Source organism: Euleptes europaea, chromosome 9, assembly GCF_029931775.1.
Source record: "Euleptes europaea isolate rEulEur1 chromosome 9, rEulEur1.hap1, whole genome shotgun sequence".
Classification (NCBI taxonomy): domain Eukaryota; kingdom Metazoa; phylum Chordata; class Lepidosauria; order Squamata; family Sphaerodactylidae; genus Euleptes; species Euleptes europaea.
In genome coordinates, this window is record NC_079320.1 from 4,560,186 (window position 1) to 4,703,431 (window position 143,246).

The 143,246-nt window shown below is 47.9% G+C and overlaps 1 protein-coding gene across 1 annotated transcript; it reads left to right on the forward strand.

Moving 5' to 3' along the window:
• The first annotated feature begins 22,465 nt into the window (after window positions 1–22,465).
• On the forward strand, window positions 22,466–109,669 carry DNAAF9 (dynein axonemal assembly factor 9). The gene is made up of 37 exons (XM_056855770.1): window positions 22,466–22,545; window positions 32,187–32,266; window positions 42,383–42,502; window positions 43,942–44,066; window positions 46,059–46,155; window positions 54,012–54,118; window positions 55,617–55,694; window positions 59,599–59,697; window positions 62,118–62,173; window positions 63,020–63,155; window positions 63,743–63,824; window positions 64,176–64,212; window positions 66,000–66,087; window positions 67,049–67,125; window positions 67,785–67,829; window positions 69,189–69,234; window positions 71,120–71,231; window positions 72,970–73,040; window positions 73,484–73,534; window positions 75,876–75,963; window positions 79,621–79,724; window positions 82,359–82,505; window positions 86,956–87,044; window positions 87,652–87,750; window positions 89,561–89,678; window positions 91,145–91,233; window positions 92,896–93,054; window positions 95,556–95,681; window positions 97,299–97,336; window positions 98,171–98,306; window positions 99,394–99,480; window positions 101,266–101,372; window positions 102,207–102,281; window positions 103,114–103,319; window positions 106,439–106,504; window positions 108,709–108,802; window positions 109,557–109,669. The coding sequence occupies exons 1-37, from the start codon at window positions 22,466–22,468 to the stop codon at window positions 109,667–109,669; spliced, it is 3,528 nt and encodes a 1,175-aa protein (XP_056711748.1).
• Window positions 109,670–143,246: the final 33,577 nt, after the last annotated feature.

Below are 143,246 nucleotides of genomic sequence, written 5' to 3' on the forward strand. Positions count from 1 at the left end.
GAACTGATCTCTATCGGCTGGAGATCAGTTGTAATAGCAGGAGATCTCCAGCTAGTACCTGGAGGTTGGCAACCCTAGTCCTGTTCCTAACCCAGCATTGGTTCCATTCCCTAAACACAGACTTCTCCCAATCTCTAATCTCCTGCCCGAACTCTTTCCGGCATCTGCACCAAAGTCAACAGCCAAGTCAACAGCCAGAGAACCTTCTGTGACATTGGAGCACTCCAGCCAATCAGAGGCAGTGGCTTTCTGCACTGCCACCCCTGCTTCATGTAGCTAAGCAAAGGCAAACCACGGCCCTGTGAGCGATTGTGGGTGACCTTGGGTCCTCCTTCTGCAACGATTCTGGGAAAGGATGGAGGGCGGAGTGGGTGAAGCTCAGCTGATCCTTCCACCTCACATGAGCACATGAAGCTGCCTTCTACTGAATCAGACCCTCGGTCCATCAAAGTCAGTATTGTCTACTCAGACCGGCAGCGGCTCTCCAGGGTCTCAGGCAGGGGTCTTTCACATCACCTACTTGCCTGGTGCCTTTAACTGGAGATGCCAGGGATTGAACTGGGGACCTTCTGCATGCCAAGCAGATGCTCTATCACTGAGCCACGGCCCCTATTGAATCAGACCCTCGGTCCATCAAAGTCAGTATTGTCTACTCAGACTGGCAGCGGCTCTCCAGGGTCTCAGGCAGGGGTCTTTCACATCACCTGCTTGCCTAGTCCCTTTAACTGGAGATGCCAGGGATTGAACCTGGAACCTTCTGCAAGCCAAGCAGATGCTCTACCATTGAGCTACGGCTCCTCCCCTATTGAATCAGACCCTTGGTCCATCAAAGTCAGTATTGTCTACTCAGACCGGCAGCGGCTCTCCAGGGTCTCAGGCAGAGATTTTTCACATCACTTACTGCCTGGTCCATTTTACCTGGAGATGCCGGAGATTGAACCTGGCGCCTTTTGCACTCCAAGCTGATGCTCTACCACTGAGCCACGCCCCCTTCCCAGCACCTGTGTCCCATGACTCAGCTTTTCTTCATCCATGCCATCCCTGCCTGAGTTGAACCCAAACCCGGAGCCAAATCAACCATCGCTCTGCAGGGCATATGTCTTTTCTGGCCTCTACAAACTAGCCCATCCTGATTCCAAAATCCTTCTGGGGGGGGGGCATGGAAGGGGAGGGAAGAAGAGTAAGCATCGCATCATCCCCCTGAATGAGGCTGAGCAAGCCAAGGTACACGCCTGTCCTCATCCTCCTCAACCCTCACCTCCAGTTGCCATAGTAATGGAGAGCCTCAGGCTGGAATTCTCAATCAATCCGGGAAGCACTATTTGTGGTTGACCCACCGAAGTCAATGAAATGACGCGGAGTCGGCGGCTTTGCGGCATTCTTCCCTTTGACCTCACACTCTGTGATGCTACCTATCCCGGGGCGAGGGAGACCGCAGGAAAACAAGAGTCTGGTTGACTAAAAGGACTTTGCATTTTTCTCTCTCTCACCCCTCCAACCCACCCCCTGCTGTCTCCCCTTCTGTCCAAATTTAGACCATGGCCTTTTATGCAGGGTAGGGTTGCCAACCTCCAGCTGCTAGCTGGAGATCGCCTGCTATTACAACCGATCTCCAGCCGATAAAGATCAGTTCCCCTGGAGAAAATGGCCGCTTTGGCTATTGGACTCTATGGCATTGAAGCCCCTCCCCAAACCTCGCCCTCCTTAGGCTCCATCCCAAAAACCTACTGTTGGTGGCGAAGAGAGATCTGGCAACCCTAATGCAGGGACGTTTACCCGCGGTCACCCCACCGACTGCTTTGGGGCTTCCCTTTGTTTATGCATGCCTTTTCCACCCATCAGAGGTCGGCTCTCCCCGCATGTTTTGTCTGCATTTTCCAGATGCTGCTTTGGCCAGAATCTTGAAAATGCAGGCAAAATGAGGGGGGAGAGCGAGGCGACCTCTGACGGCCACAAAACGCGTGCATACTCAAAAGGAAGCCCTGAAGCAGTCGGTGGGGTGACCACAGGAAACATCCCTACATAAAAGGCTCAAAAGGTCCTATACTGGGTTGCCAACTCCAGATAGGGAAATTCTAGAAATTTGGGGTTGGAGCCTAGGGAGTGTGAGGTTTGAAGAAGGGAGGGACCTCAATGGGGTATAATCATATACAGCCCACCCTCCACAGCAGCCGTTTTCTCCTGGAAACTGATCAGTATAATCTGGAGATCAGTTGTAGTTCCAGGAGATCCCCAGGCCCCACCTGGAGATTGGCAACCCTGGCCTCAGAACACAAAACTGGTGTATTTATATGTGTGTGTGTGTGTGTGATGACTGGTTTATGTGCTTGGCTTGGTATGTTGTCAATCCCCATCTGCTTTCAGGGTGCTGAGTAAGTCATTACTATTGTGTTTGGTTTTAAGGATCTGTTTGCACCAGTTTGCGCCTGAGTGTTGAGCAGCGACGGAAAATGCCTTTCCGTGCTCTCTGCGAGCCAGAGCTGAAACATGAGGCTGCCTTATCCCAAGGTAAACCCTAAGGTCTATCAAGATCCATCTCCCCTAACTGGCAGCAGGTTTCCAGAGTCTCACGTGGCAATCTTTCCTATCACCGGCTACCTGATCCTTTTGACTGGAGATGCTGAGGATTAACTGGGGCTTTCTGCACGCCAAGCAGATGCTCTGCCACTGAGCCACACAGCTCCTCTAGGTAATGAATGCATGAAACTGCCTTATTGCAAGGTAGATCCTTGGTCTATCAAGATCAGTCTCCTCTGACTGGCAGCAGCTTTCCAGGGTCTGACAAGATCCTATCACCTGCTACCTGATCCTTTTGACTGGAGACGCCAAGGATTGAACCTGCCACCTTCTGCACACCAAGCAGATGTTCTACCACTAAGACGCAGTCCCTTGGCTGAGCAGCATTTTTCAGGGGCCCAATACAAACTGAGGGATACCTATAAAGCTTCCTTGCACAAAAGCAGACCGCTGGCCTACGGTTGCCAAGCTCCAGGTGGTCAAAAAAATAGCACTGATGACTAAATGGAAGCTACACAAGCAATATATATATGACAATAAATGAATAATATCTCAAACCACAATTGTGTATCGTATTTTTATCTAAACCCAAAAGAAGTACACTATATATTTAAATATCCATATGCTCTTCAAGAATCCAAGCAGTTTCATAAATCAAATTGCAACAGCTAATGCATCTTTACAATGTAAGTCTGACGATACATACTGTATATACTCAGGTATAAGCCGACACGAGTATAAGCCAAAGTGCTTAATTTCACCCCCAAAATGGGGAAAAATTAGGCACCTGCGTATAAGCTGAGGGTGGGAAATGCACTCCCTCACCCCCCCCCCCCGCAGGCTTACCTGACCAGGCTCCAGGAGCGCAGGCAGGCGGTGGCCCCCTCCCTGCGTGCAGGAAGCCCCGCGGGCCGCTCCCAGGCCGCAGGGAAGGCGCACGGGCAGGCGGCGGTGGTAAGTCCCCCCCTTTCTAAGTACCTTATTGACCCGCGTATAAGCCGAGTTGGGCTTTCTCAGCCCTTTTTTTGGGCTGAAAAACTCGGCTTATACATGAGTATATACGGTAAATGAAATCCGATGGCAAGGTGCATAAACACGCAGACTAGTAGCCCAATGGGTTCTTCTATATCAGTTCAATAATTCACAATTGGATATTGGAGCGTGCAACAGAAGTTGAAGCAAATGACGAGAAAGATTTCCGGTACAAATCCCTTTTCACTGAGGTTTCTTCGGTCATGATCTTCAACTCAAGCCAAAACCATCACATAGCCGTCCATTCAAAGAGACTGATACTAGTGTGGTTTCACTAGCGTGATTTGTGAGGATCAGGCAGTAGGTGATGTAGGTGATCAGTTCTTTGGCAATTGGACTCTATGGCATTGAAGTCCCTCCCCTCCCCAAACCCCGCCCCCAAAACCTCCCGCCGGTAGTGAAGAGGGACCTGGCAACCCTATCTGGGCATGGAGTAAGGGTCACTCGGGGTGGGGGGGGGGAGGTTGTTATGAATTTCCTGCATAGTGCAGAGGGTTGGACTAGATGACCTTGGAGGTCCCTTCCAGCTCCGTGATTCTGTGGACCACAAGGAAAGGCAGGATATAAAAAATAAAAACCTGCCCCGCTCACAAAGCCACACAGTTCTGGGCCTGCCGCGTCAGAGAGCGGGTTGCGCGACAGCCACACAGGTGGCGTGCCAACAGCGTTAATTACCAAGCGCTCCAATGAACCCAAGACAGATTGCCTCATTAAAAAGACCAGCTAGACTGTCAGAGCCAGGCCTGCGCTTTGTCAGCCAACGCCTGGGGGGCTGCTAAGGAGATCGAGCTTCCTGGACCGCGGCACCGGGACCGTCCCGATGATTCTGACAAGGGGCTGTGAATATGTGGGACGAAAGAACCCCAGCAGATAACCAGCTTGCATCTGAGGAAAGAAGCATCGGATACTCTGCATTAATATACATCTTAAAATGGCTTCCAAACTAGCAAAATCTAGGGTTGCCAACTCTGGGTTGGGAAATTCCTGGAGATTTGGGAGTGGAGCCTGGGGAGGGCAGGGTTTGGGGAGGGGAAGGACCTTAATGGGATATAATTAAGGTTGCCAACCTCCAGGGACTAGCTGGAGATAACTCACTATTACAACTGATCTCCAGCCGATAGAGATCAGTTCACCTGGAGAAAACTGCAGCTTTGACCATTGAACTCTATGGCATTGAAGTCCTCCCCTCCCCAAACCCTGCCCTCCTCAGGCTCTGCCCCTAAAACCTCCCGCCGGAGGTGAAGAGGGACCTGGCAACGCTAGATATAATGCTATAGGGTCCACCCTCCAAAGCAGCCGTTTTCTCCAGGGGAACTGATCATTTGGAGATCATTTGGAATTCTAGGAGAACCTCAAGCCCCACCTGGAGGTTGGGCAACCTTATTTGTCATGGATATAGACAGGGAAATTCCTGGAGATTTGGGAGTGGAGCCTGGGGAGAGCAGGGTTTGGGGAAGGGAAAGACCTTAATGGGATATAATTAGGGTTGCCAACCTCCAGGTACTAGCTGGAGATCTCTCACTATTACAACTGATCTCCAGCTGATAGAGATCAGTTCACCTGGAGAAAATGGCCACTTTGGCAATTGGACTCTAAGCCATTTAAGTCCCTCCCCAAACCCCACCCTCCTCAGGCTCTGCTCCCAAAACCTCCCACTGGTGGCAAAGACCTGGCAACCCTAGTGTCAGTGAGGGCATGCAGTCGAGCCCCGGATAGCAAGCTCCGTGTTTCCCCCACACACACCTTTTGGTCCCGTGGGAAAGTCTCTTCAGTTTGGGAGAGAGATGCTATGGCCAGAGGCTCCGATGTCTCCATTTCAAAGTAGCCTTCCTATTGTAAATCTACTCTGATCTCAAGGTGTGATTTTGCCAGAACCCTCTCTCTCTTGAAGTTGGAGAGAACTCTGATCTTTTGCATTTCAAAGCCATTATGTGTGTGCATCCTATAAAGCTGATCTGTAAAATCTCCGTCGCCATTCTAACCTTAAGTTGTATAGACCACTGAACTCGTTTGCTTTCTTAATAAAACTTTTAAAAACTCTCTGCAATGTCTGGAGCGAAGTTTATTATTCCTGAGATGCAACGAGGTCCTGGAGTCTGACACCTAGCCATGGCTTCCTTTATCAAGTTAATCCATCTCATGTTGGGTCTTCGTCTTTTCCTGATGCCTTCCACTTTTTCCTAGCATTATTGTCTTTTCCAATGATTCTTGGCTTCTCATAACGTGACCAAAGTACAATAGCCTCCGTTTGGTCATTTTAGCTTCCAGGGAGCATTCGGGCCTGATCTGATCTCTGCGTGTGGATTACGGGCAATGAAGTCATTTATGGCAAGCCCCAACACTAGATGGTGCTGCTCCGTCAAGCTATTTTCTCAGATGCTGAGAGGACGTGTGTGTTATGTGTCGCTTCTGACTCATGGCAATCCTATGAATCAATATCCTCCAAAACGTTCTCTTATTAACAGCCTTGCTCAGATCTTGCAAACTGAGGGCTGTGGCTTCCTTTAGCGTCAATCCATCTCTTGTTGGGTTTTCCTCTTTTCCTGCTGCCTTCCACTCTCGTCTTCTATGGAACCAAAGTATGACAGCCTCAGTTCGGTCATTTTAGCTTCTAGGGAGAGTTCAGGCTTGATTTGATCTACAACCCACTGATTTGGCTTTTTGGTCCACGGTATCTGTAAAACTCTCCTCCAGCACCTCCACAGCGCAGAGGCAAGGGACCACGCTTTCCCCTTGATGTTTCCCCAATAAATTCCACAAACTGAAGAAGTGAACTGGGGCTCCTGAAAGCTCATCTCCTGCTAGAAATTTTGTTAGTCTTTAAGGTGCTACTGGGCTCTTGTTCTTTTCTACTGCTACAGACAGACTAACACGGCTTCCCATCGTGATCTATCTCCACAAACGGTGTGAAACAGAATTGTCCAGGAGGGTATTTTTTATAAAGGCAATAAGGCTGCCCTATCATGGAGTGGTTCAGGAGGACATATGTTGCAATGGTTAGGTCGGGATCTGGGAGACCCGGTTTCAAATCCCCACTGTGCTAGGGAAGCTTGCTGGCTGACCTGGGGCCAGTCATTCTCTCTCAGCCCAATCTACCTCACAGGGTGGTTGTGATAATAAAATGGAGAAGAGAATGTTGTTAAGTCACTGTGGGTTATGGTTGCCAACCTTCAGGTGGTGGCTGGAGATCTCCTGCTATTACAAATGATCTCCAGGCGACAGGGATCAGTCCCCCTGGAGAAAATGGCCACTTTGGCAATTGGACTCTATGGCATTGAAGTCCCTCCCCTCCCCAAGCCCCACCCTCCTCAGGCACCGCCCCCAAAACCTCCCGCCAGTGGCGAAGAGGGACCTGGCAACCCTACTGTGGGGTCCCGACTGTACTGAGATCATCCACAGACCCTTGGACCAAGATTTGCCATACCCGGCCCCCCTGCCGCCCCTTGACCCGGCCTAAACATTTATTTATTTACTTCATTTATACCCCATCTTTCTCCCCATTAAGAAGCCAAACTGGCTTCTCCCCACCTCCATTTTATCACCACAACAACCCTGTGAGGTAGGGTAGGTTGAGAGTGTGTGATTGGGCCAAGGTCACCCAGCAAAGGTATAGGGTATATACTTATGGCTGTATAGGAATTTGAACCCAGGTCACCTAGTTCCTTTCTCAACACTCTAACCACTGCACCACACTGGATCTAAACATGATATGAAAGCAACTTTTGTCACTTGCTCAGCCCCATGGGCTCCCCAGAACATTTCTTCATTTAGTTGCTTCATTTATAACTCACCTTTCTCTCCAGTGGGCACCCAAAGCCGTTTACACAGTTCTCCATTTTACCCTCACAACAACCCTGTGAGGTAGGTTAGGCTGAAAGGGTGCGACTGGCCCATGGTCACCAGCTGCGCATAACAGAGTGGGGATGCGAACCTGGTTCTCCCAGCTCCTAGTCTGACACTCTAACCACTGCATAACACTGCCCCCGTAGCTTGTTCCCCCTCCTAGGTAGCCTTGCCTTCACCTCTCAGCTGGGCTCCCCAGTGTCCCATTTCAGTTGGCTTGGATTTGGGTACCTTTTTGGCGGAAAATAGAAAGTAGTGTTTCCCCCCCCCCCCAGTTGGCAGTCCAAACTCTGTCCTCTTCCTTTGCTTCTGCTGCCTCTTTGTGCTTACAGAACAACCAACATCCTTCAGAAGAGAAATGTCCCGGAGCAGAGGGGCTCTGGCAAATAGGGTTGCCAGCTCCAGGTTGGGAAATGCCTGGAGATTTTGGGGCGGGGTTCGGAGAGGGGAGTCCAATGGCCAAAGTGGCCATTTTCCCCAGGGGAACTAATTTCTATTGCCTGGAGATCAGTTGTAATAGTGGGAGATCTCCAGCCACCGCCTGGAGGCTGTCAGATAAACAGTTGTGGCATTGCTCAACTTATACACTTTACAAAGGATTGCAAAGTATTGTTCAGTATAAAAGAAAAAAAACAGATATTTATGCTCTATGTAACCCAATTTTACTGTGTTAATGTCACAATTTTAACTCGGTTTTGCAGTGTCAATTTCACAATTTCAATAAACGGTTTTTAACAATTTTACAGATAGCGTGGTTGTTTCCTTGATATGATATACGTATATTCAATTCCATATACTACCAAGCGGTTAAAAAAGCCTTATTGAAAGGGCTGAGATAACATATATGGAATTGAATATACGTATATCATATCAATCCTTTGTAAAGTGTGTAAGTTAAGCAATGCCACAACTGTTTATTTGACTACCACTTTGGGGGTGGAGCCTGAGGACGGCGGGGTTCGGAGAGGGGAGTCCAATTGCCAAAGCAGCCATTTTCTCCAGGGGAACTAATCTCTGCCGCCTGGACATCAGTTGTAATAGTGGGGGATCTCCAGCCACCACCTGGAGGTTGGCAACCCTAAGGGGGCAGCATTCTGCCTGCCACCAACTACTCAGCTGCCATTCTGCCCACTTGCCATTCCTCTAGGTTTGCCAATGCTGAGTTGGGAAATTCCTGGAGATTTGGGGGTAGAGGGACCTCAGCGGGGTATAATGCCAGGGTCTACCCTGCAAAGCAGCCCTTTTCTTTGTAATTTGGAGATACGTTGTAATTAGCAGGAGATCTCCAACCACCACCTGGAGGCTGGCAAACCTAGTAACAATTAATGGGGGAGGTCCTATTTTCCTCTCTCCCCATCCCTGGCCTTGCTTTTGTGCTTGTGTAGGGCACTGGTATCAATCCCAACAATAGCCACTGGGATCTCCTTTCTTAAAGGCACAAGCACTACTTCTATTATTGGAGGGGTTAGCCCCTCCCAATGTTTCTAGATGTCAAATTTTTCTGCAAACCTGGGACTTCTCCCAAGCTTGTAGAAAGATCTGTCTTGTCTGTTCGTGGCTCCCATCCCTGGATTTAAGTATCCACAGATCTAGCCACACTGAGAACTGAATATTGATGATGTATTCTATGCCTTTTAGCAGAGAGCAATCCAAAAATCTAAACAGCAGCAGTCTCAGTCCTGATCTCTGTTTTTTCCTGAAAGCTGCCGCTTGTGATGTTTTAATGCAACAGAGATGGGAAATCTTTTGTGTTCCTTGTAAAGCACTCATTATCATGAAAAACAGAATCTTTGCTTGCAGTCCTTATTTTCTTTTCCTTTTTTTATACATTCCCCAGATCCAGACAAAATTTCCACTTATCATCTTGTCTGATTCCTCTAAAATGGTTGTCTCTGCTTAGCAGTTTTGGCATTAACTCAAATGGGAACAATCAATATATAATTTCTCCTAGCGTGCTTTCTCTCTCTCTCCATGAACAATACGGTTATATTTCATGCCTTATCTTATCCGTTTTCCTGACTAACCCTCTGCTTCGGGAAAAGATAATCCCCTTGACTGCCGTTCTATTTTGAACGTTATGCTTTGTACAGGGAAACAGAGATTTCTGTGCCCCTTAAATCATAGAAATAAAACCTTTGTCTCTTGCAGAACAATGAATTTTGAATGCATCATTGAAATAGTGAAGTTCCTTGTGTGGAGAATGCAAAATCCATTTGCGTTACTCCAAGGAAGATTTGGCTCCAAATATCTGATTACCATCTGAATGGGGGCGGGGGTTCCTTTGGAATTGGCTGAATGGCACAGCTGCAGAAATTATCTTGTCATTGATCACAAAGGCAAAATTAGCAGCCTAAAATGGAGGGGGAAAGAGAGGTGATAAAGAGGGCAATACTTAAATATAACAACTGTCAGAATGAATGCTTGCTTTTAAAAGCGGGAGAGTTCTTTAAGAAGGCAATTCAGGGCGTTTTTTGTTCTCTGGGGCCTGGGTTGTTGATTTCCCATAAAGGTTAAAGCCCACAAGGCTTCCGATAGAGCCATTTGACTGATAAGCTATTCTGTTCCACGATTGTCGAACAGAATTAATTTTATTTAGAACCACAAAAGAGATCCTTTAATCTTCAATGCCATAGAGTCCAATGGCCAAAGCGGCCATTTTCTCCAGGTGAACTGATCTCTGTCAGCTGGAGATCAGTTGTAATAGCAGGAGATCTCCATCTAGTACCTGGAGGTTGGCAACCCTACTGATGTGGCTCCATCGATGCCTAGATTTTAGTCGTCCAACTCTTCGTGACCAGCCTTCTAAAGAGAGATCACTTGATGCTTAGAATGGCCATCAATAAAACATAATGTTAATAATAAAAACAGAGCCCACACATCAAGTTTTAAACTACCAATACATCAAATTCAGGAAGTTAAAAAGGATTAATAATGAAAAGGTTTTGTTTGTGCATTTATTAAAATACCCTGCCTTTCTCTGGGGAGTTAATGTAGTTAATAAAGTCTTTTTGACTTCCAGAATTTAGTGAGCACAGTAAAAAGTCAATTGGAATCAATAGGGTTTAAATTGCTTTCTATAATATTCCAGGGGTGGTTTATGGCAGGACTGACTTGGAACAAAAAGCACGCAGATGGTCATTCAATAGGTCCCACCTTATTTATTTATTTAAGGTATTTATAGGCCTCCCTTTCTCCAGAGCAGCTCAGAACCCACCTTGGCCCTCCCCCAACCCTGTATTTGACTTACAGTGCAATCCTAAGGAGAGTTGATATGGGAAAATTGGGTAGGGATGCCAGCCTCCAGGTGGGACCTGGGGATCCCCCCAGAATTATGTATTTATTTTATTAAATGTATATCCCACCCTCCCCAGCAAAGACAGGCCCATCTCCTGACTAGAAAGATCAGTTCCCCTGGAGAAAATGGATGCTTTGGAGGGTGGACTCTGTGGCATTGCAACCCACTGAGGTCCCTGCCCTCCCCAGGCTCTATCCCCAAATCTCCAGGAGTTTTCCAACCTGTTTCTGGCTGCCCTACCCCCCAGTCCCCTACTGGTAGCCAGAAGGGACCTGGAAACCCTAATACTGGGGTGTGAGAGGAACGTGCCTTATCTCTCTGACCTAGGGTTGCCAACCACCAGGTACTCAAAATCGTAATATCAACTGTACAGTATAATTGTATTCAAAAACACAGTTGTAGGCTATAGACGTATAAGTAAATAATTTTATGTGTTATAATATTAAATTCATATATATAACACATATGAAAACAACAAATATAATAAACACAGGTAAGTGTACAACATTCAATACATAATGTAACATTTATTACACATAGAAACATGTGTATAGAAAAGGCGTATACATAGTAATCTTTTCTCAGATAAGTATCAGAGGCTATAATCCATTTGGTAGTGGTACAGGATGCCGGTAAATGCCTGTTTCACAATCTTCATCAGCCACCCCAATAATTCACGGAAGCCTTATTCAGCAGAGTATAGCGTCTGGGTCTTATATTGATTCCTCAGAATGCTAGGCTGTTCATTATAAACGCCATCACCATAAAAATGTATACATATATACAGTTTTATAATCATAATTATTTAGTTAACATTAAATTATAATAAAGTTTATGGGTTATTTGCAGTAGAGTTAAACTTTCATACTCACTTGCTCATATACAATAATCAGTTTTATCACAGTGACTTGTGAGGTAGGACCCAACAAAGATTCTATTTTGTTCACAGTCAAAAGAAATTGGAATAGTAAAGGCATTTAAAGCTATCTCAGTATAGTTTAAGGTGTGTTAAGATTCCAGGTGCAGCTTGTATAATTACAGAAAAGAGGTAAGGTCATTCATCACATTTAATCCTTTAGGGGTTACACAATCAAACAGTTGTACAAAACGGGTTTCCTGCTGACATAAAATCTTGTCAGTATTCGTCCTTTGGAATTTTTTAGGCAAAACTTGCCAAACCGCAAAAAAATTAAGATCATCCTCAGAGTGTTTAAACTGAATCCCATGTTCTACGATGGGCGCATCAGTCAAGTGATTTCTGATTCATGAGCGGTGTTCCCCAATTCTCAATTTTAGGGGGCGTGATGTCTTACCGACATAAATTAATTTGCATGGGCAAATTAAAACGTAAATTACGTTCACAGAATTACAGTTAGTGAAATGACGCAAATCAAATTTAAAACCGGTATCCTCCTGAGTAACGCTTTTAACTGGTAAGGAGAAGTGACATACTGCACATGATCCGCAGCAGTGGTGGCCGACTGCCCCTGTTGAGGCTCACATGTAACTGATAAGCAATGCTAGAAGTTCAATTTTTTTTTTTTTACTGAGAGGCATTAACTTCATGCCGTGGCAAACCAAACCTGCTGCAATACACAATTTAACAAGCAATGTTACTACAAACAATACTGTAACAGTCAGGCATAGACAAAGGAAAAAACAAAGGCAGCAGTACAATTTCAAAGCGTGCCCCAAAGTCATGTAGAATACCCGTAGGTAAAAGTCCAGGGCAGGGTTACTGTCTTGGCAATGTTGAATTGTAAGAACAAAGAAATACACAAGTCATAAGGTCCAAATATAAACAATTAGGAGATAACAAGGAGGACGGGTGACCAGTCTTGCATGTTTCGAAAAGCTTCATCAGCTCATTCCATAATTAATAGGGACCAGCAATCATTGAACCCAGACTGAGTCGTGTATAGCTGGTAAGTGATCATCATGCTGTAAAAAACATATATCAAGCAGAATGCTGTCAGTATTAAAAATCAACATTTATCATTCCTAGAATTAATATCATAGAATTCTGTCTCACCCAGGGAATTGCCTTTTGTGCACCAATTGTTTAGTTACGCATTCCTTCCTTCTAGAACGGTGTGTGTGGTAGTTCCATTGAGGCTGAAAGAGTTGAATTGTCCAATGGTTGGCTCATATGTGGAGTGAGCTAGTCAAATAATTTTGTTTATGAATTTCAATGGCTTCTCTGTGCAATCTGACAAAATAGTTGGTAGAATTGTCCAGTCTTTCAGTGTCTTGGTTACAGGTCTGTATCTGTGTGGCGATGAGTGATGTAGTGTTGCACCAGGGGAGCTTCTTGTGTGTGTGCCCAAATGCGGGCACGGTGTTCACCAATTCTTAATCTCACTTGGCGGGATATGCAACCTATGTACATCAACCGACAAGAAAAAACCACAGCGTAGACCACCATGGCTGACCCACAGTTGCTAAATTGTTTAAGAGTGTAGGTGAAATTTGATGAGGATGAGCTCACTTTTTTGATGGGCAAGCTGAAAGGACACATGGAACAGGATCCACATTTGTGGTGTCCTGTGATGTTGATTTGTTCACGTTCCTTATGCATGTCCGTTTTAATTAGAAGATCCCTAATGGATTTTGTTTTTCTCATGCCTAAGATAGGCGGGAGATGGCATCCTGGCATATTTTGAACCAGGTGCCAATGACAAAGCAAAATTCTTCTGATGTCATAGGACAGGTGTGAGAACTGTAGAGAAGAAAAAGATCTTGTAATCAACTTATCCTCTAGATAGTTTTCTCCTTCTGAAATTTAAGTACTTAATTTAGACATTGGCTTTGTGCTTACTCCCAATTATTCCAGATTCCAGACTCGTATTGATCTCTTTAAGTTTTCAGAATCCTTAAACTTAAAGAACAGTTTCAACATTCAGAAATTTCCTCTTCTACCATCCATAAATTTAGACCTAAATCCACATACATCCCCAAGAATTGCAGCCACTTTATACTTACCTTCCAACCCCTTGTGTTGAAGGACATTGAAAAATTAGAAAACCACAAATCTGGCCACATCAAGAACTCCAGTAATCTAACCATTGATCAATTTCAAATTCTGGAAAATTGGGCAGCAGATGAAAGCTTAACTTTTCAGCCAGCTGACAAGAGAGGCAGCTTGGTGGTCTTGAATTCAGAAAACTATGATAGGGAGAACCTCAGACAACTAGACAACAGTCTTTATTATAACCTTTTGCTGTCTGCACAGGCCCTCTAAAAATTTCCCTGGTTCTTGCCGGTATCATTTGGAGGAGGGTGGTAAATAAGTACCTTACAGTTAAGCGGTGGAATCTGATCTGAAGAACCAGGTTTGATTCCCCACTCCTCCACATGAGCAGCGGAGGCTAATCTGGTGAACTGGGTTGGTTTTCCCTCTCCTACACACAAAGCTAACTGGGTGACCTTGGGCTAGTCACAGCTCTCTTAGAGCTCTCAGTCCCACCTACCTTACAGAGTGTCTGTTGTGGGGAGGGGAAGGGAAGGTGATTGTAAGTCAGTTTGAGTCTCCCTTAAGTGGTAGAGAAAGTCGGCATATAAAAACCAACTCTTCTGCTTCTGCTTCTTCTGCTTCTTCCCCAAAGAGTCCATTCTGCAGTCCTTGCACACAATAACCCTCTGTTGTTTATCAGCACTTACGCAGAATTACTGCCATTCCCTACAGCCCAGCAAATAGATTTCCAGGGCCGATTGTTTCCGCTAATTGCGTGGTTATTCAGTGTTGAGAACAACCCGTAGTCTGACAAATTGGCCCGTGACTGATGGGAGAGAAGGTAGTTCCTCCACGCATCTCCCAGCAGGTCCCCACGGCTCTGACACCTGAAAACAGCCTTCATAAACAGCCTTTGTGGCAAAGACGCACGGCTCAGTTTTAAAGCCCTAAATGTTTTATTGGAATGCAGCCACACGTGATTATGGAGCATGTTTCCGTGCCAGGGGGAGTGGGGAGGGAAATGCAGCAACAGAAATCTAACCCAATGCTAATCCGTCAAGGAATTTGTTTAATCCGAGCAACCAGATATCAGTGGTGTGTCTATGAAAGGTTTGATAGTCTTTCACCTGTCACGGAAGTTTAAAAAAACACTTTTCCTTTGCCTCTGGCTGAATTTATAATTGGCGGATAAAACATTGAATAGTGAGTAAAAGACATTCACACTAAAGAAAAACAGGAATGTAATCAGGGCTCTCTATTCAGGCAGAAATAAGCAATCTAAAGTGAAAGTCAAGCAGGCCAGACAAGTAGGGTTGCCAACCTCCAGGTGGGGCCCGGAGATCTCCCAGAATTACAACTGATTACCAGATTACAAAGATCAATTCCACTGAAGAAAAGGGCTACTTTGGAGGGTGGAATCTATGTCATTATACCCCCTGAATAGCCTCCCATCTCCAACTCCTCCCATCCCTAGGCTACACCGCCAAATCTCCAGGAATTTCCCAACTGGTAGTTGGCAACTCTAGGTTGGGGAGTCAAGTTTTTGACCTCTCAGGGTGTTTTCTCCATCAATCCCTCTTGTTAAAAGAGTCATTTCTATTTTTGTTTAGGGGACTAAGAAATCCCACCATGTGGAGTGGTTCTTTTTACTGGACCTCCTTCACTTCATCAGCATAGCACTTTCAAGTGTTCATATTTCCTGTTGCAATTCTCCTTACAACAATTCACAGTGCTGGTGTTGACTGTTAAAGAGCTACTACAGGCCCTGACACTGGCTGGGATTTGGATGGGAGACCGCCAAGGAATACCAGGGTCGTGATGCAGAGGCAGGCAATGGCAAACTACCTCCGAATATGTTGAAAAGGGATCTGGTAACCCTAGGCGGCCCATCTGCTACTAAACAGAACCAGGGCCTTTTCCATCATGGCTCCAGTTCTGCGGAACAGGCTCCCTGAAGAGGGGAGGGGGCCCTTTTCTTGGAGAGCTTCAGGAGATGTCACAACTCGCAAGGCCTGCCAGGACGTTTGAGGGAGTTTGAATGGGGGGAGCGAGTTGGGGTTTGCTAATTTTTTTCCCAACTGAAAATGTTTTTTAACTATTATTGTATGCCACCCTTGAACCACGAGGAAAGGTGGGATATAAATGTTTTAATTCATACTTAAACAAAATCAAACCCACCCTAGGAAATTGAAATCGGCGAACCTGCCTTTCGGATGCTATTTTTACTGGCTGAGAGGCTAAGATCGTGCAAGATCTCAGAACTGCAGGTGTGGACGTCTAACAGGTACAGTCTCCTGGACAGCGGCCAAGCCAGGCCTGTGACGTTTGCAGGCAGGAATGTCAGCTGGATGGAGCGGTCTGCCGAAGTCACGGCTCCTCCTCCCACTTATCTGAAGGTGTGACGGAGACTTTTTATGAAACAAGACAGAAAATGACAGTGAGATTCGAGTCCAGGCACACCTTAGAGACCTTAATACTTTATAACTACTCCAGACTTTGAGTCATCTTTATGACTAGGAGATTTTGACAATTTTATTTATGGCTGACATAGAACATCTCATTTAAGAGGGAAACACACACAGGGATTAGTTTCCCATTTGTATGGAAGCTTCAAACAGATGAGATAGTCTTGCAGTGATATATCTATTAATTGTTACACAACGTATCTACTGTCGTAAAGATTTTTAGAACGTTATGGACATTTGTAGTCTGGAACAGTGATTGTTTTGACCACTGAAGAAGGCCATTTGGCCGAAATGTGTTTGGTCTGGTCAAAGTCTAATTTTGTGATTTTTATACCTATTTGTGTTGCATGTTTATATGAACATGCTGGTTTGGTAGGCTAGCGTGATGTAGTGGTTAAAAGTGGTGATTTGCAGCGGTGGACTCTGACTTGGAGAACTGGGTTTGATTCCCCACTCCTCTACATGAGTGGTGGAGGCTAATCTGGTGAACTGGATTTGTTTCCCTGCTCCTACACACAAAGCCAGCTGGGTGACCTTGGGCTAGTCACAGTTCTCTCAGCCCCACCTACCTCACAGGGTGTCTGTCATGGGGAGGGGAAGTTGATTGTAGGCCGGTTTGATTCTTCCTTAAGTGGTAGAAAAAGTTGGCATATAAAAACCAACTCTTCTTCTTCTTCTGTTGCAGGGCCTTACATACTTTATTGATTTTAAAAAGGTAAAGGTCCCCTGTGCAAGCACCGAGTCATTCCTGACCCATGGGGTGACGTCACATCCCGACGTTTCCAAGGCAAACTTTGTTTGCAGGGTGGTTTGCCAGTGCCTTCCCCAGTCATCTTCCCTTTACCCCCAGCAAGCTGGGTACTCATTTCACCGACCTCGGAAGGATGGAAGGCTGAGTCAGCCTTGAGCCGGCTACCTGAAACCGACTTCTGTTGGGATCGAACTCAGGTCGTGAGCAGAGCTTTTGACTGCAGTACTGCAGCTTAACACTCTGTGCCACGGGGCTTTTGATTTTAGCCTGCAATAAATATATACATATTTTGTATTGATATAACCTTTATACTGTATAACCTGTGGCCTTGGGTGTTGATTTTTTGGGTACTTAATTCTGTCGTTTTTAGGGTTCATTTTTCCCCACACTTTGTTGTCGGGGCACCTTCGAGACCGACAAGAGTTCCAGGACATTGGGAATAATGCCGGAAAAGATAGATAAGAATCACAGAGACCTGTTCAGCTATATGATTCCAGCAGCGAGACTAGTACTGGCAACAACTTGGAAACAAGAAGAAACTCCAGAACTTGGAAAATGGCAAGATAAAATGGCAGAATAGGCAGTGATGGCGAAACTATCCAACTTGGTGAATGGCAGAAAGATGGAAGAATTTCAGAATAAATTGGTGTTTTATTTTGATTATATAAAGTAGAAACAATAACTTAGTAAAGAAGGCGGGGGAATATTAATAAATAAAAGAATACCAGTATTAAAAAAAAGGTAAAGGTCCCCTGTGCAAGCACTGGGTCATTCCTGAACCATGGGGTGACGTCAAATCCCAACGTTTACTATGCAGACTTTGTTTACGGGGTGGTTTGCCAGTGCCTTCCCCAGTCATCTTCCCTTTACCCCCAGCAAGCTGGGAACTCATTTCACCGACCTCGGAAGGATGGAAGGCTGAGTCGACCTTGAGCCGGCTACCTGAAACCAACTTCCATTGGGATCGAACTCAGGTCGTGAGCAGAGCTTGGACTGCAGTACTGCAGCTTACCACTCTGTGCCATAGAGTTCCTTTTAAGGCAGTATTAAGCCAGTCAAAAAAAAAACAAAAGAGGAAGACCCAATAAGAGATGGATTGACTCAATAGAGGAGCCACAGCCCTCAATTTGCAAGACCTGAGAAAGGCTGTCAAAGATAGGACATTTTGGAGGACGCTGATTCATAGGGTTGCCAGAGTCGGAAGCAACTTGATGGTGCTTAACACACAACACACACACACACACAAAAGAGTTCCAGGGCATAAGCTGTGGAGAGCCAAATCTCCCTTTGCCACAGCCAATTTTTCCTCCGCTCGGAGGCCAAGGCTGAGCTCCACGTGTCTGAGGCTCGGCTGTCTTCTCAGCAGCTTCTCAAGGTCAATGGCACAGCAGCGAGAATGTGTGCTTAACCCAGATTTGGCAGAGGCGGGTCAGAGGAGAACTAGGTCAGGAAGCAGCAGGAATACTGTATAATTACAGGAGAGTGGGTTTCTTTATCATCGTTCTTGCAATGTTCTTGACTTCTCTTCCAAACCAGTCTGCTCTGAAGGGGACACTGGGATGCCTGTTCCAAAAAAGAATGCTTCTAACATGCCCATCCAACTTTGACTGGCTGCTTAGGGTTGCCAACCTCCAGGTGGGGTCTGGAGTTCTCCCAGCTGGAAATTATGCAGCCAGAGCTTTTTTTGGAAGGGGGGAGAATGACGTTTTGGGAGAAGGCCTTACCTCTTTAACTTTGGAGAGGTTGACTTCAAAGGCACTGGAGCTCACCTAGGGAAAAAATGAAATGCCGTATTGATGAAAATATTTATATTCCCTTTTGTGGCTCATAATTCGTTCCATTAAAATGAACTGATAATTCAGCAAAAATCACCTTCAAAAAGCCTCACAAAACTCTGGCAGCTCAATTCCCGTTAAACACATTTCCAAAATAAAATGGCCAATGCTTTGTTTAAAAAAAAAAAAAAATTCCAAGGATGATCCATCTAGGGTTGCCAACCTCCAGGTGGCAGCTGGAGATCTTTTGTTATTACAACTAATCTCTAGGCGATCAAGATCAGTTCCCCTGGAGAAAATGGCTGCGCTGGAGGGTGGACTCTATGGCATTATACCCTGCTGAGGTCCCTCCCCAAACCCGCCATCCACAGGCTCCACTTCCAAATCTAGAAGAAGAAGAAGAGTCGGTTTTTATATGCCGACTTTCTCTACCACTTTAGGAAGAATCAAACCAGTTTACAATCTCCTTCCCTCCCCCTCCCCATAACAGACACCCTGTGGGGCTGAGAGAGCTCTAAGAGTGTGTGACTAGCCCAAGGTCACCCAGCTGACTTCATGTGCAGGAGTGGAGAAACCAACCCGGTTCACCAGATTAGCCTCCGCCACTCATTTGGAGGAGTGGAGAATCGAACCCGGTTCTCCAGATAAGAGTCCACCACTCCAAACCACTGCTCTTAACCACTACACTACTTGGAGCCAAAGGCACCAGTACATCTACAGGAGTTTCCCAACCCTAGCCATGATTGCAGGAATGCAAGGATTGCCTTCTCCCAAGTAGACCTGCCTGGGCATTGGTCATCATCAGAGGTCCCTTTCCTCATGCCTCATCCATCCCAAGTGCAGAGGCACTGTTGCCTAGGCAGCAGTGCCAAACTCCCAAGAATGATGACCCAAGGACATCTGCTTGGTCCTACCCTTATCACACTCCGGTGTTTCCTCAAGACTGATCCCTTTTGTGTCTGGAGCAGTCCCGCGTGTTACTCAAACTGTGTTTTATGGACTATTAACTGCTATGACACTGGTTACAATGTGCATTTTAATGATGTGGTAACTTTTTAAAATTATGACTGGGAAATTAGAGGGTGCTATTAGCCGGTGTTCATTTTCTGTAATGACTGTGCTTTTATGTTGTTGGGTTTTTAAAAAAATTACAACTTGCCCGAAGATCCATTTTCAGATGGAAGGGTGGGACGTAAGTGCTCCTCATAAGAATGATGCGCAGGCACCTGGCCTTACATTACTTGAGAGTATAACCTGGAAGCAGCTTGGGCTGCCTCTGCTTCTATGTATTTTACAGGTGTGGTGGAACAGACCTGCAAGCCCCATTCCCGGGGTTGTTGGGAAGTCAGAAACCCCTGCAGCTTTCTCAGGTCTCTGCCTAATGATGACACCCCTTCCCTGACTCGGGGTGGGGGGTGGGGAATCAAACTGGGCAGTATCCACTGCCATCTCTTGCTAGGTGGATTTGCACATCAAACACTCTGTACCTGCGTTGCCATTCATAGACTCTGCATAGTTGCCGAGTCTCCCATGTTGTTCATGCAAGCTAGCATGGGGACGATCTATGGTGATGGCTGCCAACTTGGAAGGCTTTAAGAGGGGAGTGGACAGGATCATGGAGGAGAGGGCTATCCACGGCTACTAGTCCAAATGGATTCTGGTCATGATGCATCCCTATTCTCTCCAGGATCAGAGGAGCCATGGCTATTATCTTAGGTGCTGTGGAACACAGGCAGGATGCTGCTGCTGCACCGTCTTGTTTGTGGCTTCCTAGAAGTCCCTGGTTGTGAAGAGCCCTGGTTGTCTTATAGAGTTCAATGAAGACAACTAGGAGGAGGTTAAAAAGAGCAACAGTTGTCGAAGGCTTTCACGGTCAGGGTTCACTGAAGGACAGTGTCTCTCCTCTGTTACTCCTCTGAAGATGCCTGCCACAGCTGCTGGCGAAACGTCAGGAAAGAAAATACCAAGACCACGGTCACACAGCCCGGATAACCTGCAAGAACCAAAGAGCAACAGTTCTTTATTTAGCTAAACAGAGACCCTGGGGGTGAAATAACCCACAAATAAGATGCAGAGTTACTCACCCGAGAAACAAAGGAAAGTCAGTATCATTTATGCATTCGCATGGGGCAGGCCCATGGCTGCTGACAAGCAGATGGATACACATAAGCACCAATGCACATTCAGCGTCTACTTCGCTCTAATTAGCACAGCCATAGATATCGGCCGAAGGCGTCACTTAGTGAGCGCCTGATCTTGTGAGCTCGGTAACCAGAAACCACACTCCTGAAGACGAACATAATTCAGAGCTCTCTACTGGCGAGAGGCCGTACCAGGCACAGAGAGCATGATTGGTTGGTTCATGGCTCCCGGGTGCCAACTTCCCAACGCTTCCATGTGTGTGCGCATGAATACATAGTGTTCTCTACCAGCCCTTATATCTGGGCATTACAGTTGGCCGCTGTGTGAACAGACGGCTGGACTTAATGGGCCTTTAGTCTGACCCAGCCACAGCCCTTTGTATGAAGCTGCCTTCTACTGAACCAGACCCTTGGGTCCATCAAAGTCAGTACTGTCTACTCAGACAGGCAGCGGCTCTCCAGGGTCTCAGGCCGAGATCTTTCCCATCACCTACTTGCCTGGTCCCTTTAACTGGAGATGCCGGGGATTGAACCTGGGACCTTCTGCATGCCAAGCAGAGGCTCTACCACGGAGCCACGGCCCTTTCCTCCCTATGAAAGTGGAGGGTTTCAGATTAAAGTATCAAAATGAAGCCCACTAATGAAAATGCATACCCAGTATGCTGTTGCTGAAGCCACAGAAACTATTATTTTGTAGCTCATAAAGGCTAACCTAGTTTTTTCTGAACCACAGCAAAGTTCAAAATAACTATTGGAACTTAAATAATGTCTTGCTGTAGAATGCCTTTATTGATGCACAAGCCCTTCTTGAACATTTGATGCTCTCACCAGGAGCAACATTCACAGCCTTGGTATATTAAACACATGAAGCTGCCTTATCCTGAATCAGACCCTTGGTCCATCCAAGTCAGTATTGTCTACTCAGACAAGCAGCGGCTCTCCAGGGTCTCAGGCGGAGGTCTTTCCCATCACCTGCTTGCCTGGTCCCTTTAACTGGAGATGCCAGGGATTGAACCTGGGACCTTCTGCATGCCAAGCAGAGGCTCTGCCACTGAGCCATGGCCCCTCCCCTGACCCCTTAAACCCCTTGCATAGAAAAACGTCCTCAGTGGACGGGGTGGGGGTGGGGATCCTAAGTGGGGGTCCCAAATTTTGCGCGGGGAGGGTGTGTGTGTGCTGCGCGTGGATCGGGCGCAATCCTGCCCCCCCCCGCGAAGGGCGGTTGCTAAGGGCGGCCTGGCCGCCCCGCGTCCGTCGGGCCCGTCGCCTAGGCGCCGGTTGCTAAGGGGCGTTCCCTGCAGCCCTTGCTCCCTCCCCTCCTCCCCCTTGATGGAACAGCTGGGACTGCCGGGCTGTACCATTATGACAGACCGCAAGAGGGGGGGAAGGGGAGAGGAGACGAAGCCGGGAAAGGCCCCCTTTGATTGGCGGGACACAGAAAAGGAGGGTGGATGACAGAGGGAGAGAGAGACGAAGAAATATGTTGCTAAAGGAGAATGGGGGGGGGGAGATGGAATCCTTGCCTTTGGCGCCTTTCGCCTTCTCCCCCCCCTCCAGCCTGCGCGTAGGTGGTACGGTCTCCCCTCCTTCCCGGCCTGCCCCGCGGCTCCCTTTCCCCTCAGTCGCGCCTGGAAGGGGCCGAGGCGAGGCGGAGGGAGCGGCTCCTTGGCCGGGCGGCGGGACTGGAGGGGCGATGGCGCTGCTCCCCCCGCGGAACCCCCTGCCGCCCACCCCGGCACGGAGGGGGCGCTCCAAGGCTCGCCCCAGCGCCAGGTGAGGGACCGGGGGGCGGGGCGGGGCAGGTGGGGGTGGAGGAGGAGGACTGCAGAGGGGTCATTGGGGGAGCTGGGCCCGTCGGGGGGGGGGAGGGGTGGAAGCCAGGATGGGGGGTGGCGGCGGCGGCTTTGAAAGCCGCGGAGGCGGTGGGTAGGGTTGCCAATCTCCAGGTGGGGCCTGGAGTTCTCCCGGGATCGCAGCTGGCCTCCAGGAGACAAGAGATCAGTTGCCCTGGAGGAGACGGCCGCCTTGGAAGGGGGGGGGGGAGACGAAAAAGCAACGAATGCGAAGGAATAAAAATTTAAATGGTGCAAAAGAATGACATTTGATAAAATGGTGCAAAAGAATGACATTTGATAAAATGGTGCAAAGGAATGACATTTGATAAAATGGTGCAAAGGAATGACATTTGATAAAATGGTGCAAAGGAATGACATTTGATAAAATGGTGCAAAGGAATGACATTTGATAAAACGGTGCAAAGGAATGACATTTGATAAAACGGTGCAAAGGAATGACATTTGATAAAATGGTGCAAAGGAATGACATTTAATCGGTAAAGCACCCCTACGCGTTTCGCACGAGCTTCTCCAGGGGGGGTCTTTCTCTGCTCAAACGTATCCCCCTGGAGAAGCTCGTGCAAAACGCGTAGGGGTGCTTTACCGATTAAATGTCATTCCTTTGCACCATTCGTTGCTTTTCGTCTCCGTTTTGCTGCGGTCCCCTCTCTTATCACCTTGGAAGGTGGACCCTATGGCATTATACCCCACTGGGGTCCCTCCCTTCCCCCAAGCCCCGCCCTCCTCAGGCTCCACTTCCAAAATTTGGTCTGGGAGCTGCTCTGAGCCCGGGGAGGGTGGGGTAGAAATCCAAATAAATCTCCAGGAACATCCCAACACAGAGCCGGCAGCCCTACCTGTCATTCTTATTCTAGACCTGGACTTCTTAAACTTTTTCCACTCACGACCGCTTTTTGCCTAAGAAATTTTTACGCAACCCTGGGTATATAGCTATATAAAATAGGTATACAAATCACACATTTACTGATAATAGATCATAAAGAAATTTGTACTGTTGCCAAATTTTTCACGACCCCCACATTCACTTATGCGACCCCCATATGGGGTCGCGACCAACAGTTTAAGAAACTTTGTTCTATTGGTTCTTGTAGGTTATCCGGGCTGTGTGACCGTGGTCTTGGTATTTTCTTTCCTGACGTTTCGCCAGCTGCTGTGGCAGGCATCTTCAAAGGAGTAACACTGAAGGACAGTGTCTCTCAGTGTCAAGTGTGTAGGAAGAGTCTAGAACTTTGTTCTAGACTGCAAGCATTAGAGGCTGTGTGTACCAGCATTGGGGTTGGCTGTAGGGTTGCCAGCCTCCTGGTGGGGCCTGGAGATCTGGAATTTCAGCCAGTCTCCAGATAACAGAGGTCAATTCCCCCAGAGGAAATGGCTGCTTTGGAGGTGGGGGCCTCTATGGCATCACATTCCTCACCAGGCTCTGCCCTCCCTGAAATATCCAGTAATTTCCCAACCCAGAGTTGGCAACTCTAGTAGTAGGGGATGGAGAAAGAGAGGATGGTCTCCATGACAAATGGGTGAAATAGAGATGGGGGTGCAGGTGTTATCACATGCAAAATGGGGAGGGGGCGTTACCTCCAGTCAAAGAACCCATAAATTATTGATAAGGGGTATTTTTTGCTTGGCTGTTCTTATGGCTTGGATGTCTTGAAATCCCCCCTTGGGTATTTTTTTTAAATATGGGGTTTTTAATTCTGATAATCCATGTCTGGTGAGAAAGACTGGCCTATCAGTGTTTGAAGCAAAATAAAGGGAAATTCCAGTGCAAAGCAGTTAAACCGGGATTCGTTGAGAGACTTCCTTCTTTTTCTTTAATGCCTTGTTATATTTTTCTTTGTAACTTTCCTCAGCAAGGGTTGACAAAAGGTAACTGCATCCCTTAGGCACAGTTCAGGATGTCACAATATAGCATGAGTTCAAGAATTTCAGCAGTCAAAATGGAGCAATAACTGCCTACCTTTACCATGTCTTATTTATATCATGCGGATTTCATCCCCCCCCCACCTTTGGATATCAACTTGGGATTTATGACTCAATACAGGTGTTTGCTATCTTAATAAAAAACTTGGGGCCTCCCCACCAGCTGTAGGTGTTTAGGCTAGCGAAACTAGTGAATGGTCTGTGTGATTTCCTTGATTTGAATTTTGTGTGATTTTATTTCTCCCTGTACTACTTGCATTTCATGTCGTGTTTTTCCTGTAGCCTCCTACATAAAACATCTGAACGGCAAAGATCCGCTTATTGCATCTGATGAAGCAGATTCTAATCCACAAAAGCTTCTGCTGGGATAAAATGCCATTGGTCTTGAAGATTTCACAAGGCTCCTCTTTCTATCTGGGCAGCTGGGCTGGATGAAGGCTGGGGGGTGCATGGTGTGGGAATATCATTGTGTGGGTCGGAGGAAGAGGAGTAGGGTGGGATGCCTGAGATATGGATGGGGGGGCAGGTTGCTGCTCTCTTGCCCTTTTTTTGGAACTCTTCCATCCTGTTTGGAGAGCCAGCGTAGTGTAGTGGTTAAGAGCAGTGGTTTGGAGCGGTGGACTCTGATATGGGGAACTAAGTTTGATTCCCCACTCCTTCACACATCTGGTGAATTGGGTTGGTTTCCCCACTCCTCCACATGAAGCCAGCTGGGTGACCTTGGACTAGTCACAGCTCTCTCAGCCCCACCTTCCTCACAGTGTGTCTGTTGTGGGGAGGGGAAGGTGTTTGTAAGCTGGTTTGCTTCTTAAGCGGTAGAGAAAGTTGGCATATAAAAACCAACTCTTCTTCTTTTTCCTCCTCCTCCTTGATGCATGCAACAGTTAGGCCTACACCCCTGCCCAGTACTTCCAGCCAAAGACAGTTCAAGCATGTCAAGAAGACAGGGTCCCTGCCCTCTGCGCCAAACTTTGTTCTGATGGCCCTGACTCTTCCTGAGACCCCGCCCTGCAAGCACAGGAACACCTGGGCTTGATAACACTGCTGGAGATAAACGTGGGGCGTGGCAGAAGGGATAGACCTGGGATGAGTGATTTACCAGGGCAGAGGAGAGAGAACGGGTGGGCAGGCTTTGGGGCGCCTGTGCTAGGTAGGAGAAATGGATCCTTGCAGCTCCAGTTCCACTTTCCAAACTAGTGTGTGTAGGGGGTGCAATTCACAACCAGGGGCAGTCACCGAGGAGTGTACAGCTTTATTTGTGGTGGGAAATAGGGGGCCGTGGAGGTGGGAATGCCCTGGTGCTCTCCAGGGATGTTTTGAATGGAAAGGGTGCCAAGGACCAAAAAAGAAAAGAAAAACAGCTCGCGTGCCTAGGAATTTACTGCCAGCCCTTAGGTACCGAAAATGGTTTTCCATCCTTGCATTGAACCATATTAGGAGATCTGCAGAGCAGATGACTTGAGGGGTGGTAGAGAAGCCCGTTGTTGTTGTTGTTTTTTAAAATGGTGGCAGGTATGAGATGGCATGGGGGGACACTGAAAGATGGGGTAGAGCGTGTTGGAGATGGCTGCTTTGGAGAACGAATTGATCGCCTGCATCCCTGCTGTTCTGCATTCATGCATTCTCCACCATGGCTGAGAGCAGCTGATTTTGGAGACAGGACTGGGAACGAGAATATCCGATGAGGAGAGCTTTGACTCTCAGAAGCTTCTACCTCGAAAATCTTCTTGGTCTCTAAGGTGCCGCTGGACTCGAATCTAGCCACATGAAACACTAAAGTGCTGTATATCCTGGCAGACAGATGGCCTGGGCCCTGTACAGTGCAGACAATGCAAACCCAACCATTTATAAAGAACAGACTAGAAACGAGTCAACCTCTGTGCTGGAAGTCGTTGTACCTTTAGGTTCCAGGGATATGCAGAAATACATTCTAGCAATGCTTGCATCAAGCCTTCCTTTTTTTCTTTCTTTTAAGGAATGCAAGTCCAGGGATGGGATGCTAATTTCTACAATGGTGTGTGTGTGTGTGGCACAGCATTTTGTGCCGCGTGCGCATGCCTTGTCGGTCCTCCGAGGCAGGCACACAAAGAACAGCGGCCTTTCTGTTTGCAGTGTATTTACATGGCTGCCTGCATGAAGGTTAAATTCCTTTTTCTTGTGCAGCTGCAAATTAAGTTAGTCACGAGCTTGTTGGGGGGGAGTGGAAAGGGAGATATTTACAGATATTCCAGGTAATTCGTGTAAAGATGCAGACAATTGGTTGTGTGCCCTGGTGAGCTGTTTTTTAAGAGATGCTTTTTGGTTTTGAAAAGGGAAAACAATGAAGCTAGCTAGCGGGAGTGAATGACCTTGGAATCGGAGACCCTGTTCCCCATCAGAGCTGTCTTGGGAATTTCATTCTTTAGAAACATCTGTAAGCACTAAATTCCATCCCACGCTTGCCTGCACTGTAACACCCCCTCTTCAGATGTCAGCTGTTCCTATTCTCCTTCCAGCAGTCTTTGGCATTCAATTCCTTTTCTCACCCTCTAACTTAACGGTTCTGTTTCCTTCTGGATAGAGCAAAGGGGAGAAAGGCGGTTGCCCATTGGCAGTAAATTTATTTCCTAGGTTACTACTTGTGTGTGTGTGATCTTCATTCTGCAATAAGATAATTCTGCAGTAAGATAATAAAATAATTTAAGAAGGATGTAGACAAGCTGGAATGTGTCCAGTGGAGGGCAACAAAGATGGTGAGGGATCTGGAGACCAAGTCCTATGAGGAAAGGTTGAAGGAGCTGGGTATGTTTAGCCTGCAGAGGAGAAGACTGAGAGGTGATATGATAACCATCTTCAAATACTAAAAGGGCTGTCATATTGGTGCCGAGTTGTTTTCTGTTGCCCAGAGGGTCAGACCAGAACCAGCAGGTTGAAATTGAATCAAAAGAGTTTCCATCTAGACATTAGGAAGAATTTTCTAACAGAGCAGTTCCTCAGTGGAACAGGCTTCCTCTGGAGGTGGTGAGCTCTCCTTCCCTGGAGGTGTTTAAGCAGAGGCTAGATGGCCATCTGTCAGCATTGCTGATTCTATGACCTTAGGCAGATCATGAGAAGGAGGGCACCTTGGCCATCTTCTGGGCATGGAGTAGGGGGTCACTGGGGGTATGTGGTGGGGAGGTAGTTGTGAATTTCCTGCATTGTGCAGGGGGTTGGACTAGATGACCCTGGTGGTCCTTCCAACTCTATGATTCTATAATAAGGGGAGAAACATCTCTAGATTATTTGGAGGGGGACTCTTCAACTGCTTCAGAACTCATGGTCTGGTCTGGGATGCTTGCTAAGTTGGTGTCTACATCCAGAAACCTTGGCTCTCTGTCGAAGGAAAGAGAAAATAACATTTTCGGTGATCCTCAGATAAACCTTACCTTCAGCCTGCTGAAAGTGCGGCTCCTGCAAAGTACACATCTACATTTTTCTGTCTCAATATGACTGACTGAGCAAGAGTACAACGATTTACCACCAGAGCAGCATCAGCTTCATAATGCATGTTTGTTGCCAGCCTTCTTGAGCTCATCCTAGTGACCATATCCTCATTTTGCTTCTCCCCTCTCATGCCTGCACCAGCAGGCCCAGATTGGAGCCTTTGGCCTCCATCGACCCCTCTGTATATCCTAAGCTTCCCTGCTGCTCAGTCTAAACACATGAAGCTGCCTTATCTTGACTCAGACCCTTGGTCCATCGGAGTCAGTATTGCCTACTCATGGAGGACAGGTCTATCAGTGACTATTTGCCATGGTGACTAAAGGGAACCGTAGTGGAAGAAAAAAGGAGGGGAATAAAACCCAACCTAAAAACAAAAGCTGGGTACCCAAGGTTGGGTGAAAGGAAAATATACATAAGTCTATGTATAAACACTGAAAGTATAATTTATTAGAAGCACTATGTAAAAGTTAAAATTATTTAAAAGCATTAAAATAGCACAATGGCATTTCCTGAGGTTGATAACTATAACCACATACCAAACGCGTTTAGGCCTATGGGGCCTTCATCAGTGGTTAATTAAAACCCTTTGTAAACCTGCACACATTTACAGAAATACATTAATGAATACAAATACAAACAGTTCAAACCCAACCAGGCATGTGTATATGTTGTAAGTTCTATTAATTACTAAAACATCTGGTATAATAGGTTCTTGTTGTAATACTGGTTAGTATAAGTCTCTCAAATACTATGTGTGCAGGTATCAACCTACCTGCTTTACTAGGTTGATACCTGCACATCTGATGTTCTTATGAAGGCCTCAGCCTCTGTGCCCTGTTGTTGGACCTCCAGAGGAACTGGCTGGCCACTGTGTGAGACAGGATGCTGGACTAGTTGAACCACTGGTCTGATCCAGCAGGGCTCTTCTTACATTCTTGCCCAGATTGGCAGCGGTTCTCCAGGGTCTCAAGTAGAGACCTTTCAGTCACCAACTGCCAAATCTTTTAACTGAAGAGGCTGGGGATTGAACCTGAAACATTGTCGAAGGCTTTCACGGTCAGAGTTCATTGGTTCTCTTAGGTTATCCGGGCTGTGTAACCGTGGTCTTGGTATTTTCTTTCCTAGGAAAGAAAATACCAAGACCACGGTTACACAGCCCGGATAACCTAAGAGAACCAATGAACCTGGAACGTTCTGCATGTCAAGCAGACATGCTACTGCTGAGCCACAGCCTTTCCCCAACACTGCTATGTGCCTTGTGTTCTTTCCTGCAGGGATCCTCTGCCATTGTGGAACAGCTGATACAGTGTTGGGGTCTGAGACCCCTGCTCAATTCCCAGCTGAACCGTAACACTCAACGACTCTCTTCTCTCCTTCTCCCCTGGCAATTTCACAGCCTCTAAAAAGAGAGAGAGCGTGTGGTGGTTAAGAGTGGTGGTTTAGAGCAGTGGACTCTGATCTGGAGAACCGGGTTTGATTCTCCACTCCTCCACACAAGCTGCTGACTCCAATCTACTGAACTGGGTTTGATTCCTCACTCCGACACACAAAGCCTGCTGGGTGACCTTGGGCTAGTCACAGTTCTCTCCAAACTCTCAGCTCCACCTACCTCACAAGATGGCTGTTGGGGGAAGGGGGAGGAAAAGTGATTGTAAGCTGGTTTGATTCTTAAGTGGTAGAGAAAGTCAGCATATGAAAACCAACTCTTCTTTTGTAAATCCATCCACGGTCTATAGAACAGGGCAGCTTAACCTCCATTCACTCCACTTTTATCTCATCACTTTTATCTCACTTCCCTAATACGGTGATGTGAGCCAGCCCTGAGGGCATCTCTGCTGCCAGGCCTTTATGCCCTTCAGCTATCGGCTCCGCAGGCTGTCTGCCCTTTGCCACACGGGCCTGGCACTCCATTGTGTGCCAAGTATCAGGTGGTTTTTTGTCCTGGATGCACAACAGTTACAAAACAGTCGGCAACTTAGGCTTGTCTAGACAGGCAGAAAGAAAAAGAAAAATCAGGCATTGACCATTTCCCCACCTTTACCTTCCTTGTGCATATCTCTGAGGTCATATAGCCAGGAGCAGCCTGGGAACTTCTGCAAGATGGCTGCTGCTGGTAAAACATTATGGAAGCAAGTCCGGTAACAATGTTTTGTCTTGTGGCTTTTGCTGCCATTTGTATTTTGACACATGGCTACATTAAGAACATAAGAAAAGCCCTGCTGGACCAGACCAAGGCCCATCGAGTCATAGAATTGGAAGAGACCACCAGGGTCATCTAGTCCAACCCCCTGCACAATGCAGGAAATTAACAACTACCTCCCCCCCACATCCCCAGTGACTCCAACCCTCCCCCCACCATGCAGGATGCCACAATCAAAGCACTCCCGACAGATGGCCATCCAGCCTCTGCTTAAAGACATCCAAAGATGGGGACTCCACCACCCTACGAGGCAGCACATTCCACCATCGAACAGCCCTCACTGTCAGAAAGTTCTGCCTAATGTTTAGGTGGAATCGCTTTTCTAGTAGTTTAAATCCATTACTCCGTGTCCTAGTCTCTGGAGCAACAGAGAACAAGCTAGTTCCCTCATCAACATGACATCCCTTCAAATATTTAAACATGGCTGTCATGTCTCCCCTCAACCTTCTCTTCTCCAAACTAAACAAACCCAACTCCCTAAGTCTCTCCTCATAGGGCAGCTTAAGAATATTTGCCAGAGGCACCCGAATAGTTCATAAACACACACACGAAGCTGCCTTATACTGAACCAGACCCTCAGTCCATCAAGGTCAGTATTGTCTACTCTGACTCGCAGCAGCTGTCCAGGGTCTCAGGCGGAGGTCTTTCACATCACCTACTTGCCTGGTTCCTTTAACTGGAGATGCCGGGGATTGAACCTGGGACCTTTTGCATGCCAAGCAGAGGCTCTCCCACTGAGCCACAGCCCCTACCCAAATCGATGCATTGCCTTTCAGTAACGTCACTATCATGGTATTCTGGAGCTACTAAGAATTATGCCTCTCCTATTTAAAAAGGTAAAGGTAGTCCCCTGCGCAAGCACTGACCCATGGGGTGACGTCACATCCTGATGTTTACTAGGCAGACTATGTTTACGGGGTGGTTTGCCAGTGCCTTCCCCAGTTATCTCCCCTTTACCCCCAGCAAGCTGGGTACTCATTTTACCTACCTCGGAAGGATGGAAGGCTGAGTCAACCTTGAGCCGGCTACCTGAAACCGACTTCCTTCGGAATCGAACTCAGGTCGTGAGCAGAGCTTTTGACTGCAGTACTGCAGCTTACCACTCTGTGCCACGGGGCTCTTCCCCTCCCCTATTTACCTCTTCAGTATTTAATGTAATCCACTATAAGTTTCAATTCGTAATGGACATGGGGAAAAGAATAGGGGAAGCTTAAACCTTTTTTTAAAGCAGTGTTAGATTTTTGTCAGCAAAATTTTGAATCTTATGGGAATTTCCTGAGGCGCTGGTGACAGTGGTCAGCTCTGATGGTTCGTGCGTGTCAAGACTGGCCTGTTCAACGACCTGGAGTGTTTTAAGATTAAAGATTTATGGTCTGTCAAGGAGCTTAAGTTGCATTGTGTCCTGCCCCAAGGGAATGGAGCACAGTTCAGTTTTCTTGGCTTTCAAATGTGGAAAGAAAGGGTTCCTTGGAATGCTGCCAGTGAAACCCAGTTCCTGGGGACCTGCCTACAAGCCCCTGTTCTTTCTTCTCCGGAGGCTGCTGGCATTGTCGCGGGGGCGCTTGCTGTGGGATCCGACCCGCCACCAGCCTGCAACCTTTCTGGATTTTAAAGCGGCAACGTGGTGTTTTGGTGACAGCTGCTTTGTCCTCTGAAACCTACCTTTATTGAGTGAACTGAGAGAGGCTTTTTATTTTCAGCATGAGCCAAATGTGGAAAGAGCTGACCCAGTTCCTCGGCCCGCTGAAGGAGTTCACGTAGAGAACTTAGCGAGAACCTTACAAACCGAAATTTTTGCACTCTGTGGGAAAACCAAACGAGTTTCTTCTGCTAAGCTCCTGCACGTACTACTGTTGGGACAGCTAGCTGAGCATTGCCAGGTCTGGAGGCATTCTGTTGGGCCAGGCTTTGGGACCGTCCCCTGGAGTCTGTCCTTTTCAAGGCACCACTTCTAACCGTCTCCCCCTTCTTTCCAGCTGCAGCCGCCTCCGACAAATCCAGAGCATCCTGATGCAAAGCAGCAAATCCCAACCCGACGGAATACTGTGCATTTTAGGTAAGAGGACAGTTGTGCCCGCTGCTAATCGGGTTTGGGGGGCTGGCCCTAGAGTACTGGGAAGCCTGGAGTACTGGGGAGGGCCCGTGGCTCCGCCGGTAGAGCCTCTGTTTGGCATGCAGAAGGTCCCAGGTTCAATCTCTGGCATCTCCAGTTAAAGGGACCAGGCAAGTAGGTGATGTGAAAGACCCTTGCCTGAGACCCTGGAGAGCTGCTGCCGGTCTGAGTAGACAATACTGACCTTGATGGACTGATGGTCTGATTCAGTAGAAGGCAGCTTGACATGAGGGGGCTGTGGCTCAGTGGCAGAGCATTTACTTGGTATGCAGAAGGTCCCAGATTCAATCCCCGGCATCTCCAGTTAAAAAGGATCAAGGCAAGTAGGTGATGTGAAAGACCTTAGCCTGAGACCCAGAAGAGCTGCTGCCGGTCTAAGTAGACAGTACTGACCTTGAAGGACCAATGGTCTCATTTAGTATGAGGAAGCATCATGTGTTCATCACTGGGGACCAGTGCTGGTGTAACATTACCGAAGGGCAAAGATACGGCTGGTGGGCTGCAGGGAAGTTCACATTCAAGAGGGCAAGGAGCCCTGAATCAGTGATAAAGCCTCTGCTTGGCATGCAGAAGGTCCTAGGTTCAATCCCGGCATCTCCAGTTAAAGGGACCAGGCAGTAGGCGATGTGAAAAACCTCTGCTTGAGACGCTGGAGATCCACTTCCAGTCTGAGTAGACAATACTGACTTTGATCGACCGAGGGTCTGGTTCAGTATAAGGCAGTTTCATGTGTTTGAGGAATGTCCATTAACAGCTCAAGTATGCCGAGGAGTTAAATGTGAAATGCACAAAATGAAGGTTGCAGGGAATCGGTTTTCCCCGTGCCTCGGAGGGAAGCCTTAGTTAATGGATATAATTCTGTGACTGAGCAAAGAGGAACTAAGATGGGCCGGTTCCCGGGGAGTTTTATTTGAACATGGAAAGCAATTGTGGGGAGGGCAGGAGAGAGAGTATTTGGATGGGAAGCCTCCAAGGAATTCCAGGGCATGACATGGGGGCAGGCAGTGGTAAACCACCTCTGAACATCTCTTGCCTTGTAAACCCTACAGGGTCACCATAACTCAGCTGTGATTTGACAACAGAAAAAAATGCGGAAAGGCTATAGATAATTTGAAGGTGTGAGAACAGAATGGGAGAGCATTCGTTGTAGAATAGCTAATCTCATGGGTCATAGGGGAGAAGTCTCTGTGGCAGAGGAACGGGTCTATATGCAGACACGTACAATATGGGGCCGCTTACACATTTGAATTTTCAATCCCTTGCGCAAGCAGCCGGACTCTTTCTGGCCTTGTGTGTGTGGTTGGGGTTTCCAGTTTCTAGGCAGTTGACCCAAGATGAGTGGTGCAGACCGCACCACTGTCAAATGTCTCGGCCTCCTCAAGTGCATTCCTCAACTCCAGAGAAGGGGCTTGGTTGTGCTCAGAGCAGAAAGAGTGGGTGGGAGAAGATAGTCTGCTGTTCAGGAACCTGTCTAGGCCTGACTTGAGGGTGGTTGTCCCTGAGTTGTAGCCCCCTTCCTTCTTGATCTTCTCTGTTTTATTTATTTATTTATCACTCTTATAACCCGCTCTCCCCCTGCAAGCCACGCTCAGAGAAAGCAGTAAATTTAAAAAGCCCTAAGCAGATTAAAATCACACTCATTAAATGGCGCATGAAATTGTGACATATGGCTACAGTATGGCCTGCAGGCAGTTCAACCATGAAGCAGCCTTAAACCTGAATCAGACCCTTCGCCCATCAAGGTCAGTCTTCTCTACTCAGACTGGCAGCAGCTCTCCAGGGTCTCAGGCAGAGATCTTTCACATCGCGTTCTTGCCTGGTCCCTTTTTAACTGGAGATGCCGGGGATTCAACCTGGGACCTTCTGCATGCCAAGCAGATGCTCTACCACTGAGCCATAGCCCTCCCAAACAGCTTCCTTGTGGCCCTGCATTTGGATTCCCTGGCATCTCCCACATTTCCAGCCTGTACTGGAATAGTGTTCTGCAGTGGTGGAGTAAGGGTAGGGAGGCCAGCATTTATAGTAAAACCGTAGCTTATCTCAACCATAGGCCTGGTGGAACAGTTCTGTATTACAGGCCCTGCAGAACTCCATAAGGTCCCGCAGGGAAAGACTATTCCACCAGGCCGGGGCCAGGGCAGAAAAAGCCCTGGCCCTGGTCAAGGCCAACTGGACACTCCTCGGGCCAGGGACCTCCAGTAAGTTGGTACTAGAAGATCTTAACCTTCTCTGGGGAGCATACCAGGAGAGGCGGTCCTGCATATACGAGGGTACCAGACCATGTATCTGCGGGATGTTTTGCCTGTTACGCATTCTTCTGCGCCCGAACCTTTTTTGGCCTCCGGGCACATTTGGAATTCTGACACTGCATGGTGGGTGCAGTAGCAAAATGGCTTTCACAAGAGGCAGAGCCAGCCACAAAAAGACTGCCCACAGCTTAACTTCAGTGACACAGTGTAGATCCTTGTTTCGTGGTGGCAGCTGCTGCCAAAGCAACATTTTTTAAAAAAACGGTTCAGCCAGTCAGAGGCCTTCTAGAGCAAAAGCCCTACCTGGCCCCACCTACTTCCTGAAAACAATTGGCGGGCACCAGAAAAGGTGTCTGCGGGTGCCATGGTGCCCACGGGCACCACGATGGGGATCCCTGGCCTCGGCCTTCTGGAAGCGCAACTTTTCTCTTGGCGTTCACCACTGCAGATATGATGTTGGAGTTTAGACTCCCAAGTCTTAGTGATTGCCCCCCCCCCAATATTTCCACCTGCCTTGCATATCTGATCATAGAAAAGTGAAGTAGCGTCATTAATTGCAGCAAACTGATTACCTACAATTGCAGTAAAGTATCATCTGAGTTTAAGTTTTCAAAAACAGCAGGTTGCTTTAAATAAAAGTGCTGCATTCTCTCTCTCCCTCCCCCCTCCTTCCTAGAAATTCAAACACAGCAGATAGCCGTGGAAGCGAGCAACACATTCGTTCTCTCCTTCCCCCCCTCCCCCCCATGAATTCTCCAGTTGTTCTTGGCACTGCTGAGTAGCTTTCAGACATTTCCATTTCGGAAGGAATTCATGCGGCCATCCAGAATGAACCTTAAAAGCTTGCAGCCTGCGTATGAAAATCCGCATGATTGTCACTCTGGCTAGGCTAATAGATGTGAAGGAGGAGATGTTCAGGGGACTTTTGGTGGCGTCCCCTAGATTTGCGGGTGTGAAAGTTAAAAGTATGTGCAAGTTGGGAGGAGCTGCTGAATATATGGCTTTAATAGAAATGTAATTAGAACACAGCAACATTGGGGAAGAATTTTTTGGTACATATGCCTGGCTGTGCCGAATTATACTGGCATTGTATTTATAGATGATGATGCTTATATTACTTGGGGATTTCTTTTTGTAACTTAAAAATTGCCTGTGGGGAGGAAAAACCAGCCCGGTGTCAACCCTGTTCTACCTGCACGTGAAGGAAAGGGTGTCACGAAGGGTAAATATTCCAGTTTGCATGACCCGCTTGACTCAGAAAGGAACCTGAGCGGCCTAGTTTCCTTGCTTCGGTTTTCTTGTACTTTTTCCTGGTTCCTGGTCATAAATCTGGCGTTGTTGGCAGCCCCTTAGCGGTATCCCAGCTTAGCCCTATGCGGAAGCTTGCACTGGTGACATCGGAAGCTGTAAATCTGAAGCCACAGCCAGCTCCAGCCGTGGAAGAGACTCTGCTTTGCATGCAGAAGGTCTCAGGTTCAATCCCCGGCATCTCCCAGTAAAAGGACTGGGCAGTGGATGATGTGAAAGACCTCCGCCTGAGATCCTGGGGAGCCACTGCTAGTCTAAATAGACAATACTGGCCTTGACGGACCAAGGGTCTGATTCAGTATAACACAGCTTTGTAATTTTCTGTTGTCTGCTGCTTTTCAGAAAATTTGCTTTCACCCCATAGCCTAAAGGCTGGAAGATATTCCGGATTCATAGCCGTCAACATTTTAGGTTCCCAGCTAACTTGGGAGTTAGCCTACCCTTAGTCAAACAACTGTGACATTTCAGCCTTTGGATTAATTTACAGTGGGTAAAAATCCACACCCCATCCCAGCAAGGAAGCCTTGAACGAAAGCTTTTATTTTCTTTGGGTCCCAAATTACTTGCGTTGGTATGTGTGGGCAAATAGGTTTGTAAAAGTTTTTTTTTAGCCTTAGCAACATTTTTGGATTTGTTTAGACACCAGGCATCCAGAGGTACTTAAGAGACTGATAATATTCCAGTTTAAAGTTTTGTGAGTCAGAGCTCCCTTTGTCTAATGAAGTGACTTCTGACTCATGAAAGCATGTGATGGAGTAGTAGAAGAAGAAGAGTTGGTTTTTTTATACCCCGCTTTTCTCTGACTTTTAAGGAGTCTCAAACCAGCGTGCAATTGCCTTCCCTTCCTCTCCCCACAACTGATACCTCGTGAGGTAGGTGGGGCTGAGAGAGTTTGAAGAGAACTGTGACTAGCCCAGGGTCATCTAGCTGGCTTCATGTATAGGAGTGGGGAATCAAACCTAGGTCACCAGATTAGAGTCCTAACCGCTACACTATGCTGATGTGCTAGTCTCTGAGATACTGCTGGACTACTGTTTTATTTCTCTGCTACAGGCTAACGCTACAGCTTCCTGTCTGCAGTTATCACTTGAGAAAGCTTCCATGTCCAGAACCAGGAAGCAATATCTTCTTTCTCCCCCCCGCCCCAAATGTTTGTGTTGGAGGAGAGAACATTAAGTTTCTGCTTTCATCAGTATATCTTCTGGGCTCAAATTGCAATGGCTATTCTGCCATTAAATATACATAAACTAGTCAAAAACCTGTAGACATGAATGGGTGGTGGTGGAAAGCGCCATCAAGTTGCATCCAACATATGGCAATCCCTTATGGGGTTTTCAAGGCAAGAATTGAGCAGAGTTGGTTTTACATTGCCTGCCTTGGCGTGGCCACCTTGGACTTCCTCACTGGCCTCCTCTCCAGGTACCAACCAGGGCCAACCCTGCTTAGGTGCCAACATCCAATGAGATCAGGCTAGCATAGACCATTCAGGACATGAATGCAGGGTGGATAAAAATAAATGATTTTTGTTAAAAGACAGATTTTTAAAAATTAGATTTGTAGGATAACATTCTTTTTCAAGATCAAACTACATGATACCTCGAAGAGACCCGTGTCTCCATGGAATAGGGATTACTGATTTGCAATTCGGTAGTCTGAGACAATACATTCATGTGATGTTTAAAAAAAGTTTTGTGGACGAGTTCATTATCCTTGGATTAAGGGCCTAACTTCATGCTGTTCCAGAAGCTTCTGTAAAATATTATTTAGGTTAATCTTTTCTATCTACCCAACAGGATTTACTGTTTAGTCTAGAAGATACTGGCACAGATGCTTGGTTCTGTCGTTCTCAGACTGTGGAGATATATCACGATGGGTAGCCGTGTTAGTCTGTCTGCAGCATTAGAAAAGAGCAAGAGTCCCGTAGCACCTTAAAGACTGACAGTTTCTGGCAGGGTATGAGCTTTTGCGAGCCACAGCTCACTTCTTCAGATACCTGTGGGTTTGTGTCTTCATCTTCCGATGTAGCCATAAAACTACGCTGAAAAACTGTAAAGTCAATCGTGATGTGAAAATGTATAGCGTGTGCCTTCTAAAAACGAAACCTGCACCCATCTCTGAACTTTGAATATGCATTAAAGGTTATAACAGCCAGCAAGGATGAACTTCTTTGTCAAAAGCCATGATTGAATCAAGTCTTCCCAACGAGTGATTTTAACTCAATTTGACTGAAATCAAATCCACTCTGCATGAACGACCTTTGAATTATTGGCAGTACTCTGATGGCTGATACCACTAGCGTAACTGCCTTTGGGAAGAATGGGTAGCCAGAAGCAACAAAAGTATAGTGTCCAGATCACGCAAAGTGCTGGTATCGCTTTACTCTGCTATGGTTAGACCTCACCTAGAGTATTGTGTTCAGTTTTGGGCATCACAATTTAAGAAGGATGTAGGCAAGCTGGAACGTGTCCAAAGGAGAGCAACAACGATGGTGAGGGGTCTGGAGACCAAGTCCTATGAAGAAAGGTTGAAGGAGCTGGGTATGTTTAGCCTGAAGAGAAGACTGAGAGGGGATATGATAACCATCTTCAAGTACTTGAAGGGCTGTCATATAGAGGATGGTGCCGAGTTGTTTTCTGTTGCCCCAGAAGGTCGGACCAGAACCGACAGGTTGAAATTAGGAAGTTAAAGCGGTTCCTCAGTGGAAGAGGCTTCCCTGGGAAGTGGTAAGCTCTCCTTCTGTGGAGGTTTTTAAGCAGAGGCTAGATGGCCATCTGTCAGCAATGCTGATTCTATGACCTTAGGCAGATCATGAGAGGGAGGGCATCTTGGCTATCTTCTGGGCATAGAGTATGGGTCACGGGATGTGGGGGGGGAGGTAGTTGTGAATTTCCTGCATTGTGCAGGGGGTTGGACTAGATGACCCTGGTGGTCCCTTCCGATTCTATGATTCTCCTCCCCCCTCCCAAAAAAGAGGAGGGATAAAGTCTTAAACATGAGCTGTAATCCTTCCCTTCTGCCTCCTCTCTTGCATGTTGTTGTGCCTTTTGTCTGCTTCTGCAAGAATCAGAGGTGGAGGGTAAAGCTTAAGCTGGAGGGGAGTGCAGAGCACAGGGCCGAATTATTCCCCCCCCCCTCCACAAGGCTCTGCTTGACATCTGCCCCCCCCCCCCCGAGTCTGTTGCTGTTGTACGAGCCTGCAGATTATTAGCTGAAAATCGGTCAGCTCTCTGCCGGGGTGACTCAGGGATGTGTGTCATAATTCTTATGAGTTAATGGTTAATCATACGCATTGCCGTGGGGGACTTGGGCTCTGAATTGGTTTGAGGAAGGGCTTGTCGGCTGTGTGTCCACCAGAGAAGAAGTGGTGCTTTGTGAGTACTGAGAAAACATCACAGGGACCTACTGCTGTGCCCCATGTTTTGGGCAATCTGTCGTATCTCCTTCTCCCCCATCCCAAATCTGGGGATTGAGGTTTGTGATAAGACGGACGGCAAACGTTTAAACCAGGAAGGTTCTGCAGATAGCGGAACAGTGGGGCCAGATCATGGCCTGTGTATCAAAGTGTTTGATCGCAGGAATGAGTAAAAATCGATTCAGTCCTAGCTCAGAGGAGTGAGAATGTTGTAAGGAAGGTGTTACCAGGGTCTCTTGGGCTTGAATAATAATAATACGAGTTGGTTTTTATATGCTGATTTTCTGTACCATTTAAGGAAAAATCAAACTGGCTTACAATCACCTTCCTTTCCCCCTCCCCACAACAGACACCCTGTCAGGTAGGTGGGGCTGAGAGAGCTCTAAGAGAACTGTGACTGGCCCAAGGTCACCCAGCAGGCTTCATGTGGAGGAGTGGGGAAACCTATCCAATTCACCAGATTAGCCTCCACCGCTCTTGGGGAGAAGTGGGGAATCGAACTCGGTTCTCCAGATTCAGAGTCCACCTCTCCAAAACACCACTCTTAACCACTACACCACACTGGCTCTGCAGTCTTGCAACTAAACTCAGTCTTAGCCAAGGCGAACTACCCAAGACTGTGTGTGTTCTCTGGCCTCAGAGCTTCTCTTGGGCATGGAGGGGAAGACGGGCATGCACCATCAGCCCCTGTGATTGACAGGCAGTATAGGGCTTCTGGATTGGCTAGCCTTAGAATGAATGACTGTGAAGCGAGGCTGTCTTGCCCTGTGCTGAGAAGCATCTTCTGCTGGCACAGCGGCAAGTTCCCAGCTCACATGAACGCATGAAGCTGCCTTATACTGAACCAGTATTATTTTGCAATCTGTCGTATTTCTTTCTCCCCCCCACTCCCCCAATCTGGGGATCGAGGTCTGTGATAAGTCGAAGGCAAATGTTTAAACTAGGAAGGTTCTGCAGATAGCGGAACAATGGGGCCAGATCACGGCCTGTGTATCAAAGCGTTGGAATGAGTAAAAATCGACTCAGTCGTAACTCAGAGTGAGAATGTTGTAAGGAAGGTGTTGCCAGGGTCTCTTGGGTTTTGAACCTGAAGACCTTGGGCTAGTCACAGCTCTCTTAGAGCTCTCTCAGCCCCCCTACTTCACAGGGTGTCTGTTGTGGGGAGGGGAAGGGAAGGGGATTGTGAGCCGGTCTGATTCTTTCTTAAGCAGCAGAGAAAGTCGGCATAGGGTTAGTTAATACCCCAGAGGACAGGGTCAGAGTTCAGAATGACCTTGATAGACTGGAGACCTGGGCCATAAGTAATAAAATAGATTTCAATAGGGAGAAATGTAAGGTACTTCACCTAGGCAGAAACAACATAAGGCACAGGTACAGGATGGGAGAGAGTTGGCTTGACAACAGTACATGTGAAAGAGATCTGGGAGTCGTAGTGGACCACAAAGTGAACATGAGTCTTCAGTGTGATATGGCGGCTAAGAAGGCCAATGCAATTCTGGGCTGCATCAACAGGAGTATTGTGTCTAGATCAAGGGAAGTAATACTATCACTGTATTCTGCATTGGTCAGACCTCACTTGGAATACTGTGTCCAGTTTTGGGCTCCACAATTTAAGAAGGATGTTGACAAGTTGGAGCGTGTCCAGAGGAGGGCAACCAGAATGGTCAGAGGTCTGGAATCCATGCCCTATGAGGAGAGACTTAGGGAGTTGGGTTTGTTTAGTTTGGAGAAGAGAAGGTTGAGGGGAAACATGATAGCCATGTTTAAATATTTGAAGGGATGTCATGTTGATGAGGAAACTAGCTTGTTCTCTATTGCTTCAGAGACTAGGACACGGAGTAATGGATTTAAACTGAGAAAAGCGATTCCACCTAAACATTAGGAAGAACTTCCTGACGGTGAGGGCGGTTCGACGGTGGAATGCCCTGCCTTGGGGGCTGGGGGGTGGAGTCCCCGTCTTTGGAGGTCTTTAAGCAGAGGTTGGAGGGCCATCTGTCGGGAGCACTTTGATTGTGGGATCCTGCATGGCAGGGGGTTGGACTGGATGGCCCTTGAGGTCTCTTCCAACCTTGTGTGATTTTGTGATTTTTTGTCTTTGTCGCTCCGCTCATGGCCTCTTGCCCCTTGCATCAGCTTCAAGCCTTGATTCCTCACTTTTCAAGCTGGCTTGGCACTTCTCTGTTTTCCTCTGTGAATTGGTCTGTCCCCTCTTCTTCAGGGACTGCTGGATGGCCGTCTGACAGCAATGCTGATTCAATGACCTTAGGCAGGTCGTGAGAGGGAGGGCAGGAAGGGGTGAACCAGTGCTTGGCTCTCGTGTCCCTTTCTTACATGCCCAGGGTAGGGCCCTTTGCCACTTTGGGGGTCAGGAAGGAATTTTCCTCCGGGCCAGATTGGCCAGGGATCCTGGAGGGTTTTTGCCTTCCTCTTGGCATAGAGCAGGGGTCATGGGGGGAGTGGGGGGGGAGGTAATTGTGAATTTCATGCATTGTGCAGGGATTGTACTAGATGACCCTTGAGGCCCCTTCCAGCTCTCTGATTCTATGAACACATGAAGCTGCCATTTACTGAATCAGACCCTTGGTCCATCAAAGTCAGTATTGTCTACTCAGACTGGCAGCGGCTCTCCAGGGTCTCAGGCAGAAAAGGGTCTTTCACATTACCTACTCGCCTATCCCTTTAACTGGAGATGCTGGGGATTGATCCAGGGACCTTCTGCATGCCAAGCAGATTCTCTGCCACTGAGCCACGGCCCCTCCCTAGTTTCCTGCTAGCTTGACTCCCAGTTAACAGTTATTAAACAGGTTTGCTAGCTAAAGTATCTTTCTCTGTTTCAGTTAAGTTACTGCTTTGGGAATACTTGACTGTTTGACAGTATTTGATTGGCCAGCTTTTTTGGTGTTGGGTAGTCAAGTGCCTAGTCCTTATTTCAGAGTCTCTTGAATGCCTCATTGTGTTACCAGAAGCTTGGGGGGTGGGGTGGGAGAATCTAATATCTGAGTCATTTCCTAACTGGCCATCTTGATATTTTGACTAGCTGCTTCAGGTATTTCCTTCCCTTCCGAATTTCACTGTGTGCATCTTCTCTAGGAATCGATAGTCGATACAATGAAGGTTGTTGGGAACTGGCAAACTATCTTCTCTTTGGCTTCTATAACCAGAACAACAATGAGTTTGAGAAGTCGGGATTTCCTGAAGAAGTCTTGGATGGTGAGTGTTTTATTGTGCACGGTCCTGAATTGATGGTTTATTTCAGAGCTTTTTAAAAAGGTCTCTCTGTGTACACAGCAGGCCACATAGTATCCCACACAGGGTGGTTCTTCGTGACGTCCATAAGGGTTCCATCAGCGAACAATTTCACTTACATTCCACAAGTATTATACTACAGCTCTAAGACATAGTGTTGGATGTATTGGGGGAAGGAAGTGAGAAATCTGGGAGGCCCCAGGTGAGGCTTCATGGCTATTAGTAAAAATGGATACTAGTCATGATGCATACCTATTCTCCCCAGGATCAGAGGAGCATGCCTATTATATTGGGCGCTGTGGAACGCAGGCAGGGTAACGCTGTTGCAGTCGCCTTGTTTATGGGCTTCCTAGAGACACCTGGTTGGCTGTTGTGTGAACAGAGGGCTGGACTTGATGGGCCTTGGTCTGATCAAGCATGGCCTTTCTTACGTTCTTCTTATGTTCTTAAGTTCCCATGTTTGTGTTCTTGCACAGTAGGGCTCAGGTTGAACTGGGTCTCACGACTGGTTCTGGCAACGCCGGAATTTTTTTTTTAAAAATATATATTTTAATTGAATTTTTAGGGTACAAATGTATGCAGAGTGCATTGCTGTAGGGTAGCTGTAGCTAGCTTATAGACAAGTGAGAATGTGGATGGAGTGGTTCCTCAGTGGAACAGGCTTCCTCGGGAGGTGGCGGGCCCTCCTTCTTTGGAGGCTTTTAAGCAGAGGCTAGACGGCCAACTGACAACTATGATGATTCTGTTAACTTGGACAGATCGTGAGAGGGAGGGCAGGAAGGGATGAGTTAGTGCTTGGTTATCATGGCCTTTTCATACATGCCTGTGGTAATGCTGATCATCACTTTGAGTCAGAAAGCAATTTCCCTCCAGGTCAGATTGGCCCAGGGATTCTGGAGGTTTTTTTGCCTTCCTCTGGGCATAGAGCAGGGGACACAGAGGGGAGTGTGGGTGGGGGGAGGTAGTTGTGAATTTCCTGCATTGTGCAGGGAGGTGGACTAGATGACTCTTGAGGTCCCTTCCATCTCTGTTTCTCTGAACGTATTCCAGGCTGGAGTCTGTGTAGAGGGCCAGTTGCATGCTGTCTCTCAACCTGACCTACTTTATAGGGTTGTAATTGTATTGGGGTGGGGTGAACATTGAATGCCACCCTGAACTCCTTGCAGGAAGGGTGAGATGCATGTGAATCACCTGGGCTGGGAGACAGAGGTTGCTGGCAAGGGGAGGTGAGTTTTTGCCTTTCCTAAAACTGCTAGGGAGCCTTAATTAACTGAGGTTGCTGGGAGAGGACTGTGATTGCTGGGATTGAGGGAGAGTGGGTGCCTATAGCCTGATTGTAGAAGTCACTGTTGCTTTGAATTGGCTGCCATTCTCTGAATTCTGATCTCTTGCTGTTTTTGCAGACGTCATCCTATTGATCAAGCCAGACAGTGTCCATCTGTACTGCAACCCTGTCAACTACAACTACCTTTTGCCCTACGTAGCCTGTTGGAGAAACTTGCATTTCCATTGCCTGACCGAAAACGAGGTGAGTGAAGGGAGCAGCTCTCAGAAATGAGCTGGGGCTGGGGAAACCCCAGAGCTTTCCCTTAGGTTGTACTGCCAGAGAGGCACCACGCTGGGGAACCCTGCTCTTGTGGCTCATCGCCATATCTGTCCAGGAGACCAGGTGCACCTCACTGATGTGAGATGGTGGGGGGCGGGGAGGAATGTCACCGAGAGGCCCTCAGAGTATCCGTAACAAAGCTGCTGGTGCAGAATGAGTCGCTGGAACACCTGATAGCGAAGGACACGGTCACCATGGAAACTGTGGCGATTATGTAGGCCGAGTGGGGAGAGGAAGGGAAGTATAGCTGGTTTGCCTTTGCAAAGGCCATTTTTGGTTTAGTACACAGATACCTGACAACATCTGAGCTAGCATGGTGGTGTGGTTAAGAGCAGTGGTTTGGAGTGGCAGACTCTAATTTGGAGAACCAGGAGGGTTTCCCCACTCCTCCACATAAGCGGCGGATTATAATCTGGTGAGCCGGGTTGGTTTCGCATGCCTCCACATGAAGCCAGCAGGGTGACCTTGGGCCAGTCACAGTTCTCTCCAAACTCTCAGCCTCACCTACCTCACAGGGTGTCTGTTGTGGGAAGGGAAGGTTATTGTAAGCTGGATTGATTCTTCCTTAAATGGTAGAGAAAGTCTGCATATAAAAACCAACTCTTCTCCTCCTCTTCTGCTGCTGCTGTTAATTTCCCCTGTTCTAGCAGGGATGTGACTGGGGCATTGGGAATGGAGCCATAGCTTATTCCTCTATCCCCCTTCAGTCCAAACTTCTCTGCAGCTTTTTATTATTATTTTTTATTAAATTCAGGCACCCATGTCCACGGTAACAAAGCCACTACTTTTAGGCAGTATCAACCTCACAAGAGCTCTTTGTTCTCTAAGGCCCTTATTCAAATCGGAGGTCACCCACTACCCAGGTGACATCTTTACCTTGAAAGCAAGTGAGAAATTATGATTAGGGCTGATCTTTCGTTATGCGTCACAAAATAGGCACTGCCATATTTTTGAACCAGGGCTAGTCTTTGCAGCACGAGTGTTTCTTGCTGCCCCTTCAACACTTGAAGGAAGAAACTGGCTCAGTGGCAGAGCATCTGTTTGGCATGCAGAAGGTCCCAGGTTCAATCTCTGGCATCTCCAGTTAAAGGGACCAGGCAAATAGGTGATGTGAAAGACCGCTGCCTGAGACCCTGGAGAGCCAATGCCGGTCTGAGTAGACAATACTGACCAGGATGGACCAAGGGTCTGATTCAGTAGAAGGCAGTTTCATGTATGAGGGAGGGGCCATGGCTCAGTGGTAGGGCATCTACTTGGTGTGCAGAAGGTCCCTGGTTCAATCCCTGGCATCTCCAGTTAATAGAACCAGGCAGTAGGTGATGTGAAAGACCTGTAACATCAAAGTCAGAGCAGGCAATACTGAGCTAAATGGTTAATGGTCTGAATCAGTATAAGTCTGCAAGTGGCTATGGGGTGAGTGAGAAGCCATAGTATATAGAGGTAACTGTGGTTTGTGTGTGCTGGCTGTATTAAATTTTTGACATGCAACTTCAGGTCCTAACGAACTTTTACATGCCTATATCATTAAACAGAGAGACTGAATCATTTAGCTTGTACTAGAAATTACTTGGTAACCGGTTTGCTTGAAGACCTCTTGAGATTTCTGCAGTATCTGAGTGAAATTGATAGTGGTAGAGTTTAATTATCATAAAGTGTTGGCTTTTCAGATGGGCAGGTGTTGGGGTAGCAACATGCGTTTCTCGATACACGCACCAGAAATTGCATGGCAGGCCTGTGTCTTTATTTTTGTTAGACCAGAAAGATTCCCTGTTTAGCAGAAGTCTTTAGTAATTGTTCTTGCACTGGCAGTTATGGCATTTGGCATGCCCCTGATGCAATCTGCTGCTGGGGAAATCCCTCAGATCTTTGTAGAACTGTTGATTTATAAAAAATATATGTCTGCTGTCTCATCAGTATGAAGACGAGGAGGCGGCAGAGGAGTTCAAAATTTCCAGCTTCGTGGACATGGTTCGCGACTGCAGTAGAGTCGGCATCCCCTTCAGCTCACAAGGTGGGTATTTTTTTAAATGCGAACCTTAAAAACCCTCAAGTAAATACAGCTACCCAACTGTGCCTGGAGGGGCTGTGGCTCAGTGATAGAGCATCTGCTTGTCGTGTAGAAGATCCTAGGTTCAATCTCCAGCATCTTCAGTTAAAGGGACTAGGCAAGTAGGTGATGTGAAAGACCCCTGCCCTGGAGAACTGCTGCCGGCCTGAGTAGACAATACTGACTTTGATGGACCAAGGGTCTGATTCAGTATAAGGCAGCTTCATGTGTTCAAGATGTAATAAATATTTGGGGAGGGGCTGTGGCTCAGTGGTAGAACATCTGCTTGGCACGCAGAAGGCCCAAGGTTCAATTCCCCAGCATCTGCAGTTAAAGGGACTAGGCAACTAGGTGATGTGAAAGACCCCTGCCTGAGACCCTGGAGAGCCGCTGCCGGTCTGAATAGACAATACTGACTTTGATGGCCCGGGGGTCTGATTCAGTATAAGGCAGCTTTGTGTGTTTATGTGCCTACAGATGTGCATCTGAACCTGGGTGTGGACCACCGGTGTTGAATTTGGACCAGGGTGGTGGGGACCCAAGTTCAAAGCCATGAAAGTTGACTGCCCAATCTTTCAGCCTGATCTCCACCTCCAAGGACTGTTAGAAAAAAGGGAGGGAGGGAAGAGCAAGATGAAAATGTATCCAGAAAATTGCTCTGCCTTGCCAAGCGCAACTTGGGAGCTGGAGTTTTGCTGTGGCAAGCAAAATGAACAGAGGACTAGAGCAACTATGAGGAGTGGTTACAGCTTTTAGGGTTGTTTAGCTTGGAAAGAAGGTGGTTAAGGGGAGATATGACAGGGTCTATAAAATTGTGCATGGCGTGGAGAGAATGGACAGGGAAAAGCTTTTCTCCCTCATAATACCAGGACGCTGGGTCATCTGCTGAAGCCGGAGAAAGAAGGCTGCTAAGGGGAGAAGGCGGCTTGGGGAGACATGATAGAAGGCGGCTAAGGGGAGACATGATAGAGGTCTATAAAATTATGCATGGTTTGGAGAGAGTGGACAGGGAGAAGTTTTTCTCCCTCTCCCTTAATACAAGAATACGGGGTCATTGCTAAAGCTGGAGGGCGAGAGATTCAAAACAGATAAAAGGAAGTATTTTTTCACACAACGCATAGTTAAATTTTGGAACTCCCTGCCCCAGGATGTGGTGATGGCTGCCATCTTGGAGGGCTTTAAGAGGGGAGTGGACATATTCATGGAGGAAAGGGATATTCATGGCTATTAGTTAGAATGGATACGTCATGCTGCATACCTATTCTCTCTAGTATCAGAGGAGCATGCCTATTTTGGGTGCGGTGGAACACAGGCAGGATGGTGCTGCTGCAGTCGTCTTGTTTGTGGCTTCCTAGAGGCACCTGGTTGGCCACTGTGTGAACAGACTGCTGGACTTGATGGGCCTTGGTCTGATCCAGCAGGGCCTTTCTTATGTTCTTATGGAGGGTGAGAGATTTAAAACAGATGAAAGGACGTATTTCTTCACACAACGCATAGTTAAATTGTGGAACTCCCTGCCCCAGGATGTAGTGATGGCTGCCAACTTGGAAGGCTTGAAGAGGGGAGTGGACATGTTCATGGAGGAGAGGGCTATCCATAGCTACTAGTCAAAATGGATACTAGTCATGATGCATACCTATTCAGTCTCAGGGGGCATGCCTATTATATTGGGTGTTGTGGAACGCAGGCAGGATAATGCTGCTACAGCCGTCTTGTTTGTGGGCTTCCTGTAGGCACCTGGTTGGCCACTGTGTGAACAGACTGGTGGACTTGATGGGCCTTGGTCTGATCCATCATGGCCTTTCTTATGTTTTTATGTATGTTCTAGGCAAGGAACTGGTTTATAACATAGACATGCCTTCTAGAAGTCATCTTGAAACGAATCCATGCTCAAAAGGGGGTAGAAGTCTAAATAGCAGTTGAGGGGGTAGGAAAAAGACCAGGAATGCCAGGAGAGATGGGTCACAAATGCATTTGTCGTTTTGATCATGGACCTGAAAGATGAGATCCTTGTGGAGGCAGGAGGATTATGGGTATTTTTCAGAAAAATACTCACCCACACACCAACGGCGGGGATTGTTGTTCATCTTGTCAAGAAGATCCCTTGGGGCCAGATGACAGGCAGAGGAATGAATCTAAACAGCTGTTTGCAAAAACACACTGCCTTATTTTTAAAGAATTGTGCAAGCAGTAGAAGCTATGATTAGTCTAGGAATTACCTTATAGTTACTGGTAAACATAATGGCACCTCTGATTGAGGCTGTGCTGGTGACTTCAGAAGTAAGGGGCAATGCAGGTGGAAGAGAAAGGAGGGGATTCTATGCTGGGTACCTGTTTAGTTGCTGATGCTCTTGGGAAATTGCGACGGTCCTGGAAGCTACTTGGGATATTCTCACGGGGCATATGCCAGAACGTGACTTCTCTGTTTATTTAGAATGTTTAAGCTGCCTTCTACCCGAGATTGGCCTAGACCATGAAAATTAAGAACAAAAAGCCGTATATAATAAAGCGTACAAATAATAATTTTGAAATAGCAAACTAGTAATCTGAAAGCAAAGCGGCCCCAAGTCAGTGAGGAACAGAAAAAAGACTTTTAATTGCAAGAAACCAACATGACCAGTAGTTGCAGAAGCCAATAGCCCTGCCCTCTCTTTATTTATTCACAAAACTTTTACTTCACCTCTCTGGGAAACCCATCCAAGGTGGCTTACAAAATAAAGCATAAAAAACATAAAGAGTTAAAAGTTATTAATGAAAACCCAGCATTAGAAACCAAGCCAGAGCATGAACAGCGTAAAACCAATGTAATAGTTTTCTGGCTAAAAGCATACTATGAAATTGGTACTAAAAGATCAACCGCCCAATTCAAAGCCTGATGAACGAAAGCATTTTGGCCAGGCATCTAAAAGAGAGTGATATTACAGTAGCATCATGGAGTGATGGGGTAAGAACTCCTCATGTGAGTTGACACCTCAGGGCATGATATGGTGTTTGAAGAGGCTCTCTGTTGGGAGAAGAACAGTTGGTTTTTATATGCCGATTTCCTCTACCTTTTAAGGAGAATCAAGCTGGCTTACAATCTTCTTCCCTTCCTCTCCCCACAACAGACACCCTGTGAGGTAGGTGAGGCTGAGAGAGTTCAGAGAGAACTGTGACTAGCCCAAGGTCACCCAGCTGGCTTCATGGGAAGGAGTGGGGAATCAAACCCAGTTCTCCACATTAGAGTCCAAGGCTCATGTGGAGGAGTGGGGAAAACAACCCAGATCTCTAAAGTACACCACTCTTAACCACTACACAACACTGGCATTATTTATCCCCCTCCAGGAGAACTGTTGAGTGTGTTTGTGGGGGGGGAGTCTCGATGTGTCCGTTGCGTGAACCCGCAACCTCACACCCTGGCTCCGAATGCTGACCCCACAGCTCCTTCAGATTCCAGGCGGGCAAAGTGCAGTTCATTTGATGAGGAGACTGAGAGCTTTTCCTTCCCAAAGGATTATCTCTCCAGCCTCTGGTTTGTTTCTGGGGGAGATGTACTCACCAGCAAGCACAGCCTCACTCGTCAGCTTTATAAAAATCAGCGTTTATTTTTAGAGAGAGTCAAACAAAAATAAAAGCAACAGGCAAAGAAAACCGTCCAACTTCTTGGCAAGGAGCCGTCAATGTGGGGGAAAAGGGTCCTTTTGCCAGGGCGAAGCTAATGCCTTATAACCTCTCCCCCCACCAATTAAGGTCAAACAATTAATTAGCATTTGCAGCTGTAAAATTAGCACAGCTTGCTTACATTCCTTTCAGAGGCCCGCGCTATGAAGCCACTTACAATCTTAAAGCCAAAACAGGCCTGAGTAAATGCATACAAATGAGTTGGAAGGGGCCAGATAGGCCATCTAGTCCAACCCCCCACTTAATGCAGGATCAGCCTAGAGCATCCCTGACAAGTGTTTGTCCAGCCTCTGTTTAAAAACTGCCAGTGAGGGGGAGCTCACCACCTCCCTAGGCAGCCCATTCCACTGTCAAACAACTCTTGCTGTAAAAAAATGTTTCCTAATATCCAGCTGGTACCTTTCCGCCCGCAATTTAAACCCATTCTTGTGAGTCCTATCCTCTGCTGCTAACAGGAACAGCTCCCTTCCCTCCTCCAAGTGGCAGCCCTTCAAATACTTAGAATCATAGCGTTGGAAGGGGCCACGCAAGCCACCTAGTCCAACCCCCTGCTTAATGCAGGATCAGCCTAGAGCATCCCTGCCAAGTGCTTGTCCAGCCTCTGCTTCAAAGCTGCCAGAGAGTGGGAGCTCACCCTAGGCAGCCGATTCCACTGCTGATCAAAATATTTTTTCCTAATATCCACTCATCTTCAGTCCTTCCTGGATATATACAGAGAAATATTCTTCTGGTTATAAGCTTTACAGGGAGTTGGGGGGACTGGAATTTCTGGGCAATCACATGCCTTTGTCCTCTTGATCTGAAAAACAACTCAGGATCAACTTGGAATCTAACACAGATCAATCTGGTTTCTGTGTGCCTCTCTGTGTAGGATTTGCCCTTTGAATTTCTGCAAATTGCACAAATAGTTCTTTACCTTCATCTTTGATTAAAACCTCCCTGCTAGTTTTCTCTGAAAAGAGAGGAATAAGGACCAGGAATTATTTCTGTTAATCACTGTCCATGTGTAACCCAACACAAAAGGTTCTCTTTGTTTTGATGAATGCTTCGTATAAATCCTCTTTTTATGCAAGGAACGAGGCAATGTTCTTCTTGTTACGCAGGTTTCCTTTTTTAGAACAGGAAAAAGCTGGACTCTCTGACTTCCTGCCAGCTCCAAACCTTGACTTGTTTTCCTGAGAGAGCGCAGAAATAAGCTGATGCAAGAAAGCTGCAACCCGCTCATTTGTAAACTTAAAAAAAAAAAAAAATGGAGAGCAGCCTGTACTTATTAACTCTGAGTTTCCAGGCAGCTGATTTTCCCTGGTGGCCAGTAGCCTTTTTAGTCCTGGGCGAATGCCAGGCATTCAGCTCCTCTCCATTTGTTTCTCAAAGCGCTCACACGTTCCCATGGTCCCAACCAAAGGCATAGAAGAAGAAGAAAAGTTGTTTATATGATGACTTTCTCTGCCACTTAAGGAAGAATCAAACCGGCTTGCAATATCCTTCCCTTCCCCTCCCCACAACAGACACCCTGTGAGGTAGGTGGAGCTGAGAGGGTGTGACTAGTCCAAGGTCACCCAGCTGGCTTCATGTGGCGGAATGGGGGAATCAAACCCAGTTCTCCAGATCAGACTCCACCGCTCCAAACCACCGCTCTTAATCACTACACTACACTGGCTCTCGAGGTACATTTGAGGAAAGACAGCCGCTTTCTGTAGTGGTGCGGGAAAGTGTCCTTTGTGGAGCCGTGCATCCAGAAGTCTGGAACGGAGCGCTAGCGGTTACTCTCTTTTTAGTGGCTTGTTATTTGTGCAGTTGTCTCCTCTTGGCAAGGACAGTGTGCTGTACCATTGGTGATACATATAGCTGGAAGGGACCTCTGCGGTCATCTAGTTTAACCCCCTGCACAACGTAGGAAATTCTCAACTACCCTTCACACACTCCCAGTAACCCCCTGCTCCATGCCCAGAAGATGGCAAAAAAAAAAAAATCCCTCCAGGATCCCTGGCCGATCTGGCCTGCAAGAAAATTCCTTCCTGACCCCAAAGTGGCGATTGGCACTTCCTTGGACATGTAAGAAAGGGCCACGAGAGCCAAGCAATGACTCATCCCTTCCTGCTCTCCCTCTGTGATCTCTCCAAGGTCACAAAATCAGGATTGCCGTCTAGTCTCTGCTTTAAAACCTCCAAGGAAATAGAGCCCACCACCTCCCGAGGAAGCCTGTTTCACCGAGGAACCTCTCTGTCAGGAAGTTCTTCCTAATGTGGCGATTCTCTTTTTTTTCTGGTCACTGAGAAGTGCCTGTGGAACCACTGGGAAATGTCTAATAAAAATTGGAGTTTAAGAAATTACTTGGCAAAACTTGAGAATTAAACATTGCAGAAGTGAGTGTGGTCCTCAACCAGTAGAACTGGATTTTTGGGTGGTCGTTGGGATCATCATGAACTTTAGTAGAAGATACAGAAATCTCCCCCCACCAAGAGTAAAGGAGATGCTGAACAAAAGCCCAGCTTTTTCTCTACTCTGACTGAAGCTGCGCTTGTCTTATCTGGCATGCTCCATCAATCCAGAATGGGCGTGCTTAGCAATGCCTGTCTGTTACTTGGCAGCTTCCTTTTTTGTGTATCAAAAGTCCATTTAATTTTGAACATTGGTGTTTTTCAAGTGCCCTTCAGTATGGCATTCGTAAAATGTGTTCATCCACAAAAAAACAGACTGACCAGATGACGCAAAAATAGCAATTGCTTATTATGCGTATTTAAAAGTGTGTTCTCCTTAATAAAAATTGAGTCTAAATTAAAAACAAGGCAAAAATCTAATTTTCTTAGTTTAGAAGCATAGAGTTGGAAGGGGTCATAGAGGCCATCTAGTCCAACCCCCTGCTTAATGCAGGATCAGCCTAGAGCACCCCTGGCAAGTGTTTGTCCAGCCTTCACTTGAAGACTGCTAGTGAGGGGGAGCTCACCACCTCCCTAGGCAGCCCATTGCACTGTCGAACAACTCTTACTGTAAAAATTTTTTTCCTGATATCCAGCTGGTACCTTCCCTCCTGCAATGTAAACCCATTATTGCTATTCCTATCCTCTGCTGCCAACAGGAACAGCTCCCTGCCCTCTTCTAAGTGACAGCCCTTCAAATATTCAAGAGAGCAATCCTGTCCCCCCTCAACCTCTTCTTCTCCAGACTGAACATTCCCAAGTCCCTCAGCCTTCTTTCGTAGGGCTCGGTTTCCAGGCCCCTGATCATTCTCCTCGCTCTTTGTTTAGGGCAAGGGCTGCCAATATGGCACCCATGGGCATCATGATGCCTGCTGACGCCTTTCCTGTTACCCACCAAATGTTTATAAAGTGGGTGGGGCCTGGTGCAGCTTTATCCTTAGCAGGACTTCTGATTGGCCATTGGAGATTGATTTGTCCAACATTTTAGGCAGAAGCTCGCTCTGAGAGTTACTATCAAAGCTATACATAACCTCACTCCCTGACATTTTGTGGCTGGCTCCGCCTCCTGTGGCAGCCATTTTTGTGGTTACCCTCTGTCAGAATCCCAAAGGTTCCCTGAGGTTGAGAACCCCTGGTTGAGGGGAACAATGGCTGGGGTTCTTAATGCGCTTTTCCCTGGTAGAAGGGTGTTCCACCCTTGGAGGGGTAGTGATTTTTGCAGATCGCCCTCTTCTCCACCTGTAATATTCCTGGGTGGGGGGTGTCAACTGATCCTTGGGGTTAGGATTTTGGGGGCAGAAACAAATGCCAGCTGCAGTAGGAGATAGAGGGCTGGCAGTCATCCTTTTGCGAGAGCTTCTGAGCTTGCATAGTGTGGGATATGATCACGGAAATGCAAGCTTCTGCCTTTTTTATGACTGGCTTTGCTCCTTAATTTAGCAGCAGTGGTTCCAGTATTCAGAAGCAAATAACTTGTATACCAGTGCGCTCTCTCTTGCATAAGGTCTTGTGAGTGTGTTGTTTCAGCAGAATTAATGATCCAGTACTCTTACTTGTACAAAGGTGTCCCTTTGAGTTCTAAAGCTAGTTCTGAGGATGAAACTTATCACACCATAAAGGCTGTCAGAACCCAAAGACAACCAGAACAACAATAATTCTCATTTGGTCAACCTAATCTATTCACTGAAAATATTGAAATTATGCTGTTGCATTAGTGAGAAACTGTGTTTTTTGCTCCAGGTCACCTGCAAATATTTGACATGTTCCTTGTTGAAAAGTGGCCCATAGTGCAGGCCTTTGCCTTGGAAGGAATTGGCGGTGGTGGATTCTTTACCATGAAATGTGAGGTAAGGAGACAATTACCAGGTAAGAAGAAGAGCTGCTTTGTATATGCCGACTTTCTCTACCGCTTGAAGAATCAAACCGGCTTACAATCACCCTCCCTTCCCCTCCCCACAGAAGACACCCTGTGAGGTAGGTGGGGCTGAGAGAGCTGTGACTAGTCCAGGGTCACCCAGCTGGCTTCATGTGGAGGAGTGGGGAAACCATTCTGGTTCACCAGATTAGCGTCCACCGCTCGGGGAGTGGGGAATCAAACCCGGTTCTCCAGATTAGAATCCACCACTCCAAACCACCAGTCTTAACCACTATACCCTGCTGGCTCTCAAAAGACAGCTGGGGCACCACCAAACCCTGCCCTTTTGCTCCAGATGTGTTTGGCCAGATGCTTCTGCAGAGCTTGTGAGAAGGGCGTGGTGGAAGACTTGGTTCTCCTCTTGCTTGCCCCGTGTGTTCTTGCATTTCAGAGCTGCCTTAGTTGGGCAGCAGCCCTCATTTGCACACCAGAATATCTTCTTGTTCCCGAAATTTCAATCCGGCACTCATTGGCAGGATGCCCACCTTTTGCTTCCTGTTCTCCTCTGTTGCCGTCTTTCAGTGCACCACTCTTTGTAAATTGTTCTGAGTAATTTTGAAGCTATTCGTAGTGTTTGCAAGACCCCCTTTGATCAGTCTCCCCTTTCTGAAATGCACATATCCTTTATGAACTTGAGAGCCTGCGTTGGTGTACTGGTTAAGAGCGGTGGACTCTAATCTGGAGAACCAGGTTCTATTTCCCGCTCCTTGCATTAGTGGCAGACTCTAGTCTGGAGAACTGGGTTTGATTCCCTGCTCCTCCACACGAAGCCTGCTGTGTGAACTTGGGCCAGTCACAGTTCTCTCCTAATTCTCTCAGCCCCACCTACCTCACAAGGTGAGTGTTGTGGGGAAGGGAAGGCGGTTGTAAGCCACTTTGAGACTCCTTAAAGGTACAGAAAAGCAAGCTATAAAAACAAACTCTTCTTGTTTCAAGTTTGAAAAAGAACAAAAACAGGTGAGTTGTGGGGCTACAAGGTTTGTCGTTAACATTTGGTAGTAATCGAGCTGCTTAGAAGGGGTCCTTGATCGGCCTGAGGCCAGAGAGATGCTGGCAATGAAATAAATAAATTTGCAGAGCCGTTGGGTGCCTAGTAACTCAGCAGTGCCGCATGTTCATGGCACTATTATCCAGCCATAATGGCATATTGTTACTGTTCACAAACGAGAAGGGACTGTGTGAATAGCTCTCGTGTCAATGAGCTCCAGTTATTTCCAAATTTGGTGGGAAGGCAATTGGCCCCTTATACACACTTACAATTAATGCTATATATTCTGAATGTGCATTTCTGTAAGCTACAGCATACTGGCATTTGCGTGACATTTGTAAGAAAGAGCTCAGCACTTGGATGTTCCTGCGAATAGGAGGGGGCAAACACCTCCCCCGGGTGCATTCACATTTCTTAGAAAAATCCCTCATTTCTCTTTCAGTTAATGGACGTCAGTGTGGATCTGTGGAAAACTTACAGCAAAATGGATCCTGTTTCCTTGGAGAGTTTGCTTTATGAGGTAATGTGGCAGGACATTCTTTGCCTGCTGAGTCAGTTTGCAGAAAATAAACCCACAATCTGGGATGAAACTATGCCAGAGGGGAGAGCTGGTTTCTTGTGGTTCGTGGCGCCATGGTTTCCTGGGTTCCCTTCCCTGACTTTTTGCATCCTCTAAATGAAAATGACTTTTTACAGAGCACATGATTCCTTATCCTGTGATTGGAGTGGGTCCCATGCGGCCACCTGGGTGTGAAAAGTGGGTCCCATGCGGCCTTGTGCTCCCCTGTTAAGAACATAAGAAAAGCCCTGCTGGATCAAACCAAGGCCCATCAAGTCCAGCAGTCTGTTCACACAGTGGCCAACCAGGGGTCTCTAGGAAGCCCACAAATGACGACCGCAGCAGCATTGCCCTGCCTGTATTCCACGGCACCTAATATAATGGGCATGCTCCTCTGATCCTGGAGAGATAGGTATGCATCATGACTAGTAGCCATGGATAGCCCTATTCTCATAAGAAAAACTATGCTGGGTCAGGCCCAGGCCCATCGAGTGCAGCAGTCTGTTCACACAGAGGCCAACCAGGTGCCTCTAGGAAGCCCACAAGCAAAACAACTGCAGCAGCATTATCCTGCCTGTGTTCCACAGCACCCAATATAATAGGCATGCTCCTCTGATCCTGGAGAGAATAGGTATGCATCATGACTAGTATCCATTTTGACTTCCAGCTATGGATAGCCCACTCCTCAATGAACATGTCCACCCGCCTCTTGAAGCCTTCCAAGCTGACAGCCATTCCCTCATCTTGGGGCAGGGAGTTCCACAGTTTAACTATGCATTGTGTGAAGAAAGCTCTGAATGTGTGCCACACATATAGCAGGAGAAAATCAGAAGTCGTGGGCTAGTTGTCTTTTCAGAGAAACTCATCAAGACTTACAGACCTTCTCTTTGTCTAAACTTCCAAATAATCCCATGGTTCCTGCTAAGCCCTTCCCCGTTGCCTGTCACGGTACTGTAAATCCTGTGGTTTCTGGCACTGTTCAGAGGCAGCAGGGGCAAAAACTGCCGGAAACGCCTCCTGTGCAGGCCTTGTTGGAAGGAACGGGACCCATGCCAGAGCCGGGAGGGAGATACTGCCGGTGACTCGTCTTTTCTGTCTCCAAATGCCGCCGTGTGTGTTTATGTTGGCATGAGAGCCATTGGCGTGGATCCAGCCGTGCAGTTGAGAGAACTTGAAGTGCCCTCAAGTTTGATGTGTTTTACTGATAGGTATTTTTGGATTGTTACTCACCTTTTCAAAGGCAATTCTGATCCAAGCGGCTGCACGATAATTTTAATTTTTCCCCTGAAGGCTAAGGTTTTATCATGATATGTGACGGGGAGGGGGAGAGAAGAGCTTAGGCATTCTGTCCTGGATCCAACCACATCAAGAAAATGTTAAGGGAGCCAGCGTGGTGTAGTGGTTAAGAGTGGTGGTTTGGAGCGGCGGACTCTGATCTGGAGAGACAGGTTTGATTCCCACCTCTTCCACATGAGTGGCGGAGGCTAATCTGTTGAACTGGATTTGTTTTCCCCACTCCTACACATGAAGCCAGCTCGGTGACCTTAGGCTAGTCACAGCTCTGATAGAGGTCTCGCAGCCTCATCTACCTCACAGGGTGTCTGTTATGGGGAGCGGAAGGGAAGGTGATTGTAAGCCGGTTTGATTCAGCCTTAAGTGGTGGAGAATGTCAACATATAAAACCAACTCTCCTCCTCCTCTTCCTCCTCTTCCTTCTCCTCTCCTTCCTTCTCCTCCCCCCCTCCATTACATTGTTCCTGAAGGTGAAAATTTCAAGGGGTTACAATAATGCTAGGGAAAGTGGAAAGCAGCAGGAAAAGAGGTAGACCCAACATGAGATGATTGAGTCTATAAAGGAAGCCACGGCCCTCCGTTTGCAAGACCTGAGCAAGGCCGCTAACAGGAGGCCGTTTGGGAGGACATTGATGCATTGGGTTTCCATGAGTCAGAAGCAACTTGACGGCACTTAACACGCACACAAGTGGGCTGTAGTGGGAAGGAGGAATGAGTGGAATTTGCCAATGTCACTAAAACGCCAGGCAGGATAGAATTTTCAGTTCTTTTCATAGCCATCCCTTGCACTGATGTGTTTCTTTTTTGCTGCTGCCACAAACTGAGTCAGCATTTTCATCGAGCTGTTTGACTGCTACCCCGAGGTCCTTTTCCTCCTCTTTCAATCTCTGCCGGTTTAGACCCCCCATCAGCATCTATTTAAAGTCAGAATGTTTAGAGGGGGGGTTGCCCAATGAGCATCACCTTAAACTTGCCTGCATTGAACTTCATTTGCCGTGTTGCTGATCACTCACCCGATGTAGAGAGACCCTCCTGGAGGTCTTCACAATCCACTTTGATTTGCAACACCCTGAGTAGTCTGGTTTTGTCGTCAAACTTGGCCGCTCCGCTGCTCACTCCCAGTTCCAGATTGTTTCAGAACAGAGACATTGTGGTTCCTCGGGAGGTGATGAGCTCTCCTTCCCTGGAGGTTTTTAAGCAGAGGCTAGATGGTCATCTGTCAGCCATGCTGATTCTATGACCTTAGGCAGATCATGAGAGGGAGGGCATCTTGGCCATCTTCTGGGCATGGAGTAGGGGGTCACTGGGTGTGTGTGGTGGGGAGGTAGTTGTGAATTTCCTGCATTGTGCTGGGGGTTGGACTAGATCCTAGAGGTCCTTTCCAACTCTATGATTCTGTGCTGGTCCCAATGCTGATCTTTGTATGACCCGGCTTCCCATTTCCCTCCACTGTGAGAACTGTCCATTTATTCTTGCTGTCTTTGCGAAGGCTAGGTATCTAATGTCCAGCAGCTTGCCCTGAGCCACACACTTGTCCATACTGGCTGTTTTAGGGCACATGTGAAACGGGCCAAGGCTGACACACAGTGGCCGTTAGAAGAGTTGCCTGCTGTACATGCCTGCATTTCGGAGAGGAGCAACATGCCTGAATCCATGAAGCTGTGCTTTGGACTCTGCTTGCGAGCTCTAGCGTGATGTAGTGGTTAAGAGCAGTGGACTCTGATCTGGTGAACTGGGTTTGATTCCCCACTCCTCCACATGAGCGGCAGAGGCTCACAGAATCAGCATTGCTGACAGATGGCCATCTAGCCTCTGCTTAAAAACCTCCGGGGAAGGAGAGCTCACTGCCTCCCAAGGAAGCCTGTTCCACTGACGAACCGCTCTAACTGTTAGAAAGTTCTTAATGTCTAGACGGAAACTCTTTTGATTTAATTTCAATCTGTTGGCTCTGGTCTGACCTTCTGGGGCTGGAGTGTCCATCTCTGACATTAAACACAGAGTGGGAAACCATTAAGCCTGTACTCATGAATGATCGTGGTCCAGGACCTTGAATTTTTAGCCCTCGATTGGGCTATTTGGAGCTCTGCCCTAAGGGAGAAGGGCACAATCCACCAGGAAGCTCTCTGCAAGTCCCCACTGAATTGTACTTCAACTGCACAGGGACACAGTTTGGGTTTTGTTTTGTTTTTTCTGTCACACCTTCAGTGGCTTGGACGTGCCGAGGTGAGCATCAGCTTAATCTTCCTCAAAGGGTTTTTGAATGGATAATGGAGATAATGGCGTCCCGTGTCCTGTCCTAAGCTCTTTAAATCAGTTAGAAAACATTAAAAGTGGTAAGAACTCCTCGGCATTTCATTCTGTGGTAGCTTAAAAGGGTCCCGTATTTCTTGTCAGCGTTCAGGCTCCCAGATGCTTAGCTATGACACTGAATCCCTTCGGTCTGGTTACAAAAGATTGTTATGTTTTCTTGCTAAGAATTTTGTGTGGCAGTGATTGGGTCACCAATGTTAACTCCCACCCTGTTTTTTTTAAGTGTAAGGATTGATGGTAGATATATTCTCCTTCCCCGCAGGATTTGATGATGTTTGAACATCAGTGGAGCAATTTCTTTGCCAATTTCGACACCGAAATCCCGTTCGTTCTGGAGCTGTCGGAGTCCCAGGCAGGAGAGGTACGTGCATGGGTAGATGAGACGGAAATGTAGCCCCTTGCCTTCCCATTCCAATTTCTCACTCTGCATCCTTCCCACCAGCGTGCAAAGGGGGAGCTGTTGAAGCTTCAATCCATTCAAACGGCCTCGTTCCAGGAGGGTCTCTTGCTTATTTATGGGCTTTGTTCGCTTGACTTCTTCTCTGTCTTTCTGGCTTAAAGCAGTAGTAGAAAAGAGCAAGAGTCCAGTAGCACCTTAAAGACTAACAAAAATATTTTCTGGTAGGGTATGAGCTTTCGTGAGCCACAGCTCACTTCTTCAGATACAGCTAGAATGTGAATCCATCTGTCTTTAAGTAGAGGAGAGTGAATTCAGACAAGCATTAGTATGTAAATGTTAACAGTATGTAAATGTGAATAGCAGGCGTGATGGGATTAGGTGTGGTATGCAGAAAAGTCTGTGATGTCCAGGGGAGAGATGGGTATGGAGAAATCAGCATTGGTAATGAGCCATGAATGCAAGGTCTTTATTCAGCCCAGGTAAATGCATTGTCTTTAGTTTGAATATCAACTGTAATTCAGCAGTTTCTCTTAAAGCAGGAGAGAGTTGGTTCCATCCTCTCTGGCATCCAGGGATGCTCTAGGATAGCATCCCACTCACTTCCAGTTCTCACTGGGTCACTGCTCACGTGCCCTTGAATCGCCTCTCATTCCCCTGACTGATGGCATTTGAAGGCCAAGTTTCTAGGCTGCATGCTCTGTCCTCACTCTGGGGGGAAGGGCATCTGGAAAGATGGGTGATTCCCTTCCTGTGGTCAGGGTAGGCCAGGATCAAATCTCACTTCCTGTTCCTGCCCAGAATCGCCCGTCCTCGTCTGTTTTCCTCCTGCCTCACACAGGGAAGGCAGCAGCCGAGGTTGCTCCAGGAGCAACCCCACCAAAAGGAAGATTGTTCCTTGTTTTTTCCACCTTTTTGGGCTTTCCCTCCCTCTCTCCTCTACCTTCGAGGAAGAGGCTCCGCGCTCCAACCGGAGCAGCAGAGAGGGTGACGAGCTGCCATTTCAGGACCAGTGGCACAAGCCACCTAATGGCGGACGGCATCGGGACGAGCAGAGTCTTTGCCCATCTGCCTCTCCCCCAGGAGGCAGATCTTCATCGAGGGAGCAGCTGGGAGACTTGCAGCCGCTACTCCCCACAACACGAGCGGCATGGCAGAGAAGGTGGACATCCTCAAGAAGAAGGGTTGGTTTTTATATGCCGTTTTGAGTCTCCTTAAAAGGTAGATGAAGTCGGCATATAAAAACCAGGTTCAGTCGCCAGTGGGGAAAAGGACCAGACAGTAGGTGATGCGAAAGGCTTCTGCCTGACACCCTGGAGAGCGGCTGCCAGTCTGAGTAGACAGTACTGTCCTTTGGTTCTTGTAGGTTATCCGGGCTGTGTAACCGTGGTCTTGGTATTTTCTTTCCTGACATTTCGCCAGCAGCTGTGGCAGGCATCTTCAGAGGAGTAACACTGAAGGACAGTGTCTCTCAAGTACTGTCCTTGATGGACCAATGGTCTAAGGTCAATATAAGGCAGATTCGTGGATCAAGAGCAGTTGACTAGAACTGCAAGTTTTAGTCCATTAACCACAATGCAACTTTTTTTATCTTAAAAGCCCGCACTTTGACTCCAGCTGTTGCAAGAAGTTCCTTTGGTGTTTCAAAATCTACCTGTTGTTGGAAGAATATGGAGGGCAGATGCTGTCTGTAAGAATGTAAAAACATAAGAAAGGGCCTGCTGGATCAGACCAAGGTCCATTAAGTCCAGCAGTCTGTTCACACAGTGGCCAACCAGGTGCCTCTAGGAAGCTCACAAACAAGGCGACTGCAGCAGCATTGTCCTGCCTATGTTCCACAGCACCCAATATAATAGGCATGCTCCTCTGATCCTGGAGAGAATAGGCCTGCATCATGAATAGTATTCGTTTTGACTAGTAGCCATGGATAGCCCTCTCCTCCATGAACATGTCCAGTTTCTTCTTCAAGCCTTCCAGGTTGGCAGCCATCACCACATCCTGGGGCAGGGAGTTCCACAATTTAACTACGTCTTGTGTGAAGAAATACTTTCTTTTATCTGTTTGGAATCTCTCACCCTCCAGCTTCAGCAGATGACCCCTCATTCTAGTATTGTGAGAGAGGGAGAAAAGTGTTTTATGAAAAAACGTCCAGCAAGTTAACAATTGTGCTTGTCTCTTGACTTAGCAACAAAACAAAACAAAAAACACCCCCAAAAACACTTAACAAACTGCCTCGAGTTCAGCCAGTTGAGAGGCCAGAATAATATTAAAGTTTACACGAAGCAGAACTACCTACCTTCCCTCAGAGCCACCAGTAGCATTGGGGTTGCTTTTTGACCTTGGTAGTATGCCTTAATAGTTGATTTCTCTTTTTTTCTCCATAGCCGTTCCGAAGTTACTTCAGTCATGGAATGATTTCGAGCCACATCACAGATAACAGGTACTTTTTGCTGTGTTACGTTAGCATATCAAATTCTAATGGCCCATGGGCACAGCATTTTCAGGGTACTCCCAGGCATGGCCAGCCCCAACTGCCATGTGGCACCACTGTTTTTTTCTTTTTCTGCTGAGGCTTCTCTGGTGATACTGTTGAAAGAGGGTCACCCTCTTGGGATATTTCCCTCAATCCCCTCACAAGTTTCTAACCTACTGTTTCGCTGAGGTTACACAGGATGCTTGATTTTAAATTGGAATTTGAAGTTAATTTGTAGATTACGTTATGTTATTGTTTTACGTTTTAGTGGCTGTTAGCCGCTCTGAACCTGGCTTTGGCTTGGATAGAGAGCAGGCTATAAATCTAAATAAATAAATACCTTCTCTATTCCTGCCTCTTTATCAGCCCCAGAGCTCTATAAATCTCTGCTATAGATATCCGAGTTCTTTTTTGTAGAGTTGGAAGGGACCTCAAGGGTCATCTCGTCCAACCCCCTGCACAGTGTAGGAAATTCAGAACTACCTCCCCCTCCACTCCCCCAGTGACCCCTGCTCTATGCCTAGAGGAAGGCAAAAAAACCTCCAGGATCCCTGGCCAATCTGGCCTGGAAGAAAATTGGTTCCTGACCCCAAAGTGGCAATTGGCACTACCCTGGGCATGCAAGAAATGGCCATGAGAGCCAAACACTGACACAACCCTTCCTGCCCTCCCTTTCATGATTTGCCTGAGTTCACAGAACCAGCCTTGCTGACAGATGGCCATCTAGCCTCTAGCTCATGCCGTTTCCCTATCAGTTCCGCCGTGTTCCCAAGTGTTTGTTGTGTTGGCAGTAACTCCCCCTCTTCCCCTTAGCCCCAGCAGGCAGCCCTTCGTGCTCTTTGGCACCCATTCCTCCAAGGAGAACCTGAATGCCGGCAACTTCAACTTCCCATCGGAGGGACACCTGGTTCGCAACACGGGCCTTGGCGGGAGCGCTGCCAAGCACATGGTAAGCATCACCTGGCGAGACTTTGTGGAACAATGTTAAAAATAGCAGTGCAGTAATGCTGCATGTCAGCAGTTCGCAGATCCCAAGGGCTTCTCCAGATCAGAGTCCACCACTTCGATGCTTTGACACTTGAAAGCCCCAAAATCATATTGGTCTCTAAGTGTCTGCTGGACTTGAATCTACCTCTATCTTAGACTCTCAGTGGTTCTCAAGGGTCTCTGAGCAGACCGTGCCAATCTTGCTGTACCGTTGGTCTGATTCAGAGTAAGACAGCTTCATTTGTGTCTTTATGGTCCCGGGGCCTGCGGCGGAAGGTGGGGGCCCTGCGTGTTTTCCAGAGCTCTGACTTGGGGGGGCCCACATCCCCACAATCTGTCACTAGACAAAGCACTGAAAGATCCCAGGCAATGTGAGAAAATGCTCAGGTTTGCTCTGCCTCTTTCAAGGTCAAAGGGCAAGCCGGCACAGCACAGTCCATGTAGCCTAATGCCTGTCAAGGGGCACTCATGAAGGTCTTGCGCACACGTGGTTTCTGACCACGCTGCCTTAACTCGCTCACTTCCCTATTGTGTTTTCACTGGTTCCAGGTGGTACAGTGTGTCTCTCCAAAGGGACCTCTGGCTTGTTCGAGGACCTATTTCTTTGGAGCCACTCACACTCCTTACCTTGGTAAGCTCTGGATCGATTGTGTGTGTGTGTTTGCGTGTCTGTTTCAGCTTCTAGACTGCCTTGTTCCTAGGACTTGAGGTGGGGCAGTGCAGAAAATCAGGCTAAATTGATACGCCATTAAAAAACAGGAGAATAGGTAAAGCCGGAAAGGATGGGGCAAGTTGGATGAATCGCCTGAAAGTGTGCAGCATGCCTCCCTCCCCCAGTGGCTTGGCTTCTGCTTTCCATTGGTTTGAAAGGTTCAAAATAATTGAAGGAGGTGGTGGTGCTCCAACCTCCTGCACAATGCAGGAAATTCACAACTGACTTACTCTCATATGGAAATAACCAAAGCATTTTATTCTCGTTTAGGCAAAGATAACGAGATGGAAAAGAAAGCCGACCAAATGTAAGTTCCCTGTGACTTGTTTTCTCCGTCTTTTCAGTCCAAAGGGTTGGGTCCACATTTAAATCTGGCTGCTCCTCTCTTAGCTGTGCAACACCACAAATTGTAGATCTGGTGTGTTGTTGTTATTTATTAAACGTATACCCCACCCTCCCTGGCAACGCCAGTCTCAGGGCAGCTTCCAGTAGAATGAAAACAGTAACCATATAAATAAATAAAAAATGCATCAACGTTAAGAACATACAAGTAAAGCCTAAAATAGACCCAATTTAAACATAGGGTGCCCTAACTAACTACCGTATATACTCACGTATAAGCCAAGTTTTTCAGCCCAAAAAAAGGGCTGAAAAAGCCGAACTCGGCTTATACGCTGGTCAATATGGTAGGGAAGGGGGGAGGGAGGAGGGAGGGAGGGGGGAACTTACCACCAGCACCTTCTCCCGGCCGGGAGCGGCCTCCAGAGGCCCCCTGTGGCCGCAGGGAGGCCACGCCACCGCCACCTTTTCCAGGCCGGGAGCGGCCTCCAGAGGCCCCCTGCGGCCGCAGGGAGGCCGCTCAGCCGCCCCCGCCGCCTTCTCCCGGCCGGGAGTGGCCTCCAGAGGCCCCCTGCGGCTGCAGGGAGGCCGCTCAGCCGCCCCCGCTGTCTTTTCCCGGCCGGAAGTGGCCTCCAGAGGCCCTCTGAGGCTGCAGGGAGGCCTCTCAGCCGCCCCCGCCACCTTTTCCAGGTCGGGAGCGGCCTCCAGAGGCCCCCTGCGGCCGCAGGGAGGCCGCCCAACCGCCCCCGCCGCCTTCTCCCGGCCGGGAGCGGCCTCCAGAATCCCCCTGCGGCTGCAGGGAGGCCGCTCAGCCGCCCCCGCCGCCTTTCCCCAGCCGGGAGCGGCCTCCAGAGGCCCCCTGCAACTGCAGGGAGGCCGCGCCGCCGCCCCCGCCGGGCCTGCGCCACTTCCCGCTGCCAGGAGCGGCCTGGGGGGGCCTCCTGCAGCTGCAGGAAGGCCGCCCCCGCCGGATCCGCCGCTTCTGCCACCAGGAGCCCGGTCAGGTAAGCCTGCGGGGGGGGGGGGGTTATAAGCCGACCCTCGGCTTATACGCGGGTGCCTAATTTTTCCCCATTTTTGGGGAGAAATTAGGCACCTCGGCTTATACGCGGGTCGGCTTATACACGGGTATATACGGTAGTTAAATTGTTGATAGTTAAATGGTGAAACACCCTGCCCCATGATGTGATGATGGCTGCCAACTTGGAAGGCTTGAAGAGGGGAGTGGACATGTTCATGGAGGAGAGGGCTATCCAAGGCTTTAGTTAAAACGGATACTGGTCATGATGCATCCCTATTCTCTCCAGGATCAGAGGAGCAGGCCTATTATATTAGGTGCTTTGGAACACAGGCAGGACAATGCTGCTGCAGTGGTCTAGCTTGTGGGCTTCCTAGAGGCACCTGGTTGGCCACTGTGTGAACAGACTGCTGGACCTGATGGGCCTTGGTCTGATCCAGCAGGGCTTTTCTTATGTTCTTAAGTTCTTAACTAGTTCCTATATAATGTCAATCGCCGAGGAGATTGACCAAAGGTGGCTATCTAAAAAGGCTAAAACCTCCAGGATCTGCCCTGTCCCTTTCATGACTGTGACTGGGTTCCAAACCATGGCTCTCCTTGGCTCTTTCTTTGGCACCTCGTGGGTGACCTACCTTGCTTGCTTGTCCGTACCTTTAAAACCCTGGATCGCTGATCTGTCCTGATTAAAAATGTGTGCCAATTGACATAATGAGCACTGTGTTTGCTTTGTTTTCCAGCAAGCTGCTGTCTCAAATTTACGCTGCTGTTGTAGAGGCGGTGCTAGCTGCTATAGATTCCTATTCGAAAGTGTCCAACGCCACCAAGGTAACTATGTATTTGACTTGCATGAAAAGGGCACTTGTTCTGTTCTCAAAAAACCAAACCTGTCTACCAAGGATCTCCACTTGTCATGTAGACTTGTGGGACAAAGTATGCAGGAAACTGACACGAAGCAGTACAGAGGAAAGGACTCGAGGTCCTTGGGGAGGGGCTGTGGCTCAGTAATAGTGCATCTGCTCGGCATGCAAAAAGTCCCAGGGTCAATCCCCGGCATCTCCAACTAAAGGGACTAGGCAAGTAGGTGATGTGAAAGACCTCTGCCTGAGACCCTGGAGAGCCAGCGTGGTGTAGTGGTTAAGACTGGTGGTTTGGAGCAGTGGAGTCTGATCTGGGGAACCTGGTTTGATTCCCCAGTCCTACACACAAAGCCAGCTGTGTGACCTTGGGCTAGTCACAGCTGTCTTAGAGCTCTCTCAGCCCCACCTACCTCACAGGGTATCTGTTGTGGGGAGGGGAAGGGAAGGCAATTGTAAGCCGGTTTGATTCTACCTTATGTGGCAGAGAAAGTCAGCATATATAAACCAACTCTTCTTCTGAGGAGACAATACTGACTTTGATGGACCAAGGGTCTGATTCAGTAGAAGGCAGCTTCATATGTTCATATGGTCCCTCCTCCTTGAAGCAGGCTTGCAATTTGATAATCTTCTAGGTGGATTTTAGTTCTCCAAGGGACAAAGTCAGCACCTTTTAACTGGGCCTATAAACTCACTGGTGGGCTGTGTAATTCACTAATCTCTTCCCCCGTAGATAGCGTTAGTAACATTTAGGTCCCTGCAGTGATGTGATCCGTCTTCCACAGGCGAAATTGCGTGGGATCGTGTTCAAAGCATCCTTTGAATTCATGGCTCCGAGAATCGTCAGTCTCCTTTCCTAGCTGTGAAATAAGAGAGATTGTGACTTAGTTCTTTCATCTCTGTCTCTCTCCCCCCACCCGGTTTCTTTGCAGGCAAAGGAAGTGGCAGAGCAAACCTTCTCCAATATACTCGACGTCTTTGAACTTGCATACTTCAAAGCTCCGCTACGGTATGTCATTTTGGGGAAGCCTTTCTTCTTGGCTGGCATTACCGGGTCAACCACCGCTCAGGTGGCTTCTTTTTTGGAAGAGCACAGAAGAGCTGCTAACGTATCTGCCAAACGCACACGTCGTGTGAATGAGTAATGCATACAAGGCACCTGCCCTCGGCAGTCTCCGGGAATTTTGCTCAAGGCCAGATTGGCGAGGGATCCTGGAGGTTTTTTATCTTCCTCTGGGTGTAAAGCAGGGGTCAGTGGGGGAAGTGAGTGTGTGTGTGGGGGGAAAGGTAGTTGTGAATTTCTACATTGCACAGGGGGTTAGACTAGATGACCCTGGATGTTCCTTCCAGCTCAGTGTTTTCTGTGTTTTTCCTTTCAGCCCACTGGCATCATTTAAAAACCTGTTTATCCCAGCATGCCCGTGCACTTAGCTGGCCAGTTTGGCTTGGCACTAAGATCCTGTACATCCCTGCTACTGTGTGTGTGTCAATGGATCTCTGCTGTGTTTGACTGTGGCGTTTATTTTTATGTTCTGCCCGTTATTTTTACAGCGGTCTTGTTACCCTGTTTGTTCATGCTGGCTGCCTTCTCCCGGCAGAGCAGCAATTGGCCTGAAATGCTTTTCTCACTCAATATTTTCTCTCTCTCTCCCCCCCCTTTCTCTTCAGGTCCAAAATTGATTTTCAGATTCAAGCTGTGAACAACCATGGAAGGTCAGTGCCCTCCTCCCTCCAGTGCCGACAGCGAGCAAATGGGGTTTCGTCTCGGTTCAGTCCTGCTTGTGCATGCAAAGATGAGTGTCTTGGGCTTTTCCTCAGACTCCCTTGGTCCCATGGGCTTCAGGAGCATGGTTCTGCAGCCAGGTTAATCAACAAAGGCCTTTGCCAGCAACATGTCTGCTAACATGTTGGCTCAGTTTGTAGAGCATCTGCTTGGCATGCAGAAGGTCCCAGGTTCAATCCCCGGCATCTCCAGTTAGGGACTAGGCAAGTAGGTGATGTGAAAGACCCTTTTCTGCCTGAGACCCTGGAGAACCGCTGCCAGTCTGAGTAGACAGTACTGACTTTGATGGACCAAGGGTCTGATTCAGTATAAGGCAGCTTCATGTGTTCATGTATTCCAGCTAGCTTGCTTGGCAGATTCCAGGTCTGGAGATGGAATGTTAATAGCTTGAGCCATTAAAGCAAATGTTGTATGTATATGGGGAGGCCCCCAGCCCCCAGTTTGGAGGACGTAGGGGTGAGGAACAGTGTTAGGGGAGGGGATAAAAATTCTGCTTTCTGCTGGAAACCATGAACTAAGATTTTTAGGGATTGGTGGTGCCATCAGTTTGCAACGGGGAGGGGCCATGGCTCAGTGGTAGACCATCTGCTTGGCATACAGAAGGTCCCAGGTTCAATTCCCGGCATTTCCATGTAAAAGGACCAGGCAGTAGGTGATGTGAAAGACCCCTGCCTGAGACCCTGCAGAGACACTGCAGGTCTGAGTAGACAATTCTCATCTTGACGGACCAAGGGTCTGATTCAGTATAGGACAGCTTCATGGGGAAGGGCCATGGCTCAGTGGTAGAGCATTTGCTTTGGCATGCAGAAGGTCCCAGGTTCAATCCCCGGCATCTCCATTTAAAGGATCTGGCAGTAAGTGATACGAAAAACCTCCGCCTGAGACCCTGGAGAACCGCTGCCAGTCTGAATGGACAAGACTGACCTTGACGAACCGATGGTCTGGTTCAGTATAAGGCAGCTTCATGTGTTCAGTGCTACCCCCATGTTTCCTGTGAAATGGGCTCTCTGCTCCTGTCTATTACAGCAGCCCTTTTAGCCACTAAAGTCCCCGGGTCTCCCCCCACTAGCACCTTTTATGTATGTGGAGAATCTAGTTAATTGAGAAATTCTCCAGCTTTCTGATAAGTGTAATTTTTAAAAAATCTTTACTTTCGCCACTATGAACTTGGCATGTGTTTCCCCACCAATGGGCCTTGTTTAAAAATGCTCATGGGGGAGAGATTGGGAGGGGCGGTTTCAAACAGCAGTGAAAGTCCTCTAAGCCCCCGCCCCCTTTCTCCCCTCTAGGATTATACCTCTGGATAACGAGGACAGCCCATCCTTAATGAAAACTGTGAGTAGAGCTTCAGGCTTTCCGCAGGGCTAGTCGAGTTTTCCACAGCCGACGCTAGCAAGCTCATTATGGCAAAAACCCCAAGTGGGCACTTGCTTGTTTATGCCACACTACATTTGTTAGCCTTCGCCGGGCCACGTGGCATGCTTATTCAGTTTGCTGTGTGGTGGGTGTGATATACTTAATAAAACACACGTCCATAGTCTTTCTCTAGAGCAGGGTGTCAAATTCACTTTTTATGAGGGCCATGCCTTGGTATAGTGGTTTAGGGCAGTGGTTTGGAGCTGTGGACTCTAATCTGGAGAACCGGGTTTGATTCCCCACTCCTCCATGTGAGTGGCGGATGCTAATCTGGTGAACCAGATTTGTTTCCCCACTCCTACACGTGAAGCCATATGGGTGACCTTGGGCTAGTCGCAGCTTTCTTAGAGCTCTCAGCCCCACCTACCTCACAGGGTGTCTGTTTCGGGGAGGGGGAGGGACAGTGATTGTAAGCCAGTTTGAGTCTCCCTTAAGTGGTAGAGAAAGTCGGCATATAACGGTGAGATAAAAAATTGCAGCCATGGTGTAGTTTATGACAGGCCCTTGGATAACTGGCAACCCCTTCCCACACAATCCTACCCCCAGCATTGTGAAAGACCTCGGCCTGAGACCCTGGAGAACTGCTGCCGGACTGAGTAGACAACACTGACCTTGATGGACCAAGGGTCTGATTCAGTATAAGGCAGCTTCTTGAGTGTTCACTTGGGACCAGTGTAGCATTATCCAAGGTCAAAGATATGTATGGCTGGTGGGCTGCAGGGGAGTTCGCATTCAAGAGGGCAAAGGACTATGGTTCAGTGGTAGAGCCTCTGCTTGGCACGCAGAAGGTCCCAGGTTCAATCCCGGGCATCTCCGGTTAAAAGGCTCAGCAGCAGGTGACGTGAAAGACTTCCACCTGAGACCCTGAAGAGCTACTGCCAATCAGAGTAGACAGTACTGACCTTGAGAGGCCAAAGGCCTGATACAGAACAAGGCAGCTCGTGTGTTCTGAAATAACCCCAGTAGAACACAGAATAGAAATGAACTTGCAGGCCAAGATGTCTGGGACCTATTTAAAGGATTCTCTCCCCACCATTTCCTTGACCCAAACACTTTTATGTTCTTTTTCACACCCTGCCTGATATTCCCAATGTCTGCTGAGGGTGTATGAAGAGTAACGTAGGAGTGGTGGAGACTTATGCTAAGCATTTCAAACTTTATGGGCTGGAGTAGGAATGATTTGTTGCAGATTGTTCATGCGGCACCTTTGTGGCGAGCATAACATGCCCACTGGTCCATAGCCCACTAGCACATGATGGCATCATTTGCAAATAGTCCGTTTTGGCTGGAAGCAGAATTCTTTCATGCTTCCTCCTGATGATAACATCAGAAGATCCCTGCTGGATCAGACCAGCGGTCCATCTAGCCCAGCATCCTGTCTCACACAGTGGCCAACCAGTTCCTCTGGAGGTCCAACCACAGGGCACAGAGGCCGAGGCCTTCCCCTGATGTGGCCTCCTGGCACTGGGATTCAGAGGCTGACTGCCTCTGGATGTGGAGGTTCCATTGAGTCACCATGACAAGTAGCTGCTGATAGACTTCTCCTCCATGAATCTGTCTAATCCCCCTTTAAAACTATCTATGCCGGTAGCCATCACTATGTCCTCTAGCAGCCAATTCCACATTTTAATCGCTTTGTAAAGAAGCCTTTCCTTTTGTCTGCCCTGAATCTCCTGCCCTGAATCTTCTGCCTTGCCCCAATCCTGTGTCCTCCTGAATTCAGAAACGTCAGGGATAAAAAATGGGAGGCTGAGCCAATCCCATTTTGTCTTTCTTTCTCTCTTTCTCTCTGTCTCCCCTCTAGGTGACCATGGTGGTCTACGACATTCCAGACTTGCTTGGTGGGAGGGGCTGCCTCGGCTCCGTCACCTTCTCAGAGTCTTTCCTGGCTTCGCAGATCCTCGTGAAAGAAAAAGGTAGTTGTCAGGCAGGGCAGCTTGGCAGGGATTATCATCGCATTTCAAACATGGCAAGGAGAACCAAATCATAGAATCATAGAGTTGGAAGGGACCACCAGGGTCATCTAGTCTAACCTCCTGCACAATGCAGGAAATTCACAACTGCCTCCCGCCCAAACCCCCATGCCCAGAAGATGGCCAAAACAAATTCACAGAAAATTGCTTCCTTACACCAAAGTGGCGATCGGCATTTCTCTAGACATGTTAAAGAGGGCCGCAAGAGCCAGACACTGACGCAGCCCTTCCTGCCCTCCCTCTCATGATATGCCTCAGTTCACAGAATCAGCATTGCTGACAGATGGCCATCTAGCCTCTGCTTCAAAACCTTCAAAGAAGGAGAGCCCACCACCTCCCGAGGAAGCCTGTTCCACGGAGGAACCACTCTTAACTGTTAGAATCATAGAGTTGGAAGGGACTACCAGGGTCATCTAGTTCATCCCCATGAACAATGCAGGAAATTCACAACTATCTCCCGCCCAAACCCCCAGTGACCCCTACTCCATGCCCAGAAGATGGCCAAGGTGCCCTCCCTTTCATCATCTGCTTAAGGTCACAGAATCAGCATTGCTGACAGATGGCCATCTAGCCTCTTCTTTAAAACCTCCAGGGAAGAAGAGCTCACCACCTCCCGAGGAAGCCTGTTCCACTGAGGAACCGCTCTAACGGTTAGAATCATAGAATCCTAGAGTTGGGAGGGACCACCAGGGTCATCTAGTCCACCCCTCTGCTCAATGCAGGAAATTCACAACTGCCTCCCCACCACATCCCCAGTGACCCCTACTCCATGCCCAGAAGATGCCCCCCCCCCAAAAAAAAATCCTTCTGGATCCTTGGCCAGTCTGGCCTGGAGGAAAATTGCTTCCTGACCCCAAAGTGGTGATCGGCACTACCCTGGGCATGCAAGAAAGGCCCACGAGAGCCAAACACTGACACAACCCTTCCTGCACTCCCTCTCATGATCTGCCCAAGTTCACAGAATCACCCTTGCTGACAAAGCTCCTCCTGAGAGCATACGAGGGTCTGTGGCTCAGTGGTAGGGCCTCTGCTTTGCACACAGAAGGTCCCAGGTTCAATCCCCAGCATCTCCAATTGAAGGGACTAGGCAAGCAGGTGATGTGAAAGACCCTTTTCTGCCTGAGACCCTGGAGAGCAGCTGCCAGTCTGAGTAGGCAGTACTGACCTTGATGGACTAAGGGTCTGATTCAGTAGAAGGCAGCTTAATGTGATGAAGTCCATGTCATGAAGTGCTGAATTCCTAGGATGCCTTCTCTGCCCCAAGCTTGAACTGGCCTGCAGAAGAAGGTGACTGAGGCTAGTTTAGGCTGCTGTGTGTGTTCCAAACACACGGGTTTGGATCTGAAGTTTGTTTTCCACTGACTGAAGACACTTGGGACCCTTGGGATGAGCACGAGGGGCAAACTGGAAGTCTGCAGCGGGGGCCAGGGAGCAGTCAAAAATGCTGTCTACATCTTTCTTAAATTGCGGTGCCCAAAACTGAACACAGTACTCTAGGTGAGGTCTAGGTGATGTTGGCTTTGTAATGTTACTGGGAGATGGGTTGCCTTGCCTGGGTTCTCTTCATGCAGACAAGCGAAGCAAAACAGCTTTGCACGGTTCGTTGTTCCAAGTGTTCCTTTGAGACAGAAATCCCGGATTCCAAAGTGCCGTCCTGTGTTTGACTTTGTTTTTACTGCAGATGGCAGCATCAGCACGGAATGCAGCTACATCGTTCCCACTGCGGCCATCCCCAGATCGGTTTCTTGGCTGGTAAGCGCAGCACCGTTCCCTGTGTGTGTGTGTGTGTAAAGTGCCTGCAAGTCGCAGCCGACTTATGGCGACCCCTTTTAAGGTTTTCATGGCAAGAGACTAACAGAGGTGGTTTGCCAGTGCCTTCCTCTGCACAGCAACCCTGGTATTCCTTGGTGGTCTCCCATCCAAATACTAACCAGGGCCGACCCTGCTTAGCTTCTAAGATCTGACGAGATCAGGCTAGCCTGGGCCATCCAGGTCAGGGCCCTTTCCCTATAGGCCTCTAAAAACCCCTTCTCCCTTTTTAAAACATCTTAAAAAAAATGCAGAAGGCCAATTGCTGAACCATTCTTGTGATCCTGCCAAAATCGGGGAGAGGGGAACTCTTGACGGACCACTGGTCTGACTCAGTATAAGGCTGACCATGGATGACCATGTTTGTGTGTGAATTTTGGCTGCAGGTGGAAGACAACGAAGTGAAGCTGTCAGAGAAGGCACAGCAAGTCGCAAAGGTATGCGGTAGCTCTCTGCCATTAATGAACCTTGACGTGGCTGTAGGTTTAGTAGGTTTAATACCGATCAAGACTAGGTGGCTGTTGCCGCAACTCCAAAGGGCGTGAAACAAGGCAGTAGCACCTGCTTCTATCTGAACATTCATTGCTAGCGGGGTGTAGTGGTTAAGAGGTTTGGAGCGGTGGACTCTGATCTGGAGGACGGTTTGATTCCCCACCCCTCCACATGAGTGGCGGAGGCTAATCTAGTGAACTGGATTTGTTTCCCCATTCCTCCACATGAAGCCAGCTGGTGACCTTGGGCTAGTCACACTCTCTCAGCCTCACCTACCTCATAGGGTGTCTGTTGTGGGGAGGGGAAGGGAAGGTGATTGTAAGCCGGTTTGATTCTTCCTAAAGTAGTGGAGAAAGTCGGCATATAAAAACCAACTCTCCTTCTTCTTCTATGGAATTTGGACGTCACTGGGTTTTTGAAAAATAGCTGCAGGGGTTAGAATCATAGTTGGAAGGGATCCCCAGGGTCATCTAGTCCAACCCCCTGCACAATGCAGGAAATTCACAACTACCACCCTTCACACCCCCAGTGACCCCTACTCCATGCCCAAAAGATGACCAAGGTGCCCTCCCTCTCATGATCTGCCTAAGGTCATAGAATCAGCATGGCTGACAGATGGCCATCTAGCCTCTGCTTAAAAACCTCCAGGGAAGGAGAGCTCACCCGAGGAAGCCTGTTGCACTGAGGAACCGCTCTGTTAGAAAATTGGTTCTTGTAGGTTATCCAGGCTGTGTGACCGTGGTCTTGGTATTTTCTTTCCTGACGTCTCACCAGCAGCTGTGGCAGGCATCTTCAGAGGAGTAACACTGAAGGACAGTGTCTCTCTGAAGATGCCTGCCACAGCTGCTGGCAAAACGTCAGGAAAGAAAATACCAAGACCACGGTTACACAGCCCGGATAACCTACAAGAACCAATGAACTCTGACCGTGAAAGCCTTCGACAATATTTTGTTAGAAAATTCTTCCCAATGTCTAGATGGAAACTCTTTTGATTTAATTTCAACCCTTTGGTTCTGGTCCGACCTTCTGGGGTTGTAAGCTTTCCCATACAAAGCCATTTGCGATGCAGTCAGAGGTTAAACTAACAAAGCCATTAATTTAAAAGCCTGAAGTCATCAATGCTGTAAGCTGCTGTGTCAGTTAAATCCCCTTTAAAAGTGCTACCAACTTCCACTTCGCCCAAATGTTCCTGCTTTCCCAGGGCCTGCCTGGATGAAAGATGGCTCGTGTTTTTCCTGCCACTTAAGAGGAAGCGCTGCTCGAGCAGTTCTCAAAATTGGTGTGGAATAATTTGCACGTGAATCATTTCTCCGGCGTTTTGAAACCTCACAGAACTTACTGTATGTTCCAGAGTCTGCATCCTAGCATCACTCATCTACCCCACAGTTGGGCAGGGATCTGGGCCTGCAGCCAAATGCACCCACCTTGCTGCTAAAGGTGATCTGTGGATTGGGGAGTTCTCTGAAGATGATCACTGGCAGGGAAAGAGATCCAGGGAGCTTCTAAAACCATGTTGAAGTAGCACCCAAACAAGGACTCTGCCTGAGACCCTGGAGAACCGCTGCCAGTCTGAGTAGACAGTACTGACTTTGATGGACCGAGGGTCTGGTTCAGTATAAGGCAGCATCATGTGTTCAAGGCCGAGATTTTATGAGCCCCTCCTTGTCAAAGCCACAGTGGGGTGATGGGGTAGTGAGGCTGTGGGTTATCCCCACATATTCAGCAGGGCTCAAGGGACATGCATTTCCCTTGAGTCCTGGCTGATGAGGGAGACGTTGCCACCTTCAAAATCTCATCCCCACAAAACAGATTGATCACACACAGTCAAGAAATGATACCTTTTCTTTCTTTCTTTCTTTCTTTCTTTCTTTCTTTCTTTCTTTCTTTCTTTCTTTCTTTCCTTCTTTCTTTCCTTCTTTCTTTCCTTCTTTCTTTCCTTCTTTCTTTCCTTCTTTCTTTCCTTCTTTCTTTCCTTCCTTTCCTTCTTTCCTTCCTTCCTTCCTTCCTTCCTTCCTTCCTTCCTTCCTTCCTTCCTTCCTTCCTTCCTTCCTTCCTTCCTTCCTTCTTTCCTTCTTTCCTTCTTTCCTTCTTTCCTTCTTTCCTTCTTTCCTTCTTTCCTTCTTTCCTTCTTTCCTTCCTTCCTTCCTTCCTTCCTTCCTTCCTTCCTTCCTCTCTCTCTTTCTCTCTCTCCCCCCCTCCTTTCTTTAATGCAAACATTCCGTAACATGTGCAGTTCAGGAACAGTGTTGTCGTCTTTCAGCCTTGTGAAATTCTGCCCCTCTCCAGGAAGAAGAGTCGTTCCTGGGTACTTTCCTGACGGGAGGTGACGGGGCTTACATTTCTTCCACCAACTTGCTGTGTAGACCGGAGGAAGGTGAGTCGCCTTAATACGCAGGGGCTGTGCAGTGTGCTTTCTTAAACCCTTATGTAAAATAGAGATTTTCTTCTGCTTTGGTTCTCTCTTCTTGTTCTTGTAACACAAAGAAGGCGTTCAGGAGTCTAAAATGCAGTTAATGTTGAGGAATTTGTTTTTGCTTTGAGAGTATGGCCATCATACTCTCCAGTCCCAGTAAAACCTCATACTAGTTAATGTGCATGGATGGCCCATGCTAGCTGGATCTCATCAGATCTCTGAAGTTAAGCAGAGTCCGCCTGGTTAGTACTTGGATGGGAGGCCGCTAAGGAAGTCCAGGGTTGCTACGCGGAGGCAGGCAAGAGCTGACCACCCCTGGATATCTCTTGCTGTGACCTGGATGGCCCAGGCTAGCCAGATCTCATCAGATCTCTGAAGTTAACCAGGGTCGCGACATGGAGGCAGGCAGTGGCAAACCACCTGTGAATGTCTCTTGCCTTGAAAACGCTATGGGGTCGCCATAAATCAGCTGTGACTTGACAGTACTTTACAATGCCACAGTCAATGTGCCCAAAGAATCCTTGGGCTTGTGCATGGTTAGTCTCTTCCAATTAGTACATATTCCAGCTACAAGAACAGAGAAGGTTTTTTTTTAAAAAAAAACATTTGAATTCTAATGCTGGTGTGTTAGTTCATGAAAACAGTCTATTCCAGAGTTGATCCAACTGAGATCACAGAATAATAGAGTTGGAAGGGGCCATGCAGGCCATCTAGTCCAACCCCCTGCTTAATGCAGGATCAGCCTAGAGCATCCCTGACAAGTGTTTGTCCAGCCTCTGCTTAAAGACTGCCAGAGAGGGGGAGCTCACCCCCTCCCTAGGTAGCTAATTCCACTGCTGAACTAGTCTTAGCATAAAAATATTGTTTCCTAATATCCAGCCGGTACCCTTCCGCCTGCAATTTAAACCCATTATTGCAAGATGCATCTTGAACTTGCTGTGTTGTAGTAAGTCTAATTAAAACCTATAAATCCATGTGTCTCTCCCCCCTTCCCCAACCGTTACCCTACCTGTGGGCATGTACTTTTCCCTCAGGGTCCAGCAAAGGCAACGCAAGCTACAGTTACTGTGTTCAGGCTAATAACCTGAAGCTTTTTTGGAAGTTCAGCAGCATAATGTAAAAAAAAAAAAAAAACAACGGAGACCATGGCCGTGCTATATTAAAACCATCTGATATTTTCTTAACCACTGTTCAGGAATTATTTCTGGGCCTTCAGGCATGTTCACCATAGGTAGCCCGCCAGGCCTAGGATTGAAGGCTGCAATAACTTTCCACCGTAGCTGGCCTCCCTTTCCCTATCTGTTTAATTTTTTGATCTGATGTGGGTGTTCCTGAGTACTTTTCCTCTAGTTTGGCTGTGGACCCTTGTGACCATGAAATGGGCATTGGATTTTAGAGCCACTTATTAGAACTATGGGTTTAAAGTGTTATAATATATTTATTATGTATTAGTAGAACGAGGAATTATATGTAACAGTGTTTTAATGATGTTAGCCGCTCTAAGGCCGACTTTGGCCAGGATAGAGCAGGATATATATCCCAAAATAACAAAAAAGCAAGCATTCCTTGGGGATACGGGAGGGGCTGTGGCTCAGTGGAAGAGCCTCTACTTGGCATGTAGAAGGTTCCCAGTTCAATCCCCGGCATCTCCACTTAAAAGGACCAGCCAATAGGTGATGTGAAAGACCTCCACCTGAGACCCTGGAGAGCCACTGCCAGCCTAACTAGACAGTACTGACCTTGATGGCCTAAATGTTTGATTCAGTATGGAGCAGCTTCGTGTGTTTGGGGAGGGGCTGCGGCTCGGTGGTAGTCTCTGCTTGGCATGCAGAAGTCCCAGGTTCAATCCCCGGCATCTCCAGTTAAAGGGACTAGGCAAGTAGGTGATGTGAAAGACCTCTGCCTGAGACCCTGGAGAGGGGCTGCCAGTCTGAGTAGACAATGCTGACCATGATATACCTTGTTGCTCCAATTCAGTATGAGTCAGCTCCATGTTGAGAGCCAGCATGGTGGTTAAGAGCAGCATGGTGAGAGCCAGCATGGTGTAGTGGTTAAGAGTGGTGGTTTGGAGCTGTGGACTCTGATCTGGAGAACTGGGTTTGATTCCCCACTCCTCCACATGAGCAGTGGATGCTAATCTGGTGAACTGGAACCAGGTTTGTTTCCCCACTCCTCCACATGAAGCCAGCTGGATGACCTTGGACTAGTCACAGTTCTCTCAAGAACTCTCTCAGCCCCACCTACCTCCCAGGGTGTCTGTTGTGGAGAAAGGAAGGGAAGGTGATTGTAAGCTGGTTTGATTCTGCCTTAAGTGGTAGAGAAAGTCAGCATATTAAAAACCAACTCTTCTTCTTCATGCGTGCTTGTGTATGTCCATTAGTAGCACTAACAGCACTGCCCCTCGGCGTCTCGTGGGTTGCCTCCGGGCCTAAAGTGTCTTGTGATAGGACCAGGGACCCATTCAACCATCTCCATTGCCACTCGTGATGACATTACCCAGGGTGGGCCAATCAGTCCCCAGTGCCTCTGGAGTCGCCATGTAGCCGAGCCGCTGTAACCAGAGTCCCCCTGTGCGTGTCTGTCTGCTGCACCATGTTGGCTCTGTGGGCTGAATATTGTCGCCTGACCTAATTCGACAAGGCTTCAGTCCTATATTCATTTCAAGCATTGCGTTTAAATCCCTTGAACGTTAGAGGAGGTTTCGGATAGCAAATGCCAAGTTACAAACCTTATCTTGGCGGATTGCGTTTTCATTCCAGCGGTCGTTCTCCCGTTCCCAACTAAACACGCAAGGATGCTTTTGCCTCAAAATTGTTTGTTCCGAAAGCCATCTTGAAGATGTTCAGTGATGATGCTCTGGACTTAGAGTAATTGTAGGAGTTTACAGGAGCTCAGTTTATCTGCTGAATCCTTCCTATAACTGTGTGTGTGAGAGAGATTTTATCTTAAAGTTAAAAGTGTTAATGCATAGATAAAAGTGTTAATGCATAATTGTGGAACTCCCTGCCCCAGGATGTGGTGATGGCTGCCAACTTGGAAGGCTTTAAGAGGGGAGTGGACATGTTCATGGAGGAGAGGGGTATCCATGGGTACTAGTCAAAAACTAGTTGGTTTCTAAGGTGCTGCTGGACTCGAATCGAGCTCTTCTACTGCAGACCGACATGGCTACCCTTCTGAAACAGATATTATGCACAATCCTTGCAGCATGGCATTGTTCAACCGAGGGTGTAGTGGTTTAGAATGGTGGACTCTGATCTGGAGAACCGGGTTTGATTCCCCACTCCTCCTCATGAGCAGTTGACTCCAATTTACTGAACTGGATTTGTTTCCCCACTCCTACACATGAAGCCAGCTGGGTGACCTTGGGCAAGTCACAGCTCTGTTAGAGCTCTCTCAGCCCCACCTACCTCACAGGGTGTCTGTCTGTTGTGGGGAGGAGATGGGAAGGTGATTGTAAGCCTCTTTGCGTCTCCTTTAAGTGGTAGAGAAAGTCAGCATATAAAAACCAGTTCTTCTTCTTCTTTGCTGTGTTGCTTCCAAGAACGTTCAGTCCATGCATGCTGTCGTATACATCATCCAACACCTAACGCCTTCTCTTCCTTTCCCTTTGTGTTCCAGGTAAACTCTACTTCTTCTCCGAGGGCCTTCTGTTCTGCCATCCTCACTACGGAAGCATAACCATTTCAAAGATGCACATGACATCCCTCAGGTTCTACGATGGCGTAAGTGCTCCGCCGGTCACCTTTGCGCTTGTCAGAATACCTCAGCTATAGCAGGGGCGATCGTCTCTTTTCTGCTCTATACACTTAACGTTCTGGGGGGATAACTGGATTTCCTCGGAGCTCTGCCTTGGCTGCCCCATGTCCCTCAAAAACCTTTGGTGAATAGGAAATGAAACACATTGTGATAAAATGCATTAAACATCGTTCTCTGGAGCAAAAGCCTTGTAGCTTATTCTCCCAAGGCCATCCCCAAGAGATTCCTTCCTGAATTTTAAATACAGAGGTGTGCTGATAGACCACCTTAGGCCATAACAAAAAAAGGCCGCATGACTCCCCACCTTGCTTGCCTTGGTTGCAGAAGACACTGCAAGCAAGTCCCTGGCCCACCTCTTGATTAACTGGAGTCTGGGATAGAAATCCTTCTTGGCTGGGAAGGATAGAATCATAGAGTTGGAAGGGGCCAGAGGCTGTCTGGTCCTGCCCCCTGCTCAATGCAGGATCAGCCTAGAGCATCCCTGACAAGTGTTTGTCCAGCCTTTGCTTGAAGACTGCCAGTGAGGAAGAGCTCACCACTTCCCTAGGTAGCTGATTCCTCTGTCGAACAACTCTTACTACAAAAAACCTTTTTCCTGATATCCAGCTGGTACTTTTCTGCTTGTAATATAAACTCATTTTTGTGAGTCCTGTCCTCTGCTTCCAACAGGAACACCTCCCTACCTTAGACTTAACCACTGTCAGCAAAACTGTGTTTAAGGAATTTACACTCCAGTTGTGGGAGGGCAGAAGCATATGTGATCCCCACACTGGTCTCATTGCTTAAGCAGTTGGATGTACTAATTTGTCCCACATGGGATGAAATCTCTTTCTTTCTTTCTTGCTTGCTTGCTTGCTTGCTTGCTTGCTTGCTTTCTTGCTTGCTCTCTCTCTCTCTCTCTCTCTCTCTCTCTCTCTCTCTCTCTCTCTCTCTCTTTTTTCCTTCTCTCTTCCTTTTTTCCTTTTTTCCTTTTTTCCTTTTTTCCTTCTTTCTTTCTTTCTTTCTTTCTTTCTTTCTTTCTTTCTTTCTTTCTTTCTTTCTTTCCTTCTTTCCTTCTTTCTTTCCTTCCTTCCTTCCTTCCTTCCTTCCTTCCTTCCTTCCTTCCTTCCTTCCTTCCTTCCTTCCTTCTTTCTTTCCTTCTTTCTTTCCTTCTTTCTTTCCTTCTTTCTTTCCTTCTTTCCTTCCTTCTTTCCTTCCTTCCTTCCTTCCTTCCTTCCTTCCTTCCTTCCTTCCTTCCTTCCTTCCTTCCTTCCTTTCTTTCTTTCTTTCTGTCGTCGTTGTTGTTGTTGTTGAATTATCCCTGCTTCACAATCTGCAAGCTCATTTGTCAGAGCTGTGACTTATTTTTATGCACGTGCACAGTGAAAAACAATGCAGAATGGAATTATTTATTTCAATTAAATTTGAGAAAGCTATAATTCAAAGAATTACCACATTCCTCCCCTTTGCTGCCCCGCCCGCCCGACAGCCCCACTCTGTAGCGTTTATTGCTCCGTGAGCCCGACCTTCCTCCTTTTGTTGGTTTGAAGACACCCAAGTTCCATAAACCTCTGGCTATTTATGGGGCCCAAGCTATGACCTCTGAACCGCTGCCACGTTTTCTGGCACAAAGCAAAAACCTTGAAAAGAGGGGTTTTATGTGTTTCGCTGCCTTGTCAAGATGCAAGGAGAGCTAAAAATAGCATGGGTATAGGAGAGGGTGGTAGAGATTGTTGTGGGGGGGGGGGACATCGCTAGCACAGCAATAATACAGGAAAAGATAAGAATTCATATCTCTTAGCGAATAAGCGTGCCAGACTGCGTACTCTGCAAACTGCTTATCTCCCCCCACCCCCCCGGAACTGTTTCCGTTGATAGCCATCCAAGAAAAATGGGGTATTGTAGTATTGGCAGGAGTCTGTGTTTGCCTTTCTTGTTATGAGCTGAGATTGGGTCTCTAGTGTCCATCCTCTGCCAAATGGTTGTCAGGTCTCCATTTGCTGCCAGAGGATGTAGTGATGGCCACAAGCACAGAGCCAGTGCTATAGTGGTTAAGAATGGTGGTCTGGAGTGGTGGACTCTGATCTGGAGAACCGGCTCTGTTTCTCCACTTCTCCACATGAAGCCAGCTGGGTGACCTTGGGCTAGTCACACTCTCTCAGCCTCACCTACCTCATAGAGTATCTGTTGTGGGGAGGGGAGGGGAAGGTGTTTGTAAGCCGGTTTGATTTTTCCTTAAGTGGTAGAGAAAGTCAGCATATAAAAACTGACTCTTCTTCCTCTTCCTCCTCCTCTTCCTCCTCCTCCTTCTCGGGATTAGACAGATTCATGGAGGAGAGGTCTGTCAGTGGCTACTCGCCGTGGTGACTGAAGGGAACCCCCATGTTCAGAGGCAGTCAACCTCTGAATCCCAGTGCCAGGAGGCAACATCAGGGGAAGGCCTCGGCCTCTTTGCCCTGTTGTTGGACCTCCAGAGGAACTGGTTGGCCGCTGTGAGAAGACAGGGTGCTCGACTGATCCAGCAACAGGATTCTTGGGCGGGAGCTCCCCGTTCCCCAGCGACCTGCTTCCCGTGGTTGCCTCGGTGGGAGTTAAAGGCTCTTTCCTTTCCTGCTCCCTAGGACTCCACCACCATCGCCGCGGCCCTGCTCATCGGCTACAAGGGCTCCCTCCTCCCTCACCTGCCGATCCAGCTCCACGCTCCGAGCAACACTCTGATGATCGCCCTTTTCCCCAAATCAAAACTTTACAAAGCTTTCTACTCGCAGGTAATGTAAACGAGCCATCTTTGTTGAAATGAAATGGGTTCATTTATAGCCGGCCATTCTCCCCAGTGGCGAGCCAACGTGGCTCTCCTCTCTTCCAAGGTAGCCTCACAACAACCCTGTGAGGTAGTTTAGGTCATGAGCGTGGGAATGGCTCAGGGTCATCTCGTGAGCTTCCGTGGCAGAGCGAGGATTTGAAACTGGGTCTCCTAGATCCTAGCCCAGGGACCCCCAACCCTTATGAGTCTGTGGGCTCCTTTGGAATTCTGACACAGGATGGTGGGCACAAGCACAAAATGGCTGCCACAGGAGGCGGAGCCAGCCACTAAATGTCAGGGAGTGAGGTCATGCTCAACTCCAGGAGTAACTCTTCAACATTTCAGGCAGAAAATCTGCTTAACAGGATGCCCTTTTAAATGAACATATTATTTTAAAAATATTTTATACAATCATAGAGTTGGAAGGGGCCATGGAGGCCATCTAGTCCAACCCCCTGCTCAATGCAGGATCAGCCTGGAGCATCCCTGACAAGTGTTTGTCTAGCCTCTGCTTAAAGACTGCCAGTGAGGGGGAGCTCACCACCTCCCTAGGGAGCTGATTCCACTTTCGAACAGCTCTTACTATAAAAAAACTTTTTCCTAATATCCAGCAGGTAGCTTTTCGCCCGCAATTTAAGCCCATTATTGCGAGTCCTACCCTCTGCTGCCAACAGGATCAGCTCCCTGCCCTCCTGTAAGCTACATCTTGATACTTCAAGAGAGCAATCCTGACCCCCTTCAACCTCCTCTTCTCCAGACTAAACATTCCCAGCTCCCTCAGCCTTTCCTTGTAGGGCTCGGTCTCCAGGCCCCAGATCATCCTCGTCGCTCTCCTCTGCACCCACTCGATTCTGTCCACATTCTTTTTGAAGTGAGGCCTCCAGAACTGCACACGGGACTCCAGGTGCGGCCTGACCAATGCAGCATACAGCGGGACTATGACATCTTGCATTTTCTTGGATTACATTCAGTCATGCAGTGAATATCTCTATGCTGTGGTGGCAGCTGCTGCTGAGAAAATATATATATATATATATACACACACACACACACACACACACACACACACATACACACACAGTCAATCAGATCTCCAGTGGCCAGTCAGAAGCCCTGCTGGGCAAAAGCCCTACCTTGCCTTGCAAGCTTTCTAAAAACACTTTAAGTTAGCAGAACATCAGCCTGAATAACGAAAGGATAGATTGTGTTTCTCCTGGGCTGTGACGAGGAAAGCTCTCGTCTTGGGCAAGGAGGGGTTGTTTTTACCTGAAGCCAGGCATTTTAAAAAGGGTTGATATTTCAGCCGCCAGAAATCTCAGAAAAGGGTAATTCTATTAATTCTCGGTAGAATCAGATGTAAAAGATTGAATGTCAGGGATGGTTGTGCTATATTGCTAAAATATCAGAAACAGTGGGCTCATATGTCTTCAGGAGTGGAAAAGAGTGAATAAATAAATCAGAAATATTGCACCCTCCTCCAAATCTCTCCCTCCAGGATTTTAGGCGCATCGGGGATTTGGCATAAACCCATTTCTCTACCTTGTTGAGTTTCTCCCAACCCACAGCTGTCTGTCTCCTACTCTCAACATTCTTCTTCCTTCTGGAGTATATTCAGACATCACGCTGCTTATGGGGGGTTGGGTTCTTTCCGTCTTTGACTTGTTTACAATGTCATGTTTTTTCCGCTTGCATGACACAGAAATTCCTACCCTCGCCTGTGGATGTCCTGATTTTGCCGCTTTCGTGATTAGCACAAGGCTCCTTTTTAATAGTAGATGTAGGGATACCTAAAATAAATGGATATTACCAAAACTGGAAGAAAAGAAGGGACTTGGCTTATAAAATTGACATGATGTAAGCAAACAACAAAGCTCTCTTGCAGACTTAGATTGGTCCTGGGGTTATTTCCCCCCCCCCCATATTGTTTAGATCTTGTTGTCTCCCTATTTGGTGTATTAAGTATGCAAAGAAGGACAAAGATCCCTTTTCTTTTACATTGTGTGCATAATTCAGATAACGAAAAAAGGGCGGACCGGATCACAGCGACTAATAACCTGAATAAGAGTGGTCAGTATGGGACATGGGTCAATCCGTTCTGTCCTCGACTGGCATCCAACCACGTCAAATTCACCTTCTCTGATAGGATGGCCCGGGGGGGGGGGACTTACTAGCAGCAGACTCCCTCAACGGCTAAGTAATGATGTCACCGGCGACACACTGACACCACTCCCCATGCATCCGGAAGTGACATCAGTGCATTGCTGGGGGTGCTCTGGTATTTGGGCAAAACTCTGGTTTAACCCTGGAGGGGCTGTGGCTCAGTGGCAGAGCATCTGCTTGGCATGCAGAAGGTCCCAAGTTCAATCCCCAGCATCTCCAGTTAAAGGGACCAGGCAAGTAGGTGATGCGAAAGACCCCTGCCTGAGACCCTGGAGAGCCGCTGCCAGTCTGAGTAGACAGTACTGACTTTGATGGACTGAGGGTCTGATTCAGTAGAAGGCAGCTTCATATGTTCAGTTTTGCTCAAATGCCAGAGCGTACCCAGCATCTTCCAACAATGTGCCAATGCCACAGAGAGTGACATTAGCATGTTGGGGTGCTGTGGACACCAGCCCGTTTTCTGTCAACTCCACCACCACTCCTCCGGCCAGCTGAGCTGGGGCAGGGAAGCACCCCCCCGGGGAATTCTCATGCCCCCGGCAGGGGACTGGTCAACCTGTTCTCTTCAGGCGCAGACAGACATAACGTTAAGCCAGTGTAGTTTCCAGATCCAGTCTCACATGGCCTCCTGCCTCCCCTCCCCTTTTCTCACTGAGTGTGACCAAGGAATCCTGGTTTTGAGCTGGCTCTGGTGACCCGTGTATCGCGAGCCAGAGCTTGTAAACAATAACGGCTGAACGCAAGATCCAAACACTGTCAAAGCGTAGTGTGACTCAAGTATTGGCTTCAGACGCATTGTCTGAACGAGACAAGCAGACCAGCAAATTTGCTATTAATTTGTTCCCAGGTTCCTTGTAAATTTCATATTTTTTTTCAAAATACAATGACTTCAGCCTTGCTCCACAAAGGCAGGACCTTTGTGCCATCAGGATTTCATAGTAACTCTTAAACTCTGTGAGCAAAACGCTGGGAAAACAGCAGCACCGACTAGTTTAAGAACCTTCATCCCCAGGAGGAAAGAGCTTAGAAACCTGACTTTCAGCTCATTCCTGAGCCTGGGGATGGCCAGGGACGGCGGTGCTGAGGCACCGTGGCGGCTCCTCCAGAGAAATTCCCCAGTCGCCGAAAGGCTTAAAAAAGCCTTTTTAGAAGAGTTGTTTTTTATATGCTGGCTTTCTCTACCACTTAAGGAAGAATCAAACCAGCTTACAATCGCCTTCCCCTCCCCTCAACAGACACCCTGGGAGGTAGGTGGAGCTAAGAGAACTGTGACTAGCCCAAGGTTACCCAGCTGACTTCATGTGGAGGAGTGGGGAAACCAACCCGGTTCACCAGATTAGCGTCCGCCGCTCATGTGGAGGAGCGGGGAATCAAACCCAGTTCTCCAGATTAGAGTCCGCTGCTCTTAACCACTACCCCGCGCTGGCTCTTTTATACTTTTTTAAAACAAAATGGGGCTTTATTTCCCCATAGCAAACAGCGTTGCTGCGCCAGGTAAAACCTGGTGCAGCAATGCTGTTGCTGGAGGGGCTTTGGAAGCTGACTTCCGTTATCTCCTCCCCTGGGAATGCCCCACCTATGCTGGCGCCGCATATCTCTTCCGGGATTTAGGTCCCAGAGAGACTGTGACATCAGAGGGATGGCGTGCATAATAGGCAAGCTCCTCTGATCCTGGAGAGAATAGGGATGCATCGTGGCTACCTATGAATAGGGATGCATTCATGTGTGTCCATGTGTGTCCGTGTGTGTGTGTGTTCAGATGATGGTGACTGGCAGCATGGGCAAATCGCCATGAAGCCATGACATAGGAAACATATTTCTACAAGTAAAAATAAAGCCAGGCTTCACTGTTCAGAAGAGTAATGATACAAGTGATGTTGATTATGGGTAAAGGAGTTATCAGAGCTCAATTGTGTTAACGCCGGATTGAAAAAAAGGTTCATTTTTTGTCGTTATTACATGAGCCAATGCATTCCAAGGCTTTGTGTGTCTCTCCCACCCACCCCTGCTATTGGGATTTATTATCAGAGCTGGCATCTGGAACCGGCTGTTCTGGAAAGAGCTCTTCAGCCTTCTTAAAGGCCTTTCTTGGAGAGGGTTTTTAATTAAAGATGTAATAAGCAGGGCCCCAGGAATCCTGTTGGTAACTGCCGTGGTAATTCACCCTCCTGAGCAAATACCACCTCAGAATTCCCATTAAAGTTATTAAATGCAAATACTAAATTGTGTAATTTGAATATGATTCTCTGTTGTAGGTTTTCTCCATCTGGCAACTACGGGGGAGCTCGGGAACATCTTTGAAGATGACGCAGGACGATTGCCTGCCTGCAGAACTGGAGCGACTGTGAGTTGAACCTACCCCCCCCCCCCGAGAAACTCATGATCCCTTGTGTATACAGGGGGTCCTTTTTTTCTTTTTGCATTATGTGCTTGTAGCATATTAATGTCGTGTTGTTTTTAGGGAGCTTTAATTTTTCTGTTTCTCCCCTTACCCCATCCTACAATCCATTTTATTCAGTTCCTTGTAGAAATAGGAAAGGCTGTTCATAATATGGGTTCTCCAACCGGATGTCCTGCAACCTCTGGCTAAAGGGCTGCTTGACCCAATGTGAATCACTATAGCAGCACCATGATCACGTTTTGAATGAAGGGGGAAAGACAGGCTGAGAGAGAGGAGGCTTGGTCTAGATCAGGGGTCCCCAAAGTGGTGCTCAGGGGCTCCAGGGCACCCTCCGACACCCTTCCGGGGGCCCAGCAAGCATTTTTAGAAAGTGGATGGGGCTTTTGCCCGGCTTCTGATTGGCCATTGGGGATCTGATTAACTAACTGTGTTGATTAAATGAAAGTTGTTTCAGTGGCAGCTGCCGCCTTGTCTAAATAGACTGCTGCTAGTGAAGGGTGGGGGGAATCTTAAAACTGAAGAGTCGTTTACACTCGTGTCATTATTTCAGACATTCGCACATGCAGAAACTCTTTAATCTTTCGTGCTGTCCAGCTGGGGAAAGATGGAGCCAGCTAAGAGTATCTACGAGCCTCCCAGATCTGGACAGGTAAGGCTTCCCAAAGGCAGCCAGGGCGGTGGGCACGTAATCCCGTGCAACCCCAGCTGACCACTGGAAAATGCACCCCTTTAGCTTCATTCCATTTAAACTGTGAGGGGCTTGTGGCTCAGTTTGTAGAGTATCTGCTTGGCATGTGGAAGGTCCCAGGTTCAATCCCTGGCATCGCTAGTTAAAGGGACTAGGCAGGTAAGTGATAGGAAAGACCCCTGCCTGAGACCCTGGAGAGCCGCTGCTGGTCTGAGCAGACAGTACTGACTTTGATGGACCAAGTGTCCGATTCAGTAAAAAAAAGCTTCTTGTGTTCAAGCTCCTGCCCAAATCTGCAAATCCGAGCCATGCCCTCTCCCTTCTGTGGGGTGTTGCGTTGGATGTTGATTGGTGTGGAGCTGAACCCAACATAATACCCTCGGGTGTGGGTGGGTGTTTCTCATGCTTGTCATTGGCCTGCTGTCCAATCGCTGCTTCTGGAGGCCATGAATCTGAGAGTTTTGCCTGCCTTCCCCTTCTAGCGTGTGGCAGGATTGTCCTGGGGCCTTGGGAGAGCAGTACTGATAGAGGGTGTGAAATCGATAACTTTGATTCAGTGATGCACAAGCAGAAACCTAGACTTTGTTTCAGAGGACGGCCATGTTGGTCTGCAGTAGAACAACTAAATTCGAGTCCTTTAGCACCTTAGAGACCAACAAGATTTTCTGGGTGTACTCTTTCAAGTCTCTTATACCCTGAAAATCTTGTTGGCCGCTCAGGTGCTACTGGACGCAAACCTATCTGTATAAGCCAATTTAGTTCTGCTTTTACAAGATCTTGTGTAACCCCTAGCACTTTCATAGGGCCCAGAAATTGCGTACTCATGTGGATAGATCATGACGGATAGCCGTATTAGTCTGTCTGTCGCAGTAGAAAAGAGCAAGAGTCCAGTAGCGCCTTAAAGACTAACAAGATTTCTGGCAGGGTATGAGCTTTTGTGAGTCACAGCTCACTTCTTCAGATACAGCTAGCCTGTTGAGTCCATCTGTCCTTAAGTAGAGAAGAGTGAATTCAAACACCTAATGGCAACACCGTGTAAATGTCAGTACCAGGTAAATGACATCTGGTGTGTGTGTTAAGTGCCATCAAGCCGCTTCCGACTCATGGCCACTCTCTGAATCAATGTCCTCCAAAACATCCTATCTTTGACAGCCTTGCTCAGGTCTTGCAAATTGAGGACTGTGGCTTCCTTTATAGAGTCAATCCATCTCTTGTAGGGTCTTTGTCTTTTCCTGCTGCCTTCAACTTTTCCTAGCACGATTGTCTTTTCCAGTGACTCTTGTCTTCTCATGATGTGACCAAAGTACGATGGCATCATTTTAGCTTCTAGGGTCATTTTAGCTTCTAGAACATTAGTGGGCATGACTGGATCAAGTGTGATATGCAGAGGGGTAGGAGGTGCGGAGAAATCAGCAATGGTATACCATTGAATTGGTGGATTCACTCTTCTCTACTTAAGGATAGATGGACTCAACATTCTAGCTGTATCTAAAGAAGTGAGCTGTGACTCACAAAAGCTCAGACCCTGCCAGAAATTTTATTAGTCTTTAAGGCGCTACTGGACTCTTGCTCTTATGGAATACGTTTAACTTGGGGCAAGAAGTTGCTGCAGTCTTTTTCCTGCGTTTCCGCCGGCACGAGAGCTCTACCACGAGAGGGAATTTTGTACTAAATCCAACCCAGTAACTTCCATGTATGAGCCCAACCCCCAAAGGAAGTGCTTGGCACAGTCACCAGCACCAGTGCTAGCTCTCATTTTTCCCCCTTGAAGGTTTCTGCACCACTTCACAGTTAGCAGCGTAAGCCACGAGCCAGTGACGAGGTCCCACCTGCCTGTGTTGCTGCAACAGTCAGAAGCCATTCCTGGTAGCCAGGCAGAGAATGATCAGGTAAGTCAACGAGGGCTTGGATGAACTTGTGGAGGTCCCCTTAGTGTACGAGGTCCATCCGTGGCTTCTAGCCATGGTGAGTAAGGGGAAACCTCCACATTCAGAGGCAGTCAACCTCTGAATCCCAGAGCCAGGAGGAAACATCAGGGAAAAGCCTTGGCCTCTACACCTTGTTTGTTGGACCTGCAGGGAAACTGACTGGCCACCGTGTGAGATAGGATGCTGGACTAGATGGACCACCGGTCTGATCCAGCAGGGCTCTATGACCTGTTGGACCTCCAGAGGAACGGGTTGGCCACGGTGTGAGATGGGATGCTGGACTCGATGGGCCCTCGCTGGTCTGATCCAGCAGGGCTCATCTTACATTCTTACCAAAGTTGTGTGTGGTCAAAGGGAGCAATCGGTTTGCAAGGTGCTTGTAGCTGCCTGTGGAGTCTCCTGGCCTTCAAATCTGATTGACATTCGTCACCACAGCGATCTTGAATGGTGTGCATATCTTGAAAACAGCTTGTCACTCTAACTTGTTTCCAAAAGGAGCATTTGAGAGGCTGGGTTTTCTCTGGATCAATGAAATCTGAATTCAGCCCCTGGGACAGATTATGCAATTAAAAAAAAAGTTTAGTACAGAATGCATATCTTTTTCTGAGGGGGAGGTGAGCTTGAGATGCTGTGGTTGTAGGGAGGGGCAAAAGGGAGCACAGTGTTGAAGGAGCTGAGACTTCAGTTTGCTTTAAATGAGAGTAGCAGTTTTGCAGGCTTATACCTTCAGGGGGACCCTTTCCCCATTAATTTTACCTGCTGAGGTAGCAAGCTCCGTTGCAGCTGATTCTGGGGCGTAGTTTGGGGCAGGCTTCTGGTTCCTGTGAGCTGCTGCCCACACCTGCTGAACCTGACTCTGGCATTGTGTGAACTGAGAGCACACCCAGGAACACTCTAGAGCACCCCATTTGCAGCTCCACATTCCAAGGAAAGAATTATAGAGTTGGGAGGGGCCATACAGGCCATCTAGTCCCAACCCCCTGCTCAATGCAGGATCAGCCTAGAACGTCCCTGCAAGTGTTTGTCCAGCGCTGCTTGAGCCAGCGTGGTATAGTGGTTAAGAGTGGTGGTCTCTGGAGAACTGGGTTCAATTCCCCACTCCTCCATATGAATGGCGGACTCTTAACTGGAGAACTTGGTTTGATTCCCCACTCCTCCACATGAGTGGCGGACTCTAACGTGCAGAACCGGGTTTCATCCCCCACTCCTCCAGGTGAGCGGCAGACTCTTATCTGGAGAACCTGGTTTGATTCCCCACTCCTCCTTGTGAAGTCTGCTGGGTGACCTTGGGCCAGTCACAGTTCTCTCAGAACTCTGGTTCAATTTCAGGCAGGTTCATGTGTTCAAGCTTCTTTTTGTCAGGATTGCTAAAATCATGCTTGTAAGCAATGCTAATAATTGACCTAGACTCTTTCTTCTCACAGAAGGTGGTGATAACCATCTTAACAGGCCTTCCTGGATGTCGCTCGAGTGACCTTTGTTCTTTCCTGGTCACTTTTAACAAAGAATATGGAAGGTCAGTAGAGTCCACTATATCCATTCCCCCCCCCCCGGCAGTGGCCAACTTGGCGCCCTGAGAAAGCCATAGTGAAACTTAACAGGGGCACAACCGGTCTCCAGTAGGTGGGGGGACTGGGCCAATCAAGATGTCTTGGGAGTCAGCTGAGCGGGGGCTTCTTGGCTCAGATCCCATTGGCGATGACGGGCACAGGCTTGCTCGATGCCCCCTCTCAGAAACATAGAGCTGGAAGGGACCTTGAGAGTCATCTAGCCCAACCCCTTGCTCAACACGACTCACTCCCCCATGTGACTCTTGCTCTATGCCCAGAGGAAGGCAAAAACCCTCCAGGATCCCTGGCCAATGTGGCTTGGAGGAAAATTCCTGACCCCAAAGTGGCCATCGATTGGCATTACCAGCATGGTGTAGTGGTTAAGAGTGGTGGTTTGGAGCAGTGGACTCTGATCTGGAGAACCGGCTTTGATTCCCCACTTCTCCGCCTGAGTGGGGGAGGCTAATCTGGATAACTGGATTTTTTCCCCCACTCCTACACATGAAGCCAGCTGGGTGACCTTGGGCTAGTCACAGCTCTCTCAGCCCCACCTACCTCACAGGGTGTCTGTTGTGGGGAGGGGAAGGGAAGGTGATTGTAAGCCAGTTTGATTCTCCCTTAAGTGGCAGAGAAAGTCGGCATTGAAAAACCGACTCTTCTCCTCCTCCTCCTCCACCACCACCGCCACCCTGGGCATGTAAGAAAAGGCCATGACTGGCTCATCCCTTCCTGCCCTCCCTCCCTTCTACTAGTGGAGTTGTAAATGAGGGGCCTTGGGCCACTCAGCTTGGCCCCAGCTGGCAGCAGACCTCAGGAAGACAGTACCCAAGCCTTTATTCATTGTCATCCACACCAAGTAGTCCTGGCAGTTCTGGCAGCATCACAGGGGGCTCAGGCTGGCTTGCTACTGGTGGCCGGCAATACTCCCAAGCAGTATTCTGGCTAGTTGAAGAGCCATAAAATCCCTATGGAAGGGGCCATAGAGGCCATCTAATCCAACCCCCTGCTTAATGCAGGATCAGCCTGGAGCATCCGTGACAAGTGCTTGTCCAACCTCTGCTTAAAGACTGCCTGTGAGGGGGAGCTCACCACCTCCCTAGGGAGCTGATTCCACTGCTGAACTACTCTTACTGTAAAAAATTGTTTCCTAATATCCAGTCGACACCTTTCCGCCCGTAATTTAAACCCATTATTGCAAATCCTATCCTCTGCTGCCAGCAAGAACAGCTCCCCGCCCTCCTCTAAGTGGCAGCCCTTCAAATATTTCATGTCCCCCGTCAACCTCCTCTTCTCCAGACTAAACATATCCCACGTCCCTCAGCCTTTCCTCATAGGGCTGGGTCTCCAGTCACCCTCTGGCTTCCAGTCACCCTCTGGCTTCTGAATAAATGTGCTGCCCTTCCAGGCTGTTGCCTTGAGGCCAGTTCTCATGACAGCCTCGCTGGAATTGTCAGACTGTCAATGCTTTTGATTTCAGCATGAAGTAAAACTGAGGGTCTATTCCTAGGGTGGCCTTCTCTTTGATTTCCATGGTTTGGAGAAACAGTAGAGGAAAAATACAACAAGCTGTACTGATACAAAGAGATGCAGAAACGGCTGGACTTACTTCTGTTCATGTCATGTTTCAGGTGGCTAGTCTATCGCCAAACCATGGACAGCCCTGAATGTTTCAGTGCCATCCACTTCCAGAAGTACCTGTCAGGCGTTCTGGAATCTCAGCACAACCGAAGTGCTCGCCTCTCAGCTTACAATAGGAAGAAACTGAGGTTGCTGGTGGTTCTACAAGGGTAAGGGGGCTTCTTCAAGTTGTGCATGGAATGTTTCTAGCTGTTAACCTTCATGCTCGTCATTACGGTAATATAGCTAATATGCAATGCAGATCAAAAAATCTAAACTGAGGCCGTGTGGAGCTAGGAGAAATGTTTCTGCAAAGCTGTGGAGGGGTAGAATTTCCAGCTCTGCAAACAAATCTTAACTTGAAAAGAAACTAGAACCATGTGGTATATTTAAGAATCTCCAAACTTGCCTAGCAAAATGAATTGGCAGGTGGAGTGGGGCTTCTGGGAGGGAAAGAGGGTGAATGTCTGGGCTGAAGGAGGCCCATGCCATAGTACAGCAAAATGGGACCATTGTCAGTATAGGTTTCCCTTAGAGCTACTTTGATTGGGATACCAAGTGTTGGGGGAGGGAAAATTTCATTAATTACAATCAATATACAACATATTGTTTACATCATCATATATAATTATATAATGCTTATTTGCCCAATAATAATCCCATTGAAATAAAATCGTCGGTGTTCTTTTTTAATTATCCATCTTCTGATTCTGTGTTGGCAGTAGATGTGGAGGGGGTTGAGAAAGGGAAGCCCCTGAACATTTACAGAAGTTTGGATCCTATGAATTTGTTGTGTTAATGACGGCTCTTTTCCTCTGGTGCAAGGAGTTTTCTCCTGATGAAAGAGGGTCCAAAAGATAAAACCCACACCCGTTGGATCTAACCCAGAATTCTGAAAGGGGTGGGGGAAATCTTCCCCATTTTGCAGTTCTTTCTAGACCTTATCACTTCTGCATAATAGTTTTGGCCTCAACTCCAGGTTTACATACAGTACATTAAAGGTGAGGGAGTGTCTTCGTATGCAATTAGCCATTATTTTGTCAGACCCCTTTGGGTGTTTTTGTACTGAAAACATGGATAGGAATTACCAAATTCAAATAACGCACCCATGACCTGTGTTATAAGGGGCACCGCCTTTAAAATGGTTAGATGCCTTTGTCTTTCCCTAACAGTGCATGTGTTCTGCAAAACAAACCCCAACAACTGAACAGATGTCTGGAGAGAGAGCCTTTTTGCCTTTTCCTTTTTTGAAGATTTCACGATGCAAGCGTTGTAATGTCCGTGCCTAGCATAATAAATCTCAGGCTTTTAATATGGGAGGTAGTAAAGTCAAGTCTGTTGCAAATGGTCCCAAGATACCAAATAAAATGCTCTCTGGCTGCTTCTTCCATGCCTTGAAAGCACATTTGTGTCCTGTATTTCACATGCATTGCCTTTTATCTATGGCAGAAGCTTGGATGAGCTTTGTACCTCGGGTGGAGCACCATGAAACCTTTCTCAGGGAAATGTTCTTCTGTCCAGCGGCATGACAGGCCAAACCTGGGCATCTTAAACAACACCTACATGCATTTCCACTTAAAATGTTGAGGCCCTGAGTCCCAGGTTCCGTTTGTTAAACACGAAACAAGCCCTTTACAAATGCATTGGAGGAGAGGGGGAAATAATCTCCAGAGGCTAAAAAAAATTCCTTTTGACATTTTGTGATTGAAATGAACACAGGAGACACGCAGCACACAACCTTTTGACAGCTAAGGTCATAGCATCTGTTTTATGGGGGGGCGTTACGGTCAAGACACAGTTGACTTACGGCATTTTCTTCTTCTTTTTCTTCAACCTGGGATCATCCACTGAAGCTGAAGGGTGGGAGAAGGAGGTACTTTTTCACACTGTGCCGAGTTAATTTGTGGAACTCGCTGCCCCAGGGTGTGATGACGGCCACCAGCCTGGACAGCTTTAAAAGGGGAACAGACAAATTCATGGAGAGCGGGGCTGTCGATGGCTGCTGGTCTCGAGGGATATCTGCTCCCTCCAGTACCAGAGGCAGTATAGCTCTTTATATCAGTTGCTGGGGAGCACAGACAAAAGCATGCTGTGGCAGACATCCTGTTTGTGGGCTTCCTAGTATGAAGACTTGTGAACAGAACACTGGACTTGGGCCTCTGGTTTGATCCAACATGTCTTGTTGGAGTGGTGGAGTCTAATCTGGAGAAACGGGTTTGATTCCCCACTCCTTCAGATGAGCAGTGGAGGCTAATTTGGTGAACCGGGTTTGTTTCCCCACTCCTACACATGAAGCCAGCTGGGTGACCTTGGGCTAGTCACACTCTCTCAGCCCCACCTACCTCAGAGGGTGTCTTGTGGGGAGGAGAAGGGAAGGTGATTGTAAGCCGGTTTGATTCTTCCTTAAGTGGTAGAGAAAGTCGGCTTATAAAAGCCAACTCCTACTCCTCTTCTTCTTTTTCTTCTTTTTCTTCTTCTGATCTGCAAAACCTTGCATCGGTTGTTGTCACGATGCCAAGTGTGCTTCGCTTGGGGAATCGGGCCATGAGCTGTTCCTGGAATTGCGCTTTATCGTGCCCACCCACCCCCGGCCCCAGGTCAGCTGGCAGCGGCACAGAGTTTCCATCTGGCCCCGTCACTTCACAGGTCCTCGCCTTTGTCCTCTCCGCAGATACACGGACGTGATTGACGTTGTGCAGGCTCTGCAGACGCACCCGGACGCCGACATCAAGGCCTCGTTTGTCATTGGCGCCGTCTCCGCTTGTGTGGAACCGCTGAGCTGCTACATGGAGCACAGGTGCGCTTCGCGAGAGGGTTCCTGGCTGTGGCGTTAGGGAGCTGCTCGTCAAGCGGACGCTTGCTAGCGTGGCCTCGGGTTGCCCAGCCCAGGGAGGCGGGTTGCCTGCAGCCGAGCTGAACTCCAGGAGCTTGCTGCAGGGTGTCCGGGCACGCCACACGTACCCCCCGGAGACTGCAAGCTCCACCAAAGGCACGCTGTGCCAGCAAACCCCACAGCCAGGGAAGGGGCTTGTCAGGTCTCAGCAGGGCCTGGCCTTGGTGGAGTCTGCTCTGGAGTCGGCCGGCTTAAAGGAGTCCGGCCAACTCTCACCAGGGGGCTCAGCATCACTAACCTTATTATAAGAGGTCCGCTGGGACAGCCAACTATTTAAAGAAGTCCAGGGAGAAGGGCCCGAGAGCTCACCACTCCAAGGCAAGCATCCATTGGCTCAGGGGCTTGTCACCCCCCGGGGCTGGAGAGGGAGGATTGGTTGAGCCCAGGGTTGGCCCTTTCTTGGGGCAGCATTTGTAGGGTGTGCCCAGGAACAGCTGGGGGGAGGGAAGGGGGAGAGCCAAACCCATTCCACGTCAGCGGAGAATTGGTAAATGGCTGAGCAGATTGGGTAACTTGGGTGAAGAGGAACCCCCTCCTCTTGCTATGTTCTGAGGCTCTCTCCTGGGGCACTGGCCCGACTAAGGTTGACCCTGGAGATGGAGGGTGAGACATCCCCGGACTCAGACCTGACGGCAGCAGAATCTGACACAGGGCAAGGCAAATAGTGCGAGTTCCACTGAGCAGAAAGCCAATCGTGGAAAGTGGTGTTGGTTTGATCGGATCAGGGAAGTGAAATATTTATCAGACTAGCAAGGAGGAGCTTGCTATGAGGAAGGAGCCAGTTCTTAGTCTTCTCCCAAGTGAGAGCTGTCCAAGTGCAAGATGATAAACTTCTTGGCACACAGGTTCCCAATATTGCAGGGCACAGCGATGAAGGATGTGGGCGGGGGAAGGAAATATTTCAGTCAAACACACAGGCTGTCACATGAAGCTGCCTTCTACTGACTCAGAACCTTGGTCCTTCAAGGTCAGTATTGTCGACTCAGACCGGCAGCAGCTCTCCAGGGTCTCAGGCTGAGGTCTTTCACATCACCTGCTGCCTGATCCTTTTAACCTAATGGGCCTACCGCCTAGGGTAGTGCTCATGGGTGGGAGCCCCCCAGGATTGCTGCCAGCGCCTCTTGCCTGCTCTGGAGGAGCAGGCTGCAGTCCCCATTCAGTTAACCAGCAAGCCTGGCTTCCCCAACCATACCAGTTAACATGGCTTTTACCATACATTCCCATTAGCATAGTGCCTGTCTTGAATACATGAAGCTGCCTGCTACTGAATCCAACCCTCGGTCCATCAAAGTCAGTATTGTCTACTCAGACCGGCAGCAGCTGTCCAGGGTCTCAGGCAGAGGACTTTCACATCACCTATTAGCCTAGTCCCTTTAACTGGAGATGCCAGGGGTGGAACCTGGGACCTTCTGCATGCCAAGCAGATGTTCTACCACTGAGCCACAGCCTCTCTTCATCTGCTAAAGTTAGCAGCATTTAAGATTTTGCTTGCCTTTTGTGTCTCTCTTTCTCTGCTTCCAGATTCCTTTTCCCCAAGTTCCTGGAGCAGTGTTCACAAGGTAAATCCTCTTTGAAAAAATTTCCTGCAAGGATAAAGTTGTGTAGGTCTTTAAGGTGACCCATGGCGGTTGGTGCCATGGGGAGTACAGCTATCTACTAATACCTTGCACTGTTCAAGGTCTGCTCAGACCGCCATATTTATTTATGTTATTTATCAAAAACATTTTTATGCTGCTTTTCCACCCAATCAGGGTCCCCGCAGCGGCGAAAACAACTGAACAAATTAAAAATGACATTTTTAATAATGTCAATAAAGTAATTCAGTGAAAACACATAAGCATACAGCGCCAGAACCAGGGAAGAGGGCCAATAAACGTTACTGGGCATATGCCCGATGAAACAAAAAAGTCTTCCCACACAAGCGGAAGACACCAATGAAGGGAGGCAGACAAATCTCCCTGGGGAAGGGAGTTCCAAAGTTTTGGTTCCACGACGGAGAAAGCTAGTGGAGAACAGAGCCTCTCTTCCCAAAGTAATTTTCTCAGAAGGATGGCTTGCATTTGTGGGGTATAACCGGCCTGTCAATCAGGCCCCTGAATGGAATTTTTTAGGAAACGACATGGCCTCGGGAACACTCTCCGTGCTGTATGGAAAAATCTCTGTAATGGCAAAATTCACTTTTTACGGTTGTACTTTCAAAATCAATTCAGATTTTTTTTAAAAAGCCACTGTACTGTTGGAAGGATTATTACCTTTTAAAAGTAAATGCTAGTGTGGGGCAGGGTAGGGGAAGACCAGAAGAAATTTGCAGCTTTCCTGGCATCACGCTAAGAAGGGCGTCTTGAAAAGGTTGGGCTTTGGGGGGCAAACTCACAGCTCATGTCCACACGCAGGTTTGGTGAGCAACGTGGTCTTCATGAGCCAGACGGCCGAGCAGAGGAACCCGCTGCTGGCCCTGCTCCAGCACCTCATCCGAGCAGCAAACCCTGCCGTCTCGTTTATCCTGGCAGAAAAAGGGGTTGTGACGAGGTAATGTTGATAGTCTCCGGAGGGTAGCCGTCTTGGTCTGCAGAAGAGGAGTTAGAATAAGAACAATAGAAAGGCCCTGCTGGATCAGACGCAGGCCCATCAAGACCAGCAGTCTGTTCACACAGTGGCCAACCAGGTGTCTCTAGGGAAGCCCCCAAACCAGACCACTGCAGCAGCATTCTCCTACCTTGGGTCTCTTGGAGAATGCTTCTCATGTCAGGAATTAGGGAAATCACAAGCCCTGCTATATTAAAATTTTAAGTGATAACGAACCCCAGGGCTGGGTTCAAAAATTTACTTTTATTTGTGTTATTTATAGTTCGCCTTTCTCTCTAGGACTCAAGGTGGATTACACAGAGTGAGTCAATACAATCAACAAGATGGGACATTCAGTAAACAATGAAATGAAATTTGAGATTGTAGAACCAACCAGAAGTCTAAAAAACAGAACTGAAGCAATGCACGTGTTAACAAGACACATTAAATGACGCAAAATTACATACCGTATTTTTCGCTCCATAAGACGCACCTGACCATAAGACGCGTCCCCCCCAGCTGGCCGTTGGATCGGGGAACGCTGGCTCGTGCCGTCCCGACGCGCCCAGCGGGCTCTGTGCTGCCCGCCCACCTCCCAGCTGACCGTCGGGGCGGTGAATGCCTGCTCGCGCCGTCCCAACACGCCCAGCTCTGTGCGCCCCGCCCACCTCCCAGCGCGCCGTCCCGACGTGCCCAGCTCTGTGCGCCCCGCCCGCCTCCCAGCTGGCTGTCAGGGCGGGGAACGCCGGCTTGCGTCGTTCCGGCGCGCCCAGCCGGCTGGCGGGAGGGGCGGGGGTCCCTCTGCCCGGCTCTGGGAGTCCCGGATGGACCGGGCTAGGGTCCATAAGATGCACATTCACTCCATAAGACGCACAGACATTCCCCCTCACTTTTGAGGAGGAAAAAGTGTGTCTTATGGAGCGAAAAATACGGTAATAGGATCCAACTTAACAGCAAGCTATACATAGCAGAAAAAATCACACACAGTCCTTAATCTTTTATCCAAGTAACTTTGTGGATCATTTTGAAACCTTCCTTTCTCTCTGGCTAGGAATGAAGATATTGAACTAATTCTCTCTGAAAGCAGTTTTTCAAGCCCACAGATGCTGACCACTCGCTATTTAACATATCCCGGCTGGTAAGTAACTCCTTTTTCTGCAAAATATTGCAGTTTTTGTTGGCAAGTATGTTACAAAGCACCCTTCAGCCTTGTCCCCACCCTTTCTTATATCTCTGCCTAAATTGCTTTCTTAATGAAATTCTGCTACCAGCATCTTCAGACTTCTTGGTGCGGTTAACTTGTCACTGTCTTGCTGCCCCATTTTCATGTTAGTTTTAGCCAAAATCGGAGAGGTCTATAGGGCAGAACTGCTGCTGCCTGGTTCACTCCTTCTCTCAGTACGAGGGTGCGTAACCCTAGCGTGAATCGCTCTGAAACTGTAGAGATTCAGTAACTTCCTGAGGAGTGGGGCGTGAAGCTCTTGTCCAGAGTTCCACGGATCTACGACAGGTTTTCCAAGAGATTGGTAACGGAGGGCTGAACGTATTCGTAGCAGTTGGTGAAGAGATAGGGAAAGGACGGACCCAGTGGGTAGCAGAAAGTTAGAAACCATCTTTTTGTTGGGGGACATTCAAGAGCCAAGGAGGCAAATGGATGATTGAAGGAGAGCAGGAGAGGAACTTTCCTTGAGAGTGGGAGGAGGTAAAGCAGTTCATGGTATCCTTGACACTTTCTTTTTTTTTTAAACGCCTTTACGTGCACACCCTTCCACTTTGATCGCATAGTATATGCAGTAACTATGAAGCCTACTAATACTGGGCGTTAATACAGGGATGACGATTGAATTCCACAAGGACGGGTCTTTCTCCGGTAACAGCTTTGGGAGCCGTTCCAATGATAGATCCAATCTTGTTCCATTAACTGTGAATTTATGAAAGTCTTTTATGCTTGGCTGTTTCCCTCGCCGTCACCCCTCCAACGACTTCGGGTCTTTATGTTGATTGTGCGTGCTGCTTCCGACCGTCAGAGGTCTCCCCGCTCTCCCCGTGCCTTTCCCCGCGTTTTGTCCGTGTTTTCAGGTACCTGTTTTATCTTGAATTTGAAAGCACAGGCAAAATGCAGGGAAACGCAGGGGGAGAGCGAGATGACCTCTGATGGTCAGAAACAGCATGCATAATCAACACAAAGACCTGAAGTTGTCAGAGGGGTGACGGCGAGGGAAACAGCCATGCATAAAAGACCGAAGCTGCCTTATACCATCACTCCATCTACCTCAGTACTGTCTACTTCAATAGGCAGTCGCTTCTCAAGGCCTCGGGGGCAAAGATATATTTTCCGTCCTATTCCCTGAGATGGCCTTCTAGATGGAAAGGCTGGGATCTTCTGTATGCAAAAGTTAGGTTTTACCGCTGAGCTCTCCTCCTCACCCCTCAAGATGCTCTTGTTGGAGAAAATAAGTTTCAAACCAGGCTCTAGTGTGGACCCTCTGCAAATCTAGTTAAGTAAAATCACAGTCTTTTGGGGTGAATGCACAGAGTTGGATCCTGGGGGTGCATGTGCAAATAATGGTTCTTTACACCGACGCAAAGAGCATTTTTCTGTTAGCCGAATAGATCCATGAGATCCAAGCCAGGTTTTTCATTGCCACCAGAAGTATCACCCAAGTCTGCATTCCTGGGCAGGCAGCATTTCTCATCGAATCTCCATCTAGGCCTGAAAGGGGTTGCCTTCAGTTTTGTTTTACATGCCCTCCATCTCGGTAGAATCCTTGAATGGAGTTTTGCTGGGGAATCCATCTGTAGATGCTTTTTAAAGATGAGACTATCTATTAAAAGGCTCAAATTGTAGTTTGCAATTGTACTTGGGCCAGATTTGGAAAAGTAATGCCATCGCATGATTTGTTTCATTTTTTTTCACATCAAGGTACGACGGCAAATTTCGATCAGGTGCAGTCTTTCCGCCCATGGTTCAGATCTGTGTGTGGTTTAGCCGTCCACTGGAGAAAACACGATTTGTGGCCAAATGTAAAGGTAAAAAGGGGTTTTGTATGTTGGAAGGTGGTTGATTTAGTATGGCAGTCTCTGTGAAATTGTTTGCAACCTGCCTTTTAACTGACAATCAGTTCTCCCTCCTCCTCTATCCCTGTACAACCAGCAATGCTTCACAAAGTTGGGGCTGTTTGTCTTTCTCAATAAGTAAACCCAATACATAGGGAAGAAGGTAAGTAGGGGAAACCATGGGGATTGGTCAATAAGGACACAGTCTGTCCAGAAGCCATGGAAGAGAAAATGTGTAACTCAGTAGGACTTGTAAGCTCCACCCCAAATTCTGGAGCTTTTCCTGAATGCTTTCTGGTTATCTCCACAGTCACAAGGCCTAGAAATGTATTAAGCAGAAGCAGAAATTATTGGGAACCTGCATTTCTAAGCAGCTCATAAGCAATAAATTCAACCATATGTCATAGTTTTGCACAAAAACCTGTCTTCCTGCTGATTGATGTCTTTTTTGTGTCTAAACTTTCTGACGGTTGCCGTTTTTTAAAAAAGTGGAAATGTTAACGAAACCACTTCTGTACTTGGTGTCTATAGGCATGCTAAACGGTTGGTGGAGAATTATTCTTTTCATAATACTGACATCTGTGTCCCTTTCTTCACGAGCACAGTGTTTCTAACTCTTGTTGTAAGCCACCATGAACCACGAGAAAAAGCAAGATACAAATGTTTTAATAAATAAATACAGAATTCCTTGTGAAAGTGAATTATGGTATTGTTGTTTTTGGCTTTCTCGCCCAGTATCTGATCAAGGAAGACAGGAATAATGTTGTTGTATATGTGTGTGTTTGTTTGTTTTTTATTTCCACACAGGCTTGAAGTCCTCCATTAAGCCAAGTCCTTTCTCTGGAAACATATACCACATCTTGGGCAAAGTAAGGTTTTCAGGTAATTGTTATGTGCTTTTCTATTCCCCCCCCCCAATGCTGCTCAGAGCCTCGCACTTAATCATATCCCAAGAACTCTCAGAATGGTCCAAAGAAATTTATTCTCTTCCCCCCCTCTTCCCCCATGGGGGCCCAAAGCAGCTGACATTGTTCTCCTATCCTCCATTTAATCCCCCCAACAACCCTGTGAAGTAGGTTTGGCTGAGTGTGTGGGACTGGCCCAAGGTTACCCAGCAAGCTTCCTTGGCAGAGTGTGGATTTGAACCTGGGTCTCCTGGATCCTAGTCAGACACTCAGAGTGTCCCACTGGGATCCAGGAGACCACCACGCTGGCTGTCATGTACGTATGTCCCTTGCGCTTAGCTTCAAGAGCAGTGTGAAGCAATCTTCCCAAGCCTGACTCACCATTTTATGATCCAGTGAAGAACCAGCACTTGCGTTTCATTAGGATGCTATGTCAGCATCCCTTGTTTTTAAAGGCAGTTTTGGTTTACCAGCATGATGTGGGGATTAGGAGTGGTGGACTCTAATCTGGAGAACTGGGTTTGATTCCCTGCTCCTGCACATGAGCGGCAGACTCTAATCTGGTGAACCAGGTTGATTTCCCCACTCCTCCACATGAGCTCTAATCTGGAGAACTGGATTTGTTTCCCTACTCCTCCACCTGAAGCCAGCTGGGTGACCTTGGGCTAGTCACAGTTCTCTTAGAGCTCTGTCAGCCTCATCTACCTCACAGGGTGTCTGTTGTGGGGAGGGGAAGGGAAGGTGATTGTAAGCCCCTTTGGGACTCCTTGAAGGTAGAGAAAAACCAACTCTTCTTCTTCCCGTGTCAGATTCAGATCGGATAATCGAAGTCTGCCACAACACTTCCTCCAACTCGTTAAGCCTGATGCCCGTTCAGGAGGGGCCATCTCCTCCTCCTGATTCGAGAAACGAGAGCCGAGACCACAGCGGACCACAGGAGTGCTTCCTGGTCTTTGTGGGATGCTCCCTTAAAGAAGACGACATCAAGGACTGGCTGAGGGGAACGGCAAAGCAGGTGTGTCCTGTGCTCAATATGGATTTGTCTGCCACGTGATAATCACTTCTGTTGAAACCACCCTTGCGGGTGGCTTCGGTAGAGGCCTTTCCAGGCTGACTTTTCAGTAGCCATTGTGCCTTTGGTGCTCTTGGCTTCTGGCAGGACGCTGGGTGGCCTCCATTGGTAAGGGATGGTGAACGTGATGGAAATCTGGCAAGCATCAACAAATGTTAGAAGGGCTAATCGTGTGTGTTAAGTGCCGTCAAGTCGCTTCTGACCTACGGCGACCCTGTGAATCAACGTCCTCCAAAATGTCCTCTCCTTAACAGTCTTGCAAACTGAGGGCCGTGGCTTCCTTTATTGTCTTAGTGGTGTTTTCAGAGTCAATCCATCTCATGCTGGGTCTTCCTCTTTTCCTACTGCCTGCAGTTTCTCCTAGCATTGTTGTCTTAGTGGTATTTTCCTCAAACGGGTCTGGCAGAATCTAAAGATGATCAGCTGGTTCCTTCAGCTGTAAGGAGTTCTGAAGCCGAAGGACTCACACAAGTGATTTATGATATTGAAGTCTACGAGAGGGCAAATTTCCATAAGTTCCAGACTGTTCAGGATCATGTTTAGATTTATTTTGTGTCGGTAACATTCTGCCTGTTTCTGTGCTGAGTACCAGGGTTGGCCTTCCAACCTCCAAATCTCAAGCGCACAGAGCTGTACTGGCTGAAACTGCAGCTAATGGAGACTGCCAAGTTACAGAGCAGATCAGGATGGGTAGCCGTGTTAGTCTGTCAGTAGCAGTAAAAGAGAGCAAGAGTCCAGTAGCACCTTAAAGACTAATGGCGTTTATGGCAGGGTATGAGCTTTCACGAGCTCACTTCTTCAGATACAGCGATACAGAGCAGTTTTTGAGGAGAACAGATCCCCAATAGTTAGGGTTGCCAACCTCCAGGTACTCAATATCTAGAAGGAATGACTCGCAGTTAACACAATAACAATTTCAACTCGCAGTTCAAGCAGCAAATACTTTTAATATCATCAGACTGTGTATTCTAAAATGTCCTCAGATTCCAAAAAACAACTATGAGTTTCTGGTAAAAACCCCATTTCACTCCAGCTTCATCAAATTTGGAAATCCTGAGATGATGAGAAAGCTTGAAATGTGCTCATTTTCAAGCATAAGGTGTATACCTTCTACATAGAAGTGGATGGCTGGCTGAGTCATCTCATCGTCTCAGGATTTCCAAATTTGATAAAGCTGGAGTGAAATGGGATTTTTACCGGAAACCCATCGTTGTTTTTTGGAATCTGAGGACATTTTAGAATACACAGTCTGATGATATTCCAAGTATTTGCTGCTTCAACTGCGTGTTGAAATTGTCATTGTGTTAACTGCGAGTCATTTCTTCTAGATATTGTGTATTGAATGAACACTGATTGTGGTATAAATATTTACCAGCAACTACTGGATTTGTGGTTGTAGTGCTATTTTGCTTTGTTAACAACCCCATTTTGGCATTTCTTGTTGAAAATTTTGATTACCAAACCTCCAGGTACTAGCTGGAGTCCTCCCGCTATTGCAACTGATCTCCAGCTGATAGAGATCAGTTCCCCTGGAGAAAATGGCTGCTTTGGCAATTGGACTCTACGACATGGATGTCCCTCCCCTCCCCAAACCCTGCCCTCCTCAGGCTCTGTCCCAAAAACCTGGCAAGGGACCTGGCAACCCTACCAATAATGTTGATATTGCTTGGCCAAAAGAACATACCTTGTTAATAAGGTATGGGTAGACCTGGGTTGGCCCTGACGTGGATAGCTGTGGCTAGTCAGATCTCTGAAGCTAAGCAGGGTCGGCCTTGGCTACTACTTGGAGGGGAGACCACCGAGGAAGTCCAGGGTCACTACACAGAGGCAGGCAATGGTTAAACTTTGAAAAACCCTGTGTGTGTGTGTGTGTGTGCTAAGTGCCATCAAGTTGCTTCCGACTCCTGGTGACCCTATGAATCGATGTCCTCCAAAACGTCCTATCCTTAACAGCCTTGCTGAGGTCTTGCAAATCGAGGGCCGTGGCTTCCTTTATGGAGCAATCCATCTCTTGTTGGGTCTTCTTCTTTTCCATGTGAAAGGCATCTAATGAAGTGAGCTCTGACTCATGAACGTTCACGCTGGGATAAATGTTGTTTGTCTCAAAGGTGCTGCTGGACTCCTGTTTCATTTGGCAGGATGCCTAATACGAGAGAGGCCTTGCAGTCTTTATCTTTGCGATCGACCCAGAAACGTGACTCAGGTGGCCGTGCTCTTCGTGTTGGCGGTGCAGATGATTAGAAATAAATTGGCTGCGCTAATGCAGTTGGCTACTATGCTTTATATATGTATGGTGAGGCAAAGCTGGGTCAAGGCAGAAGAGGCCGGAAAGCCGGTCGGGAGCAGAACTTCTACATACACTCTTCCCCCCCCCCCCTTCGGATGTGATTCCCAGTTTCTCTGAGGCTCTGCCCCATTCTGGTTCTTTACCTTGAATCACAGAATCATAGAGTTGGAAGGGACCACCAGGGTCATCTAGCCCAACCCCCTACACAATGCAGGAAATTCACAACCCCCACACACCCTCAGTGACCCCCTACTCCATGCCCAGAAGATGGCCAAGATGCCCCCCCTCTCATGAACTGCCTAAGTTCATAGAATCAGCATTGCTGACAGATGGCCAGCTAGCCTCTGCTTAAAAAACTCCAGGGAAGGAGAACTTACCCCCTCCCAAGGAAGCCTGTTCCACTGAGGAACCGCTCTAGCTGTTAGAAAATTCTTCCTAATGTCTAGATAGAAACTCTTTTGATTTAATTTTAACCCATTGGTTCTGGTCTGACCTTCTGGGGCAACAGAAAACAACTCGGCACCGTCCTCTATATGACAGCCCTTCAAGTACTTGAAGATGGTTATCATATCCCCTGTCAGTCTTCTCCTCTTCAGGTTAAACATACCCAGCTCCTTCAACCTTTCCTCATAGGACTTGGTCTCCAGACCCCCTCACTATCTTTGTTGCCCTTCCCCCGGACACATTCCAGCTTGCCCACATTGCGGTACCCAAAAGTGAATGTGCCGGGGTATCACATCTGTTGCATTTACCTGTTTTCTCAACCCCCAAACAGAAGCCGCAGAGGAAAGCTCTGAAAACCCGCAGCATGCTGACCCCGCAGGAGATCAAGAGCATTCACGTAAGTAGTAACCGTTCGAGGGCCATCAGTCAGGGAACCACATCTCTTTGCTCAATAGACAAGGTTGATAAATGATGGTCAATAAACAAGGGGGGGAAAGGGGGAGAACCCAACCTGGAAAACCGAAAGCTGGGTACCTAAGGTTGGGTGGAGAAAGGTAAAATGATGTATTGGAGAAATATACTTATTTTAAGGCACTTATATCAAGGTTAGAAATATTAAAAATGATAAAACTAAGCACAATTGTAACTGGTAAGGTTGATATAAACCATGCACCATATGCATTTTGGCCAACAGGCCTTCATCAGTGGTCAGATAAAAACCTATGTATAGAATGCACACACAAACAATGTATCACAAAATTATAACAGCCCAGGTATGTATGTAGGGTGTATAACAGATGTTAAGTTTGAAAGCCCTCCAGCTGAAATACCTGCAAGTTGTTCTATGCTGGGCTATATTAGTCTCCAATACCGAGTGTGCATCAACCTGGTAAAATGACGGGACAAGAGCAGACTGCTTTCCGTGAGCGGGCCTAAGGAAGGGGTCTTCAACACAGTGCCCTTGGGCACCGTGGCACCCCTCTGAAGCCTTTCCTGGCTCCTGCCAAGTGTTGCTAGAAAGTAGGTGGGGCTTTGCCCAGAAGAGCTGGTTGGCCGTGCAGATTTTTAAAAAACGTTCAGCGACAGCTGCTGCCACAGCTCAAGGATCCTCACTACTTTGTGTGGAGATATTTTAAAATCATATATTTGCTTTGAAAGGCTACAGCCTCTACTTACATTTTTAGGCCCTCCCTTTCAGGTCCATACGCACCGGAGAATTGGATCGATGCAGGGGCTGAAAAGAAAATTTTACAATAAAGAGAACAGAGATTCCCATATGTTCTGTCAATACAGAAGCTGAATTCCACGGCAAAGGACAGAGCGCTGCCCCCAGTTTCTTTTCTCGCCCTGCAATAAAGCCCTCCGATCCCTCCTTTTCCTCAACCTCTCTATTTTAAACAGTATTCATTATTTCTCCGCGCTTTTTATTAAAATTTGGTATTCGAGCAGTTCTCATAAAAGCCACTCCGCAAAAAAAGAATCCACAGCCTTTGATTTAAAAATAAAAAGGCCCAAACCACCTTGAAGTCCAGATCAAATGAATGAAAATTAAATTGATTGAAGCAGATAATAGCTTTAACGTTTTAATATTTATATTCATTGTTAGAGCTCCATTGGCACAAAAGGACGGTGGGAACAAAGGGAATTATTCCTTCCCATCTATGTATGCTAATCCTGGGGGAGGGGGGGAGCCAAACCAGACCACCCGAAGACAAGGCAGGGGTCTCCACAAACTCGGGGAAACTCCAGAGAAAAATGGTAAAACCGTGGCCATATGGAAACGAGGAAAATAGGAATTTGTCTTTCAGTCTGGCCTGTGATATTCTGCCTTTTGCTTGGGGCTATTAGAACAGTATAGCATAAGAAGATCCCATCTAGTCCAGCCTCCTTTATCACACACTGGCCAACCAGTGAACTCCGATGGTCCATCAACAGAGCATAAAGGCTGAGGCTTTCCCCTGAGGTTGCCTCCTGGCACTGGGATTCAGAGGTTGACTGCCTCTGAATGTGGAGGTTCAATAGGTAAAGCTTTTCCTGACATAGTAAGAACATTAGAAGAGCCCTGCTGGATCAGACCAGTGAGGGTCCATCTAGTCCAGCATCCTCTTCCAGCGACCAACCAGTTCCTCTGGAGCTCCAACAACAGGGCACGGAGGCCAAGGCCTTCCCTCGATGTTGCCTCCTGGCACTGGGATTCAGAGGTTGACTGCCTCTGAACATGGAAGTTCCCTTTAGTCACCATGACTGTTACATGAACTGTTTCTAGACAGGGATTTTTTTCTTACACCATTGGCAGTTCTATTTATTTAGTGTAATTTTTCTCCTTCCCTTTCTACAAGGAGCTCAGAGTAGCACATGTGGTCCAACCCTGTCCCCCCCCCCCCGTTTATTTTTGTGAGGGTAAGTTGAGAGAGAATGGTCAGTGCAATAAGTTTCAGGCATGGTGGGGATGTGAACCAGAGTCTCCCAGATCCTAATCCAATACTCTAACCAGTACAGTTGTTTTTGCTCTTTTCTCCTCTTCCATCAATACCTGAAACTTCAATGCACTACTGTGGGGAACCTACGGAGCTGAGCGATATCTTTTTCCTCCGCATGCAGGTGAAACGTCACTTGGATCCACTTCCGGCTGGTTATTTCTACAATGGGACTCAATTTGTTAATTTCTTTGGGGACAAGATGGATTATCACCCATGTATCCTTTCATTTTTTAAAAAAAACCTGTGCCTTTTAGAGCCTTTTGCTTTGTTTCAGTAGTCATAGGAAGCATCCATTGTTCAAGTGTGTAGTCTAAAAAGGGCAGGGGCCCCTGTAAGGGGAAGTCTAGATTGGCTAGGTGAAATGCCATTCCATCAGAGGACCTAATGGGTCGTTTAAATACGGTTCCATACTTTGAATGAGTACGTCAGTGTGGTTCTGGCCAAATAGATACTCTTCAGCATCCTTTATTTAGTTGTGCCCTGCTCAGTGAGGATAGAAACAGATGGATAAAACCTTTTATCCGGGACCCTGTGTGTGAATCGGATAATCTGAGGGTCCTTTTAGCAGGGGTGGATTTTAATACTACATTGGCAGATGCCAAGTTTCTTTCCCAGTCAATTAAAATTAAAAAATATTAATTCTTTTATTGGTGATTTAGATATCTATTTATATACAAATATAAAAATATATAGTTTTCCTCTAGTTTCAGTCTTAATGTGACGCTGTTCCAAGGCCGAATTGGTTACGTGAGCAGTATCATTAAAGTAAAGTAATGCTGCCTCAACCAATGAAGCCTGTATTTCCCGGGGGGAACTTACGTTAAATATGGGGGGCGGGGGATTTTCCACCCAAACATCAAGATATTGTGGGTTGCCCACGGTTCCTTGGTTGGAGTCCCACCTCTTCTTTCCTGGGGGGGTCGCAACGATTTCGTAGCCTTTCTTTTCCTTATGGCTTTTTTTGGTCAGTGATGGACCAGTTCATGAATGACTACTTGGAGGAAGCGAACCGTGAAATCGAGAAGTACAACAGGGAGCTGGAGGAGCTAGAGTATCACGACCTCTTTGAGCAGAAGACCTAAACTAATTCGCCTGTTGATGGCGAAACTCGGAACCGATTGTCGATGACCAAGAAATGCTTTTATCCTTGCTGGTTAACAAAAAATAATAATAATGGAAAAGCAGACCGGTGATTTTCAACTCTTCTTTTAACACTTAGGCTCTGTTCGTGTCCTGTTGGCGTTTTTGAACAGTCGAGCAACTGTCCTGGAAGCATCTCTGTGTTACTGCATTTCCATATTGATGAATTCTGTGACCTGGAATTCTGGCTTTGGCTGGCGGTGAAAATGTGTCTTTTGTTATATTTGCTTTGGTGGTTAACTTGCAAAATTGTATGTCCTACGTAGTGAGGCTCCTGCTGATTTCTCCAAATGATGCCTTGTTGTGCTCCTGCAGGGGGAGAGCACTAAGGACTATGCTCTTGTTTCTCAACATGCATGGAGTGGGGAATATGTGGTGAGAAATGAAGGAAGTCAATACTCTCTGGAAAGCTCCTGTCTACCATGGTGGTTTAGAAGAGTGTTCCTAAAGCGAGAAATTGGGGAATGCAGACTCTCTTAAGAGCCATCTTTAGCCGCCAGCATGGTGGTTTGGAAGAGTTCCTAAAGCGAGAAATGGGGGAACGCAGACTCTTTTGAGCGTCGTCTTCAGCCAGCATGGTGGTTTGGAAGAGTGTTCCTAAAGCAAGTAATGGTGGAACGCAGCCTCTCTTGAGCATCTTCTTCAGCCAGCATGGTGGCTTGGAAGAGTGTTCCTAAAGCGAGAAATGGGGGAACACGAACTCTCAAAAGCTCCAATCCAGCATGGTGAGTTAAACGAATGTTCCTAAAGCGAGAATTGGGGGAACGCAGACTCTCTGGAGTGTCGTCTGCAGCCAGCATGGTGGTTTAGAAGAGTGTTCCCAATGCGAGAAATGGGGGAATATGCGTTCCCCCATTTCTCGCTTTAGGAACACTCTTCCAAACCATCATGCTGGCTGACAAAGACTCTCAAGAGAAAGCATATTCTCTTTAGCCAGCATGGTGGTTTGGGAGAGTGTTCCTAAAGCAAGAAATGGGGGAACGCATATTCACTTGAGAGTCATCTTCAGCCAGCATGGTGGATTGGGAGAGTGTTCCCAAAGCGAGAAATGGGGGAACACATATTCTCTTGAGAGTCGTCTTCAGCCAGCATGGTGGATTGGGAGAGTGTTCCCAAAGCGAGAAATGGGGGGACGCATATTCTCTTGAGAGTCGTCTTCAGCCAGCATGGTGGATTGGGAGAGTGTTCCCAAAGCGAGAAATGGGGGGACGCATATTCTCTTGAGAGTCTTCTTCAGCCAGCATGGTGGATTGGGAGAGTGTTCCCAAAGCGAGAAATGGGGGAACGCATATTCTCTTGAGCGTCGTCTTCAGCCAGCATGGTGGATTGGGAGAGTGTTCCCAAAGCGAGAAATGGGGGAACGCATATTCTCTTGAGAGTCGTCTTCAGCCAGCATGGTGGATTGGGAGAGTGTTCCTAAAGCGAGAAATGGGGGAACGCATATTCTCTTGAGAGTCTTCTTCAGCCAGCATGGTGGATTGGGAGAGTGTTCCTAAAGCGAGAAATGGGGGGACGCATATTCTCTTGAGAGTCTTCTTCAGACAGCATGGTGGATTGGGAGAGTGTTCCTAAAGCGAGAAATGGGGGAACGCATATTCTCTTGAGAGTCTTCTTCAGCCAGCATGGTGGATTGGGAGAGTGTTCCTAAAGCGAGAAATGGGGGAACGCATATTCTCTTGAGAGTCTTCTTCAGACAGCATGGTGGATTGGGAGAGTGTTCCCAAAGCGAGAAATGGGGGGACGCAGACTCTCTTGAGTATCGACTTTAGCCAGCGTGGTGGTTTGGAAGAGTGTTCCTAAAGCGAGAAGTGGGGGGACGGAGACTCTCTTCAGAGTGTTCTTCAACCAGCATGCTGGTTTGAGGACTGTTCAAGAAATGGGGGAGCACATAATGTCTAAGAAATCATGGGCCAACATTTTAATCTCTAAAGTGAGGCATGGGCGTATTTGCGGCATCTGCCTGCTTCCAGCTGTTTTAAGTTCAGTGCAGCTCCTTAAACGCTTTCCATTCCAGCAGAAGCCCAGCAATACCGCTGATGCCGTGTCGTGCACTTTGGTACATTTTAACTAGGACAAGCCAGTAACGTTGAAATGAGCTCAGCGAGGATACATCGCCTGCCCCCCATCAATAGCCTTTAATGGGCATTTCTGTGTGATATATCCAGCAAGGTGTCTATGGAATGCCCTGGCCGAAGGGGGATTTTTACCACACTATTCCCTCTTGCTGCAGCCCCCCCCCCCCGAAGTTCATGTCTGTGGGAGTGGGGGCGTGTCAGAAGCAACTGCCCCAACAGATCCTTGGATGCAGTCCTTTGTGCTTCTGAAGTATCCGGGAGCAGCCAGTTTTTCTAACGTTGTTTGCCAGGAGTATGCAAAAGTCAGAAGTCAGGCAGGCCTACAGTAACAAATTAAACAAATAAATAACAAAGCCTCAACGTTCCTGTCATTGAAGTCCTTCTTACATGAGAAGAATTCACTCCAGGAAATGGCAGAAGTCGCTCGCCGTTGAGAAAGTCGGGATTGTTTCCTGGCCAGTTTGGGACGGGGCTGATTTCACACCGGGAAGTGGAGCGGGGCTGTGCCTCGGAGGCAGGGTTAGCATAGGGCGTCCTTGTGTAGGCCTGAACTTTGGGGGCAAACTAAACTAAGCTTTATTAAAATAAGAATTGATCTTTTTCTGGCGCAAGTACTGTGGCTGTAATTCCAAGTGGATCATAAAAGTAGGAAGCGTTTTTGCCAACGTAACACGCATCACGTGCATGAGCACTGGCAGCTTGCAGACGACCCCTCTTTGGAAAAGAGCTCCAGTTGAGAGTATTAGGTGGGGCGGTTTAGGGTTAAAATAGACGAGATGGTTGCGTAGCCCCCCCTCGCCCGTTTGCAGGTGTTTTAAGTTACTGTTGCACTCCATAGGACTTTGATGGGATGAAAGTGATTTCCTTAAGACTGAAAGCTGAGAGTTTGTCACTAAATATATTCTTAGCTTTCCATGGGGTGGTCTTAATGCCTGTATTACAGGTAACGGAACATCCTCATAAGGATTGTGGTTTATCTATGCATGATTGTACCTTAGTTCTTCTTAAAATATACTAATAGTGCCTGGTAGAAATAAATGTAGTTAGCAATTAATTTCCAAAGGAGCAGTCGGGGTGTAAAGGCTAAGTCGGCTTGGCTATGAAAATGTGACAATTCAAGGTGTACTTTTAGATAATACAGTCTTAGTGCCGGTGAAATGGTGTTTTTGCTGACAGTGTCAGGCAGAACAGAGCACTTGGCATATGGCCAGGGTATGGGGGGGTCTCATAGAGTACCCCAAACCAGGCCCCATCATGATTGCAGAGGCTGCACTAAAATTCCGACATCTGAAGGTATCCAAAAGGGTTAAATTACTAAAATACCGTGGGCCCAATCCATAGGAATGTTGTCCTCCTTGTGGGGCGCTGATTTATTTCAGTGTGGATTCCTCGTGGATTGTGCTAAAGGTATGGGGTGGGTGGGAACGACAGGAGGGTTAGAAGGACACACGACTTTACTCAGCAGGCATAATTTAGCAAAAACCCAATTGCTCCTTTGTTTTTAGCATAAGTTGTCTAAAGACTCACAAAAGCCATATATCTAGAAATAGCTGCGTTGCTACACAGCATCCAGAAGTTGAGACAAACGCCCTTCTAGCCATTTGCCTCAGCTTCTTCGATAAACGACATAGGTTTTTAAGTGCAATTGTTATTAAATAGGTGAAGAGATTGTAGCTTACTTGGCTCTGCGGAACTCGGAAGCACAGGACCTAGAAATGGCTCTCGGTGCAGGTTCTGGAAAGTGGGCCATGAATGGCCAGCTGAAATATTTTGCCGTCGGATTTGTGTGCGGTTGGTGGCGGCCGCGTACAGGGGGAAAATGTCCATGCAGAGCGTTTTTGGATAATCCCACGACCTGGAATTGAATTTGACGTGGCAGTGCACACGTGGTCCAGATCACTTCAGTAGTAAGTTGTGACTGGGCCAAGTCATTGAGAGGTTGAGATGACCCCCACCCAAAAAAAAGTGGTTGCACGAATAAGTCAGTTCTAGAGTCCAGAGTTAGCAGAGCCCCATGACAAAGGCATGGTAGAAAGATTCTTACGCTGTACTGCATGCTGAAGTGGGAACAGTTACCATGTTATCCTATGAAGGCCTTTCACCATACTGGTACTACTTTGATTTACTATACTTTGGTATGGACAAAAAATTATCAATTACCTCAGCTTTGTAATGCTTAACTGTGATTTTAAAAAACACAAAAAAAATATTAGGCAGGGGAAGTAAAACAGCCAAAATATGGAAACTGTGACGATAGGATCCAGTTCGAGACATATCAGTGCCTTGCTTCCCGTGCCGTTGATGCGCAGCGCAGATCGCAGAAGCGGATGATTTCGTGGTTCCTAATTTTTCTGCCCTCTTTTGAAGGGAGAAAACCATTTTGGTGAAAGGACTCTCTAAACCTAGCAAAGAATATTTAGCACACATGGTTAAAATTACTGAGTTATTGTGTCTCTCTCTTTTTTTTTTTTTTTGGACAAAACGAAAACTCTTTGAGGACTTAAATAAAAATGGAGAAATACTTGATCCTGCTGGTATTTTGCAGGCAATTGCTGACTTGGTTTAGGAATTGCTTCAAGGAACCAGCATCTTTTTTATAAGGGGGGGAAAACTAATTTTTTTTTCCTACACAAGAGCGGGATACTTACCGATAAATATCTAGTTTTGAAAGAAAAAAAATTAAGCTACTGTAAATCTCGCAAAACAGAGCACCGTTTCTACTGCAGGTATCCCAAGTCAGAAGTGCCATTATACTGTTTGCCCTGTTGCTGTTCAGCAAAGTCAGCGACCGGGACGACGAATTCAAGCAATTCCTCGCGTTTTGCGCGAGTGCGAAAACAAGTCCTCAAGGGGTTTCTCTGCTTGCTGACCTGCCCATTAGCAGCTTGTGTGGTTTCTTATCACCTGAGAATGTGTGTGGTCAGAAGTTGCTGAAGTTATATTGGGGGGGGAGGGGGGGAACGATGACCAATGTCACAAAGGGAACATTTGTCATCCAAAACGTGCATTTAAGGCAGAACCAGGTGTTAAAAGAGGGGACACCCGAATTGAGGTCTCCCCTCGGTACCTTAGAGTTCAATTCACTTCGGTTATATCGGTTAAGTTGAATTGGCTGTTACAGAAGTTCACTTTCGGACTGCCAGTTTGTGGCAGCTGTACATCTTTTGTAACTTTTAGTTCCGCCGACAGATAGGAATACCAGGGACGGCGCAAACCCCATTGGCTTTCCGTGAGGTTTGTGCCCGTGTCTTCTGCAGAGAGTAGAACTTCATGGTGTACCTAGAGAATGCCCGTAGAATGGGGCATAGCCCCTAGCAGCATGGTTTTGGAGCTGCACACGTCAAGGTTCCCTCTGCTTATCTCTTGAGATTTTTCGTTTTCCTGAATTTTGCACAGCTGATAAGCTCTAGAATGCCAGCGGGCATTCTCGAAAGGGAAAAATGTCACAAGCATAGAGAGGGGAGAGAATGTAAACTGTGAGTTGTTAGAACTGCGTTGCTAAATCTTAATTCTAGGTGGTTAAAAATGTACCTCAGAAAACTAGTAAGAAACTACTTTGTCCTTTGCCCTGTTGTAAAAGGCTCACATAATCTTTTTTTTTTTAACCAGGTGCCAAAATTAATTTTTCATACTAGTTTTCCAATCGTTAATACTTGCAACGTTCAGTCAAAATGTGTTATTTTTACAAACTCTACTGTAACTTCAGTTAAACTGAAATGCGTGATTGAAGCTTTTTTGCTTACTTGTATTTATTACCCTATTTGATTCAGTAAATATATGAAAGTACCTTTCCCTTTATTTTTGTATTGTTTTACACGTTTATACCTACTGTTTTGTGATTATTATTATTTTTTACACATGTAACCTGGATGCGATTCTTAAAAAACCAATAAATTATATATCCATCCATTGAATTCCGCCTGTTTTTGTGTGTGTGCGTGAAGGCTAGTCTGCTCATTTTCTGAAGTCCTCATTCATGCATTTGATCTGCTAGGAACGTTATGGGGTATATCGACTCCCTGTGTGTGCCAAATTGTTACAAGCCAGAAATGAACATCCAGGCTCTTACCTATAGAACAGCACCCTACAATGAATTTTTTAGTCTAGATGTTGCAATGGAACGCATCTGTCTGGATTGGGGGGGGGCATGTTTTCTTATGCAAGTATTCTGCCTTCTAAAGGTAGCAAGCCACCCATCAATTAAATTAAGGAGGAGGAGAAGAGTTGGTTTTTATACCCTGATTTTCTTTACCTTTTAAGGAGTCTCAAAGCGGCTTACAATTGCTTCCTTTTCCTCTCCCCACAACAGGCACCTTGTGAGGTAGGTGAGCCGAGAGAGTTCCGAGATAACTGTGACTAGTCCAAGGTAATCCAGCAGGTTTCATGTGTAGGAGTGGGGAAACCAACCCTGTTCACCAGATTTGAGTCTGCCACTCATGTGGAGGAGCAGGGGATCGAACCTGGTTCTCCAGATTAGAGTCCGCCACTCTTAACCACTGCACCACGCTGGCTCTCAATAACATAATTGATTTTCTCCTTAATGTTACTTTTTCTGAGAAATGTTTGTGTTATGATGATCTCAGCAAGACTTCTACCTTAAGCGCATGAAGAATAAAGACTGTCATTTCTTCTCTCAAAATTAAAGTTTTGAGCAGCTGATATACAGACTCCTTCAACAGATTTTGCCAATTGCATGCTGATTGAAGAAGCGCTTAGATTTCAGTTTCAAATTTATGCCATCCTATTACTTCCATCAATCATCCCTAAAACTTTCAATTTCTGATGGAAATATGGAAAACTTACTTTCTTCCGTCTGCCTCGGGAAAGCCACTGCCAGACTCTGATCATGCCGTTTTTCAAGTTAATGCTTGGTGACTGGGATGAATTTACGAGACGCTGTCTTGCTACCTATACAAGAGCTTTCGAAGACCAAAATGGGGCACCGAAGACTTCCTAAGGTCCCCTTTGCAGTTAAGCATGCTTTATTTTGCAAGATGTTCAGAGACCTTCACCAAAATGGCTTTTAAAAGATGCTCTCTTTATTTGAGGTGTGAGAAGGGATGGAAACCACCCAGAGCCAGCACCCTGCTTTGTTTCTCTGTTTGTGTATCTTTAAATATACCTACGTGGTTTTTAAGTTTTATGAATGAGAAAGTCAGATGAAGTTGGGCTGCCTTAACGGACTATCATAGGGCTCTTGCTGAAGCTGGAGGGTGAGAGATTCAAAACATAAAAGGAACGCATAGTTAAATTGTGGGACTTCCTGCCCCAGGATGTGGTGATGGCTGCCAACTTGGAAGGCTTTAGGAGGGGAGGGGATGTGTTCATGGAGGAGAGGGCTATCCATGGCTACTAGTCAAAATGGATACTAGTCATGATGCATACTTATTGTCTCCGGAATCAGAGGAGCTTGCCTACTATATCAGATGCTGTGGAACAAAGGGAAGATAATGCTGCTGCGGTCATCTTGTTTGTGGGCTTCCTAGAGGCACTTGGCTGGCCACTGTGTGAACAGACTGCTGGACTTAATGGACCTTGATGTGATCCAGCATGGCCTTTCTTATGTTCTAATGCCAGTGCAGTCATCTTGTTTGGGGGCTTCCTAGAGGCACCTGGTTGGCCGCTGTGAACAGACTGCTGGACTTGATGGGTCTTGGTCTGATCCAACAGGGCTTTTCTTATGTTCTTATTAATGTACACTGTAGGCAATTGCAGCCTCAGTTTGCCTTGGGGTCATGTAAGGAAGAGAGAGGGAAGAAGGAAAGACATCCCTTAAAATAATTAAGCACGGAACCTGGCATCAAATGGTAAAACCGAGTCAAGATTGAAGAGTTAGGACCTATCCTGCTTAGCTGAGTGTGCCTGTAGAATGCATTTCATGGCAGAAGGAAACACCTGATCTTTATCTCCTCTTGAGCCGTACCCCTTGTAGGCTGGGACCTCAGAAAGCAGTGTGGGTTGAAATGAACATGTGAAGCTGCCTCATACCAGTGGAAGGAAAAAGAATATATGTAAGAAAAACAGCTTTAGTATTAAAAAAAAATCAATAAAGTACAAACACGATAAATAAATAAACGGAAAATATTGTGTTCTCAACCATGAAACAGGAGACCAAACTCGTTTCTACATGCTGTCTTCATCAGCAGGCCAATGTACAAAATTCTTTACTGCTTGGCAATTTGCACGTTGCCTACAGAATGGAAATATCAGCAATACAAATAAATGGTAAGTGTCTCGTTTGACCATCCCCAGCCAATTTTCCTTAAGCTTACTTTCACTTAAAAAAATGTTTTAGGACAACTTGTTTGCCATTACTGTTAAATAGTTCGTCGGTCTAGTTATTGATAAAAGGATGCGTCCTCAGAATTGCGAGGAACTCATTAAAAGTGTCACAAAGCTGCAAAAATTCCTTCGAAACCCAGTACATTTTTAATGGTTGACCCCAACCAAGCTGCCTGCAATCCTATGAAGCAGAAAGATATTTTTGGCGCTTCTAGGAGCACACTTATTGAAACAATTTTTATTTAACTGCTGGGTCTGTTTCCTTGCAGGTGTAACTGTTTTACTGTATCCGCCTTTTGTACGTTTGCTGCAAGTTAAAGGTTGCAGTTCTCATTAGCAGCGATTCTCATTTTCATTACTTCTCATGGCGGTAGCTGTTCTGAGCTGTTTGGGGCGTTTTTATGGCATGGCAGCAAAGAAACCCTTGCGATAAACATTGGCAACCAAAGCACCCTGCGATGGGCCTCGAGACAAGTGTATTCCTCCCTGGGCGCCCCCTCTTGGGATACTCACAGTTCTTTCTGAACTCTCATGGCCCCACCTACCTCACAGGGTGTCTGTTGTGGGGAGGGGAAGGGAAGGTGATTGTAGGCCGGTTTGATTTGTCCTTAAGTGGTGGAGAAAGTCGGCATATAAAAATCAATTCTTCCTCCTCCTGGGGTTGCCAACTCTGAGATGGGAAATTCCTGAAGATTTGAGGGTGGAGCTTGGGAGGGACCTCAGAGGGGTTATAATACTATAGAGTCCGGCCGCCTCCCAACGCAGCCATTTACTCCAGGGGAACTGAGCTCTGTCATCTGGAGATCAGTTGTAATTCCAGGAGATCTCCAGGCCCCACCTGGAGGTTGGCAACTCTACCCACCCAGGCCCCACTCATACTGGGAAAGCCCTTGAGTTAGCAGAAGCGTTAAACCCACCCCGGGCTGCGTCCTTATGGAGGTGACCGGGTTGGCACAGCTGTCCTGGCCAGAGCCTCTTTATCTCCTCCCTTTGGAAATCCTGCTACTGAAAATGCTGCTAAGTTGTGGAGGGAGATAAAGAGGTGCTAGATGAAACCTCACGGGCCAGAGCCAGGGGTGGTGGTGGAGAGAGTTCTTGGCAGGAGACAGGTCTCGCTGAGAATTGGAGCCATTGAATGTATCCTTGAAAATCTGTTGTAGATCTCTCGACACACACACATGAACACACTGGAATTATCTAATGCGGTATTTATTTCATGTAGTTTGTGCCTTTCTCCCCAATGCCCCCCCCCCCAAAAACAGCTAACATTGTTCTTCTTTTCATTTTATCCTCTCGGCAACCCTGGGAGGTTGTCCAGGGTTGGTCTCCAGACTACATACATTACTTATTATTTGTTTCTTTAAAGATTTCTTCCACTTCTCCTGGAGAAAATGGTTGCTTTGGAAGGTTGAGTTCCCTCCGCTCCCTAAACCCCACTCTCCCGGGCTCCGCCTTTAATTCTCCAGGTGTTTCCAAACCTGGAGTTGGCAACCCCAGGACAGGTGGCTGGCACCCCCATCTGGCCAGGGCTTTGAAGAAGAAGAGTTCGTTTTTATACCCCTATTTTCTCTACCGTTTAAGGAGTCTCAAAGTGAGTTACAATCACCTTCCCTTCCCCTTCTCACAACTGACACCTTGAGAGGTAGGTGAGGCTGAGAGAGCTTGGAGACTGGCCCAAGGTCACCCAGCAGGCTTCATGTGCAGGAGTGGGGAATCGAACCCAGTTCTCCAGATTAGAGTCCACCGCTCTTAACCACTACACCACACTGGCTGTACTTCTTTTCTCCGACTGATAATCCAAGAGGAGTTGGTTTTTACACCCTGCTTTTCTCTACCTTTTAAGGAGAATCAAACCAGCTTACAATCTCCTTCCCTTCCTCTCTCCACCGCAGACACCCTGTGGGGCAGGTGGGGCTGAGAGAGTGTGACTAGCCCAAGGTCCCCCAGCTGGCTTCATGTGGAGGAGTGGGGAATCGAACCCAGTTCACCAGATTAGAGTCTGCCCCAGCTCATGTGGAGGAGTGGAAAATCAAACCTGGTTCTCCAGATCAGAACCTGCAGCTCTTAACCACGACACCACGCTGGCTGTCAAGCAGGGTCGGATGGGAGTGGAGGAGATTGGAGCAACAGCTCTCGTTTTAATTCCTCAACGATGCTTGTAACAGCCTGGGTTGTGTTTTGCTTTTCTCTAGCTATATTTGCTTAACTAGGATCAGAGACCCTTCAGCGGGGTGGTGCGTTCTGAAGTGCAGGCAAGCCCCCCCACATCACGCTGCCTGTAAAGACCGGAACATCCAAAGTCTCGGGCGGGGGGGCGGGCTCTAAACGCAGGGTGGGAAATTAAAAGCTAATATTGTACTATTACAGAAGATACAGATTGGCTGACGATACCAAAGATCAGGAAGATGCTGAGTGGGGAAAGCTGCTTGGAAATTTCACTCAAACGCAATGAGAGTGCTGCTGTGATCTTGAATAAGCAACTGGTAGGGCAGGTGCTACATCAGGAACAGGGAGGGTTGCCATAGGGTTGCCAGCTGTGGGTTGGGAAATACCTGGAGATTTTGGGGGTGAAGCCTGAGGAGGGTGGGCCAGCCTGCCAACACTTCCTTTCGTTCCAGAAGTGTTGAGGGCTGGTTGTGTTTCCCCTGGGGCTAGAGCAGTGGTTCCCAACCTTTTTTTGACCAGGGACCACTAGGACTTTTTTGTTCGGTGCAGGGACCCCAAGGTTCAAAATAAAAATTCTGAGAATTTGAAAATAAACTTTAATCATAACTGTTAGTTAAACATTAAACTTAGAATAATATTTGAATATATATTTTTATAATAGAGACGTTTTAATTGAAAATATTAATTTATTATGGGTTTATAATTTATTATGGGTTTCACGGACCTTAATTTAGTTCTCGCGGACCCCTGGTTGGGAACCAGTGGGCTAGAGAGAGGCTGCCTGTACAGACTCAAGGGGTACTCGTGTCTTTATTATTCTGAGCCTGGAGACAGGAAGTCATTTCCGGGATTCATCCCTGCCCAGAACTCGCAATATCTGTACCAGAAACCACATGGATGGAGTGGGTAAGTTTCAAAGTTCTCCAGATTCCCAAAGTCCTAGATTGTTCTACCCGGAAGCATGTCCCGATGTAAATGACCTCCTTTCCACGTCAAACGAGAGGATGACATCCATGCTCGTGGACTCGGGAGACAATTTGACGGCGACCTTGACTATCGTCCCAGCGGGTCCAGTGGAAACGTCTCCCTCCCACACTTTGTTCTGGCCTAGCTTCAGTGGAGTCCTTGAGTGGCCGATGACCAGAGCTCCGTACACCTTAGGCATCTTGATCCGGAATCTCACCCTGCTCTCTTCTTCGAGGATTCCTGTCCTGGGCTGGAGGAGGACGCACCCTCTCGTCCACAAACTGTAGATCCTGGGGAACGGTAGCCACTGTGGATTGGTGAAGCAACGGATGACATAATCGCACACGTGAAGGAACTCTTCGCTGTTGGCTTTTCTTCCATACAAGCTCACTCGGTACAGGCCTGATTCGGGGAGCAGGACAGAGATGCTCACCTTGTTCTCAAGGTGGGTGACCAAGACGTATCGCTCCATCGAGTAGATCTTGATGGCTCTCCTGTCCTTGCCCAGAGTGGCCGTGACTTCGACGCCCGGCTGGGTATGAAAGGTGATATTGCACCGTCCCTGTCTGGTATTGATAATGGGGGTGGTGTGACTTGGATGGGAGAGCCCCATCCATTGGGAGCTGATCCCCGGCCCACAGTGTGTGCTCAGGCCTGAAGGAAACAGCTCGTTGTGATTGACGGGGCTGGAGCACCAAATGAGGAAGTTGGCGGCATTCTTCAACGTGGTCTCACCCAGGCCTTTGAGAAATACTGAGAGTCTGTAATAGCCTGAGTGAGGGCAAAGGATGTGGCAGCTGAGCCTCTCCTCCTCAGTTTGGGAAACAAGGCACCGCTTGCTCAGAGAGGCGTCTAGCCCTCGGCGAGCCAGTTCATAGGTGGCCGAGAGAGGCCTGCTGGTCTGCAAACCCAATTTCAGTCTCCCGGTGGTGGCAACAGTCAAATCTTCTTCCCAATCACACCCCTCAATCCCAAGCTCTTTGACTTGGGGATGAAGCCCCCAGAAGGGGAAAGGGTTTTCCGGTAGCTCCTCTTGGCTGTTTGATTCCAGGCACTCAATCTGATGAGAGCACACCCACGTGTACGGTTCTGGAGAACCAGAAAGACGAGCAAAGATCTTCAGGTCGAAGAGCCCCTCGGTAGGCGGGAAGACTTTCAGGACCATCATCCTCTCCAATGCGGTCAGCATCCCGTGGGTCTTGCCTACGTCCTCTTGGCTGCCATCGTGACAAAGCTGAGAGAGCTGGTACGTGAACTCCGTTGAAAGGGTGCCCGTCAAAGATACGGTTGCTTCCCCGTGGTCTGTAGAAGGAAAAACGGAGGAAGAGGCCTCATTGTCAATCCTTGCTCCGCTTCAGGGCACCCAGATAATCCATTCCCCAGTTAACACTCTGATTTGCACCTTTGCAATGACAACAGACACGCTCAAAGTGTTCGGAGCTCTTCATATTCTTGGTAGCCCTTACAATAGACCTCATAAGTACTGTTATCTGCACGGGAAGGAGGAAGCGGGAGAGAATATTGATATGTTTAAGGCAGGGGTGTCGAACATAAGTCCCGCGGGCTGGATCTAGCCCCTTGAGCAGGGTTGCCAGGTCCCTCTTCGCCACCGGCAGGAGGTTTTTGGGGCAGAGCCTGAGGATGGCGGGGTTTGGGAAGGGGAGGGACTTCAATGCCATTGAGTCCAATTGCTAGATTGGCCATTTTCGCTAGGGGAACTGATCGGCTGGAGATCAGTTGCAATAGCAGGAGCTCTCCAGCTAGTACCTGGAGGTTGGCAAACCTAGCTGCAGCTGCCAGCCTTGCCCCCCCCCCCGGGGTCACCAGAGCCCTTGAAATGCCGGAGAAGATGGGCCCAGAGGGAGGTGCAGGAGCGGTGCCGTAGATAGGGTTGCCAACCTCCAGGTAGTAGCTGGAGATCTGCTATTACAACTCACCTCCAGGTGACAGAGATCAGTCCCCCTGGAGAAAATGGCGGCTTGGGCTATTGGACTCTATGGCATTGAAGCCCCTCCCCAAACCCCTCCTTCCTCAGGCTCCACCCCAAAAACCTCCCGTTGGTGGCAAAGAGGGACCTGGAAACCCTAGCTGTAGCACGCGGTTGGCAGCCCAGCCCTGGTCAACCGCTGCCTGTGAGCCTGAGTCACCATAGGACGAGGGCCGACAGCCCCAGAGGCTGCTCAGCCCCTGATGAATTTCACCTGTCCTGGGGTGACTCAGCAGGCTGAGGAGTTGCACCTGTTCCTGATCAGGTCTCCCTGATAAAAGCAGCCTGAAAAGGGTCACCCAGCGTGGAAGCAATGTGTCCCCAACTGTTGTGTGCCAGCTGGCGCGCTGCAACCAAGACCCTCGTGGGGTTGGCCTTGGACTGGGCCTGGACTTTGCTTACTGGAGTCACCTCTGACCTTGGACTGTGACCTGGCTTTTGTGCTCTTCGGGTTTGACCCTCTGATTTGGCCCTCAGGCTTCTGAATATCTGTGTTTTCACCTCGGGCTGTGTTTGGGCAACGCTTGCGGCCTCTCTCCCCAGGTGCCTGCCTGAACCCGGACATATATAGTGATCTGACAGTAACCCAAGTAAGTGTGTGTATGAATGAAGGATAAGTGAATATGCCATTTTTCCCCATTTCATTTTGTGGGTTGCCATATTGAGCCTTTTGGTTTCTTTGGGGTCATTTTTATACCATGCATGAGTGCTCTTTTTTCGCATATGTAGCTATGTGCGTGCTATTAAGTTGAAGCCACCTTATGGCGACCCCAGCAAGGGGCTTTCAAGGCAAGCGAGAAACAGAGGTGGTTTGCCATTGCCTTCCTCTGCAGAGTCGTCCTTGGTGGTCTGGTCTCCCATCCAAGTACCGACCCTGCCTAGCTGCCAAATTCTGATGTGATCAGGCTAGCCTCGGCCACCCAGGTCAGGCATCCCGCAGCCTGTGTGTAAGTGCCGCCAAATCGTAATTGACTTATGGTGACCCCAGCGAGGGGCTTTCAAGGCAAGCGAGAAGCAGAGGTGGTTTGCCGTTGCCTTCCTCTGCAGAGTCGTCCTTGGTGGTCTGGTCTCCCATCCAAGTACCGACCCTGCCTAGCTGCCAAATTCTGATGTGATCAGGCTAGCCTCGGCCACCCAGGTCAGGCATCCCGCAGCCTGTGTGTAAGTGCCGCCAAATCGTAATTGACTTATGGTGACCCCAGCGAGGGGCTTTCAAGGCAAGCGAGAAGCAGAGGTGGTTTGCCGTTGCCTTCCTCTGCAGAGTCGTCCTTGGTGGTCTGGTCTCCCATCCAAGTACCGACCCTGCCTAGCTGCCAAATTCTGATGTGATCAGGCTAGCCTCGGCCACCCAGGTCAGGCATCCCGCAGCCTGTGTGTACGTGCCGCCAAATCGTAATTGATTTATGGTGACCCCAGCGAGGGGCTTTCAAGGCAAGCGAGAAGCAAAGGTGGTTTGCCGTTGCTTTCCTCTGCAGAGTCATCCTTGGTGGTCTCCCTTCCGAGTACCGGCCCTGCTTAGCCTCTGAGATCTGACAAGATTAGGTTACACCATGCTGCCTTTCTTCCCCTTTTTTTTTAAATAATTGGTGCAAAAAGGAATATTGCATGCATTCAATGGGAAACGCAGCACGAGGAATGATAAAAATGACACAAAAAGAGACTCCTGGGTATGATTTGCACAAAGGAGAAAATGGGAAGTGAAACAGCAATTTTTCTGAGTGAAATGGAGAGCTAGTGAACGCTGTAGCGTTCCTGGTATGAGCATACGATTCTTTTTCTCGTCAAAGCAGGTCGAAATGCTTGTCCCCATAGTCTGGTGTAGTGGTTAGAGTGTAAGAGTAAGATCTGGGAGACCCAGGTTCAAATCAGTATTCTGCCGTGGAAGTGCTGAGTGACCTGGGGCTCAGTCACACACTCTCAGCCTAACCCCCCTCACAGGATTGTTGTGAGGATAAAATGGAGGAGTTGAGACCAATGTAAGCCCCTTTGGGGTGGGGGGAGCTTACTTTTGAGTTCAGAGAATTCGGATGGGGAAAATGTGCATCTGGAGAGCGGCAAATCCAAGGCAAAACCTCCCGTGCATAAATGGCCACAAGTCTTTTTCTTCTCCCTGGAGATATGCCCAGCCCCCCCCCAAGGGCCCCCTACAATTAACCTCCAGGCCACAAGAATACCCCCGGGAGGAGAGAGAGCCCCGAGCCATGAGAACGCTGCCCGACTGCGGCCAAAACAGGAACGCCAGGGCCACGTTGGGCTGCATCGTGGAGGGCCCGAAGGACCAGGTGCAGCTGCATGGAGCTCAAGGAGGCCAGGCCCAGCCAGGCCACAAAGCTAGGCAATGGGAGAAGTCTCCCGGTGGGGCGTGCTGCGGAAGAGAAGGGGCGACCGGGCCCAGGAAAGTGGGTTTGGGGCCTGGGAGGGAGAGGGCGAAGGGGGCGACTGGGTGGCGTGCGAGGTGGCAAGACGCCTTGTGCGCCCAGGAAAGGGGGTTTTGGGCTGGAGAGGGAGCAGGGAAGGGGGCGACTGGGGCGGGAGGGAGGCTTCCGGCTGGGCTCACGCGGCCAGGAAGCCAAGAAAAGCTCTGGGGAGGGGGGCAAGGGGGGGCCTGGTTTTCTCGGTCCCCGGGCCGGACAAAAGCCCTCCGGGGGCCGTATCCGGCCCGCGGGCCGTAGTTTGAGGACCCCTAGATTAAATGGCCAACCTCGACCCGGCAACCCAAAGATCCCAAGCTTGGCTCTTACCTGTTTTAAGTGCAGAGGTGTCTGGAGAAAGGAGGGCTAGATGGAGTTTAAAAAACTCTGGTGTTTTGAAAACTCTCCTTTCGAAATCCTCCAGTGAGATGGGCGGCTGGATCAGTTGCCATTCCGCCTCATCAGGCCAGTGAGTCTCTATGAAATGTTCTGGGTCAGTCAGGAAGAAAAAGTCGTCATGCCTGTGAAGGTGGAGGACAAAAACAGGGCCTGGAATAGCTTCAGAGGGTAGCCATGTCGGTCTGCAGAAGAGCTCCGAATACCATTTGCCAAGAACAAAGCAGTGCCTTTGCCTTCCTTTTTGGGGTGAACTTTCCAGAAGCACGCGGCTGTCCGTTGTGAAACGAAGGGTGCGGATGGATGCTGATGAGATGGAACTTTGGCCTGATCCAACACTATTTAGGTTGTTGTGAAGGACTTATCATAGGATTTGATGTGGAAGTATCTGATGAAGAGAGCTTTGAATCGTGAATGCTTATACCCCCGAACTCTCGTCGGCTTCTAAGGTGCTACTTTGGGCCAGTCCTACTTTTCCAGCGAGTCCTCAAGCCATGAGTGACTCATGGTGACTTCTCATGGGGTGATCAAGGCAAGAGACAAGAAGAAGTGCTTGCGCCATTGCCTGCCTCTTCATAGTGACCCTGGACTTCCTTGGTGGTCTCCCATCCAAGGGCTGACCCTGCTTAGCTTCTGAGGACTGATGAGATCAAGCCAGCCTGGGCCATCCAGGTCAGGGCAAAAGACGCACAGAGGCGGTTTGCCACTGCCTGCCTCTGCGTAGCGACCCTAGACTTCCTTGGTGATCCCCCATCCAAGAACCAGCCAGGGCTGACCCTGCTTAGCTTCCAAGCACTGATGAGCTTGGGCTTAGAAAGCCAGCGTGCTGCAGTGGTTAAAAGCAGTGGTTTGGACCAGTGGACTCTGAGCTGGAGAACTGGATTTGATTCCCCGGACCCCGCTCCTCCACCTGAGTGGCGGACTCTAGTCTGCTGAACTGGGTTTGATCCCCCCCTCTTCCACACGAAGCCAGCTGGGTGACTTTGGGCTAGTCACAGTTCTCTCTGAACCCAGCCCCACCTACCTCACAGGGTGTCTGTGGTGGGGAAGGGAAGGCGCTTGTAAGCCGGTTTGAGTCTCCTTTAAGTGGTAGAGAAAGCCGGCATATAAAAACCAACTCTTCTTCTTATCAGGGCTATTCAGGCTGGTTGTCCGTGGTCAGGGTGGGGAAACTATGGGATGGAATGTGCCTCAGGAGCCTTTTGAACAATGCACGGGTTGAACAACAGGTGAATTGATCTGGAAAGGGACCTCAAAGGGTAAAATACTTGAAACCCATTAGTTTAATGGAATGTGTGAACTCGCCCTCTAGAGATTCCAATGTGATATGTGGGTCGCACAAACATACATCTTGTTTCTTCTGTTCAGGGCCACTCCCCCCCCTCTCCCACGTAGTCAAAAGTCAGGCACACCAGCTAAGCGAATCCGTTCCACGTAAAACAATTAGCTGTTACAAATGCCACTCCGGTTCCCATATTCAGTATTGGCCAGAAAGTGACAAGTCCGTAATGCTCCTAATGGAAAATAATTGAACACGATTAATAACTTTTGAAGTCAGTCATTATTTGCTTAAGACCAAGGAGGCGCAAGTAATTACATCTCCAGCCACCTCATAAAGCCGCTGGAGAGGAGGAGATTAATCATTTGATGGAAGGGTGAGTCACAGAGATAATGAAAAGAAGAAGAAGAGCTGGTTTTTATATGCCGACTTTCTCTACCGCTTAAGGAAGAATCAAACCAGCTTACAGTCTCCTTCCCTTCCCCTCCACACAACAGACACCCGGTGACGTAGGAGGGACTGAGAGAGCTCTAAGAGAGCATGCCTTTTGATTATGCATGCCTTTTCCCCACTGTCAGAGGTTGCCTTGCTCTCCCCACACATTTTGCCCACATTTTCTAGATTCTGGCTCAAACAGCATCCGGAAAACATGGGCACAGCATGCGGGGAGAGCAAGGCGACCTCTGACGGTTGGAAAAGGCATGCATAATCAAAAGGAAGCCCTGAAGCAGGCGGCGGGGGTGACCCCGGGGAAACAGCCCTGCATAAAAGGCCCAGGTCTCCAGCAAACATGCCCTCTTCAACCCTGGGGTGGTTGCCGTGTTGTGTGTGAATGCGGAGGCAGACGTGACGTGAGAGAGGTGAAGGATCGGTGGTTTCACCTCTCTCTTTGAGGCTGAGAAACGGAGGAAGGGCCTCACCTGGGAACGAACAGCCTCTTCTCTACGTCCACGAGGCCGGCTCCCCAGCAGGCGTCCAGGGGGAACCACCCGGCTTCCAACTTCACCGCATTCCACATGTGGTTGGATTTCTTCTGCTGGCAGCTTTGCCCTCGGCAATATCCAGCCCCTCGGCCATACCCAGAAATCTCAACACAAGGCACACCTGCTTCTCTGTAAGAGTTCACATGAAAAAATATGACAGAGCAAAGGAAAAGGGGGACTAAAGTGGTTCTTTTCCCTCTTGGGTCTTTGCTTGAAGGCTCTTCCACAGTGTTTTGTATCCAAGCTTTTCGCCAACAGGTCCTGGCCCACCCCAGAAAGAGCAAAGTGCAGCTGAACAGAAGACTGAATAACATGAACACACATGAAGCTGCCTTATACTGAATCAGACCACTGGTCCCTCAAGGTCAGCATTGACTACTCAGACCGGCAGCGGCTCTCCAGGTCTCAGGCAGGGGTCTTTCACATCACCTTCTTGCCCGGTCCCTTTAACTGGAGATGCCGGGGATTGAACCTGGTTACTTCTGCATGCCAAGTAGAGGTTCTTCCACTGAGCTGCACCCCCCTTCCCCAAATAAAGATGCTTTATAGTGAGCCATACCCTGGGTCTTCCAAGGACAATCTTGTTTGTTCTGACTGGGGGTGACTCTCCAGGATTTCAGGTGAGGGCCTTTCACATCACTGCCTGGTCCTGTTAACTGGAGATGCCGGAGACGGAACCTGGGACCTTCTGCATGCAAAGCAGATGTTCTGCCACTGAGCCACGGCCCCTAGCTAAGCTTGGAGAGGAGAGTTAGGGATTGTGCATGAATGGACATGAGTCTGGGCTGCTTTGAGCGGTCCCTGCCTTTGCATACTGATTCAGGTAATTTGCTCCCTACTGAAAATATGCTGCCCTATAGTAAGTCAAGCTGTGGGTTCGTATACTGTCTACTCTGACTCACTGTGGCTTTTCAGGTGTTTGGACCAAGAAGGTTCTTTCCCACCATCTGCTACATGAGATGTTTTAGGTAGCAGAACTAGAGGCCGGGACCATCTACACACAAAGCAAGTGCTCAGCCACACCCTTTACCGTGTTATAGCAGCCACAACAGGTTGGACACACCCAGTGTTGTGAAGCGATTAGAGTATTGGACTAGGATCTGAGAGGCCCAAGTTCGAATCTCCCCTCTTCCTGGGAAGCTTGCTGGGTGACCATGGGGCAGTCGCACGCTCTCGGCCGAACCTACATCGCTGGGAGGTTGTGAGGATAAAATGGAGGAGCGCAATAGAAGCTGCTTTGGCAGCCCACTGGGGAGAAAGGCGGGGTATAAATGAAGTCAATGAAAACTTACTTGCACATTCGGTGACATAAGTGGGCATATCCAGAGCATACGCCACGCCCAGTCTGGAGGACCTGTTCGGGTCTGTGAATCTTCTCTGAGAGCCCCAGAAAGCCGTCCACATCATAGGCTACATGAGAAGAAATCCAAATGGAGCTGCTTTAGTCATGCCTTTTGATGACTTCCCAAATGGGACTCAGAAAGGAAGAAGAAGAGTTGGCGATCTCCTAGAATTACAACTTATCTCCAGATGGCGGAGGTCAGGTCCCTTGGAGAAAATGGCTACTTTGGAGAGCGGACTCCACTGTATTACACCTAGGGTTGCCAACCTCCAGGTGGTGGCTGGAAATCTCCCACTATTACAACTGATCTCCAGCCAGTAGAGATCAGTTCCCCTGGACTCTATGGCATTGAAGCCCCCCCCCCTCCAAACCCAGCCCTCCTCAGGCTCCACTCCCAAAATCTCGAGGCATTTCCCAACCCAGAGCTGGCAACCCTAATTATACCCCACTGAGGTCTCGGCCTTCCCCAAACCCCACCCTCTCCAGGCGCCACCCCCAAAATCTCCAGTTATAGTCCAACCCAGAGTTGGCAACCTTAGAAGCGGCCTCTGCAGAAATTCCCTCTCTTGCCCAGGCCCTCGGGAGGTCCCTAGCCTGCCTACTTCCCATTGCTTCAGCCCAGGGAGCTGCAAAAATAATATTTTTTTTTATTTTTCTTCATTTAATATATCAACAGAAACAATATAATAGTAATAATAAAAAGAAAAACAAGTAATGCTTCTAGTTTAACAATCAAATGACTTCCCCCTCTCCCTCTTCCATCTAAAATTAAATTGTATAAACTTTTGCTAACGGAACTAATCCCAATATTATTTTAATTAACCTGTTCTTGTCGTAGCCAACATTATTAAATCAATACCTAATATAAAAATTAATAGAAAGTATGAATAAGGGATTCGATCAAAGAGTATCCTTTAAATGGTCCCGTTAAAAAATAATTTTCACAGTACATTCTCCAAGCCTCCCATTCCCCCCAAAATTGTACAGTATCATTCTGATTTATCAAAGCTGTGAGCTTCGCCATCTCGGTCAGTTCCAGCATCTTTTTTATCCAGTCTGTTTTATCTGGTATCTCAACTGTCTTCCCTTTAGCTGCATACATCAATCGAGCAGCCGCAAAAATAGACCTACCGATATTGTGGCACAACCACGTCCATATGGCTCGAACCTTCTGCAGCTGGCTTTTGGCTGTTGCGGTGAGCAGCGGCACGATCCTCTGGATGGACAGGGATTCCTCTCGGGTTTTCAGCTGGTAAAGAGAGGCGAGGTTTGGGCAGTCGGGCACAACGCAGAGGGCAAACGGCTCAGCGGTGTGTCTACCCACCTCTCCTGACCCTGAGCAATTTGTGTTTTTCTGCTTCGCCTTTGCAGAGATTGTCTGTGGATCCCTCTCTCCTACTCACGCCCCAATGTTTTGTCGGTCCCGGTTATCGAAAAGCTGACAGAGGGAGTGACTTTCTCAAGTAGGGTTGCCATCGGTTCTTGTAGGTTATCCGGGCTGTGTGACCGTGGTCTTGGTATTTTCTTTCCTAGGAAAGAAAATACCAAGACCACGGTCGCACAGCCCGGATAACCTGCAAGAACCAATGAACTCTGACCGTGAAAGCCTTCGACAATAGGGTTGCCATCCTCCAGGTACTAGCTGGAAATCTGCTATTACAACTGATCTCCAGCCGAAAGAGATCAGTTCCCCTGGAGAAAATGGCTGCTTTGGCAATTGGACTCTATGGCATTGATAGGGTTGCCGGGTCCCTCTTTGACACCAGTGGGAGGTTTTTTGGGGCAGAGCCTGAGGAGGTGGGGTTTGGGGAGAGACTTCAATGCCATAGAGTCCAATTGCCAAAGCGGCCATTTTCGCCAGGGGAACTGACCTCTATCGGCTGGAGATCAGTTGTAATAGCAGGAGATCTCCAGCTACTGCCTGGAGGTTGGCAACCCTATTTAACGATCATTTGCAAGTGGATTTTGCTGTTTCACACAGTAAAATCCAGCTGCGAAGCACATTGAAAGTGGATTGAAAGTGCATTATTCGGGATGTGTGAAAGCACCCTTTGAGAATTTTAATTTTTAAACAATTCTGAATTCCCATAGTGGTGCACATCCTTCTGAAATAGTCTATAAACCTGTGGGAAAGGCCCTTCCAGGGAACGTGAGGGTTTCGTTTACATTCTTAGGTTGTCTTCTGTACGGCTGTGGTCTGGAGATCTTCAAATCTTTCTGGCTGCAGCGGCAAAGAATGGCCTTCTCTGTGGGATGAATGTGTTTGGTGTCTTGACAGGAAAGTATCATTTAGGGCATAGCAAAGAGGAATGACCCAGTGCTTGCACAGGGGACCTTGACCGTTTTAAAGCCTTTGAGGGGACCAGCAACTCAAAGAGAAACAACTCCCTGGGACTTGACATTTTAATCCAAGGGTCCCCAACCTTTTTGAGCCTGCTGGCACCTTTGGGATTCTGACGCAGCGTGGTGGGTGCAGCAGAGCCAGCCATAAAATGGCGCAGATCCTTTTGCTGCGGTGGCAGCTGCTGCCGAAGCAACATTTTAAAAAATCTGCACAGCCAATCCAATCTCCAGTGGCTATTCAGACGTCTTGCTGGGCAAAAGCCCCACCTAGGGTTACCAGGTCCCTCTTTGCCATCAGCAGGAGATTTTGGGGGTGGAGCCTGAGGAGGGTAGGGTTTAGAGAGGGGAGGGACTTCAGTGCCATAGAGTCCAATTGCCAAAGCGGCCGATCTCTGTCGGCTGGAGATCAGTTGTAATAGCAGGAGATCGCCAGCTAGTACCGGGGGGTTCGCAACCCTAGCCCCACCTGGCCCTGCCCACTTTCTAAAACCACTTGGGCACCAAGAAAGGTGTTGTTGGGTGCTGTGGTGTCCACAGGCAACATGTCAGGGACCCCTGTTTAACCAATCACCCTTCAAACAGAAGACAGCCGGCAGCTGAAGCTTTTCTGATAAGTATTGCTACTTGGAGCTGCGGAGGTGTGTCACGGTGCTCCCTCACCTGCTCACTCACACGCAGGATATGGGCGTCGAGCTGTCTGAAAATGTCCGAGTTTGGGACGAGTTCTTTCCTTGTCCCCCTTTGAATTGTTTCGGGGCTGATAGGGGACGGCTGAGCTCCCCCCTTGAAGCTTTTGGCCTTCCCTTTCAAAACGCTGAATGGAGAATGGTCCACCAGTAGTGGTTGCTTGGTTGGTTTCTTGGAGGACGGGGATCTCGTGGTCGTCTCGCTGGTTCCGTCAACTTTCTGAGCCCAAAACGAAAACATGTCCTTATTGGGACGGTCTTTCTGATTGCTCTTGGTCGCTTTAGTAGAGGTCTCTTTGGGCCGTTGGCCAAGATGTCCAAGTCTCTTGCTCCTTCTGTTTTCTCCCAGGAGTCTTTGGCAATTATTCATCAAAGGTGAAGGGCTGAGAGCTGCAGAGGGGCTTCTGGCCTTAAGAGTGTTGCCATTACGGATATCGGTCATTTGAATTTCTCTAGCGACGGCCAGCATCTTGGATTCCTCTAGGGACGACATAGTTTTTTCTCTCTGGTTCCAGTTCTGTGTACAGCTGAATTGGGTTGTGGCTGAGCCCCTACTATATGAATGGATGTTTTTTGCTAATGGAGGGCATTGGATTGGCCAGTTGGACGTTCATGGTGGTTAGGGAGATTCTGACACGGTCACTGTCCTGCTTCAACCTTACCAGGTGAGACTCGAGTGAAGTCATCGTGGGGCGAAAGGGCTTCAGGGAGTTGATGGGCAGCTAAGTTCTCCCTCTGGTCTTTGACAGAGAGGTAGATTTATCTGACCCAACCGCCTTCTGGCCTTGAATATACTTGCAGTGCAGCTGAAACAACTGAGGATCGAAGGAAACCGACTTCAGTCCGAAGTCAGAGCGGTTCCTATGGCCAACTGTGGGATCTGCAAGAAGACAAGAGAAAGTGGGAAGCCCTCAAGACTGGGCAAAGGAACAACTCTGCTCACATTGGTCTGCCAGAGATTCAGCAACAAAGTGGGCCCGAGGGATGCCAACCTCCAGGTGGGGCCTGGAGATCTCCTGGAATTACAACTGCTCTCCAGACTACAGAGATTAGTTCTTCTTCCTCCTTGCCAGGTGATTGTTTTGAGGGGAAAGCACCCAAGGAAGGAGGGGGACTTCTGTTCTACTAGAAAGCTTTGGAAATCTTTTCTGCGGCTGGCCTGTGCACTCACGATCCCCCCCAATGTGAGCCTGCACAGAAGACCACTCGATGAACAACAGTTACAGGTAAGTGCAACCCTGTTTTACTCTGGCTAGTAGCCCAATTCCTTCTGTAGAGAAAAGATGGGTGTGAAAGTTGGGCGACGTAAAAAGCTGACAGGAAGAAAGTTTATTCGTTTAAAATGTGGTGTTGGAGGAGAGGGTTACGGATACCGTGGACTGCCAAAAAGTCAAATCAGTGGGGTATTGATCAAATCAAGCCTGAACTGACCCTAGAAGCTAAAATGACTAAACGGAGGCTGTCATACTTTGGTCCCATCGGAAGGCAGGAGTCACTGGAAAAGGCAATAACGCTAGGAAAAGTGGAAGACAGTAGGAAATGAGGAAGACCCAACATGAGATAGATGGACCCTATCAAGGAAGCCACGGCCCACAATTTGCAAGACCTGAGCAAGACGGTTAAGGCTAGGACGTTTTGGAGGACATGGATTCATAGGGTCGCCAGGAGTCGGAAGCGACTTGACGGCACATATTACACACACCAAGAAGAGAACCTTCATTCTCATATTCATGGCTTGGAGCCAGGCAGGTGCCTCCAGCGATCTCAACGCAAGCTCTTCCCTCAAAGCAGTACTGGAAACACAGTTTGGGCCCACCCCCCAGAATGCTTTTCACAAAGTGGGTTGGAGGGGTGATCAGTTTTTCCCCCACTCACTTCCTCAGTCCGTATTTCCACCCCACAAGTCACTTGCAGAGTTACTTTAGCCTGAAATACTGCCGGTGCTGAGGAGACATAGCAGCCGCCCTCCTCACAGCTGTAGCTGTTCTTCTGGCTTTCTCTAGTGCTAATGCCTGATGGTATTTCCAGCTTAAGCTATTCCTGAAAAAGATCCCTAGCTTTTTAAATTGTTGTAACTGCTCCACAGTCTGGCCATCCACGAACCAATTAACTTTATTAAGGCCTGAGCAATGTGTAAAAATCATTATTTTTGATTTATTTATTTATTGCCATCTTCTGGGCATGGAGCAGGGGTCACTGGGGGTGTGGGGGGTGGGGGGTAGTATTGAATTTTCTGCATTGTGCAGGGGGTTGGACTAGATGACCCTGGCAGTCCCTTCCAACTCTATGAGTCTATAATTCATCAGTATTAATTATTAATTCCTCATCTTTGCAACATTATCAGAAAGAGCTCAGAGCTCAGTGTAAGCCAATTTCTGTTCGAGAAAGAACAGTTGGTTTTTATATGCTGGTTTTCTCTACCACTTAAGGAAGTGCTGAATTACAGTTGATAGTCAAACTAAAGTCAATGCATTTACCTGGGCTGAATAAAGACCTTTCATTCATGGCCCATTACCAATGCTGATTTCTCCACACCCATCTCTCCCCTGGACATCACAGACTCTTCTGCATATCACACCTAATCCCATCAAGCCTGCTATTCACATTTACATACTGTTCCTCTACTTAAAGACCGATGGATTCACTTTCTAGCTGTATCTGAAGAAGTGAGCTGTGGCTCACGAAAGCTCATACCCTACCAGAAAATATTTTTGTTAGTCTTTATGGTGCTACTGGACTCTTGCCCTTTTTGACTACTGCAAACAGACTAACACGGCTACCCACTGTGACTTAAGGAAGAATCAAACTGTTTTACAATCACCTTCCCTTCCCCTCCTCCCTTCCCTTCCCGGGGAATCAAACCCGGTTCTCCAGATCAGAGTCCACCGCTCCAAACCTCCGCTCTTAACCACTACACCAAGCAAAACCGTATCATCTGCATACAGCAGAAATGCAAACTCCTTGTTAGCTAGTATGAGGGAACGGTCACTCTTATCTCTGTAATAGCTCAAAAAATTATTGATGTAGAGACTGAATAATGTTGGCGCTGAGCCATGCTGTGAACGCAGCCTTGAGGAAGGCCGTCTCTGGAACCTCCACTCGCTCAGAGAAAGTGGAGAATCGCATAGCACTGAAAACATCTCAAAAGAGGGTTGGTCGCCCCCCCTTTCTTACCTCTCTGCTTTGCACTTGTGGGCTTCCCAACAGTTTCTGGCTGACTCCTGTTGCAAAGAGCCTGCTGGCCTGGCGGGACCTTCAACGGTCTGATCTCGCAGGGCTTTCCTCATGCCCTGATGCTTCCCGTGTAGCTTGGCCGTGCCATTACGGAGGAGAACAGGAGCTTCTTGGGGGTCCCGTCTTATGTACCGAGTTTTCCTCCCTTCGGGGCCTCGGCTGTTCTGATCTTCAAGCCAGTGTACCTAAAAATACTCCAGAGCATGGCCTTTCCCCAGAGCGATAGCGGCCTGAATGACAAGATTATTTTTGAATATTATCAGGTGCTGACGCTCAGAGGTGCAACGGCTACTGAAGCATCCAGAGAAAGAGCTGAACTTTTCCATTGCTAGGGTTGCCAACTCCGACTCAGGAAATTCCTGGAGATTTCTTTTTGGAGGGGGGCTAGAGGCTGGGGAAGGACCTTAGCAGGGTATAATGCTATAGAGTCAGCCATTGAAAGCAGTCATGTTCTCCAGGGGAAATTATCTCTGTGGTCTGGAGATGAATCGTAATTCCGGGGGATCTTCAGGCCCCACCTGGACGCTGGCGAACTTGGTCATTGTGGAAGGGGGCTGGGTGGGTCTCCCTAGCTCCTTTCACAGATTTTGGTTAATGCTCTTTCAATGCGCTCGAGCAGTCGTTGGCAAGTGGATTTTCCTGTTTCACACAAGAAAATCAGTTGCAAACAATTGCTGAACTAAAGTGGATTGAAAGCACATTATCCAACGTGTGTGAAAGCTTCTCTGAAGCATTACCCTTTTAAATCCTCATGGCAAAAAATCTTAGATGAGAAACTGGCGTTGTTGGGCTTCTCGCAGGATATGTTATCAGATCTTGGGAAAACTGAAGCTTTTGCCAAAATTAAAAAGCGCATTAAAGAGCTCGATTAGAACAGCACTACTTTTCGTGCTCGTCGCGTCTGTTCAGCCCAGTTCTTCGGAATACCCCCTCCACGTTGCCTGCCTGCCTATACATATTATCTAACAACTCCTCGTCTCTGTGGAGCTTTTTGCTTGGCTAGATTGAATGCTAACCCTTCTATGGTAATGCAGGGCAGAATTCTGAATATACCATACTCAGACAGGATCTGCCCTTGCTCTTCTGGCTCTATTGACTCATTAGCCCATGCCCTTTGGGAATGCCGCTTTTACGAGGAACTTCGATCGCACTATATTTCCCCCCTTTTAATATACAAATCCAATGCCTCTGTGACTGACATAATGCCTTTTTTACTAAGTGATAGGGACCCCAAGGCTACATTGTCAGTGGCAAGATTTGTTTCAGTCCTTATATCCCTCCAACACTAGATATATGCTGCTCAAGATCAATTGATCAAGGAGCTTCTAAGGGATAAAAGGAAAGGAAAGGAAAGAAAGCAGCCGGTGACATACTTAGGAGCTAGGGAATGGAAGCCTGGCTGCTCCTAGCAGGTGTGGGAAGCAATATGGAAGAAGAAGAGTTGGTTTTCATATGCCGACTTTACCACTTAAGGCAGAATCAAACTGGTTTACAATCACCTTCCCTTCCCCTCCCCACAACAGATGCCCTGTGAGGTAGGTGGGGCTGAGAGAGCTGTGACTAGCCCAAGGTCATCCAGCTGGCTTCATGTGTAGGATTGGGGAAATAAATCCCGTTCACTAGATTACCATCCCCCACTCATGTGTAGGAGTGGGGAATCAAATCCAGTTCTCCAGATCAGAGACCACCGCTCTTAACCACTACATCACGCTGGCTCCTGTGTGACCCTTTCTTTCCTAGTTTTAGTTAAATTTGACCCCTGGCGCATGGCCTTTGCATCCCTCAGTTTCTTTTCTCAGAATTCAGACCAGCTGCATCCTTCCCTCATATGTGGTGTGCCTAGGACTATGGAGATGCCATTCCTGTCCAGCAACCACAAATTGCCCTGTCTTTCATGAATGATCGAATTCCCTTGGAAAGCCAATTGAGGTGATCAGCCTCACCACATCTTGTGGCAATGAGTTCTATCAGCAATGCATTACAAGAAACATTCTTTCCTCTTGTCTGTTTCCAGCTTTCTGCCAGTTAGTTTGGGTGACCCTGACATCTAGCATGATGAGAGAAGGGAAATGGGCTCTCTCTTTCTGTGATCTCCACAATTTTCTAACTGAGCGGTTCCTCAGTGGACAGGCTTCCTCGGGAGGTGGTGGGCTCTCCTTCCCTGGAGGTTTCTAAGCAGAGGCTAGATGGCCATCTGTCAGCAAGGCTGATTCTATGACCTTAGGCAGATCATGAGAGGAAGGCCATCTTGGCCATCTTCTGGGCATGGAGTAGGGGTCACTGGGTATGTGTGTGTAGGGGGAGGTAGTTGTGAATTTCCTGCATCGTGCAGGGGGTCAGACTAGATGACCCTGGTGGTCCCTTCCAACTCTATGATTCTATGTGAGATTTTTATAAAATTCTTTCATGGTCTCTCTCTCTCTCTCTCTCTGTGTGTGTGTGCGTAAATTGCCATCAAGTCACAGCTGACCTTTGGCGAACCTGGTAAATGGGGGTGAGAGGAATGAGGGGTGCAGAAGGGCATGAAATATGACGACATTCCAGAGCATGTCAGGATGCTTTGAGGCTATCTCCTCCGATAAATAATACTGTGTCAGGGTGAACAATGAATTAAGATTAGCGTGTTAACGAGATTATTTTGATTGATATGGGCGGAGGGGAGGCGATGCAGCCCGAATTAAGCTTATTTGTGTCGGCTTGGATGGGAGAATTCAGCACGTACATCTTTCCCCTGCAAGTCAACGGGATTGAAAAGCTGTTCGCTTTGTCGTTTGAGCTCATGCTGGAGAATGCTTCAGTGCTTTTGAAACCGGAGCATGCATTCACAAAACCAGAGTAGATAGATTTAAATTATATAATCAACGTTTTTAAAAAAAATCACAGACAAACTACAGTTCATTGAAGCCAAGCAGAATAAAACTGACAGTGGTACACAGCAAAAACGTTGGAAAAGGTTGGATCCTACCCACTGATGTAAGAAAGGCAAGAGCCTGGATATCTCCCACTATTACAACTGATCTCCAGCTGACAGAGATCACTTCCCCTGGAGAAAATGGCCGCTTTGGCAATTGGATTCTATGGCATTGCAGTCCCTTCCCTCCCCAAACCCCATCCTCCTCAGGCTCTGCCCCCAAAATCTCCAGGTATTTCCCAACCTGGAGCTGGCAACCCTGCGAGGCAGCCCCCCCACACACACACACACTTGATCTGGGCTGGTGAGTTTGTGGCGGGCTTGCTAGCTGAGGCAGGCACCCCCCCCACACTCTTGATCTGGGCTGGCTAGCTCACTGCGGGCTCGCCAGTCATGGCAGCCACCCCACACACTCCCCATCTGGGCTGGCGTGGCCCGACCAAGTGACCTTTATGTCATATCCGGCCCTCGTAACAAATGAGTTTGATACCCCTGCCCTATGGCATCACATCCCAGCTGAGGTCCCTCCCCTCCCTAAACCCTCCCTTACCAGAATCCACCCACAAATCCCCAGGAATCCCCCCCCCCATAGTTGGCAACCCTACTTCTTTTCCAAGAATCCTCCCAGTTTTTTGGCATGACTGTTCGCGGAGCGCTGCATTCTCCAAAACGTTCCTCCAAATAACGTAGATTCAGTTCTCATGACAAATGGCATCGTTGTCTTGAATCCTCTTCTCTTGTCTAAAATCCGACTGGATCATTCGAGACTCGCTGTTATACCTAGGAGACACCTGACTAATTGGTTGCGACGGCTGCTTCCTCGGTCTCGGGATCTATTTTCCAATCTCCGAGGCAAAACTTCAGCCCTTCTCGTATAAGAGAAATGGAAGATTTGTACAAAACAAAACCTTTAAAAAGATTAAGAGACATCTGCATAGCAAGGATTATTTCTTACTATGGTAACCCAAAGAGGTTAATGTATACTGTCTTCCCAATTGTGAAAAGTTGGGGGGGGGGGTACGGAAAGGGAGGCACGGAAAGGAAGAATTCAATAATCCTCTGGCTTTGTTGTGACATTTCTCCCCCGGTTACATAAAATATTTCTCTTAGTTAACCAAAGGCAAAGCTGGAAGCTGACAGAGCGATGGTGAGTCGGCAGACGACGAGAGAGAATTTAATAAGCAGAATGAGATCAGACTGAAGCCGTTCATTAGCTGAGCACAGTTTGGCAGCTTCCGCGCAGGTGGGAAGAGGGAGCGGCATTCCCTGCCCGGCCGGAAGCTCCCTTCAAGGGCTCTGGTCCTCAAGATGTAGGGTTGCCGACGAGGGTTGCCAACCTCCAGGTACTAAATACAGGAATACAGCTGTAAACTTATGCCAACTATATTATGGCTATAGTTTTCCAATATGTGGTAATATCTACCAACATCAATATCATCAACAGACCAGTGTATTTTTATGCATGTTTATATATTTCATCAAGTAAGTCTGTCCAAAGCTTCCCTAATCAGGTAAGTTATTAAAACAAAGTCCACTTGAAATATTCTGTAAGATGTGTTTTCTTTTCTTTTACAGCAGCAGAATATGTGTTGAAGGAGAAAACTTGAATCCTTACCTAATGTGGAAGGAATTCAATACCTTACCCAGTTTGGGAAGCATATTGCACTTTAATTTTGGAAATGGTATTCTTTTGAAACCAGATATCATGGATGGTGATGTATAACTGCGTGCATTGGATTTTTGAAGAACTGAGGAAGAACTGGGCTTCGTGCTCCGAAACGATCGTTTTCTCCTTCAACACATATTCTGCTGCTGTAAAAGAAAAGAAAACACATCTTACAGAATATTTCAAGTGGACTTTGTTTTAATAACTTACCTGATTAGGGAAGCTTTGGACAGACTTACTTGATGAAATATATAAACATGCATAAAAATACACTGGTCTGTTGATGATATTTGATGTTGGTGGATATTACCATATATTGGAAAAATATAGCCATAATATAGTTGGCATAGGTTTACAGCTGTATTCCTGTATTTAATTTCTCATCTGTTGATATATATACAAAGGTGTCTATTGTTTTCTTAACCTCCAGGTACTAGCTGGAGTTCTCCAGCTATTCAAAAAACAGGAAGAAAAGGGAAAGAAACCCATGGCGTAAGAATGTAAGAAGAGCCCTACTGGATCAGACCAGTGAGAGTCCATCTCGTCCAGCATCCTGTCTCACGCCATGGCCACCCAGTTCCTCTGGAGGTCCAATAACAGGGCAGAGAGGCCGAGGCCGGTGCTGCCTCCTGGCATTGGGATTAAGTGGTTGACTCCCTCTGAACTTGGAGGTTCCCTGTAGTCCCCATGGCATAAGAACTTAAGAAGAGACCCGCTGGATCAGACCAGTGAGGGTCCATCTCGTCCAGCATCCTGTCTCACGCCATGGCCAACCAGTTCCTCTGGAGGTCCAGCAACAGGGCAGAGAGGCCGAGGCCTTCCCCTGACGTTGCCTCCTGGCACTGGGGTTCAGAGGTTGACTGCTTCTGACAGCGGAGGGACTCTTGAGCCACTAGGGCTAGTAGCCACTAACAGACCATAGGAAACAGTATGCCAGATGAGACAGACTGTCGGCCTGATCCAGCATGGCTCTTATGCACCCGGCTGAGTCCCTAAACAATCTTCTTTGCCATACTTTGAGCACCGAACGGTGTCCTAGTTAGCCATGGAGATCAAAAACCTCCGCCAAGGATGTTTCTCAGATGTGGCAGCCTGGCGGGGAGAGGGGGGCTCTTTGAAGATGGCACTTTCAGCTTGGGTGAAACTGTGTTCTCCCGCAGGATGGCACGGTGCCCGTTGGCAAGCTCGGAGTTTGCAATCCGTTTTTAATGAAGCCCAGAATGGTTCCCGGTGCCTCCCGGTTCGATTTAATTCATTTCTCAATGGGGAAGACTGACTCCAGCAACTCTGTGGTTGCGATAATTAATTTCCAATCAAGCCAGAGCTAAAATAATCGTGCCTGGGCAGCTGTCGGAGCCGGATCGCGCTCACAGGAAAACCGGCGCGTCCGTTGATGTTACTTGGCTTCCCCCATCCAGATGTGTTGCCAATTTCTGAATGAAAGGATTTCTCCCCCCCCCCCCCAAAAGGAGAACAGAGATATCCTTCTCGGGAGATTGCCATGGAAACAACATCAGTATCACACTGGCATACCCCCCACACCTTTGAAGCCTCTTTGAAAACATTTCCAGTCACTCATGAGCCAATAAGCTTTGCCAATGAAACCACCTCTGCAGGATGCCCAAATGCTCTGTCAACCAGGAGGAAATTGGGTCTGGTTTCCCACCAACAGAGCCATCTCTACAGGGCTTCTGATGCATCACTCAGCAAGAAACCTGCGATCTTGACATGGAGCTGTGATTATATGAAGTCATAGAAATGGGGAGCTGGAAGGGACCTTAAGGGTCATCTTGTCCAATCCCCTGCACAACATAGGAAATTCACAACTACCTTCCCCCACACTATCCCAGTGACCGCTGATCTATGCCCAGAGGAAAGCAAAAAACCTCCACGATCCCTGGCCAATCTGGCTTGGAGGAAAATAGCATCCTGACCCCAAAGTGGCGATCGGCATAACCCTGGGTGTGTAAGAAAGGGCCACGAGAGCCAAACACTGACTCAACCCTTCCTGCCTTCCCTCTCACGATCTGCCTAAGTTCACAGAATCAGCCTTACTGACAGATGGCCATCTAGCCTCTGCTTAAAACCCCCCAAAGAAGGAGCGCCCACCACCTCCCGAGGAAGCCTGTACCCCCGGGGAGCTGCTCCGACTGTCAGGAAGTTCTTCCTAATGTTTAGCCAAAACAGTATAAGTTGCCTTATACTGAAACACACCCTTGGGCAATTGAGGTCAGTATTGTCTGACTGACAGCACCTCTCCAGGGTCTCCAGGGCAGAGGTCTTTCACATCAACTCCTGCCTGGTCCTTTTTAACTGGAGATGCATCAGGGAGAGGGAAGGAGGAAAACACAGTCAAAGCTGGAAGAAAGGATGGAATCTATTGTTTTTCCCCTGGTGTTGGTTTTTGTTATGATCATGAATACATGAACAGGACTTTTCATTCCATTTTTTTCATTGGGTGACAAGTGAGAGCTATCCCTGCCTACTAGTCAAAATGGATACTAGTCATAATGCATTCCTATTATCTCCAGGAGCAGAGGAGCAGGCCTATTATATTAAGTGTTGTGGAACTCAGGCAGGACAATGCTGCTGCAGTCGTCTTGCTTGTGGGCTTCCTGGAGGCACCTGGTTGGCACCTGTGTGAGCAGACTGATCAATTTGATGGGCCTTGGTCTGAACCAGAAGGGCTCTTCTTATGTTCTTAAGAGCACACATCTGGCCCTCAAGTCTGACACAGAGAGCCCAACATTTTCAGTCTTGGCAGAATCAGGGACACACCTCTGGCTACAGGA

What these genes read in the sequence shown, in the direction of transcription:
- DNAAF9 (XM_056855770.1), top strand. Translation starts at nt 22,466, where the DNA reads ATGGCGCTGCTCCCCCCGCGGAACCCCCTGCCGCCCACCCCGGCACGG. An exon ending in TCCTGAAGAAGTCTTGGATG is followed by an intron (nt 42,503 to 43,941) that starts GTGAGTGTTTTA and finishes CTGTTTTTGCAG; the next exon opens with ACGTCATCCTATTGATCAAG. An exon ending in AAGTGTCCAACGCCACCAAG is followed by an intron (nt 66,088 to 67,048) that starts GTAACTATGTAT and finishes GTTTCTTTGCAG; the next exon opens with GCAAAGGAAGTGGCAGAGCA.